The 127,212-nt window shown below is 50.6% G+C and overlaps 5 protein-coding genes across 6 annotated transcripts; 2 read left to right on the plus strand and 3 right to left on the minus strand.

Annotated features, from left to right (window-relative positions):
* The first annotated feature begins 3,808 nt into the window (after window positions 1-3,808).
* Window positions 3,809-4,867, plus strand: LOC114696460 (keratin-associated protein 10-4-like). Its single transcript, XM_028874157.2, has one exon. It carries the CDS (start codon window positions 3,851-3,853, stop codon window positions 4,598-4,600), a length of 750 nt encoding a protein of 249 aa, XP_028729990.1. The 5' UTR covers window positions 3,809-3,850; the 3' UTR covers window positions 4,601-4,867.
* A 5,441-nt stretch (window positions 4,868-10,308) lies between these two features.
* LOC114696461 (keratin-associated protein 10-4-like) lies at window positions 10,309-11,344 on the plus strand. Its single transcript, XM_028874160.2, has one exon. The coding sequence runs from the start codon at window positions 10,357-10,359 to the stop codon at window positions 11,101-11,103; it is 747 nt and encodes a 248-aa protein (XP_028729993.1). The 5' UTR covers window positions 10,309-10,356; the 3' UTR covers window positions 11,104-11,344.
* Window positions 11,345-46,516: 35,172 nt separating this feature from the next.
* Ube2g2 (ubiquitin conjugating enzyme E2 G2) lies at window positions 46,517-74,166 on the minus strand. 2 transcript variants are annotated; one of them, XM_028874324.2, is made up of 6 exons: window positions 74,024-74,166; window positions 64,803-64,838; window positions 64,667-64,712; window positions 55,496-55,614; window positions 53,484-53,624; window positions 46,517-48,137 (listed from the first exon to the last, which is right to left on the minus strand). In XM_028874324.2, exons 1-6 carry the CDS (start codon window positions 74,064-74,066, stop codon window positions 48,025-48,027), a joined length of 498 nt encoding a protein of 165 aa, XP_028730157.1. In that variant the 5' UTR covers window positions 74,067-74,166; the 3' UTR covers window positions 46,517-48,024. The 2 variants fall into 2 exon arrangements, with proteins under 2 accessions (XP_028730157.1, XP_028730158.1); XM_028874325.2 differs by lacking the exon at window positions 74,024-74,166 and adding an exon at window positions 69,480-69,497.
* A 4,543-nt stretch (window positions 74,167-78,709) lies between these two features.
* Sumo3 (small ubiquitin like modifier 3) lies at window positions 78,710-88,981 on the minus strand. The gene is made up of 4 exons (XM_028874323.2): window positions 88,836-88,981; window positions 85,696-85,824; window positions 81,455-81,526; window positions 78,710-79,984 (listed from the first exon to the last, which is right to left on the minus strand). The coding sequence occupies exons 1-4, from the start codon at window positions 88,854-88,856 to the stop codon at window positions 79,874-79,876; spliced, it is 333 nt and encodes a 110-aa protein (XP_028730156.1). The 5' UTR covers window positions 88,857-88,981; the 3' UTR covers window positions 78,710-79,873.
* Window positions 88,982-100,691: 11,710 nt separating this feature from the next.
* On the minus strand, window positions 100,692-117,744 carry LOC114696530 (PTTG1 interacting protein). The gene is made up of 6 exons (XM_028874322.2): window positions 117,516-117,744; window positions 112,016-112,068; window positions 109,016-109,124; window positions 105,781-105,952; window positions 104,816-104,862; window positions 100,692-102,340 (listed from the first exon to the last, which is right to left on the minus strand). Exons 1-6 carry the CDS (start codon window positions 117,619-117,621, stop codon window positions 102,303-102,305), a joined length of 525 nt encoding a protein of 174 aa, XP_028730155.1. The 5' UTR covers window positions 117,622-117,744; the 3' UTR covers window positions 100,692-102,302.
* Window positions 117,745-127,212: the final 9,468 nt, after the last annotated feature.

Genomic DNA, 127,212 nt, shown 5'->3' on the forward strand with positions numbered 1-127,212 from the left:
GCTACACAGAGAAACCCTGTCTTGGGCATGGGGTCCAGGGGGCAGGCGGGGGGGGGGGGCGGTGCAGGGGGAGAAAGAAAGAAAGCTGAGCAAGCCATGAGGGGCAGGCCAGAAAACAGCGTTCCTCCATGATCTCAGCTTCCATTCCTGCCTTGAGCTTCTGTCCTGATTTCCCTCAGTGATGGAGTGTGACCTGAGAAGTGTAAGATGAAACAAAACCTTTCTTCCCCAAGTTGACTGTCTATCATCAGCCCTTCCAAAGGATAGCAGATGGCTGTAAGGAAGCCAACAGTCCTGAAGGGCACTACGATTGATTGTGGAGGAGTTGACATCCCTTCTCCCACTGCTGGTCAGGATAAAGGATGCTAGCAGCTGCCAGTCAGCTGACCCAGGGTTACCCTGGAGGGGTAGAACCCACAGGGGCTCAGTCAGCAAGGTCAGCCAGAGGGATGGCGTAGCTGCAGGCCTGCGCCTGGCCAGACCACCAGAGGCTGAGTGTGTGGCATCCTGCATTCACCCCTAATGGAGGAAAGTTTGCACTTGAGGCAGGAGGTGCTGAGGCTCCTGGGGAGTGGGAGCTCCCAGGCTCCGCCCCATTCTGGTCCCTCCTCCTGCTCCTACTCCACAGTGAAGCTAACCATTGGACAAACCACCTCAATCCAGGAATTCCAAGAGGCTGCCCCTCGGCTCTAGTGGACACAGATGCCACATGTTGAAAAAGAGAGTCCCAACAGCCCAGGCCACCCCACCCTCAACCACTCATGGGGAAGGCTTGTGGCATGGGAAAAAACAGGAAGGGGCTGGAGAGATGGCTCAGCAGTTTAAGAACACTTGCTGTTCTTCCAGAGGACCTGGGTTCAATTCCCAGCACCTGCATGGCAGCTCGCAACTATTTATAACTCCGATACCAGGGGATCTGATACCCTCTTCCAGCCTCCACAGACACCAGATACTAGTGCACAGACATACATACATGCAAAATATCCATAAACCTTGTTGGGAGGGAGGGGGGATAAGGAGAGGTAAACGGGGAGGGGGAGAGAGAGACTGATTGATTCTATAAAGACAGTGAGATGCTGCCATGCCCCATAGGTACCAACAGGACAGCAACCAGAATCCACGAGTGAACACACACGCAGTAGTCAATGATTCCTGACAGGCGGGCTGAGGCCATTCCATGGGAAGAACCACGTGCCCTCAACAAAGGACTGGAGTTGAGTCTCCACCTCACCTTGTATTCTAAAAATATAGTACTAAAAATATAGTACTATCTTAGTTTTGATGGCTGAAACCACACACATCTCAGAAAATGTAGGCTACATCTTTACAACCTCGTGTTTGCAATGGGCTCTCAAATATTATACAAAAATCATAAGTGAATAGGAGTTCATCAACAGCAGCAGCAACAACAAAAACTTCATTTAATCAAAGGACATTAATCACTAAGGGCTGGGGAGCAAGGCCCATGGGAGAGCCTGTGACTAAGTGCTGTGTCGGGTCCTCAGAAGACAGCACCATCCATCAGAAGTGTGGATGGAGAGAGGGACGGAAGGATGAGAGAGTGAGGGAGACAGAGAGAGGCAGACAGACTGCATGAGAGAGATGCGGAGGTTGTGACCAGAAAGCCTACAGGAGGAGACACACTGACAAGGGGCACATCTGATAGAGTTAATAACTAGACCGTGGAAAGAATTCCTACGACACAAGGACACACCAGCACCAGGCAGGCCGAAGACTGGACGCTCATTTCTCCAGGGAAGACACACGAATGGCCAACGCCCATTAAAGAAAAGCTGTCACAGTGAAATCTGCTTTGTCCCACTTTGTGGGGTGGTAGCAATGTTTAAAAAGGGGAGGGTAACCGCCAGCAGGTGTGGGGAGTTTGGAGCTCTCTGTGTTCCTGGCGGGATGGAGGGTAGAGCAGATACAGGGCATACTGTGTAGGTTCCTCAAAAGAGACACCGCTACTGTATGAACCAGCAGCCACACCCCGGAGCCCCCTAAAGTTTCTTAAAGGGTCTTGCTCTCTTCCTTAGCACAGACACAGGGGCTGCTTTGGCTCAGGAAGTGCCATCTGGCCCTGGCCCCATAGCCCTCCTTTTAGAAAGATGTTTGGTTAGAGTCCTCACTCATCAAGAGTGTCTGAGCATCCAAGCCTCATCAAGTGGGAACCCAGTGTTCAAATGTCTATACCTGTAGGAATCATTCAAACAGTAACACTCTCCCCCATATACTTACTGCCATCTTATAAATCAAAATGTATTTGGTCCATCTCTAAGGGTCTCCATAAATCTCAACAGTTCTAACATGATTCAGAGGTGTTATTTAGGTCTCCTATGACTCAAGGTAGCTCCTAGCTGTGAGCACTGAAAAAACATGTAAATAGATAAATAAATAAGTCATACGTTTATAGTACGCACAGACACAAGCAAGCATTCACATTGCAATAATTGACAAGGAAAGATCACACCGTAAGAGTGAACACCAGCAGAGCACATATTAAACACCGCAGCTCCATATCCGGCATCTTGGGCTCATGATGACATCATCTGGGCTCCAACAAGCTTGCCAATCCTGCCCCCTAGCTCTGATGCCTGCAGCACACACAGCCAGTATCTTAAACATGGCTCAGTTTTCAGCAGAAAGCCTGTTCATCTGAGAACACAGCCAAACTCCAACATCCCATCCCCTTTCTGCCTGTCAGTCAAACCAGGTCCTCCTCCTCCTCCTCTTTTTAATTTTTTTAAAGATTTATTTATTTATTTTGTGTGTATACAAGTGCTCTGTCTGTATGTACACCCGTACACCAGAAGAGGGCATCAGAACTCACTACAGATGGTTGTAAGCCACCATATGGCTGCTGGGAATTGAACTCAGGACCTCTGGGAGAGCAGCCAGTGCCTTTAACCTCTGAGCCATCTCTCCAGCCCCTGGGTCCTCTTGCTGTAGTCATTTTTTTCAGAGCAAATTCCTGAAGCCCCTGCTACATCACCTTCACATCAGCCTGGCCCCCAGTGCTTAATCCTGGGAGAACAAATGACAATGTCCCTGCCCTGCCCCAAGCAGCTCTACCGGGTCTTTCAGTTCTAGCTGCCCAGAGTTCTCTGGGTGGGGATAGAGGTCATGCCATCTGAGTGATGGGTGTCCTGGACCACCTCCGCTTCTCTAGCAGAGACTGGTGGACAGGCTACCTTTCTAGTCTGTTTTATCTTGGGAGCAGAATGACGGATACGAACACAGGATGGGGGTGTCCATGTCCAGGTGTCTGAGCTGCCTGACGCAGGTCCCAGTCTCCCTACCTAGGAATAATGAAATCATCTCCCTCTCGAGGTCACAGGGCTTAGTGAGTTGATATTTATAGACTAACTTGGAATAATTCCTAGCTTAAAGCAAGAACTATTACTACTAGTATTGCTGATGAAGAAAATAAACACAGCTCTCGGACCATCATCCCCAAATAAAGCAGGTATAAAATAAGGTTAAAATATGCTGATGAGTCAACCGAGGGCTGAAGCAGAGAGCCAGAGCAAGGGGCCTCAAAAGATGGCCATGGCAGACAACAGGGAACTGACCTTCCCTGGAGAGGAAGCAACACCCGCCTCTGCCCTGCCCCATGTAGCTCTACCAGACTTTCCACTCTAGCTGGGCAGAGTTCTGTGAGCGGAGCTACAGGTCATGGCCACTTGATTGATGGGTGTCCTTCCAACTACCACAACACCAACAAGGAACTGTAGCTAGGACAACACAAACACACATACACACCCTTGAGATATATATAAGTGGCACCCGCCATCACACCTCACTCACTCACTCACAACTTCTCACCTTACTCTCTGCCCTCCAATCAGTCATGGCCACCTCCACCATGTCTGTCTGCTCTGACGCCTGCACCAACTCCTCCTGGCAGGTGGATGACTGCCCAGAGAGCTGCTGTGAGCCTACCTGCTGTGCCCCCAACTGCTGCCAGTCCAGCTGCTGCCAGCCCAGCTGTTGTGTGCCCAGCTGCTGTGCCCCCAGCTGCTGCCAGCCCAGCTGCTGTGCCCCCAGCTGCTGCCAGTCCAGCTGTTGTGTGCCCAGCTGCTGCCAGCCCAGCTGCTGTCTGTCCAGCTGCTGTGCCCCAGCCTCCTGCCTGACCCTCATCTGCACCCCAGTGAGCTGTGTGTCCAGCCCCTGCTGCCAATCTGTCTGCTGCTCACCCTCATGCTGCCAACAGTCTAGCTGCCAGCCAGCTTGCTGCACCTGCTCCCCCTGCCAACAGTCCTGCTGTGTGCCTGTCTGCTGCAAGCCTGTCTGCTGCACACCCATCTGCTCTGGATCCTCATGCTGCCAGCAGTCTAGCTGCCAGCCATCATGCTGTCAATCTTCCTGCTGTGTGCCTGTCTGCTGCAAGCCTGTCTGCTGCAAGCCCTGCTCCAGCGTGTCCCTGCTCTGCCGCCCTGTGTGCAGACCTGCCTGCTGTGTGCCCACCTCCTCCTGCTGTGCCTCCTCCTGCCAGCCCAGCTGCTGCAAGCCCTGCTCCAGTGTGTCCCTGCTCTGCCGCCCTGCCTGCTCCCGCCAGGCCTACTGTGGCCTCTCCTCAGGCCAGAAGTCCAGCTGCTGATGGGTCCATCCCCTGGGGATCTCTCACCTCTGCCCCTAGTCCCTGAGCTGCCTCAGATGCACACCCTGCCTAAGCTTGAGTGTCTTCCATCAGAAAACAGAGGATCCTGTCTTGCTCTCTGACACTGCCCAGCCTGAGGTTCTGGTCACAAGCCAGGGAACCCTGCTCCGTAGTCTGGGTGTCAGCAGGCTTCTCTGTGGGAAACTGCCAGGTGCCCTCTAGCTGGAAGCCTCCTCAGAACCCTAATAAACTCTTTCCTGGACCTCAGCCATGCCTCATTTTTCCTTTCTGAACTCTAAGGGAATCAGCATCAGGTCCTGATGGGGGAACAGGAAGCGCAGCAGGGGACCCTCCCACCCTCCCCACCTTGTCTGGGGCCACTGCTCTCACACCTGTGATAGAGGATCCTGGTCATAGGCAGCCCCTGCCCACCCCTCTGGGCCAGCCTCTTTCCCAGGAGCCACCCGGCAAGAAAAAGCAGACTCTCAGGGTGGGTGGCAGTGTGTCTGGTGTCAAAGGCCTGGTACCAGCTGGGCATTCCCTGGAGGGACCATTGGGGGCAGCTGCTAAGAACCTGGTTCCTCAGAAGAGAGTGGGCTCAGTCCCTCACAAGTGGAAGCCGGCAACCCACCCTGTGCTAGGAGAAGTCAGAGACCAGGCACCAGCCCAGGCCTTCAAATCTCCCCATACTCCAGGAGGCTACCTCCTAAGCTTAGACTAACCCACAGGCTTCCAACACAGAGAATAAGCAGAGCCGGGCTGCTTTCTCCTGCGTGATCTCCCCCAGCAGCTGCCTCCCCTCCATCGCCCTCCGCGTTGCCCTGTCTGTCCCCCACACTCTCCATCCTCCTCTGAACTGTCCACTCATCCTCAGCCTCACTCCCCTCCCTGCCTCTTCGCTTTTCCCTGCCAGGGGAACTCGGGGCAAGAAGCTTCCAGGGCCCACGCACCCACCTGCCCCTCCTCTTCCGTCTCTTGCATTCCATGCACAGCCTGCATCCAGGTAGCTGTGGTCAGCCAGCTCTGCGGTCTCCTTCCTCCAATTCCTCTGCAGGGATAAGCCACACTGTCCTTGAGCTGTGAGCCTGGAGGCCAAGCCAGGGGTCCTACCTTCCATCCCCAAGGTCAGAGAGAGATGCAGCCGGCAGATGCATGGTCAGTCTGCTGTACTGACTAACTCCAGGCTGTGGAGCAGGCTGAACCTTACTCTGGATCCCTTCCACTTCCCCAGCAGCATTTGGTGCCATAGTGAGTGTCAACACCAAGACAGGGGGACACTTCATCGTGTTGTGCACGTCACCATCAGCGCCAACATCTGTCACAGATTGATGACCGACTCCAGAAGGTAAAACAGTTCCCCGTGACCCTCTCAGAGTGGATTGGGAACACATGAGCACATGGGCCTATTAAAACCATATCACAAAAACCTGATCCAAGAGCGAGCTTGTCAAGCACACCAGACCAAGGGAAGGTGCTGTGCCCTCACCTCACTCCATGGAGAGGAGGACGCGTGGGAACTACCCTCTGGCTATTCACCTAATCACTTGATGTGTGTCAAGGGACTGAGAGGAGAATGCCCAACTGAGGCCTCAGCTCCTTGGTCCCCACTGCTGATATGACCCATCCATCCATTTGTCTGCCTGGCCCTGGCCCTGCATCTCACCAACATGTGTCAGGGGTTGCTACAGCTACCACAAGAAGCTCACACACAACCAGCCATGGTCAGTCTTGCAAGGCTTTACCTTCACACCTCCCAGCTGTCAGAAGACAGCTCTGAGATGACCCTAAGCAATGGAAAGATAACTCCACGCACCTACCCCCCTCCACCCTCCATCCCCACCCCACCCCCACCCCCACCCCACCCCCACCCCCACCCTCTCTCTTTCCAGGAGTCAGAGGCTTCCTGCCTCTGGAAGATCTGTGCTCACATTTCAAGACCCACAACAGTCCTTGAAGGGGCTCTAGCTGGCCCAGGCAAAGCTCACATGGCACTGGCTGGCCTTGTCCATCCTCCTTCCCTCTCCCTTGTAAACTGTAGATTACATCCCTAAAACTAGCCACCAAGGTCTAGTCCCTTATTGGGACACTTTCTTTTTTTTTTTTTTTTTTTTTTTTTTTTTTTTTTTTTTTGGTTTTTTCGAGACAGGGTTTCTTGTGTAGCTTTGTGCCTGTCCTGGAACTCACTCTGTAGCCCAGGCTGGCCTCGAACTCACAGAGATCTGCCTGGCTCTGCCTCCTGAGTGCTGGGATTAAAGGCGTGCGCCACCACCGCCCGGCGGGACACTTTCTTATGCCCGACTCATTCCTGAGGCTCTCAAAATGTTGAAGTCCAGCAATCCAAAGTCCCCTTTTGTCTATCCTAATTAACATGCCCAATTAAAACATCCCACCGCATCCTAGCCCGTTCTATCACAGACCTTCCTTTTTTCCTCTTAAAAATCACACCTGCAAGGTCCATTTGCTGCCGTTTTTCTGCCTGAGTCAGAAATCGGCCCCTTTACTTTTCTTCCCCGTTTAATAAAGGATCTCTCTGTGAAAATAGGTGTCTGAGAGTGGTTTATGCCTAATTCGTGGTCCAGGAGGGAACACCCTGCTGTGTCGGGGTCCCTTCAGTCCTGACTCCTCATCTGGGCCATCCTACTTCCTACATCTGAGTTAACAGTGGCTGCTCTGCCCTGATGCCCACCTGTGACACCAGCACCACTGTCAGAGCTAGGCAGCCTACACCAGAGGAAAGTGTCCCCAGAGAGGACCTCAGTGCCCCAGGGAGGACCTCAGTGCCCCAGAGAGGAGCTCACTGCCCCCAGGGAGGAGCTCACTGCCCCCAGGGAGGACCTCAGTGCCCCCAGGGAGGAGCTCAGTGCCCCCAGGGAGGACCTCAGTGTCCCAGGGAGGAGCTCACTGCTCCAGTATAGACCTGACCTCCGGGTGTGGCTCTCCCCTCTCCTCTCTCAGGTCCAGGTAGTCTGAGTAAACTGTGAACATTGTCACAATAGGATACGGTCACTCTGTCAAACCCCATCCATAAACACATGAAGTCTGCAGGTCTTTGCTTTAGCTGGATGGCATTGCTGAGACAAAATGCTGTGGAAACAACTTGGTGTGTGGGGCGGAGAGGTAGGGGTGGGGGAGTACTTTGGACAGAAAGATGGGAGCTCGGGAGCCTGACATGGGAAAGAAGTCCCCACCCGGAGATCTAGTTTCTCATTCCTCCAAGAAACTTCAGAATGGTTGGGAAGACGCTCAGTGGCCAAGTGCTTCCCTTTTGAGCATGAAGATCTGTGCTTGATTAGCCAGCCTGGGCTGCTTAGTGAGCTCCAGGCTGGTAAGAGACCCTGGGAGTGACAACAGAGATTGTCCTCTGGTACACGCGCACGCACGCATGTACGCACGCACGCACGCATGCACACGCGCGCGAGCGCACACAGACACACACCTTCAAAACAACTAATAAATCCAAATTGCCTAGAGACATAATGTCTGTTTCTCTACAGACAGGTCAGACACGGATGTTAGAAACAAGAAATGAGCCGTGTTCACTAAGAGCCAGGATGCTTGTTTTTGCTGGATGTACCTTCCTGCTTGCCCCTAAATCTATGCAGTGCACTTCATACACCACCCTAAAAAAAATCCTTCACAAACGGAAGAGGAGAGAAAATAAGCCAGCTTGTGTATTTTACTTAAGTTTTAGATTTTGCTTAAGTGTTAAATTCTGCTTGGTCTTTAAACCCTGTACACTGCAGGGCGATGACAGAAAGCTTCAGAACTGTGTCCTGGGGAGAGGATCAATAGCTAAGGTGACGGCTGCACAAGCGTGAGGACCTGAGTTCAGTCCCCACATCCCATGTTTTTAAAATCCTGGCACTGGGAAGGTGAGGCCAGTCAGATCCTTACAGCGCCCTGGCCAGCCAACCTAATTCAATCAGTGAGCTATAAGCCAAAGAGAGACCCTTTATTAAAAATAATAATAATAAACAAATAGATATATAAATAAATAAATAACAGTGGATGTCATATAAGGAGCAGCACCTAAGGTGGTCCTCTAGCCTCAACACACACACACACACACACACACACACACACACACACACACACACACAGCCATAGGATTACATATGCAGACATGATGTAGACACCTTAACAGACTCTCTGGGGACACTCACAATGCAATGTCTCTGTGCAAATCATTCATAAGCACTTAACTTCCATTCCTCTGGCCCATCCTAAGGTGCTTTTCTGTGTTAGTATTTAGAATCAGGCTTTACTCAACTGGAGGTCTCTAAAATGGCTGAGCTGGTCTCACAGTCTCAGAGGCATCACAAGTTCCTAAATTCAATCTCTGACTGGCTCTGTTCGTGGGCCTGAGGTGAGAAGGCTTATACCTCACAAGAAGGTGGTGTTGATGGGCTTCTCACCTCATGGTGGCCAGGAAAGGGGGCGGGGAGATGGAAGGAAAGAGACAGATGAGGAACGACATACCCTTCAAAGGCTTCTCAGTGGGCCTCCCAGCTGACACCCTTCACCAGCACCCTCGGCTGGGGGACTACACCTCTTTGGAGGGACACTTCATATTGAAAACACAGTAGTCATGAGAAAAGGATCCTACACACATGTGCCTGATGATAGAACTCTGGCAGGACCACAGCTCATACAAAGAGACTGCCATATACACCTCCCTCGCACAGAACACTGTAGTTGGAACCATCGTCTCAGGGACTGCCCATCCCGACCTGGTTTTACCCTGACTGGCCGGTTTCCTCTACCTCCCCAATGCATGGTGCATGGCAAGTTCCACAGTCCTCCAGTGACTTGCGAGCATATGTTCCCTGCTGCAGGCCTGCCTAGGATTCCAACACCCCTGTGGAGGAGGTCCTTCAGAGAATGCCTGAACTCTTCCTCCCAATAGAGACTGTGGCCATTGAGACCTGCTCCCCCCTTAGCTCCACACGAGGCCCCTGGACAGAGCTCTGGGGCCAGTGCTGAGGGACCACACAGGGGTGACAAGGAGCCCTCTAGAACGAGACGAGGCACAGGGCTCCACAAGTTCAAGGGCATCCAGGCATTGATCTCCTGCCTCAGCCTCATAGCATGTCAAACTTCATCAAAGCCAGAGCAGGGAGGGCTGACAGCAGTCACTCAGAAGGAACTGCTTCTCAGGCACAGGCCCACCCCAGCCCTGCCTCAGACCCTTCACCACCAGAGCAAGGGTAGCAATGGGCAGAGGAACAGCCATAGCTACTGAGCCCCAGGATGAGTATCTCCAAGCAGGCCAAAATGAGAGAAGGAAAGTTCACCCACCACTCATTGGAATCAGCCCCAACTGCACCTGCAAGGACTTATTGGCAAACTTAAATGAGAAAGGGGACAGACATGGCCAGCTCGGAGCACTCAAATGGTCGGACTTCCCAGCAGCACAGATTCAACTACCCAGCCAAGAAAGCCCAGCGCCAGCCCCTGACCACTGCTCTCTCCTACCCAGATCCCCTCCCCATCAGTAGAGCCGGCCAAGGTGGCTGGCTTAGCACAACACACAGCCAGGACGTTTACAAGCCAAGTGGCCTCTTCCGGCTGATGAGGGCTCTCCAGCAGTCAGCTCCAAACACCAACAAGGAAAGAGTTGCTGGGAAGGGCTGCCCGTCACCAACAACACACCGTGTGAGGGTATAAAAGCTGACAGCCAGCCCCTTATATCCACACACTCACACACTCACACTCACACACTCACACTCTCACAGCTCCTACCAGACCTGCCCGCCATGGCCACCTCCACCATGTCCATCTGCTCCAGTGACCTGAGCTACGACAGCCGGGTCTGCCTGCCCGGTTCCTGTGATTCTTGTACTGACTCCTCCTGGCAGGTGGACGACTGCCCAGAGAGCTGCTGTGAGCCTACCTGCTGTGCCCCCAGCTGCTGCCAGTCCAGCTGCTGCCAGCCCAGCTGCTGTGTGCCCAGCTGCTGCCAGTCCAGCTGCTGTGTGCCCAGCTGCTGCCAGCCCAGCTGCTGTGCCCCAGCCCCCTGCCTGACCCTCATCTGCACCCCAGTGAGCTGTGTGTCCAGCCCCTGCTGCCAATCTGCCTGCAGCAGCTGCTGCACACCCTCATGCTGCCAACAGTCTAGCTGCCAGCCAGATTGTTGCACCTGCTCCCCCTGCCAGCCATCCTGCTTTGTGACCCTGTGTTGCAAGCCTGTCTGCTGCACACCCATCTGCTCTGGATCCTCCTCATGCTGCCAGCAGTCTAGCTGCCAGCCCTCATGCTGTCAATCTTCCTGCTGCGTGCCTGTCTGCTGCAAGCCTGTCTGCTGCAAGCCCTGCTCCAGCATGTCCCTGCTCTGCCGCCCTGTGTGCAGACCTGCCTGCTGTGTGCCCACCTCCTCCTGCTGTGCCTCCTCCTGCCAGCCCAGCTGCTGCAAGCCCTGCTCCAGCATTTCCCTGCTCTGCCGCCCTGCCTGCTCCCGCCAGGCCTGCTGTGGCCTCTCCTCATGCCAGAAGTCCAGCTGCTGATGGGCCTGTCCTGTGGGGGCCCCAGAGCTCAGTTCCTTCCTTGTCTCACAGTGACATGTAGGGGTTGGCTGCTGTATCAGCTTTGGCACCAGCATAGTGTGACAGCTCTGTGATATCACACCCCAACAGCTAGTGTCCCCCTCGCAGCTTCCTATCAAGGCTCTGTAGCACTCTGACCTCCCCAGCATTCCTCCGCTTTCTTCAATGCATGTCTTGCCCAGCCACTAATAAACCTCTCTTCCTGGCCTTTGAGTGTCCCTCTTCCTGCCTCATGCAAGGGTCAGGGGTGTCCTGAGAGCATTTCCAGACGAGCACCAGGACTTGGACTGTCTCGAATCTGGCTGGAGTCCCCAGTGGATTGTGGCTGGTGGCTAGTGACTGGCAGCTGGATTAGTCCCTGGCAAGAGACCTCTGCATGCCCGAGTCTCACCATCCCTGGTTGACTGAGAATGTTCAGGGACAGGAAGTGCCAGCAGGGATATGGCACAGCCAAAGCCTCCCGAGCAGGCCCCTGTACTACTTTATTCAAATGTCCCAACCTGTAGATCTGTGTCCCCATGAAGAGTGCAGCCTGGAGGTGGGGGAGGGTATTAAGGAGAAAGAAACCAAAGGGCAGGCGCTTCTTTTTTGTTTTGTTTTGTTTTTTGTTTTTGTTTTTTGAGACAGGGTTTTCTCTGTGTAGTTTTGGTACCTGTCCTGGATCTCGCTCTGTAGACCAGGCTGGACTCGAACTCACAGAGATCTGCCTGGCTCTGCCTCCCGAGTGCTGGGGTTAAAGGTGTGTGCCACTGCAGCCCAGCCAGGGCAGGTGCTTCTTAATCCACCCTCTGGGGTCAGGGCCTGCACCTGCTCTACTAGACAGATCTTTGTCTCTCTGTCTCTCTGTCTCTGTCTCTCTGTCTCTCTCTGTCTCTCTCTGTCTCTCTCTCTCTCTCTCTCTCTCTCTCTCTCTCTCTCTCTCTCTCCTTCTCCCTTTGGGACAAGCTGGATGTCCCTCACATTTCCAGAGCCCCAAGCATGCCATGCTCTCTTGGCCAAAGCCACATTCTGGCCTGCTGCTCCTCTCTACCCTCACACCAGTGTCCTCTGAGCTCTGACGCTTACTCTGCCCATGCAGGAGAGAGCCAGGTGGAACAGGTTCCCAGGCTGTAATCCTGGGAAGCTGAGAACCCTAACAGGCCAGGAGCCTGCCCCAGGGACCTCTAACCCTCAACAGGCCTGGACCATGCCCCGTGGGGAAAAGGCTCCTTGGGAACTCTGCTCCTGCCACACACCAAGCCTTCCTGTCCTCCAGGGCTGTGAAGACAGGTGGCACCCTGTCCCTGCCCTCCCACTCTCCTGGGGACCCTCCTGTGGAAGAGAGGGAAGAGAAGTCAGCTCCCACTAGGAGCCAGAACACTCCTGGGAGTTCCCTCACCTGGTATCTGGAACGTCCCCTCTCTATAACCAAACCCCTAGCCCAGCCTATATTCCTCGGTGTCTGAGACCAGTGACCTGGGGCCCCTGAGAGCCACACTGCTGGCCACCTGCTGGAGAGTGAAGCCATGGGCCCTTCTCAGAAAGTCCCCAGAACACAGAATGCCAGACCCCACGGGGACGGCCGTGTGGATAGTGACCAAGATATTTCCTACCAGACACCAGACCCCCATCTCGTCACCTCATTTGCAAGTGAAGCACGAAAAAAGCATTTGACAAGAGCAAAGAGGGGCTCCCCAGGTCACCTCTGAAGCCAAGAGTGACAGACGGGTGTGAATGCTCATGGAAGCTTTCCCCCAGAGTCCCACTTGCTGGGGACAGCAGTCCAGGCCCGGGGAAGGCAGAATGGATAATGCATCTGTGGCCCTTATAGAAGTTCAGAGCTGCTCGATGCTCAACACGGGACAAGCGCTCACTGGCCTCTCAAGCCTCTTACGATGTAGCTCCCTAATACCAGCCTGACTTTTATGTTTCCCTCCCTGGTTCACCATGTTTATAAGTGGGTCATCTTTGAACTATTCAAAACATACCTCCAGGGGAGAGGGGGCGGCCTTTATAAATAACCTTGACTATCACTGTGCAGGTCGGCGGGGGTTCCTCATGCTCAAGGAACAGGAAAGCACATGTTCGTGACTCATCCCAGCCCCGGAAGCATGGCCAGGCTCACAGCTCCCAGCCAGGCCTGCACAGGGTCCTTCCGAGGCACACTTACACGCTCACCTGCATGGGATGACCCCGCATGGGGAGGGAAAAGGCTGGTACCCAAATGCCATCACTTGGAGCCAGGGGATTTGTGTGGTGACAATCGACTTGGCCATGTACAGCTGACGAAGCTCCACATTCAAAGCCATCACTGCAGGTATGGCTGTCAGAAAGCAGGGTGCAGGGGCCAGGGGGCTTCTGTTCTGTCTCAGATTCTCACTGTGGTCCTGTATCAGGGCCCCAGGCCCTTCTCACTCACAGCCCATCATCTAGCGATTGCTGGAACCCACTTCTGTGTGGTTAGGTTGTAAATTGCACCATCCATGCCGGTCAGTGCTCTAAACCTGGACTACAGGGTCACCTCCTGGACATGTCACAGAGAACAACAACCCAGTGCATGAGGGAGCCTCACACTTCTGGAAACCAAGGAGGAGGTATGCACATGACACCACTGCCACTTGTCACACCCACACCTCTTGTCCCTGGGGTCCCCATCACCAACTTGCGATCCCCCAGCAGGTCCGGCCACCAGATCCAACTGTCCCATTTCTTTATTCCACAAATTGTGACTTGATAAATAGGATCCCTTGTTGGGAAACCTAGGACAGCCCGTCGTGGTCACCAGTGCTCCCAAGTGGCCTCTCTAGAAGAGGAGGAGGCCTGCGGTGAGCCCACCCTGGGGAGCTCCAGGCTGAACCCAGGTGTGGGTTGTGGGTGTGTTTGGGGTTGGGCCTGTGTTTCTCTTTCAACTGGGGACAGAGCCAGGCCCGTGGCGGCCCAGAGCTTTGCTAAGTGCAGGTTGGATAGCTCGTCTCCATGCCAGGAGCCCGAGGGCCGGGGACTTCATTCCTGAAGCAGGTGCTCGGCCTTCCCCGGCAGCCAAGCAGGTAAGCACATGAAGCCTGGATGGCTGCTGTTAGCTCTTTGAAACTCGAAACTCCTCCCACCTCTGGCAGCTTAGAGAGACCTTCTATTGTGACTGTCTGTGCATCCCCCTCTACTCTGTCCCCCTGTCCCCTATAAACCCGCCGTCCGTCTGTCCAGCTCTCTAAGAGGCCAGCATCCTACCATATGCAGTGACCTGGTATCAGGCAGTGTGGCATGTCCAACCCCGTTCCTCTCCAACTCCAGGAAAGGTACCCAGGTCCCCATGTGGCCACCTTACCTGTACAGGGCTCCCAGTGCTGGACGCCACAGCCGGGGGTACCCAGAAGCCAGAGCGCCACACACAGCGTCAGCAGGGCAGACATGAGGGGCTCCGGTCCCAAGATCCATCCAGGGGCTCCACTCGCCTGCAGAGAGGCAGCCACTAATTCCCTGCGAGGGGCAGTCTGGGCCCCAGGTGGTCACTGTGATGAACCCATGTCAGTGTCTGCAGGAGGACAGAGGTGGCCCTGGCAGCAATGACAGCCCTTAGTTGTTCTGCAGGTAGCAAAAGGCGGGTGGCCCTGGCAGGCTGGGGCTTCAGCTGCAGGCAAGGGCTTATCTCTTCACTTCCCTGCTGGGCTTGGGTCCCGTGTGCAGGTGACAAGGGGTATCAATCTTCAGGACTGGGATTAGTCATTGGCAAAGCTCACCCTCCCGAAGGAGAGACAGAAATAGATCCTTCAGCGGTGCGCTGAGAACAAACCAGAAAAACTTAGAAAACCAGTTTTTCTTGGGTGCAGATGACGGCGGAGCTGCGTGCGTGCGGGACTCAGTGCCGGTGACCTTGGCAGACCTGGAGCTAGCGATGGGGGCAGGTGCCGGTCCACCTCGAGCTATGCCCTCAGCTGGAGTGGGTGTCCCCAGAGGCCCCAGCATTCAGTAGGAGTCAGCCTTAGGTCCTGCAGGAGGAGGTCAGGTCCTCTGTCCTGTGCTGGGATCAGGATCAATCTCAGAGGAGATGGTGACAGCAGCGGCCGGATCTGCCCTGCTGGGTCGGTCCCACACCGTCCCCAGGAGGGCTGGCTTTGAGGAGGGCTTTTTATCTGGTGCCCAGCCCTCAGAGGGTGTGTGGGTTTGTCAACTGTTGGCTTCAGGAATTCCCCTGTGGGGGGAGCCATCCTGAAAGAGAGCCGTTCCAAAGGAAAGGGTTAGAGTGGCCTGGGGAGGGTGTTGCCTATGTGCTCAGTCCCCTGAGGGAGGCTTTTGGCTCAGCAAGACCCCTTTGCACCAGCCCCTAAGACACACGGTTTTCCCCAGCTTCAGAAGGAATGCCCCAGTTCAGAACTCAGGCAGAGCTTGACTTTGTGGGTGTTTGCAAATGGCAGACCGTGTGTGTGTGTGTGTGTGTGTGTGTGTGTGTGTGTGTGTGTGTGTAGAGTGGGAGAGGGGGCAAAGACGGATGGAGAAGAGAGAAAGAAGCGGGGGTGGGGGGGAGCCCCAGTTTGGGGTCCTGGCCGTCTCTGACTCAGTGGGTGTTTGCAAGCTCAAGACCCTGTGATTAGAGAGAGAGACCAGAGACCACAAGACAGAGTGGACAGGAAGAGAGAGAACTGGAGGGACAAGAGAGAGAGACGGGGTGGGACAAGGCAGGGACAGAGAAGGAAGAGGGAGGCTCCGCAGAGTCCTGGAGGGTCTCTGTGCAGGGGAGGTGCATCCTGTGCCCCTTCTCCCTGGAGACCCTGATCCGCAGTTGCTGTTCCCGTGAGAGGATTGTGGACGTGTGGTGACTAGAGTATCTGTGAAGAAAACCTTGAAGAGATATTTCTTATACACGACTACCCTTTTCCTGGCCCAGGGAAGCGTTGGGGTAAGTTTCTTCACCGCTGGGCCCCTGGCTCCGTGCCGCTCCGTCCTGGTGGGACATGTGGAGTAGTGGCAGGATTTCCAGAGGCCCTCTTGTGGATCTGAGCAACTGTGAGAGCTTATACGCAGCCCACTACCATGGCCTTAGTCGTCAAGGGAGAGATGCATGGTCCCCAGGGAGCAGCAGCCTAGTCTGAGGTGGGAGGTGGTGGGGAGAACCAGGCTGGTCTGAGGTGGGAAGTGGGGGGGAGCACCAGGCTGGTCTGAGGGTGGGAGGTTGGGGGGAGCACCAGCCTGGTCTGAGGGTGGGAGGTGGGGGGAGCACCAGCCTGGTCTGAGGGTGGGAGGTTGCGGGGGAGCACCAGCCTGGTCTGAGGGTGGGAGGTTGGGGGGGAGCACCAGCCTGGTCTGAGGGTGGGAGGTTGGGGGGGAGCACCAGGCTGGTCTGAGGGTGGGAGGTTGGGGGGAGCACCAGCCTGGTCTGAGGGTGGGAGGTTGCGGGGGAGCACCAGCCTAGTCTGAGGGTGGGAGGTTGCAGGGAGCACCAGCCTGGTCTGAGGGTGGGAAGTTGGGGGGAGCACTCAGCCTGGTCTGAGGGTGGGAGGTTGTGGGGGAGCACCAAGCTGGTCTGAGGGTGGGAGGTTGGGGGGAGCACCAAGCTGGTCTGAGGGTGGGAGGTTGGGGGAGCACCAAGCTGGTCTGAGGGTGGGAGGTGGGGGGAGCACCAGCCTGGTCTGAGGGTGGGAGGTGTGGGGGAGCACCAGCCTGGTCTGAGGGTGGGAGGTGTGGGGGAGCACCAGCCTGGTCTGAGGGTGGGAGGTGTGGGAGAGCACCAGCCTGGTCTGAGGGTGGGAAGTGGGGGGGAGCACCAGGCTGGTCTGAGGGTGGGAGGTTGGGGGGAGCACCAGCCTGGTCTGAGGGTGGGAGGTTGGGGGGAGCACCAGCCTGGTCTGAGGGTGGGAGGTGGGGGGGAGCACCAGCCTGGTCTGAGGGTGGGAGGTGGAGGCGGGCGCTAGGAGCGGCCTGGTCTGAGGTGGGAGGTAGCTGTCCTATCACACAGTTTCTTTCCCAGCTTAGGAACGCTTTGTCCTGGACCAGGGCCCCTCCCAGCCCAGCTGCAGGTGGTGGCGGTAGCCTCCAGAGCCGCACCCCAGGTGCAGTATGGAGGTGACTTCTGCAGGATGGACAGCTGGCACCTGTGCAGGGCCACGGGCCCCCAGATGGGGCTGCACGACACCCTCTGACTCTCTTACTGCTCGTCAAATGAAACGGTGACATCTGGTTTTTAACAGGCCGGTTTAAGGAATTAAAATCATGCTCCCTGGGGAAAATTCTTCCTTGTTACACTTGGTGTGGTCACCCCACTGTGTCATCAGCAGCAGGCACGAGTTGGTTAGAGGAACTATCACGTAAAACCCCACAACAGCTACCTCAGTGTGGGGGCCTGACTGTGAGACTCCAACACACCACAGGAGGCTCCGAACATCCACATCTGGAAACTGTGTGACTAGCATGCAAGGGCCATCCAGCAAGTCAGACCACCGATGTGACCTGGATAAAGCAGCAGGTCACAGGCATGCCAGCTCCTAAGCCCTCAGTGACAGAGGAGAGTCCAAACCTCTGCCTATGTGCAACTGGAGACACTAGCAAGAAAAAAAATACAACAACAACAACTCATGTCTCTTCCCAAGTTTTTTCCAAGTTGATTTTGCCACGGAAATCACTTCTCCCACATTAAATGCAGGAAAGACTCCCAGACATGGGCCAAGAGGATACCCATCAGAGCTGTTTGTGATTGGCCTGAGCCTTACACAGGTCACCCAAACCTGAGCTCCCTGCCTGTTAACAGATCTCAGGCAGGGACACCCCGCCCACAGTCCAGTGGGAAAAGAAAACCTCCCAAGAGGTGGACATGTAACTCAGTCTATAGAGTGATCGCCCAGCCCTGGGTTCAATCCCCAGCACCCCATCAACCAGGGACTCAGGGGGGTGGGTGATCAGTTCAAGGTCTTCCTAGGCAACACAGCAAGTTCGAAGCCAGCCTGGGCTACTTCGGACCTTGTTGGTCAGGAAGGAAAGAAGGGAGAGAGGGGAAGGAAAAGAGAGAGGGAGAGAGGGGCGTTAGTTAGATCACAGCCCCTCTTGATGCCTTTCTCGCTCTCCCAGAAGTCAGGCCATGCCCTGAGGTCTGTCCCTGCTGTGTCAGAGAGCTCTGGCCTCTTCAGAAAAAGCGAACCCAGCCTCCCCTCTCATCGACAATGTTTTCTTTAAGATTTACAGGTCTCTGAGACAACCTCCAGGTGCGTCTTCACAGTTGCGTGTCTGCTCGGCTCACTCTTGCACCTGCACCAGGGAGTCCAATGTGTGACCCGCTTATTACTGCACCCCAGTCAGCACCCAAACATAGTCTCTGTGGTGTTACCCTCCCGTGTGCTCCATCACCCTCTGTCCTATGACGTCCCTATTGCCTTCGCCCGAATCGTGTTGGTACTGCTTGATAAAATACATACGCACTAGCTTTCCCTTTCAAAAATGTATCTACGGGGCTGAGGAGATGGCTCCGTCCATACAGTGCCTGCCTTGTAAGCACAAGGACTAGAGGTCAATACCCAGAGCCCATGTGGAGAAAGCTGGGTGTGGTAGCACAGGCTCGTAATGGCACCCCTGGGGAGCAGGAAGAGCTCGCTGGCCAGGCAGCTTTGCTTACTTCCAAGTCCTAGACCAGTTAAAGACCTAGTTTCAGGAGGGGAAAAAAGTAGACGTATAATGCCCAAAGTTGTCTTCCACCTGCACACACACACAAACCACACACACACAATGTGTGTACACATACATATACACACAAATGTATCAGCAGCCAAGCATGATGGAGCGTGTCTGTAGTCCCAGCATGCAGAAAGCTAAGGCAGGAGAATTGCACGTTCCAGCCTGAGATACAGTGAGACCCTGACTCAACAATAAAACAAGGCTTAGCATCTCTGACCTATATTCTTTTTCACACAAACTTTAAAAAACATGTGTCCTCATAGCGGGGTGTAATAGCACACACCTGTAGCACAGCTACTTGGGAGACTGAGGCAGGAGGATCACTTGAGCCCAGGAGTTCAAGGCCAGCATGGACAACATAGCCAGACTCTATCATAAAATAAACACCCCATGTAAAACTCCAAAACCAACATTAAATAGTCAGCAAATGTATTACAGGAATTGGGCTGGGGAGATGGCCAGCAGATAAGTGGCTTGTTGTACAAGCACAAGACTCTGCATTCAGATCCTTGGTATCACCATGTGTCAGTGCATGCCTGTGATTCCAGCCCCGGGGTCATGGAGACAGAAGGATCTTGGGAGCATGCGGCCAGCCAGTTTGCCAATCAGTGAACTCCTACAGGGATATTATCACTGTTGTAAACATAATTCTGTGTGTATGTGTGTGTGTGTGTGTGTGTGTGTGTGTGTGTGTGTGTGTGTAAGGTCTGTGCATATGTGTGTATGTATAAGTGTAAGTGTGTTTATGTATGTTTTGTGTATGTGTAAGGTCTGTGTGTATGTGTAGCCTGTGTATGGTCTGTATGTGTATGTGTGTGTATATGGTCTGGTATGTGTAGCATGTATGATGTGTGTGTATGTGTAAAACTATATGTATTCGTATGTGCTTCATACATAAAATTATATTTTTCTCATATTTAATGTTTCATATTCTTGTTTTCTAACCATACATTGACAGTTTGCCATGACATCAGCTAATTTATTGTGATTTTTTTTTAATATTCAAGTTTCCCCTAAATATATATTAAAATGTCTTATGCAAATGAGGTTTTACAGAGTGCTTAACTTTTCTCCCTGGATCTGACATTTTTACATTTATAGCTTTTCCTTTCAGGTTTTGATTTTAGTACATTTATGCATATTTCAAGAGTACAGGCCCAGTCTCGCTTTATTTCTTCCTCCAGAGTACACACTCTCACCAACACTGCCTACACACAATCTATTCTACAGTGTGTGTTTGAGCTCTGACTTCAGCCCCACTATCTCCAGAATTCTGGCCGTACGTATTCCGATGCCATGTTGTTAGGTGCATATGTGTTTTTGATCATTACATACTCCAAATCCCCTTTCCTTGGCTGACCTATTGCATTCACCATTCCTCTGTCAATCAGCTCTGCCTAGGCCTCCCCCCCTCCCCAGGCATCTGAGGTCCCTGTCACTCGCCTCTGCTTCATACACCAGACACCAACATGCAGATTCCCACCTCACAACAGTCCCACACAAGCCTACAAAGGGCTCTGGTTTGGAAAACTGGAAGACATCTGACATAGCCCTGAGATAGTCCAACATGGTGCATACACGCATTATGAGGCCCCAAGGTTCAACAGTAAACCACACATGAAACAGGGCTGCCATGCTCCCTGAACACAGGAATGCACCCCAGTTTTCTCTTCATCACTGGATCCGAAGGGGAGGTGCCATACAATATTGTTCCTGGTTCCCGAACCCAGTGGAAGGAAAGGGAAGCCCCGTATTCTTGGGGGTGGCATCCAGGCTTCCAGAGTCCAGGGCCCTGTACTAAGAGTCCATGAGAAACACCCTGGGAGGAAGCACGTGGATTTGGGAAGCACGTGTGCTCTGAGGTTTGCTAATGTCATGGTGAATTTTGCATTAGGTGGTGTTGCCATGGCACTCAGATACCTGGTCCAAGCTGCCCAGACACTGCAGTAAAGGGACTTATTATTGGGGGGAGGGGGTTATCCAACCCACTTAAGATCACAGACAAAAACTGAGCTCCCCAAGAAGAGGTACTTCTTCAGAAGCCAGCCTCGGGACTCTAGCTGTATCAGCAACTCTTCCTGCACCTCTAGCATCAGTCTGGTCTTGCCACTCCTTGTCAGTCACATGAGTCAACTCCTAAAGTAAGCACCTCTCCTGTCTCGAGGAGCACCTGTCCGCATATGTGCATGCGTGCATGCGTGCGTGCGTGCGTGTGTGTGTGTGTGTGTGTGTGTGTGTGTGTGTGTGTGTGTGTCTGCATCTGTCCACTGACACACACCTGTCAACTCTGCTTGTCTAGAGAGCCCTGGTGGTCACAGCTTGGGGTGGGGAGGGGCTCCTTAACTCTGGTCCAGGACACACCTCCGCAGAATGCAAAGAGCAGTGTGGTCTTGGGGAAGAAGGACAGGAGGACCCTTTGGTTTTCTTCTAAGCTGGAGCGTCACAGGGCTGCTATAGGGGAAGCAGATTCTTCTACAGAAGGTATTTAAAGCTCGGAACTCCTATTCTTAGTAACTCCTGAGAAGCCAGCCCCCCAACCCCTGCGCTCTGGGGTGTCTGTCCATGCCTCTCTCCCCTTCTCTTAATAGCCACACTTAAATCTATATAAAACTCTTTATTTTATTTCCTCCTCCTCTTCTCCTTCTCCTCCTCTTCCTCCTCCTCCTCCTTCTTGTTTTTCAAAACAGGGTTTCTCTGTGTATCCCTGGCTGTCCTAGAATTCTCTCTGTAGACCAGGCTGGTCTCAAACTCAAACATCCTCCTGCCTCTGCCTCCCGAGTGCTGGCATTAAAGGTGTCTGTGCCACCACTGCCCAGCTGTGAAACTGTTTCTTAAACTCCAACTCTGCCTCCACTCTCCAGGTAGGGAAGATCGGCATTAGGTACTTCTGTGGCCACAACATTTAGCTCTACAACACCCCATCAATGTCCGTGAGGCTCTTCATTATGGAATCTATCCAGGCAGCTCTTCCCAAGGCTCAGGAATGTCACGCTGGCAGTCTAAGGTCACCTGGACTGCTCTGAGTGTGGACCACTATGGTCTGCATGCAGGAAGGTCCCTCACAGAGCTCAGCTCACTGTCTGCAGGAAGAAATCCCCAGGGTCTGTGTGAAGTGGACAGGCTCGAGACTGAGGGATGGTCCCTCACTGTCTTCAGGAAAAGAGAACTGCAGAACCCTGTCCCAGCCCCAGGGATAATTTCTCAAAGTAGGCTGCCTGCTGGAGTCACCACGGTTCAAGGCCTGGACCCTGTTTTCTGGTACAGCATCCAAAGGCAGCCTGGAGAGAACAGCCCCACTTCCCAAAGCCCCCAGTTACTGATTTTAGCATATTTCTTATACTCAGATCTGCCTGTGTCCCTGAAAGGTGACACACCTTAGGAGATTACTAACTGCTTAACTGTCAGACACTTGAAGGTGCCACGTGCCAAGACTCTGGGGCTGGGAAAGCAGAGCCACCCGGGTCCACACTTCTGCAGTTGGGGAAGACAGATGGCAACGCGGGGCCAGTGCCAGAGGCCACCAAGCCGCATCCTGCCCGGGGTCCCACGTTCATTTCCGGCTTGCGAGGCCCCGGCTCCCCTGCAGCAAAGCCCCGCTGCACGAAGCATGTTCTTAAAATTCTTTGCAGATTAACCCGCATTACTGTGAGCCCCATAAAAGCGCCTGGCGGCTCGCGGTGCTTTCCCCGGCAGGCGGCCGCGGAGGGCGGCGCAGCTGGCGGGAAGCGCAATTAGGGCGCGGGCGCAGCACTTCAAAGGCTCGGGCGGGCTGTAATTAGCGGCACCGCGGGCGGCGGCCCCGGCCTGCGCCCCAACAAAGGGCCAGGGTTGCCTGAGTCACCCCGGGGCCCCGGGAGCGCTCTTGCCAGGCCCATCCTGCAAGCCCATGCGCCCCTGCCCTCACTCCAGGGTCAGCGGTCTGCAGAGAGGAGGAGATGTCTGGGCTGGGGGACTTTCCTACCAAGTCCAAGCAAACCCACCTTAGCTCAGGGTCTCTGAGATGAGCCTGAGCCACCAGACATCTTCACAGGAAGAGGATGGAAGAGAGGGGTTATCTTGGCTGCCAAAGGGAAGGATGGGGAGCTGGACCACTTGTTCGAAGCTTCCAGAAGGACCTACCCAAAAGCAGGAAGGGACCTGGAGCTGACCCTCGCTAGGACTGAGTGAGCATTGGTCCCCTGCTGGCAGTGAGTGTCCTGGATATTGCCTGAGAAGGTTATCACAGCAGTTTTTTCAGGACACCGGATAGGCATCCCTGGCAGCCGGTGCCCCAGGGCAGAGGATGAGTATGTCTGTGTGGAGTGCTCTTGAAGGGATCCCCGGAAGGCCCTGGGAGGGAGGGCACACTTCTGTCGTGCCTTGGGGGGGGGGGGGGATACAGCCTTTGGTTGCTCATTGCTTTTTTCTAGATTGAGGGAAAAGCTTATTTGGGAGTACAGGCTGTTTTTCTTGTGTTTACTCTATTTTTAAAAATATTTATTGACTGTGATGGTTAGCATTGATTGAAACCTTGACGGAACCTAGAATCACCCCGGCAGACAAATCTCTGGGCACATCTGTGAGCGTGTGAGGCCTACCCTGAATGTGGGAAGCCCTTTTGTGTGGGCTGGGGTCCTGCACTGCACAAAAAGGAGAAATCGAGCAGAAACCCAAAGTTCATCACGTGCTCTTCTCGACTGCCAATGTGTAAGACCAGCTGCCTCGGTTCCCCGCCAGCATGGACTGTATACTGTAACTGGAGCCAAGATGACCCTTTCCATCTTTTAAGTTACATTTGTCACAGCAAAACAAACAAACAAACAAAACTAAGATACCAGTCATGGTGTTTCAGGGCCACGGCAATGACCGAGTGTTAACCCTGTCATCCCTGTAGAGACCCAGTGTCTACTATGGTCACACCCAGAAGGCCTATGGGCTCACAACCTCAGCTTATGAATTCGGGAGGATATGGTGCAGCCCATCTAAAACCATAGTCGTAGCAAAGAGATGCAAAGACACCATTTAGGACAGCAGTAAGTGGGTGGGAGCCAATTGTGGCAGCTGCCCTACGCACAGCATCAGGGAATCAAATGTGCAACTTGAAAACCACGGGTTTCACCAGCCATGCTGTCACGAGGAGGCAGGTCATTGAGGATGGGGACCCTGGGTCGACCGCATCTCATTACATCTAGGAATGCCAATCACCTGCAAACACAGGAGAGATGCTGGTCACGTTGTGATTTAAGCCACCGCTCTTTCTCCGGTGGAGCTGTGAAACGGCCGCCCTGTCCATGTTGCTGGCTGGCAATGAGCTCCTGTGTGATCCGTGCAGTTTGCTACAGTGACAGTGACGGGCCACTGAGCGCTCCAATCTCATCCCCGCTGACAGATTGGAGGCGCACCGTCAGCCATGAAGCTTTCCCAGTGGTCTGTGACAGTTCCCAGCTGCCATGCTCAGCAAATAGATTACATCACTTAGACAAACACTGGCTTTTAAATATAATCGTATTTTTCTTATTACCCCATAATGGACCCATTGTTGAAGCCTCATCTCATACTGATGTCAAAAAGAAGGAAGTGAAAATTAGCCTAAGCTCCTTCAGAGGTTGTCATTTAATATCCTGGTACACTGCAGCAAAAATGTGCATACACACACACACACACACACACACACGTATATAAAACATGGTGTGACTTTATGCATAACATACAGGTAGACATGCTTGCACCCCACGGCCTCTTGCTAGCCACCAACAGAGCTGACGATGTAAGCATGGAAGAGCCAAGAAGCACTTTCTCCGGCTCCTGTACAGGACATCCTGCCCAACCCTGCCCCACCCTGCCCCTTTCCTAAAGAGAGCTGGGGAGGAGAGGGGCCCAGAGCCAGCAGAGCAGGCCTGGGTGAGCTTACCAGGACCGGCTAGTGCCAACCCCAGCTGTCTCTTGTTCTGTTCCCTCACTGAGGTCAGAGAGGCCTGCAGATGCTCCCTGCCCAGACCCAGTCGATATGCACAGCTTACCAAAACAGCAGGAAGGGACAAGTGCCACCTCTACCAGACCTAGTCTAGGTCGAGAGGACAGCTCCACCCTGCTCACCTGCTTCCCCCAACAGCACCACCCAAGCCTACGCCTGCATCAGGAGAGCCCACAGGACGTCTCAAGGCACCCTTCCAAGATCAAGATTGGCACCCTGGCCAATCCCAGATGCATGCAGGCATGAGCCACACAGAGTGGGCAGCAGGGAAGGGAGCTGATCTTTCTAGACAGGTATGGCTAAACAGCATGGCAGTAGCCATGGGACAAGAGAGAACAGACAACTAAGGAATCAGGTTGGGTCCACAGAGACTGAGTTCTTGGATATCTCTGCAGCCCCATGGGCACCTGGCTGGTTCTATCATAGGACACGTCAAGTCCGTCTGGCCAGTTTCCTGAACACTAAGCAACCGTTGGCTCACACACTGGCTCCCCGGTGACTCCAGCTCGGTTAAAATGGCTATGACAAAGCACCACTCACCAGGGACTTGAACACTAGGCCAAAATGCTCATGGCCTCCAAGTCCAAGGCTAGAGGCAGCAGCAACAGTCTCAGGGGAGGCCTCGCTTGGGTCCCAGAGAGCTGTCCTCTGGACACCCACATGGGACAGAGCACAGGAGTAAACTCTCTGGGGTCTCTAATAGGGCACTAACACCACTTCTGGGGCCCCACCCTCACCAGTGAGTCACCTCCAAAGGTCTCACCCACATTAGGGATTAGTTTTCAACTATGCTCACACAAGCATTTCAGTCCATAACACTACCCTACAGTCCCTAAAAAACCATGTCCTCCGATGCAAAACACATTCTGAACCCCAAGGTCCAGCATCCACTCTAAAGTTCAAAGCCTCATCTAAAAATCCTGAAAAATGCATGTGGGTGAGAATTCTGGTGCACTCTCCCCAGGCTGTGCACCTGTGAAATCAGGCAAGTTATGAGCTCCCAAAACAGAGGTAGAACAGACGCAAGTCGGGCTCTCCTAACCCATCATCACTGCCACCATCACCTGGGGGGAAACCAGTGTGGGACTTCAGGCCACAGGCTGCCAGACTTAATAGAGATAGGTGGTGAGGCTGTGACAACCCACAGCGGCGGCGGCGGCGGCGGCGGCGGCGGCGGCAGCAGCAGCGGGACCTGGCCAGGGCCTGGGAGCCCGGGCTGTGACAGCTACTTGTGGTTGAATGCCAGCAAATAGCTGGGCAGCCAGACACGGGATACCCTGCAGGCTCTGCTTTCCCCGGAGTGGACACAGTGCTTCCTCTCCACTTCCAGACACGCGAATTGTGTCTCCAGACCTATTAATTTTCCAGTCCCACGCATGTGACACTGTCTGGGTAGATGACAACCGACTCAACTGTGACCCCATGCCTGGGGTCAGCACAGCAAGCACAGGTTCGGAGCCCAGTCCTGAGCCTGTGCCCGCAGGGGTGCCAGGGGAGTCAGGGCTCAGGGCGCAGGAGAGGGAAGGTGGAAGGATGTGCCTCATGGCCAGGAAAGGGAGTCTGGGTCTTACTTGGGAACAGTGGGAGTCAGGTATGCTGAAGCAGGGTAGTGTGAGCTGAGCCCTAGGGAAAGCAGACCTGGACAAAGGCAGACGCAGGAGCCCACAGAAGGACTAGGTCTCAAGAGACATGTTTTCCAAGTAGACACTGCTGCAGGGGGAGAAATATAGATGTGGGGGTATAAGGCAGGCAGTCCCTACATGCTCCCACTGAAGGCAGGACCAAGGCCATGGGCAATTCCAGGGCCGAGCCATAACTATCTTCCTCTATGGGTCAAAATTTACAAGTGAATGTGGATTTGGGGGGAAGGGGGTAAAATGAATCAAACTCCAGACAATGCAGGTCGAACGAACAATAAAGGAAGATGTTTACAGATAATGAGGGAAAGAAGTTGTCCTCTAGAGTCCCCAGCCCAGCACAGGGCCCTGCCTCCGTGAGCCAGAGGTGGCCCGGCTGCTGCAAAGCGACCACGACGACGAATGGAGGAGCTCTGAATGGGAGGGCTTCCTGGAAGTGGGGGCAGAGTTCCCGAGAAGAGCAATACAGCAGGCTGGGGGCATCCGGCCCTGTGCTCCCGGGTCCCAGTGAAAATAGGACAGCAGCTGGTATGTGAGCCAAGCTGCCCGGACAGCTTTGCAGACCCAAGAGGTCCAGGTCCACACAATCCAGTCAGGAGCAAGCCTTACCGCCTCTGGGTGTCCACTGGTCAGGTCCACTCAGCGCTGTCGTCTTGACCGGACACTTCATGCAGCAGGACACAATGTCACGTCCAGTTCGTGAGCGCTCGGCAATGATCAAAATGCTCACCTACACTCTTCACTCCTCTGAGCTCTGCCTCAATCCATCAGGTCGCTCCAGGCCAGTGACAGACCTTATCTCAAAAAAAAGGGGGGGGGGAGGGGACAGAGCCTAGAAACATCTGGCCACCCTGCACATGCACACATGTGTAGACCAGTTGTTTTTTTTTTTTTTTTTTAACTTGGAAACATTTCCATATAATGTTTGACACAGAAATCATCAAATAGAAGTATACAATGTTGACAGGAGGCAGTACATTTATAATTTATAACCCCAAATGTATTTATAAATTAGAAATGGAAAGATCTACAAATGAAATTATGAAGGTTCCTGGTTGACCTCAACAGATAAACTGAGATGATAGTCTTAGATCAGAAATGATCTGAATGTAGATTTACAGTCTACGTGTACAGCTGGCTAAGTGAGATCGCTTTCACAGTTCTGCATGTATCCCATCGGCTCCCCATTAGTCACTGAACTCTTAAAACTGGTATTGTAACATTACCACAATGTTTTTTTTTTAATTAAGACTTTAGAAAAAAAATTATGTGTATGTGTATTTTGTCTGTCTGTATGTCTACATGCATACAGTACCTGAGGAGGTCAGAAGAAGGCATCAGGTCCCTGGAGACTGGAATTACAGACACCTGTGAGCCACCATGTGGCTGCTGCGACTTGAAGCCCGGTCTTCTGGAAGAGCAGCTAGTGCTTTTAACCAGAACCATCTCTCCAGCCATTGAACTCTAATTTTAATTCCTATCTCTACCTTAGTTGCAAAGATTATGACAAGCGATGAAACTTTCCAGGGCTGGAGAGATGGCTCAGTGGTTAAGAGCACTTGCTGTTCTTGCAGAGGACCCCGGTTCAATTCCCAGCACCCACAGGATGGCGCACAGCTATCTGTAACCCTAGTCCCAAGGGATTTGATGCTACCTTCTGACCTCCCTGAGCATCAGACACGTGTGTGGTGCACATACATACATGAAGACAAAATACTTGTTTACATTTTTTAATTAGTTAATTAATTTTAAAAAGACTTTCCAGAGTAAAACTCGGACACTGTAGAGCCCTGCAGGTCCCAGCCTTACTGTCCCAGTCAGCAGAAACACAGACACCTTGTATGGTGGGGACTGACTGGTCTCCAGCACGCCAGTCACACCTGAGTCAGACTCCAGCCCCAGGCAGCTCCTCTACTAAGTGCCAGCAGGTGCTTCTACCTGATGCCAAGGTTGGAAACTCTGCCGGGGCAGAGCCTCCTGAGGCTTTGGGACAGCCTCAGGGCCAGCACCTGGGAGCTCATTAGAAATGCAGATACCCAGGCCCTACCCAGTCCTGGGACCAGAGAGGCCTGGCATCTTTGCTGCAGTGAGCCAGCTGGTGCACCCAGCTGGGGGAGCCATGCCGGGACTGGGGTACAAGAGGCCAGCCCTGATGAGATGGAAACATTAGCAATGATGGATAAGGAGGTCACTGCCTCCCAAGGCTGCGGAGGAAGCCAGAAACTGCCACAGAAAGAAAATTAATTATAGTCTTGAATGTGACCTTGGGTACAAGGAGGTGATAGCCAGTAGTCATAGACCTGCTAAAAAGCAAAAGGTGTGCAGGACAGGGTAGGGTAAGAGATCCCTCCCAGCCCAAGCTTCCCCTGACATCATACCTGGATTCCTGAGGTTGGCCCTAGGGCCCACCCAGCATCCTGACCACAGTAAAGTACTGTGACATCCAGTTGGAACACCTCAAGGGCACTGTGCCCTGTCTCCAGGTATCCTAAGAAGAGACACTAACCATCCACCCATTTAAAGCCGGGACTGCTGGGACCTGAGTTGGTTTCCTCTGATATTTTGTCACAGTAACAGAAGGTGACTAACCCAAGGCGCTACACCCTAGGGACACTAAAAGGGCAGCTGCCACAGGAAAGTCAGAGTTTGGGACCATCGCTCTGGAGCAAGCTTGTCATGGGCTGCCATGTCAGAACCATAGACAAGTACACGTGTCTTTCCACGATGTCGGAATGTGTTACCATGATAAATCTACAAAGCACGGAGGTTTCGTTGGCAGCAATTTGCCAAGTAGTCACAACAAGTAGGCAAACACAGGTTCTTTGATTTCGATCTTAATTACTAATATTAACTCCCAGCTCACACATTAAGCATCACCGGCAGTAAAATACTCGACTAACAGGCTGTGGAGGTGTTTCAGTGGGCAAAGGCGCTTCCTGCACAATCCTAAAAACTTCAGTTTGACCCCCAGAACCCAAGTAAGTGTGGAAGGAGAGAACCGATTCCACAGTTGTCCTCTGACCTCTACACACATGCACACGGAGACATACACACACCATGCACACACACATACACAATGATTTTTTTTTTTAAATACTCTGACCAAAAACTGATTTAGTGAAGGAAAGGGCTTATTTGGCTTATATTTCTAGGTCATAGTCCTTCATTGAGGGAGGCCAAGGCAGACACAAAAGCCATGCAAGGGCATAGTCCTTCATTGACGGAGGCCAAGGCAGGCAAAAGCCATGGAGGAACACTGCTTGCTGGCTCAGACACAGGCTCATACTCAACTAACTATTTTTTTATGTACAACCCAGAATCACCTGCCCAGGGAATGGTGCCACCCACAGTGGACTGTGCCCTCCTATATCAACTAACAACCAAGACAATATCCCCCACAGACGTGCCCACAAACTAATCTGATCTAGACAGCCTGCGAATTGAGACTCCTTTCTCAAGCGATTCAAGGCTTTGTCAAGTTGAAAATTAAAGCTAGCTAGGACAATATCTCTATCTCCATCTCTCTATTCTGTGTCTATGTCATCTGTCGGTTATAGGCAGGTATGAGTGTAAAGAAGAAAGAGACCATAGCAGAATCCAAGGAGTTTCCAAATGGCCCAACAGAGGTAAAGTAGGAAGCTGTCAGAATGGAGAAGAGTCTCTTCAAGGGTCAGATACCCAGCCCTTTTGGAGATCTGCTGCAAACAGAGCTGAGCTGCAGAGAAAAGGTACAGGGCAATAGAAGATGTAGACATGATGGGCAAGACTGAGCCTAAATGGACAGACAAGTGGACAGACAGCAGGTCCAGAGATACAGACAGACGGACAAGACAGAAATCCAAGTAGGCCATGTCAACAGAGAGAAGAGAGTTGAACTGAAGCCCGTGGGACAGTTAAGTGTCCTCTGGCTGGCTGTCCATGATGCACACATTAACAGTCAGGTGACAGGTTGCTGGGGTGTGGCCATTACATGTGAAGTGTCACCCTCTTGGTAGAGGATACCCTTCAGTCTGATGTGTTTAATAAGTTCTTGGACCTGGTTTTCCTGGTGTGCTCTTAGTGCACCCATATGCTCCTGTAGTCCTCATTTGCTCTGGTCAGTTTACAGACTGACGTTTCAGTTCATTTAGGAATAAGTTATTTGTGCCTCCTCGGTGGCGGTGGATGGATGCTGCCATTCACACGTGCACCCAATTTGCACACTCATCCTCCACCCCCCAAATAGTTAAAAGCTGCCTGTAAAATGGAGTCTCTCAGAGCAAGGCAAAGCCTGAAAAAACAGTTTTACATGATCCGACGTCTATCAGAGCACATGCAACACAGCCCGAGCTCAGTGAAACTCATGTGATGATTGCTCATGGAGGCTCACAGACCCCCATTCTGATGCAATGGCCTCCCACGGTCCTGTTGACCTGGTTGCTTGGTGATGCTGAAGTCATGAGCTTCTCTCTTCCATGTGTTGGAGGCTAGGAAAGGGTTTGGAGGCAGCTCATTCGTTTGGATGGAGCTGGATGAACTGAGATCTCTGGATGGGGCCCCAATGTTGAGTCCTGCAGCCATTCAGGCAGCCCTGAGCTCCTGGGCCTGGATGGAGGCCCAGACCTCCTCCCTAGCCACCCTCACCCAGCTGGCTCAGATAACAGCCAAATTTGAGGCCAGGCAGCCCAGGAAGGATGGCTAGATGTCCCCCAGTCTCTTGCCAGGTATTCTCTCCCCGAGTCTCTCTAGACAACAGACACTGGCCCTGACCCCACAATCAACCCACACTGGTCCTGTGGCCAACACTGTGCCAGCCTCACCCTGACATCTGCACCCCTACCCATCAGCCAGTGTGAGCAGCCTCCACAGCCTGAGGGGATGTGCCCTCAACTTCCTCAGACCGCGTGTATCACCTAGGAACAAAACTACCCTCAGGTTAGCAGCTGAGTCCTCAAAGGCGCGCCTAGAGGAAGGTAGACAGTTCTTTTCTGCCTGTGGGCAGAAGAATTTTAGTAAACCTTTCCCAAACCCCATATCTTGGTCTCAGTTTGACCCATTGGGAGGCTGAGCATAGTGGACATTTAAAGCAAATGAATGAATGAATGAATGTCCCCTTTGCTGCTGAGCAGCTGTAGATACCAGGGGTGGGTGGGACCTCCCCCCAAAAGCCTCACAGCAGCCTTGCTGAGTCCCTGCATCCCCAGGATCTCTGCTGGGGTCTAGGGAGATGGATGGAACCTAGCAGCGGGAAGTTAGGCTTCTCAGCCACCCAACCCAACAGCCCCTGAGGAGCCAGGCCAGCTTCGAGTGCCGGCAAAGATAACTTTCACCTCTAGCCTGTTACATGCCTAATTATTTCCAACTTGGGAATGCCACTGAGACAGCCTGGCCTTGGCTTAGGCTCACACCCCGTGCTTCACCGGCATCTAGACACACACACACACAGTATTGTTTGTCAAGTGGCACGCGCGGCTCTCTGACTTCTTGCCCCAATACTGGAGTATTCATTCCACTGAGGCGAATGAATTCTTCCATCCACTGTGGCTGGGCGGGCTCTGTAAACAGTAGGCTTAAACTCCAGGTGTGTGTGTGTGCAGACAGCCAAGCCAAGCACGCATGGACCAGCTGTTGCTGCGAGGGGCAAGAAGCGAAGCGATGGCAGAGACCAACAGAGATGACCAAATTTGCTGGAGTCAGACCAACCCGTGCCGTTCCTCCTGGCTCTCACTGGCCCTGGCACCGAATACACCGCATGGGGGTAGAGCCTGGCAGGAAGCCTACCTGGAATTCACCGGAAACTTTAGGTGCCAATTACAGTGAGCATCAAACCCAGGAATGCCCCCGTGTATGCCAGGCCCTCTGTGGGGCAAACTCACCCACTCAAACGTTCTCCCTGGAATCTGCCCTGCACCCTGAGGTCATCTTCGGGCTCCTGACACGTGTACTGTGTTCTTGGTGTGATGTGCAGAGACACGCGTGTGCTCAGGCCTTCAGCTGCAGGGAACAGATCCCACCTGTGATGGTTCGGTCACGGAGCGGCAGGACACCCCACCAGGTCCACTAGGGGTCATCACAGGGTGAAGGTGGCGCCATACCCACCAAGGCTTCCCATTGGTGGCAAACATCTGGGCTCTAAACTCAGGGTCCCATCCCAGAAGGTAAACCCTAGTGGCTAAGCCACGGGTCAGACTTCCTCTGTCCCACCCACTGTACACCATGAGGAAATTGGGAGGCATTGCCAAGATGAGGGGAAACAAGGGCTGGCACCCAAACAAGCAAGCATGTCACAGGCAACAGGACTTCTTCCTCAGACCCCCTACCCATCCCCACAGGCTCTAGCCAACAGCTGCTGTCCCATCCTCCGCTCTCACCCATTGGCAAGACCCGCCCGTTGCACTGAAACCCTTGCCTCCTACGGCAGTCTCCACCCTCACCACATCCCAGCACCCTAGCTGTCACCCCACCACCAGCCTCTGACCTCCACCCACCCCATCCCTCTAACAGCGAGTCCAAACGAGGGTGTCTGCTGCCCAAAGAGCGACAGCCCAGCCCTCCACGTGACCCTGGAGGCAAGCCCTGGTCTGCAGCTTTCCCCGAGAGATGCTCTGCTGGAGGCCCTCTCCCTGATCTGGACCCCTAATCCTCCCACCCTGCTCAGCCCTCTGCTTCCAACACTGCCCCCCAGACAGCCCTTCTGCCCTCTGTCGTTGGCCCCTCAGGCTCTTCCCCTGGACTCTGCCTTTACCTTCCTTTCCTTGTTTATAGCCCCCCTCTGCCCCCCGCTGCCACCCCAAACCCAAGAGTGTTTGTTACCCTTGCACCAGGCACAGTGCCTGGCACCTGGTGAGGGATGTGCTAAAAGAATGAGAAAATGAGGAGTCTTCCACCTTCCCATTTGATTGTTGCATGAAGGTGTGACGAGCTCCTGCATGCAGCGACGACATGGGCATTCACAAGACTTAATAGTCACAACAGCCCTAACTTTCCCTGCGGCACCATGCAGGGGCTGGAACATGTGTGTGCACCTGTGCATATGGATGAGTGTGTAGTCAGCATGTATGTAACATCTGTGCATGCACATAAGTGCATACGCATGCTTGCGTATGTGCATGTCTGCAAGTGTGGGAGTGTGCCTATATATCTGTAAGTGGGCTCGCATGAGGTATATACATGTATGAGTGTACGTGTATGTGTATAAGCCCGCACGTGTGGGGGTATGTGTATGCATGAGTATAGGTGCAGGAGTGTGAATATATGTGGTATGTGTATGTACGTGTCTATATGTATAAGAGCATGTGTTGCATTTGTGTATGTGTATGGCTACATGCACACACTTATCTATATGTGTGAGTGTACATGTGTACATGTACATGTCTATATGTGTAAGAATATGTGTATGTGTGTGTACATGGCTGCATGTGGGGGGTATGTGTACATGTCTATATGTGTATGAATGTGTAGTGTATGTGTGTATGTACTTATGTACATATCTATATGTGACTGTGTATATGGGTATGTATGCATGACTGCCTGTATGTTGCATGTGTACTTATACATGTCCACATACACGAGTGTGTGGAGGTGGGGGTGTCTGCACGTGTGTGGTATGTGTGCACAAACATGTGGGCCGTTTAAGCAGCAGGGCAATGGCCTCATTAGACCCCGGGCCCCATGAGTCACCTCCCCACAGGTAATTAATTCAGGGAGCCCCCAAATGGGAAGATAGGATCTCGCCAGATCAGTCAGTGATTGCATCTCCAGGTGGCTGAAGGGGGGGAAGCTGGAGAGGTTCCGAGTGTGACTCCTGGGTTTTCGAGTGTGCAACAGCGAGGTGACGCCAGTGGTGTGGTTGCTAATGAGGCAGCTGGTGACTGGTCTCAACCTGCATCTCGGCCCATAAAAGATGAAAGCCGAGATGGAGCGTTGCACCCTGTGCCTGGCTCCCCTGGGTGCTGCGTCTGAGGCCGGGCCTGTGCACTCTGCAAAGAGGCTCATGCACCCCAACCGCAGGGCCTCCTGGGGCAGCTGTGGGCTGGTAAAGATGAAGCTGCTAAATGGAGTATGCTACTGAGGGACGGCCCTGTGTCAAATCCGCCCATGTGACACATTCGGGGTCTCTCTCAGCCAGGTCTACCTGACCCCAAACCCCAAAGTGTTCAGCCAGCCCCCCAGCTACCCTGGTGCCAAGCGAGGGTCAGTACTTAGTCACCTATGTTTACCATTGTCACTTCTGCAGCGGCTTCTAGGGGAATGAGTGCACGTGGAAACTGAAAGCCTGCCACCCTGGTAGAAGGACACAGCCTCTGCATGCCAGCGGGGCACTGAATCAGAGAGGCAACATGAACAATGTCCCTCTGGGTCTGAGCGCAGGCCAGTTATCCCCTGCCCACAGATTGAAAGCACACCTCTGAAATTCATTAGCATCATCAAAGCAAGCTATAAGTGTGACAGAAGACAGAAGGTAAGGACCCGAGCAGCACTGGAAGCCACCTATGCCTGGAGGGGGTGGGCACCTGCCAGCCTGAGGGGTATGCAGTAGCTGAGCCAAGTCTCCCCAGACCTGGCTGGCAGGAGCTAGCTAGGGTCTACCCCACAGAGGTGGGCATCCTGGACAGGGTGCTTGGCATCAGACCCAGGCAGGATGAGCTCTAGGGGCAGGGTGGGAAGAGCCAGCAAGCTGTGTGCAGCCCCGCTGCAGCCCATGAGCCAGACAGCCTGGGAGTTACTAAGACCGGGGAATATCTCCAAACGCTAGTGCCCGCAGACCCTAGCAAAAGTGATTGTGCCGGGCGGGGGTGGCACACGCCTTTAATCCCAGCACTCGGGAGGCAGAGACGGGCGGATCTCTGTGAGTTCGAGGCCAGCCTGGTCTACAGAGTGAGTTCCAGGACAGGCGCAAAGCTACACAGAGAAACCCTGTCTCAAAAAACAAAAAAACAAAACAAACAAAAAAAGTGATTGTTACTTCCTAACACTGCGATCCTTTAACACAGTTCCTCATGCAACCGTAAAATCTTTTTTGTTGCTGCTTAGTAACTATAATTTTGCTACTGAGATGAGTCATAATGTAAATATCTGGTATGTGACACCCCTCAAAGGGGTCGCGACCTACAGGTTGAGAACCACTGCTCTACGGCCTCCAGGGCAGATGCCTAGCATACATAGGCTTTGCTGCTTTGATTCAGGTCTTGAGGAAGAACCAGACCTTACCAGTTCCCATGTACTCTTGCGCTCCTTGGCTTCTGGTGTGTCTCTGAATCTCCTAGCAAAGGCGAGCCTCCCCATCCAGTGTCCCGATACACCTGCAGAACGCTTTTTGCCACATGATGTAGCCTGACCCTAGAGTCCGGGTCAGGATGTGGACATCTTTGGGGGCCACTGTTCTGCCTGCTCTAACCACCATGGCTGATGGATTTAATAGACCTAAGCCAAAGCTGATAAAGAGACGCGATGCCATGGGGAAGATGAGAACTGAACATCTATGTCCAGAAAGGCGCAAGAGTGAGAAAGGAACAGGACACACAGGAGAAAGAAGGACAAGCCCAGAGGACACAGTGAGAGAGTCCTAGAGGGAGAGGGACAGAGAAGCAGGGAGCGGGTTAGAGGACCTGTCTCCTGGGCCTTTCCTCAAACTGTTCGAAAGTGTCAATACACAGGTTCAAGACCAGCAAAGACAAGCGGGATAGATCAACAGAAACACCCAGGGGAACACACAGGGGACCCACAGAACCTCCATGAAGGGAAGACAGTGGGTGTTGCCCTTGGGGGTCCCAGAGTCCAGTACAGCCACGAGTCAGCTCTTTGGTCAACAGCAAAAGATCTGCCATCCCAGTGGCCATTGCACACGCCCTTAGGTGCCCTTCAGGGGTTAGCACATAAAGGAACCCTGAGTCCTGCACCAGAAGGTCCTGTGTACCCCACAGTTGTCCAAAGTGGGCCAGTTGGCACTAGGTTGAATCCCTCTGTGGGCAGAAAGACAGAAGGACTTGAGGAGGGTCTGGTTCAGGAGCAGATATTAGGCCCAGCGGTGAGTGTTAGTACAGTGCTTGCCTAGCGTGTTCTAGACTGGAGGTTCAATGGTCAGCATCCCAAGTGGACCCTGGAGAGGCCTGAAAGAGACAAGGGAAGGAGCCATTTGAAGAGAAGGAGTATTTGAAGAGAAGACAACCAGTGCAAAGGTCCTGGGGCATGAAGGCCCCTGAGGAGGATGCTGAGAAACTTGGAAGGCCCCTCAATCAAAATTCAAATTATGTTGAAGTTTTTAAATGTACTGAAGAAGTAGTGGAGGAGGGGGCCTGCCTACTAAGGCTCAGGAATGTGAGAAGGTTCTGGAAGACCGATAATGAGAACACTGAATCTAGACCTTTTCTTTGTTCTATTATTATTATTATTATTATTATTATTATTATTATTATTATTATATTATCATTATTGTTATTATTATTATTATTATTATTATTATTAGTTTTTCAAGACAGGGTTTCTCTGTGTAGCTTTGGTGCCTGTCCTGGATCTCACTCTGTAGACCAGGCTGGCCTCGAACTCACAGTGATCCCCCTGGCTTTGCCTCCGAGTGCTGGGATTAAATGCGTGTGCCACCACCACCCTCATTCTATTACTTATGTATGTGCTGTTTGCATGTTATATGTGTGTCTTAGTTTGGCTTCCTACTGCTTGAAGAGACACCATGACCCCAGCAACTCTTATAAAGGAAAACATTTCATTGGGGTGGCTTACAGCTTCAGAGGTTTAGTCCATTACCATCATGGTGGGACCTGGTGGTGTGCAGGCAGACCTGGTGCCAGAGAAGGAGCTGAGGCAACTGTGTCACGGAGCATAGCTTGAGCACAGGAGACCTCAAAGCCCACCCCCATAGTGACACACTTCCTCCAACAAGGCCACACCTCTTAACAGTGTCACTCCCTATGGGGGCCATTTTCTTTCAAACCATCACATTGTGAGTGGTGCTGCATGTATGTAGGTCCGTACACTCTTACGCAGAAGCTAGAGGAGGCTGAGGGGTGTCTTGCTCTATCACACTTCACTTTATTCCTTTGAGTCAGAGGCTCTCGCTGGACCTGGAGCAAGGCTGGTTGACGGCCAGCAAGCCCCAGCAATCCTCTTCCCCACACAGTGCTGGTGTCATAGGCATGCACAGTCACAGCCAGCATTTTGCATAAGTACTGAGGATTTGAACTCAGATCCTCATGCTTACAAAGAAAGCGCATGGCACTACCTCCCCAGTCCCTAATCTTGATCCTTTCTGATTCTCCCAAAATGATCACAACCTAATGTTTGCACTAAGGTTTGAATAACTTTCTTATTTTTTTTTCTTAGTGGCCATCGATATGGTCCAGGCGAAAGCAAGCTGGGATGGGGTGGGGGGGGGGCAGTGAGTCTCAGTGGAACATGGGGCACATGCTCAGGAGATGACCTATAGATGGCACGGGTACCCCAGATCTGATGGTGTGTCTGGACTACCAGCATAAGGAATTAGAGGTCAATCCACAGCAACAGCTGAGCCCACAGGTCTTGAACAGGATGTGGGTGCAGAGTCCATGGAGGCAGATGCCCTGGAGAAAGCCATAGGAGGATTAAGCCCAAGAGAGGGCTAACAAAACAGATTCCTAAAGGTGCTTCACACCTAAGAGGCAGCTGGGTCAGGCGTCCAAGGAAGAGACAAAAAAACAAAAAAAAATCACAGAAAACTAGTTCTGTAGTAGACTCACAGGCCTCTAGATGGGCTGGTGGGAGACTGGATACAACCTGAAAAAAATCTGCCCACAAAGCAACAGCCACCCACCCTGGCCAGGTCCTCCAAGTACCACCTGCAGGTAGCTGACAGAAACACCTTGGACAGCCCCTAGGTGATGGCTGTGGTCTGATGGGTAGCACCCACACACCATGTCTTCAGCCTCCAGGGTTGGTAGAATAGATAGAGACAAATCTGCAGGGCTCTGCTCTCTGCTTCACGTGTGCTGGCAACGGCTTCAGCCACCAAGGACAGCTGGCTGCCGCTGGCTGACAAAGTTACTTCCCATATCATGGGCACTGAACCGGACCATGCAAGCCCATGACGATGCTGCTGCCCCCTGATGTGCAATCCAGGGACCCCAGAGCTCCCCTGGGGGACGTTCACCTGGTAGCCAAACGTGTGTAGGCTGGCAGATCACAGGTGATTCATGCGGCTAATTTATTTATGACAATCAGGCTAAATTTAGGTTAATTACTTTTTAATCATTGTCTCGAGGGTACATGAAAATACTTGAAGCTAGCCCACGAACATGGAGCTGCTGGGTAAGCGAAACACTATCTGATAGACCAGCTGCCAACCCTGCTGGGAGAGGCTTGGGGCGGGCGGCTCAGGGGCTGGGGGTTGTGAGCCCGCACTGAGGACCCAGCAGGAGGGCTCAGCTATTCTAACTCCACCATCTGCAAGCTGAGGGCCACCTTGTATGGCCTGCTGTCCTGCGTTGGTCACTCAGGCTGAACGAAGGTAGCTCCTTCTCAATCTCCCCACATGCCCTGTTCTTTCCCCCATAATAGGACGATGAACTTTCCAGAAGGTAAAATTGGAACTCTGGGCAGCAGGGCCCTCCCCAGCCCTATCCTTGGAATCCCGTCCTACTCCCAGAAGCCTCTGCTCCCTACCCCAGAAACCCACCTGCTCTTCTGCTAAGATCCAGAGTTCTCTGCATCATCTAGCCTGGTACCCGCCTCCCAGGACACCCTATTCATTTGGTCACCATACTGGTGGCAGGTCCTCCACTAGGAATGTTCCTGATGCCACATCAGCCCTGCTGCCCCTTGTGTACCATAGTAGTCAGGGGTCCCTGAAAACCCCACCAGGCTCTACAGGATTGTGACTCCCGGGTGGGCTTGTCCCTAGGGACAGTGCATACCCAGTAGCCATCCTCAGCTTCAGATCCAGCATGGAGGCTCCTATTCTCCTGATGCTTTAAAGGCTGAGTGCTAAGTCTACATATGCAAACAAGGCTCCCAGCCCCAGTGAGACCTAGAACAGAGCACAGCTGGACCAGGTGGTGCCACAGCTGTCTGCAAAGGCGAAGACCTGAAGTATTTGTTTTCACATCCCCTTCCTACAGCTCCACCTTGCCATCACAAGGGTCCGGGCTGGAAGAATACTTTCCACTTGGCAGGCTGAGTGAGGACCATCGGCTCAATGCCCTAAGCAAGGTTTGCTTCTTATCTGCAAAGGCCAGGGTCTGACCTTGGTTTCACAATATAAAACATAACACATGTTGGTTTCACAAAGGGGATCTGTGCAAAAGACAAACGGCAGTTACTCCTGGCTTCTACCAGTCCAGGAACTCAGTATCTGGATGCACACAGGCTTGTGTCCGCAGGAAGCTAAGGATTGATAGAGATAACGCAGCTGGAAGAACATGGCAAGAAGATGTCCCAAGAACCCAGCTCCCTGCTCGGGGAGATTCCCACCTTTGGGCAGTGCAAGAGAGCAGGACCCTATGCCTAGAGTTGGAGACCAGAGCCAGACAGCTGAAGCCCCTGCACAGGGCAGCCTCAGAAGCTCAGAGATAGGGCCCCATGTCCCAGGTTAGGGCTATCTGCACGTGCCCCATTTGAATATGTGGGAAATGATGGGGAGAAGCTGCCCTGGACACGGGGAACAAACGGACATGGGGCTTCCCGCTGAGCAAGTGTGGAAGCTCCTACAGGCACCAGCTGAGGATACCGATGGAAGAGGTGATGGTGGCCCCTTAGGAGGGGTCTGGCTGGATCCATGTGGCCAAGCCACACCCCCCACCCCCAGTCAGGTCCTGACAGGAGCGATCACGATGGGAACTCCAGCTGCAGGGGCCTGAGAGGCACTGCTGACATCTCTCAGCTCCAACCTGAGAGCCCGAAACAAGAGGTTCTGTTCAGGATGGCTGGCTCAACTCTTGATAGCCAGCTGGACGAAAACCAGATATTCCAGCCACGAGTTTAATGTACAGTAAAGAACTGCTCAGTCTGAGCCAAGAGAGGGAAACCAGCTCCCCGCGGGCAAAGGTAAGAAAGAGACAATCCCCCAATGGCCCTGATGTTAGATTTATCAAGGACCCTGATACAGAAACTGCAACAGGATAAATGAAGGAAGGGGAATACAAGGATTAAAAACAAACATGGGGACTAGCAGCAGGGATGAGCTAGGGATGCGGCTCTGTGTCAGTGTTTACTCGGTGTGCACGAGGTCCCAGGCTCAACCCCCCAGAACTGCGAAAAGAAAAAAAAAACGGAAACAGACGAAGCATCAGATAATCAGTCGCAACCAGGGGAATCCCAACTACAACCTGATGCCACCTGCAGCGCACGGCCCATCAGATGTGTTCACCTTGTAAACTGATCAATAGAAACTAATATATCTGAAGGGGGGTCGGGGGGACAATGGCACCCGGGGACAGTTATCTGCTCTGACTCACATGCAGCTGGTGTCCTTGACAGACGATCAATGAGGGGGGACAGACAGAAGACTTCGCACCCAAACCTCAGCAGCCCGCTGACAAATACAAGGACACCACGTGTCCTTGTTAAACTGCAGAGAACCCAGCAGAGAAAATCCTAAAAGCAAACAGAGCTACACAGCTCTGTGCAAAGAGACAGAAGCCAGACGCCGGGGTAAGACGCCAGCTTCTCTAAAAGAAAAGGACAGCTATCCAGGTATCACATTATGGACTGTGCGTGTGAACATGTAGAATACATGTGCAACCACATAGCCAGGGGGAGGTGTGAGCACATGCAGGTACATGAGCGTGTGTGTGTGTGTGTGTGTGTGTGTGTGTGTGTGTGTGTGTGTGTGTGTGTGTGTGTTTGGGCTGGTGTGTGGACATGCCGTTGTGTGAAGTACGTTATTGTGCAGAATGTCACCACTTGCAAGTGTGGGAACCCAGCTAGCCTAGAAAAGTGGGGGGAGGGAGCCACATCACAAGGAGCTCCTGGACCCCTCTAGGCTTCATGGTCCCCAAAGCACCCGAGTCTCGTGTAAAGCCCAGCTCTGGCTCTCCTGGAGCAACACAACAGGGACCCTGAGCTAGCACAGAGGAGGCCTGCTATGGGGGTGCTATGGCCCGGAGGTGACTGGCCCGCGCACCGCAGACAGCAGCGTGCACACACACACACCCTCCTGTCAGTGGACAGTGCCCAGTGTGGGGCAGGGCAGCCTTGGGGTGAGGACAGTTGAGACACATACAGTTCTGAGGCTGGACTTGGGGGCAGAAACTCTAAGAGAGGTACAGGCGCTGGCCAAGCTGACTCGAGATTCCTGACTAGAATTCCATCCCGGCCCTGCCGCACGGTGCTATCAACCTTAACCAGGCCTCGACCGGATGTCAAGGGCCAGTTTCAGGTTCCCTTGCCAAGCTTCTCGGATGTTAGCAAAAGCCCTCTTGCACAGACTGTCACGGAGGGGCCACACAGTGGGCAGGGGTCAGGGAGGAATGCCCAGAGCTGCGGAGGCGGAGCTGCTGACCACCGCTCTGCGACTCACTGGGGACCTAGCTCCAAGGACAGGCACCCCAACCAGGCCCTGGAGGCTTTGGAGGCACGCTCAGGAGTGACCTGCTTAGGCCATGCCTGTCTTGGCCCGATCCCCATTGTTTACAGTGGTTGGGGTCGTAACACACACACACACACACACACACACACACACACACACACACACACACATCCCAGCAGCCCTTGAGGGAGGAAAGAGCTGCATGTCCCCACAGTGGGCTCTGCACATGCTGTGGGGGAGGGGGTCAGAGGAGGGTACGCCGCACTCACCAGAGCACCTGCTGGCCCTGCCTTGGTCACATCTCTGCCATTGACACTTGTGAGCCAGGCCCTGGGGCCCCAGGCTGAGGGTGAGGATGACTCCATTGCTTCCTCTGGATTCCACCTCCACAGTGGAATCGGAACGTGCAGCTGGGTCCCCGGAGAAGCCCAGATGTATGAGGAGATGGAGCCACAAGAGACAGAGCAAGCTGCACACAACAGGCTCTGTTCCTGGGACATCCCACCAAACATCCCCACAGCACACATTCACATATGCAAGTGCTCGCTCACACGTGTACTCACACGCCACACTTGGGTACCTGGTGCTCAGAGGACCCGTGTTGATGCTTGGCGAGGAGAGCCTGGGCTGGGGCAGGAAGGGCCAGTGGAGCATCTGGGATCAGGCTGCTGCCAGAAGCTCTACCAGCTGGGAACCAGTCCAAGAGGGAGAACCCATGAGAACCCCAAGTCAGCTCCGTCGGAGCTGCAGCCGTTTCATGTGGTTCCAACTCGCTGGTGTGATCCAGGACTTCAAAGGTGCACTAGCAAAGGACGGTCCTGCGTGTCTCTGCCTCCACCTGAGCCAGCTCCAATGTCAGGTCCTCTGCCAGAAAGCTAAAGGCGCATGCACACACACAACTTGAAAGGAGATGCCACTACTGTTTCTCACCAGCCCTCAGCAAGACAGAGGAGTTCTAGGGCCACAGAGAATGCCATCCTACCCCCTAAGCACAGTTGGGCTGTGCCCATTGGGGGTTGTCCAGGTTATCCCAGAAGTTCCATCGGCCCCACCCCTGAGGGGCTTTTGGACAGGCCCTAGGAGGATACACAGGAACCTCACAGCTGACTGCTGCCCACAAACCTCAGGTGGCCTGGGGATGGAATACCATAAGATGCCTTTATGCCCCTTGGAGATACGCACAGGTCCACTGCCACCCAGGGTGTTCAGAGAATAAGACAGTGGAAGGTTCAGGCCCAGAATAGGCCCAGAAAGTCCTGCGCCAGGAGATGGTTCTTGATCAGAGGAGATGGCCTCTTGATCTGAGAAAGGCAGCTGCTAGCCCCTTCCCCGCTGACCAGTGAGTGGCCACTGAGTACTGGATGGCACAGCTGTCCCAGAAAGGCTGCCCTCCAGCAGCTAGAGTCTGAGCCAGGCCAAGTGCCAGAGCCACCCCTGCCACCCTGCACTGGGCCAGCAGCATTGGGACTTGACGTCTCATCTACAGCCACTGAAAAGAGGAGACCCCAACAAGAGGCTACACCTTGGCGTCTGCCCAGCAGAGGCAGATCACAAAGGTGTGCCTGCCCTTCCTCCTGTCTTCCCTGAGGCCCTCCTCATGACCATAAGCAGGTTCCATGTGCTCCCACGGAGTAAGGCTTTGTAGGACTGTCTGGAAGTGTCCAGATCCGTGGTATCCGCACAACAGGGCCCCCGGCCCCAAACCTTGGTCTTCAGGCAGCACCTTGGTGGGGCTTCCAGCTTCAGGCATGTCCGTCCCCTCTACCACTTGCCTTGCCTGAACCCAATGCAAGCCCAGCAGCGGCAGTGAGAGCCGTTCAATATGATGTCTGTCCCAACGCTTGCTTGGAGTGTGCCAACTTGTCAACCAACGTTTGCTTGGAGTGTGCCAACTTGTCAGGCATGCCAGCAGCCAGACACAGCAGGCCCATCACACCTCCCACCTGGCTGGTGCCGCCATCATCCTTCCTACCCTCTACAAAAATGTTCCTTTTCAGGCACCCTGCCCTCAGGTGGTGACGCTCCGCCCTCCCACCGTCATGGAGCCCGGCGAGGGAGTTGCACAGACTGGAGCCTGAGCAGAGATGAGGACCGTGCCCTCACCACCACTCTGGACACCCCTCTCCATACCTATCTATTGCTCTGTCACCGTCCACGCTGCAGAAGCTCCCAGCCAGAGGCCTTCACCTTTGTGAGCTAAGGATCCGGGTGGGCGCCCACAGCAGAGCCACAGTGATGTTGACCCCCAGGCTCCTTCTGCAGTCTTCACCCCGACTCTGTTCCAGGGCAGAGGATGCCATGGCAGGCCTGACTCAGGGACTGGTCTGCCACACCCGTCCACTGACGGTCACCTGGCACTGGGAATCCATATAGCTGGTTCTTTAGCTTGGTGGTCCTCACTGCCCTGGGTCGGTTCAGCCAGAGGAAACAATGGCAGAAGAGATCCGCTGTGTATGTCCAAGCTCCTCCAAGGAAACAATTCAGGATTAGGTGTGATAAAGCACACTTCTGATCACAGCAATCAGGAGGCTGAAGCAGGAGGATTGCTGAGAGTTCAAGGATAGCTAGGAGTATACAGGAAAAATATGTCTCAGAAAGCAAAATAACTTTGTTTTTGTTTTTTGAGACAGTGTTTCTCTGGTGTAGTAGCCCTGGTTGTCCTGGAACTCACTCTGTAGATCAGGCTGGCTTCAAACTCACAGAAAATCCATCTGCCTCTGCCTCCCAATTGTTGGTATTAAAGGCATGAGCCACCACCATCTCCCAAAAAGAGCAAAGTAACTTTCAACAGCCACCACCCACAAGCTGTTATCCCCAGAATTCACAGGTGGGAATCCTGACAGCCCACACCAAAAGGCATCACAGCCACCCAGTCACCCAGATGAGGAAACAGGAATGGAGTGGAACAGGTGAGCAGGCCCCTTCCGACCCGGTGACAGAGCTATCTGGGAAGACAGGCCCGGGCAGGCAGAGGAAGGTCCCGGAATCAATTATCAGGCCCTGCACATAGTACTCTTCCCCAAGCCACTAGAAGGGAGCTGGCAGCCTCAGACTCCAAGGTAGAGGGAGGTAGCAGAGGCTAGACACTGGCCCTTATCCCAGTCACATGGTAGGTCAGCCTTTGCCAAGAGCAGCCAGTCACCTAAGCTGCCGAGGCTGGGGTCGGGGGCCTAGCAGGGTCAGTGTGGGCCGTGCTGTGTGGGGAACAGGGAAGGATCATACAATGTGGATGAGCGTCAGCACATGGAAAGGTACGCATCCCCTAGGCAGCGGCCCAGATGTCAAGCACATGGGAAATAAGCAAACAAGTGACAGACAGCCTCCAAAGGGGGACATAATAGAGGGCCTGGGGGCTATAGCTTCTCTCATATGGGGTGAGCTTGCAGGGTTTTCTTCCTCTTAACATATGCTGGCCCCTCCTGACACCACCAGATAGCCAGCACAAGACAACAGTGGTGCAAGGTCTGGGTGGTGGATGGGTAGAGATGTGACTGCCTGGGTTCCTGCCTCTGTAAGGGGGCCCACAGTGTGTGAACCCTTGATGAGTGTGAACCCTGCCCAGTGTCTGGACACAGTGTCCGGGGGCCTCTGGCTCCACACCACTCAGCCAGAACCACATCTAACACCTGTCCATGTGACGGGGCTACCATCCTGCCAGCACAAAGGGCTCACCTTCTAAGAAAGAGTCCAGGCCGCCAGACCACATCACCACAACCATGCTAATTCATGTGCCCCACTCCAGCAGACAGGGTTTCCAGAACTGTACCGTCTCAGCCCTTCTAGGCAGCCTCCAAGGCCTCTGAGGCATGGATGTGGGCATCTACGGGCCAGTTATGTACTGCAGGTAGCCTGTGTCTGTGACAGGTTCTAACCACATCACCAATGAGCACTCACGTCTCCACAAACATCACTCTGGAATATGACTTATCTGCTGTTGGTGGCCCTGCCTGGGGAGCTCAGCAGGAATACCTGAAGCCACTGGGCGTCGTGGGGGTGTGCAGGGCAGATGGAGAAGGGATAAGGACACCCCAACCACCCGGGGAAGGGATGGCAGCGTCACCTGGAGTCAAACCCAGGCTCAGTCAGTGGTTGGGCGCTACCTCCCCCAGGTAGCAGCAGGGTGCAAGCCTCTACCCACAGCATCACTGTCCCAGGAACCAGAGCAACAGGGAAACGAAGGCTGCCCCTTAGCGGGGTTACCAGAGAACCAAGGCTCATTACATAGCTTGATTCTGAGGCAGGTTCAACAGCGACTGCACCTTTGAGAATAAGCTCCAACGCTGGGTGTAATGACGAGGGGTGGAGGGAAGAGTGCCTTCAACCCCAGTATTTAAGAGGCAGATCTAGTTCACGTCCAGCCTGCTCGTGACCACTGTGGACCCCTTGATCTCAAGACTGCTCACACAGTTGAGATTAGCACACACTCAAATCCCTCATATCCAAGTTTGCAGGCTCCTGAACGCCCCCCGGCCCAGACCCGAGTGAAGAACCTCCAGTCCTAGAGAGAGCAGAGAGAGGAGGAAAGGGCAGAGGAGACAGGAGGAAGCGGGAGCCTGAGAGAGCATGTGGTACCCACAGAGCTGCCTCCAACCAACTCGGGAAGGTGACCCAGGCTCGGGTTCCCAAATTCTATGAGAACACCACAGGACAATGCTGTGGACATGGGATATACAGTTTTATTGAACAGCAATTAAAGTCCACCACACAAGAGGGACACCAGAGGATTCTTTTTTTCATTTAATAAATACAAATGAATAAAAATACTTTTGTTTTGTAAAGAGACTGCCTGTCTTCCCCCACTTGCCAGGGAAGCCTGAGGGTGGTGACATGCCCTGGGGCCACTCTGCGGGTGTTCACGTCCCCACACAGGCCACTTCTTTGCAGAAAGGGCTTCATCTCAATGGCCTACAAATACTATTTCGGTACAATTCCCTTCTCCTGCACCTCCCAACACCAGACTCTGCTGCATTTCAAATAGAAACGGACTCCCTTGGGAGAAGGAAAGCATGAGGTTCCCATAGGTGCCCAGTTGGAGCCCCAGAGCTGGGAACTACTAACACCATGAAACATGCACAGCCCTGGCCGCTGACATGTGAGCAAGGAAAAGCAGATCCTATGCAGCGAGATCTGCTGCACCCCCCACAGATGAGCTGCACTTTAAAAATAGAAACTCATGTTCAAATGGAACCTGGTTAGAAAAGGCCAAGCATCCGCTTACACTGAAGATCTGTTATTGCTTGTGGGGTCTGCTCGGGCACGGCTGCTCAGTATGGTCCTGCTGTTTGAGACCCTCCACCCCCGGCCTGCACCACAGCCACTTCCCAGTCCTGCTGTTTGAGACCCTCCACCCCCGGCCTGCACCACAGCCACTTCCCAGCTGTCCGGTTCAAAGTGGGCACCTCTGCTGAGCACCTAGTGGCAGATTCCCTTCCAACCCTGACAGTGAAGAACAATTTGATCCTAGAGCTAAACCCGGTGCGACCACATGTATATATACAGAACCCCCGGGCGAGACCCCCGCTAAAGCCCTGGCCGTCCCCACCTGCTCTAGTGTGCACCAGTAACTCAGACATGGATGTAACCAGGAAGAGCAGCAGCCTTGGTGACCCAGGTCCCCTCTTCTCATGAACCTATTTACCAAAGAGCCCCTGCAGGGGGCTCCGGTGACATCTGTGATGCACACAGCAAGCCTGTCACCACGCCAAAGGCAGCCCGGGCTCGTAAGTGCAGAGTGTCAAAAGAAGCTCAGAAGGCCTCCTGGGACACCTAGGAACTGAGAGGCGGGGACACCAGGCCCACACTGCTTTCTCCAAGGCCCCACGTCCTCAGAAGGGGCAGCACTGGTACACCCAGCCCCTGCGGATGTCAGAGGCAGGTCCTCAGCACTGCAGGAGGGAGGGAGCAGAGCTGAGGACCCGTGGCTGGGAGAGGTAGTGAGGACAGCCTGGACCCTCCCTGAGGCGCGGCAGGAGGAGTCCTTTGGAGCACAGCAGCTGGCATTACTCCAGTCATGATTTCAGGGGAGCTGCCCGGCTGGGGTGGAAAGGAAGGAACCATAGGTGCTGTGGCTCTGCAGAGGCCTGTGTTGGTGTCGGCATGGCAGCTCCGTTGCCAAGTGTTCTGGAGGACAGCGCTGGACTGCGCAGTGTGCACGCGGTGTGGCCTCAGAGCCCCAGAGACTTCTGGACGATCTGCTTGGCAATCTTGTAGAACTGTTCCCGGTCATCCCGCCACATCTTGGAAGCATCTACATTCGCTCCACTCTCGTCATTGGGCTCTGCAGAGAAAGGGAGCTGTGAGTAAAGGGTGAGCACCTGGCCACAGCCTCCTTTTCCTCTCTAGAGCCACAGAGCTCTCGCGGGTCATTCTGGGTAGCAAGGGGACTTCCAACACAAACCAGGGCCTTCCGCCTGAGGAAGGGAGGCTGGAGGCTGGCACAAGCAGGGCACTGACCCTCAAGTCAGCAGCCCCCTCACTTCCAGCAACCTGCAGCAGCTCCTTTAGGGGACAGGAACCCCCTTTCCCCACACACCCCAAACTCCCCTTGACGGGATCCTGCTCCCTTTGTACCTCCCTGGCCACTGCACCCTGGTGCTCAGGTAGCAATAGAAGTCCTCACACCCCACCTGAGGGAGTCTGAGGGCCTGCCTCCTCCAGCCCCTCCAAATCCACCCATTCTCTTGGCCATGAGTGTCCACGTGTCTGAATACCAGACTGAGAAGTCAAACGCTCTGCTCCCATCCCAATCCCTCACCCGCCAGCTCCACACAGACAGTCCTTCTAAGGTAAAACTGCAGGATGTGGCAACCAATGCAACTCCCAGGGCTCCCCACCAAGCTTAGTGTCAGGGCTCCTGCCCTGTCCAGCTGACCCTCAGCCCCAAATGTCTTCCCTTCCCACCTCCCTTGTCAACTCCTGGTGTCCCAACTCACTCCAAAGAGGCCAGAGAAGTATTTCTGCAGCCGGGTTTACCACACTGGCCAGCAACTGCTGATAGGTTTGCAAGTTCCTTGAAAATACAGGGACCTCACACCGGGGTACCTGTTGTACTAAGCATTAAACCACACAGTGGGGCCCCCAAAAATGAAAATGCCAAAGATCAGAGAATAGCAAACTGGTCAACAATCCGGCATGTCCTATATAATCTGTAATCATGGAAGTATGTGTGGTGATATCTTGTGTACCCTAATAAAATTTGCCTGGAGATCGGAGAACAGAACAAGCCACTAGATTAAACATAGAGGCCAGGCAGGGGTGGCACACACCTTTAATCCTCGCACTCAGGAGGTAGAGATCGGTCTGGATCTCTGTGAGTTCAAAGCCCCAGGACTACATGAGATTGATTCAGTCACAGAGCCAGGCAGTGGTGGCACAGAGAAGGCTTTTCAGCTGGAGAGCTTTCGGCTGTGGACTGAAGAGACATTCAGTCACAGGATTCATGGAGCTGGCGAGGTGAGACATGGCAGTGGCTTGTTCCTTTGTCTCTCTGGTCTTTCAGCATTTACCCCAATATCTGGCTCTGGGATTTTTATTAAAAGACCTTTTAAAAAAGTGAGCAACACCTGGCGCCCACCTTTGGGGACACGGATTCAGGAAAAGGCTGCTTGCCTGTGGTCTGGCAGCCACCAGCTCAGGCCGACACGCAGCCGGAGTCCCTACGCTGCCGGCTACCCTGCCTCTCTGCAGCAAAGCCCATAGGTTTGGGGCTCTAGAGACCACAGGAGTCGGCCGCTTTCGCACACTCCCCCATGCAGACAGCTAGGCCGTGTGCTGCAGACAGCTAGGCCATATGCTGCTGCCCCCCTCTCCCAGTGGGTTCCGGCTTTCCTTGGCCCTCCTTGGGCTGCTGCCACGCCGTCATCTGAATTGTCACCATCAGCAGATGTGCTGAGTTAATTGGGATTTCTTTTCTTTTCTTTCTTTTTTCTTTCTTCGAGACAGGGTTTCTCTGTGTAGCTTTGGAGCCTGTCCTTGATCTTGCTCTGTAGACCAGGCTGGCCTTGAACTCACAGAGACCCACCTACCTCTGCCTCCTGAGTGCTGGGATTAAAGGCATGTGCTACCACTGCCCAGCTCAATTGGGACTTCTTAAAGGGAAGAATTAGTTAAAAGAAAGTTTTTTCCCACATTAAAATATGGGAAACATTTTTACAATGGAGGTAGTTTGGTCTCTGTTTGATAATACTATTGATGGCCTGAAAATGGAACAATTAAATGAGAGGATAATTAATGTTGATGGGATTTATGTAATGTCAATTATAAATATTATTTGATCTCTTCTGTTTCATCATTTAAAAAGCTGGTTAATATGAGTATCAAGATAAAAGTTTTTAGAAAATCCTGTTAAAACAGATCATAAAGACATTCAGACCCAGACAGAAGAATTTAAAGAAGAACCAATGTCAGCATTGCATTATAAGGTTACAGAGAAACAGCCTAAGGCTTTCAAACAGCCGATTTTAATTTATCCAGTAACCTTACAGGAACTGCCAAATGATAGCTACCCCCCCGACTGTGTAAGAGCTGAATGGACTCCTGTGCAAACGTTAGATTTGAGGAGATTCAAAGAAGCAATAGTTTCATATGGCAACCACTCATCTTTCATAAAGCAGATGTTAAACTCATGCTCAACTTGTAATAGGATTATTCCTCAAAACTGGACAGATTTGGTCACAGCCATCTTAGATGGCTGGTCCCCAATTACAATGGAGGACCTAGTGGAAGGATGAGGCTAAGACCATTAAACAACTGAGTAGGGCTAGAGGTATCAAAATTCCCCAAGATAAACTTCTTGGAGAAGGCGATTATGCTGATATGCAAAGACAATCTTTATATGATGGCCACACCCTGGCTTTATGCCACATGGCAGCCTTGAATGCTTGAGACAGAATTGAAGAAGTAGGAAAGAAAACTGAGTCATTTACTAAAGTTATACAGGGCCCAAAAGAAACTTTCACTGATTTTTTACAAAGATTGACTTCAGCAGTAAATAGAATGATACCAAATTCTGAATCTAGACAGATAATAATTGAATCTCTGGCTTTTGAAAATGCTAATGCACAATGCAAAAGGGTAATTAGGCCGTTAAAGGCAAGATCAGCACCCTTGGCAGAATGGATCTGAGATACAATAAATTTTGAATCTCATGACCATGACCATGGTTGGATAGGTGATTTCCAGAGGTCTGAAGAAAAATCATAATGTCAAATGTTTCAATTGCGGTAAACAAGGTCACCTAAAAAGGGACTATAAGCAAAATGTTCCTAGAAACAATGTTTTTTCAAGGAACAATAGCAACAGCACGCCCCTCCCTTCTGGATTATGTAGAAGGTGTGGCAAAGGCAGATATTGGACTGATAAATGTAGATCAACAAGGGACAGACAAGGTAATCCCTTGCCTTTGCCACCAGGAAACTCCCTGAGGGACCTCTCAAAGGCCCCCATGTCAATTCCATTCAGTCCTTTCCAGTCATCATGGAAGAAACTCCTTCCCAGAGCAATTAAAGAACCTAATGTCTGTTGTAAAAACCATACTGCTCTGGATGATAGAACTATAGAAGAGAGAATAAAAAATTCAGGAGAAACCATAAATCACAATAGATAAAGGTTAGATTTGGAACCTTTCCAAAGTTAGGGTTGGGGAAGGGTTTTGTTTTTGCCTTTTCAGGAGAATGAAGGCATCCAGCTAAGGAATCTGAAGACCACTGGACAAATGAGACATCTGAAGAAAAAGGACAAATCATCCAGAAAACTTGTCCTACAAAAAAGATTTTCTGCAGTGAACCATGACCACACCTGACAGAGACTTTGAAGTCTCCAAAAAGAAGATGGGACCCTACAGCTGCAATTCCATCAGGACAACGACAACACCATTAAGCTGACAAACACCACCCAAAGATCAGTTTGGACTACAAACTGCTCAGGACAATATAGAGATGGCTAGCTGAGATGATACAGCCTCACAGACTACTCCAATCAGTACTTCACCATAATCCTAAATTTTCTTTGTGTCCCCATAAGACTACCAGTGCTCCCAATCAGCAGGAAGTAGCCTAGAAAACTATGCCCACATTCCCAAAAAATGGATTATGGATGTTTGTTTTGTTTAGAGGTTGGTTAAAAATTGTTATTGGTCATAGTCAATCTCTTTCTAAAAGAAGAAAGAGGGATATGATGTAGAAATGTATTATATAGAATGACAGGATAAAAAGGTAGATTATTGAATCTACTCTTAAAAAAGAGAGAGATTTAGAAATGACAGGATAAAAGGGTAGATTATTGAATCTATTCTGAAAAGAAAAAAGGGAGAATATGGATATGGTGAGATAAAAAGGTAATTACTGAATCTACTTTTAAAAAGCAACTACTTGTTTTAAATATTTTACATTGGATTGGATTTTTGTATATTATATACAAATTATGTATATTGATACAAATTTGAGGTTAATTTTGTTAGAATATACTGTACATATATTTCTACTCTTGTTCAAGGTATTGTACCTATATAGTAATTTAGCAATGTAATATAAATTGCTAGTCCTTGAAAATTATTATTACCAACTATTTAGGATAATAAAGAAATGCAGATTAGCAGTTAGTCACATATTACAATGGAACTTGTCAGGTTAGGTATGTTTTCAAGGTCAAACGGATATATTTTAGATAGACAGATCGTCTTCAAACACTTCAGAGATCTATAGAATATGGCATTTAAGATATTTTAATAACATAGGTTTTTTTTTTTTTTTTTTAATGACAATGAGACATGTCTGCTCCTGACAGTACCAATCTACTTCAGAGAAGATGATGGATGTTGAAAAAACTCTTTATGGAGTTTACTTTCTTTGTGGCAAATTAGCCACAGGGCAAGAAAATGTCATTGCCTTGACTGCTGACAGTGTGCTGTCCAAATGGACAAACAGGACACAAAAGAAAGAACTGCTGAATTTTGCCAAGACAAAGTAGGACAGCCCTTCAGAAAATCCTGCTTCACAGATAAGTCTGTCAGATATGCTAGGCCTGTAGGCGGAAGATGGATGCCCCAATATTGCAGAGGAACCTTGGGTGACTGCCCAGGCAGCCAGCTGTTTCTGTCATTTCTCACATTGTTTGGAAGTCGCTTGTTTGCACTTCCTGCTTACTTAGGTAATTGTATTTCCTTCTTGGGTCTCTGAGGGAGTTGAAGACTAGGTAGTTATAGTTTTTCTTGTTAACAAATTCAGAAAAGAAACTAACTGAAGAGGTATAAAGTGTCTAAGTTCCAAAAACATCGAAAAATAGTTTTGGGTTGGTAATACAAGTTAGAATAGAATGTGAATTAGGTACAACATTTTGGACTCACCAAAATAGGATAAATAGTGGACTATTTTCTCTGAATCTGTCAAATGTTAATGGACTAGACATTATTAATGTAATTCTTGACTGTATATATTGTATATAGTTATTGTACTTACTGTATATTGTTTTTCTTATATTAGTTATAACCTTCTTTTATTATTTTAGACAAAAAAGGGGGAACGTGATAATATATTGTATATTCTAATAAAACGTGCCTGAAAGTATGCTCACACTCGGGAAAGTACAGACCTGACACAGTAACAGAAAATGGAATGCACAAGCTCACCTGCCAGCATGCTCACCACGGAAAGCAGGATCTTCTCTACACTCTGCACAGGGCTCCACCGCTCAGCACTGCTCTCATAGCCCATGGGATCATCGCCTGGGGCATGCAAGATGGAGATGCAGACTCTCCCGTCGGGATAGACTGCAAAATTCAGAGGCAGCCATGTGAGCCCAGATACGGTGCCACTGTGCTGGGGCAGCTCTACAGAGGCCCAGCTGTTTGTACAGCAGCAACAGGACACTTCCTGTTGGCACAAATCCCAGAGAGGCCTACCAGCAGCAGGCCAGACCTTTTGGGGACTGATCAGGTCCTGTGGTCACTGGCTGACAAGGGCGCTTGGGACCAGGTCTACCTAGCACTAACTAGTCACAAATGGACTCCACCTTGTTATAGATTTCTCTGAGCATTATCACCAAAAGGAGTAAGTAAAAAGTGAGTGGATAAGTATTCCAAAATTCAAGTACCCAGAAATCAAGATTCTTCACAGGGCTCTGCAGCACAGGTTTTAGACATCCCTAACTCAGCTGGCAGGACCACCCCCACCCCACCCCGAATCGATGTCCATGTAGCCAGAGTAGAGGCAAGGCACTGAATTACTTAACTGCTGAGAAGGGGTGGGCATTTAACAACACACCCAGTTCAAAATTATTTTTTACAAAATAAAAAGACATCGATTTGGGTTGGAGAAGCAGTTCAGTGGTTAAGAGGGTTGACTGCTTTTCCAGAGGACCAGGGTTCAACCAGCACCCACATAATGGCTCAGAACCATCCTTAACTCTAATTCCGGCGGATTAAAGTCTTCTGGCTTCTGTGAGTACCATGAACATGTAAAACAGATATACATGCAGCTAAAATACCTGTATACATAAAATAAAATGGAAATCAATTTTAAAAAACTAGTGACAAATAAGTAAATGTCTTATTTTTACAAATTAGAATATCCTACTTGAATTTCTGTTCCAGGATCGGATTTTTAAGATCATGATTGTTAGTGGCGATAAAAATCCTTTACAAGCAGAAGCATTACTCTAAATACCATCATTCAAAATACAACACATTGCCCCATTTCTCCTATGTCTAGTGGGCATATTGACACATGTGTGGACTCTAGCACTTGGAAGATGTAGTCAGGAAAATCAGGAGTTCAAGACCATCCTGGGCAATATGAACCCTATATCAAGATCAAGCACTTCACCCCTCAAATTTCTGTTATCTATAATACCTACTTGTAAAAGGAAGAAGTTAAATAAATAAATAATCCCAATCAGAGAAGAGTCACTGGCAGTATTATTGTACCCATTTCCAGACACTTGCACAGATTGTTTTCTGAAGATAAAACTCAGAGCACTATTGAGTACTGGCTTACTTCCCAGTCAACACTAAACTTGAGTGCATCACCATGCCACCTCTATGGATTCTTAACATCCAGTCCAACTAGAGCATTCCTTAACTCTGCTGTAGGAAGGCTGGGCTGACTCCAGTTTACCGTGCATGAGTGTTTTGCTGTGTGTATGTCTGTGCAAACACAAGAGAGTCTGGTTACAGGGAGGCCAGCGGAGGGTATCAGATTCCCTGGAGCCTTGGTTGTGAGCAACTATGTGTGTACTGGGAACCAAATCTGAGTCCTCTGCAAGAGCAGCAAGTGCTTTTAACCACTAAGACAATTCCAATTTTCCACCATTAAAAATATACTTCGACAAAGGCCAATGCAACAAAGCACTCAAGGCCTGAAAGTTCTAGTAAGCCCATTAATGCAGGATGGCTGGGCCAAATAGCTAGTGTTAAGTTCATACATTTTTTTTTTCTCCTCTACATTAAGCTGATCTTCAAAATAGAAATCCTGGTGCTCACACCATAACTGATTTGCCCCAGTTTAAAAGCTGGCAGCCATTGGAGACATGTGCGCCCGTACAGTACTGGTGTGCTGCATCCCATGTACCTGCAGGGCCCCCTGCCTCTTATTAACAACGCAGCATTCTGCTGCCTTGTCAACCACATTTGGACTCACTTACTGTTGGGATGGAACATCTCGCAGGTGAATCTCATCTTTGGAGGACTCAAGGGGTAGTCAAGTGGGAAACTCAGGATGGCAGGAAAAACACCAAACTCAAAGCAAGTGTCTTCAGGGCCCCTGCAAATTAGGAGATAGACGTCGTAATCACAGTGCCTGCCCCGACTCAGACATGGGAGAAGGAACCAGGAGCTCTGTTCCAGCTGTTTTAGACCCGAGGCACAAACACAAGCCGAAGCGCAGGTGGCAGAGCTCTGCACAGTAACTGCACCAGAGAGACACTCCAGCATACTGCGGCCCTCGGGAGGTGGCTGTCGCTGAGGTCCAGCTCCCATGAGGATTGAGGTGTGAATTGTAGCAGAGAATAATCAAGAGCCTCTGTAGAGGCGGGTGAGGAGGAATGTATTTCAAAGGATATTTTGACTTTTTCAGTGTGCCTAAGATGTGATTTTATACCCATCAAACAGAAAGGGTACACGTGTGATCCTCAACTCATGCTCAGTGTGAAAGAAGCCTAGGCCACTGGGCAGTAGTGGCACACTCCTTTAACCCCAGCACTTGGGAAGCAGAGGCAGGCTGATCTCTGAGTTCAAGACCAGCCTAGTCTACAGAGTAAGTTCCAGGACAGCCAGGGAGACACAGAGAAACCCTGTCTCGAAAGAACAAAAATCAATAAATAAAAAATAAACAGCTCTGCCTCCCTGTGACAGCAGGTCTAACACAGAAAGAACCCTCTTAAGGGGATAAGGACCTGGACTTCCACAGACAGGGGGAGAATTAGGAGATGTAAAAGCCGTCTTTACTTACTAGAAAAGAATTTCTCAAAATCCAAACTTAGCTGGGTGTAGTGGTACCTGATATCTAGGGCAACTGGTCTACACAAGCTCTTGTCTCAAGACAACAACAAGGGGTGGGTGGGAAGGGGTGGCTCTGCAGTTAAGAACACATACTGCTCCTCCAAAGGACCCGAGTTTGATTCTCAGCACTACAAGGGGCAGCTGGCAACCACCTCTAACTCCAGCTACAGGGGGATCCAACTCCTCTGATTTCTGTGGGCACCTGTACTTATGACTCAAGCACCCCCCACCCACCCACCCACACACACACACACACACTTAAAATAACAAAAATCAATCTGGGGGTAAAAAGCTCAGTCTGTAAAGTCTCATGCAAGCCTGAGAGCCAGGGTTCAAGCTCCAGAGCTCATGTAAACAGGCAGGTGTGAAGGTACATGCTTTTGACCCAAGCACCGGGGAGGTGGAGCTAGGGGAACCCCCTAGGCTCACTGGTCAGTTAGCCTCACCAAATCAGCAAATCCCAGGCCAACAGGAGACCCTGTCTCAAAAATCAAGTGGTCCTGATGAACATCTGAGGTTGATCTCATCTCCACACACATGTGGCACAGATAACCATCTGCATGCACATATGTATACATCACATACATATTGTTCCCAGATAAAACACCACAAAAAAACAACAACATGAATATGTTTAAAGTTTTGATAAAGTTATTTTAGATCAGTGATACATAGATCTGTAAAATACTTGCTGCACTATTTATCTCCACAATTAAGAGAGCAAAGAAAAAAATTTAATTTCGTTCACAGTCACACCCAGGGCTTCGAAAGAACAATGCAGTGTCTTGTTAAGCCAAGTTTTTTTCTCAGTGACAAGCCTTGACTCTGGAAAGCGATCCTGTGCTACTTCAAAAACAAGATGAATAGCTCTTCTGCTTGGAGGGATGACATGCTGCCTGACAGTGCCCTGGGGTCCTGGCACCAGGCCGAGGCAGAGGATGCCCTGAGAAGCAGCAGCACAGTCACCTTCACAGGTGTGGTCCAGCTGAGTTTTCCTCTCTCCCGCCGCAGGGGCCTGGATGGAGCCCTGAGCGCCCCGTTCTCTCCTAAGTCCATCTGTCCAGCACTGTGGAGGTAACCCGCCTATCAGCACTTCCCATCCTCCTGAACTAAGGAGGTCAAGGGGACTGCTGCTATTTTACTACTGGCCGAAGCTGGGAGATGCACAATGCCGTCTTTAAAACTGCAGTCAGAAGGTTGGACAAACAAAGACACTATCTCAGAAGTAATCCTGCTGGCCAGGCCTGGTGGTGCATGCTATTAGTCCCAGCACTTGGGAGGCAGAGGCAGGCGGATCTCTGTGAGCTCGAGCCCAGCCTGATCTATATGGAGAGTTCCAGGCCAGTCAAGGGTACATAACAGAGATTAATCCTGTCTCAAAAGGAGAGAGACAGACAGACAGACACAGACAGAAAAGACTGAGACAAAACACCCTGTAGGGCCTCACTACGGCTGGCACCAATGAGTCTAGAGTGAGAAAAAAATGGGTAGTGTCCTTGGAATGAGCTACATGGCATTTGCTCAATGCTTTGATAACAGGTCTTTGTTTCTCATAATGGGGCTTTCTTTAAAAAAAAAAAAAAAAAAAAAAAAAAAAAAAAAAAAAAGTCTACTGGGTTGTTCACAGCATCAGAAGAAGCATGACCCAACATTTCCTCAAGTGCGCCCACATCTTAAATAGCAAAGCTGTTTGCGCATACTCAGGCTCACTGCCGGTTTAAACTGGGGTTTCCTTCTCTCTTCCAGCACGCCTGTCCCTTGAGCAGGTATGCAGGTGGCAAACTGCAGGGACGTGCCTGCCAAGGTGGGAAACGCCAGAGAAGCTTCCTGCCCAGGACGGGGAAACAAACAATAGCTTTAGACAAGTTTCACTCCCCACTTCTAGAAGTGAAGACCCTCACCTCACAACAGAACAGGAAAGGAAATAAAACAGCCAAGGCACACACAATCCCTTGCCCCAACAAACAACCTTCCATCGACTGATTGCAAACACTGCCTAACTTCCTATTCCCCAGCACACCATTAGAGTATTGTGTTATAACTGCTGTCCTTGGGGAATGCCTCCTTAAAGGCCTCACTGGCTTCTCGTCTGCAAGAGAACAGATGTGGAAGAATGACCAACGGCTGTCATTCCTGTCGCGGCTGACTGCCTAACTCAGCCTGTCCTCCAGAGCTGCCTCAGACCACATCAGCAGCACACCTGTAACCACGGAATTCCAGCCAGAAGCTTGCCTTTCATTTTTGGATGCTGCAAGGTGGAGAAGTCAACCTGTGCCTGGAAGGCAGAGGGTCAGAGCAGCTCCCGAAGCCACAGTTGTTTGGCCCCGCCTGCCACTGATCCCAGGGCAGGCGAATGTTCGAGAAGCCACTTTGCTGTTCTCTTTAGGAAGTGTCTAAACGGATGAAAGACTGTCTTACACCACTGTAATTGATGAGGTGTTAAAATAACAGACTGCCCCTCTCTTTGGAACTCAGAACCAGAGATGAATTACTAGAGATTGCTAATCTCCGCAGTGAGGCTGGCTAGAATACACAGCATACAAACAAAGTGGGCAAACCCACAAACACCCTCCCTACAGCCCGCAGGTCCCTCAGCAACACCCAGCAGGAGTGTTCCACTCCAGACTTCAATGAAGTTTCCTCCAGCAGCTCCTACCTCACCAGGGCCCACATCTGGCCACACTCTGGGCCGATGGGAGTTGCTGGCTAGGCAGCAGAGATCACCAGAGACTTGTCTACTCCCAGGATATAACACCTTGTTGGCAACAGGACACCATGGTAGGAAGCTGTACCTTGGAAAAGGGTCCACATGCACCTTTGCTGTCCCAGCAACTTGCATAGACAGGGATACCCTGATTCTTCTGTGTTATTCAAAAGATCCTTCCACTGCCAGAACCAGGGTAGTAACACAAGGGTTTGTTCCACATTGTAATTTCATGTCAACTCTGTCCAAAGGAGTCACAGCCACATCCTAATGTGTTTGCATTAGAGACACTGCTAGAAAACTTAAATAACCCCCCCCCCCCATCTTGAAGGGCACAGAGTGCTCCGAGAACTGCATGGTGAATTCTAACACAGAGGATCCCTTGTCTACATAAATGCTAACCTTACTCATGTTGGAAAATATCCAAATACAGAAATGTGTAAGCAAAAAAGCTAACACTCCTCCTTCACCCTGCCTGTGTCCTTCCCTGAGAAGACAGCAGCGAGGGTCTGTGGGATTTCCTGTGTGTGTAGGGACACACACCCTAACAACAAGAGCGGACTACTTTAGAGTTAAAATTGTATCATGGTAATGACGTTCTCAAGGTTGAGTGTTTGTTTGAAAACCCTGAATAAAGGAACACCCCACACTTCCAGACTGGAGCACTGTAAAACTAAAGCTCCACCAGCCAGACAGTGTGGTGTGTGGCAGACGGACGAAGCCCCTGAATGACGACGGTTTGTGTTATTTTGACAGATGCTCAGAGTACTCAATGGGCAAGTGGGTGGCCACAGGCAGAGCGAAGGCCGACTCCTACACCCCATTCCTTACATAGAACTAACCGAAAAGAACCAAGGGTGGCAGTGTAGAGAGCTACAAGCTACTGGGATATTACCACTGCTTGCCAACCACCAGGCAGGGCGATGGCAAAGCCAGCAGTATCAGGCTGCCAGGAGACAAGCAGTGGCCAAAAGTACCAGGGACAGAAGAGGCCCTAGAAACCAGCTATCTGAGGGAGGAGAGGCCCCCAGTCACCAAGGAATAAAAGCCCAGCCCGCTCTCTGCCAAAACAGCAGGGTGAGACAAAGCCACAGGAGGACAGTTAATTCCTTGATAGATGTTTTAAGAACATTTGTAAACGGCCTCTTGTTTGTGAAGGGTCTGGAACAAGACCAAAACCCACAAAGTCACTAGATCTTGGAGCAGGGGAATTCCACACTAACGCAAAAGCCTTATTCAAACACAAACGTGCTCTCCTGAAAATCAGTTGTAATTACTTTTTAAGACAGGTTTTCAAAATATTTGTTTAACTTTATACTGTTTATCTAAAATTAGTAATAGTTAATTCAACAGACTTTTAACAATGCAGTTTTTAAAATCCACACTAGAGAGCTCAACTGTTCTTTAATGAGCTTCTCAACCCATCTGTGGACACATATGAGCCAACATCTTCCAAATATGACAGGCTCCTCAGGTGCCCTGACCTCTGCAGGCTTCCTAACAACCGCTGCTCCTACAGCTGGCGAGCTGCTGTGATGGCATGTGAGCGAGTGCAGGTGTGTCTGTGTTGACACAGGACATGGCAGATGAAACAAACAGGTCACACATCAGTTCACACACATGATCATCTGCTTCTTTAAAAGCAAACAATGCCTGGGGAAATGGCTGCAGGTCAGGAGTTTGATCCCCCAGCTCTGTAAAGTGAGTGAAAGAAAAGTAAACAGAGCTCCACCTGACATGGCCCCCAGCAATGACCTGGCTAGGGGCAGCAACGGCCACAGGCCTGTATCATCTCACCGAAAAGCAAGAGAACCCTCCCTCTTATGCGGATTCACCAATGTCTGATGCTAACAATCAGCAAGTTCCAGAAATGATTCCAAAGTTTTAAATAACTTGCATTATAGAATACTGTCAATTTTTCTGTTTTGTTTGTTTGGTTCTGGTTATTGTTTGGTTGGTATTTCAAGATGAGGTTTCTCTATATAACAACCCTGGCTGTCCTGGAACTCTTTCTGTAGATTGTAGTTGGATTTTTTTTTTTTTTTTTTTACTCTTTGGGGGCCCACCCAGCCCCCAAATAAATACACAGAGACTTATTCTTACTTATGAATGCCCAGCATTAGCTTGGCTCGTTTCTGGCCAGCTTTTCTAACTATTTTTTTAAAGAATTATTTGTTTATTTATTTATTATCTATACAGAAGAGGGTGCCAGATCTCATTACAGATGGTTGTGAGCCACCATGTGGTTGCTGGGAATTGAACTCAGGACCTCTAGGAAGAGCAGTCAGTGCTCTTAACCTCTGAGCCATCTCTCCAGCCCCAGCTTTTCTAACTTAAATATCCTGTTTCTCTTTAACTACCTCTTGCCTCTGGGCTCTTACCTTTCTTTATTCTGTATCTCTTTCTTTCCTTCTTACTCCACAGTTGACTGTGTGGCTGGGCAGCTGACCCCTGGCATCCACCTCTTCTCCTTTTCTTATTCCTCCCTCTTCTCTACTCTTCTAGATTTCTCCTTTTTGTCTTTCTGCCTGTTTCTCTCTCCTGCCTAGCTATTGGCCATTCAGCTCTTTATTGACCAATCAGGTGTTTTAGGCAGGCTTTACACACAGCTTTACAGAGTTAAACAAACGCAACATACAAGAATGCAACACATCTTTGTATCATTAAACAAATATTACCCAGCATAAATGAATGTAACACATCTTAATCTAATATTCCACAACAGTAGACCAGGCTGGCTTTGAACTCAGAGATCCGCCTGCCTCTGCCTCCTAAGTGCTGGGATTAAAGGCGTGTGCCACCAACATGCCGGCCAATTTCTTTTACTAGCTCTTGTTATTAGGGTTACAGCCCAAAGTTTCCAGCATCCACCAGAAACTCAGAATAGATCCCTCAAGTACGCAAGGCTCAAGTGTACCACGGTACACACAGACTCCAGAAAACTTAGAAAAAAATGTGATGCAGCTCAAGCAATGAAGGTCTGATAAACATCAGGTCTGGGGCACTTTCTCTAGACAGTGTTTATGGGTGACTTAAAAAATAAAATCAAAACCCCTCACTTTCACTCAGCCTTCATGCATGGCCTAACCTTCGCAGGCAAAACTTACCAGTCATTTTCCCAGGCCAACTTGTAGATCTTTAGGAACTAATGTGCCAGGCCTATAATACTGGCAAGTCAGCAAGCTGAGGAAAAGGGTTCAAAAGTTCAAGGCCTTTTCTGAGCCACAAGAGTGAGTTCAAGACCAACCTGGTGAATTTAGCAAAACCTTGTCTCAAACTTAAAAATAAGAAGGGCTTGGGCATAGGGGATGCAGTGTTCTGACAGCATGTACAAGGCTCTGGGTATTGAGGGTGGGGGTGGGGATGGACACACGGATGGGACAGCACCAATGTGCTGTAAGCACAGACATAAACAAATCCTGCCTTGCTCAGAGCTCACACCTGGATGGGTAGCCAAACCTCTTTCCCTACCTTGCCCCCCAGAGAACGTCTCAACCAACAAAATCCAGCCTGAAACACTGGAGTTAATTGAAATTTTTTATTGACTGAGAAACTGACCACAGAGTGCAGCTTACTCAGTTCAACATAACCTCATTTTCTTGCACATAGAAGGTAGAAAGAAGAATGCTAAACAGGCTGAGTATGGACTAGAGAAGAGGACACTCCAGACTCAGGGTCCCCTGTTTCTCTTCTAAGCAACATGACTGTAAGTTAAATATCACAAAATCCAGACTGGGGATAGGAGCCTCAAGCTCATTCTGGAATAAACCGCATCATATTCAGAGCCACCAACAGTGAAGGGCTGTATGCCAGAGAAGGCAAACAGAGAAACAGGAAGCAGAATTGGGGTGGGGAGGAGCAAAGGGGAAGAAACAGAGGCCCTGGCTTTTCCGGTCTAATGCTGCTCCAGGAAGTCTGTTTAGTCACCTACTACTTTATTCCTACTAGAAAAGCCACCCACACTATTTGAGGCAAATCCACCACAACTACTGCATATTATGGGATATAAATATTGAAGGGACACTAGCACACTGAGCATGTGGCTCTGGCAGGCCTCGCCCTTCTGCCCCATTCCCTCGGCCTTGGTAAAAACCGTTAGATTACACTCCTAAAGCTAGCCACCAAGGTCTGGTTCCTTATTTGGCCACTTCCTCCTCCTGAGGCTGACTACCAAGGTCCACCTGTCAAAGTATTGAAGTCCAGCATCAAAAGCCCCTAACTTAATTTGGCTCCCCTAATTAACATGCCCAATTAAAATGAAGCACTCATCCTAACATGGGGTTTCCCCTTGTACCTTCATAAACCGCCATTTGCCTATGGGCCATGTCTGTCTCCTCTCTATCCAGAGGCCGTCCTCTGTCCTCCGGGACAAATACCCTGCCCCCTTTCCTCCCTCCCTTCCCTTCTCCCTCGTCCTCTGTCTCCTGTCTTTGTCCCTTATCCCTGCCCTCTGTCCCTCTGGGAAAATAAATCTCCTTTGTGCTGAGAACTTGGTCTTGGGGGCCGGCCCTAAGCCAACACTTTCCTTTCAGATATAAATTGATAAATACACACACATGTTGTTTTCTTTAGCTTCTGGCCATGGCTCCTGGTTTCTAAGTCATTCCTCCGAGTCAGGCCTTTACACAGACTGCCCAACCATGCCACAAGGAAATTCTCTGACTTAACTTTCCCCATGACAAGTGCCAAGACCTTCCTCCTTCCAGAAGGGTCTGGGCTCACGACCTTGAGGAAGTAACGCACACAGAGAGGTCAAGAAACTGACTAGACAGGCCCAGCTGGGCTTCCATGCTGGGTACCAGGGTCACATGTGCTGTGAGTCGGCACCAGAGAAAGGAGACAGGGGCATTACAGGATGGGGTTGGAGCCTGTTGCCAGCCCACGTGTGGCAGCTCACAGGAGGAACAAGAACTCACCACGTGCTACAAAGTACCTGTGCTCACAACTGTCTAAACTCTAGTTCCAGAGACTCTGAGATACCAGGCACACATGTAGGCAAAACACTCACACATCAAAAGCACCCTACAAGAAACTGTAAATGTGAGTCAAGTGTTTCCCTTTCAGGGAGCGGCCACAATGCTGGAGTCATATGAACTCCAACTTCTAGCTAGTCACAAGTTCCAAAGACTCAGACTTAAGACTAGGCCTGCAGAAAGATTGTCCTGGAGACAGAAACCTCAGCCTGTGGGACCTGCCGCTCTCCAGACAGACAGTGTCGTGACTGCATTGGATCAGAGCACACTGGATACTCAAGAGCTGGATGGGGCTCTGGTGGGGAAACCCCACAGCTCAGGGGACACAGAAGCTCTCTGTGTTGTCAGTCATGTGAAAGCAAAGGACTAAGTAAGGTAGTGTTTCTTCCTAACATAACCACACATTAAAAACTGCCACTGAAACTACCCAGAGCTGCGCATATTCACAACTAAATCTTTACTGGGTCTAAGGCACCGCTGTCATCTCCTTTGGATCCACGTTCACCTGGATTCTGCCCAGGGGACAGCTGAAAGCTACAAGCCCACTTGGGCCCAGTCAACATTTCAGAGTAGAGATTCTTAGACCTAGTTTCCAGTAAAGCATGGGGAAAAAATAGTAACCCACACAATTAACTTACATGATCAATGCCTCCCATTCAAAAAAATTCTCTTCATTCATGGGGCCTGCAGGGAAAGAAAAGATTCCACATCTTACTTAGAAGGCAACTTTGGCAACTGGAAGAAAATGATAATGAAGTCACTCAAGCCCCTTACCTGCTACAATTCCTTCTGGAGGATTCAGGGTTAATTCTGTAAAGGTAAAGAACAGAGCCATTACCAGACAGAACGTGTGTTACACTGTCATCGCTTAGCAAAGCACTTTCATGAGTCATATGAACTAGATTACAGTGTACATTTCTCCTGAGAGGGCAGCTCTCTGTGTCCAAAGGAAGGCCCAGCCCCGAAACCAACACTGGCTCTGAGCAGCCCTTTACATCAGTAAGAGGTGAAAACAAAGGGGGACAGACTACGCCTGCCATGCCCCCCCATGTCCCCCCTAGTCCCCATGTGCCCTGTCCATGCTCCCGCCAGCTCCTCTGTCAAACTCACCATCTAAAATGGGCTATTTTCTAATTAAATGCCATTTCCTATCAATTTAAGAGTTAGCACAAACCTTTCAGAATGTGACAGAAAGATGAGGCCAAGCTGAGGTTGCAGGGAGTGACCTAATCAGACCGACCACTCTCTGGGTCAGCGATCTCGGCCATCACCCTGCAGAAGCCCAGATGGTCACCCTGGTGACGAATGGCAGCGGGTAAGCCTACTGCAGTCTCAGCTACTTAAGGCCGGTAGCTGCCGAAGACCAGGTGTCCAGCTCTGCCACCAGGTGGTGGGTCAACTCTTGCATCATGATTTTTATCTAGGTCATGTTCTGGTCTGGGGTGTGTCCCTAAGAGTCAAGTGTTGGAAGCAGAGTAGGGGTACTGGGGTGGGGAAGAACGTGACCTTTAGGAGGTGGGGGCATGAGGTAGTGTATGTGACACTGGGAATACGACACCAGAGTGGTTCCAGAAGCGGCCAGCTGTGAGCACTATCTCATGTACAATCCTGCACTCAGGTCACTACAGTCGCCATAATGTTGGCCACCCATCATCATCCCACAGACCCTCATCTTCTACTCTGAACTCCAAAAACGTGAGCTAAAAAAAGAAATTTAGGACAAGAGTGTCCCTGTGTAAAACCTGGACTGTGTCCAAGGTTGGCCTCAAACCTGCAGCCACCTTCTGGCCTCTGCCTCACAAGTGAGAGATTTATACGTGCCCCACTGGGCTCAGATGAACACTTTTGCTCAATAAATATTAGGTACTATTGTGGTAACAACCAACAGATGACTATAACCTGTGTGAACAAACACCGCACCTGTGGACACACTTGGAAAAATGGTGACTGGCAAGAGAAGGCAGCAGCCATAGGACAAGGCAAGCCCAGTAAGAAAGTCAGGACAGGGCGCTCTCTGCCATCTGAGGGCCAGGGAGGTCAAGATGACCAACAGCAAGTACACCCAAGACTTACAGGGCCAAATGGTGGACTCTGGAAAAAATAGAAGTTAATAAATCTCTGCCAAACAAATAAGGCAAAAGGGCCAGACACAAAGAATGGAAACCGATTATCCAAAGAAATCTACAGCCAGTAAGAAAGGGAGACCTGCTCCAAGTTGCTCTGAGGTCAACATCTACAGCTGAATGGGCTTCCTTCCTTCCGCACACCTGCAGTTAGGAAGTGAGTCTCGTGAGAGAGAACCCATGGACAGAGACCCGGAACTCACCGGATCACAGCTAGACAGTGAGGGGACTTTGTTCTCACAGAACCAACCTCACTTTCCCTTTGAAAAGCTTCAGGGCCGGGAACACTGTTATTGCCTGCCCTGCTGCCCCCGCTGTCTATTACACCTAAGAAGCCGACGGAAGGGGAGAGGAAGGAGGAGAAAGAGGAAAGAGAAAAGGACGGGAAGGGGAGGGAGAAATGCCCAGCATCACAAGCACAGCCTGTCGTGGACACATTCCCCACATGGACAGCACAGCAGACCCTGCCAAAGCTTCCTTTGGTCAGGGCCGTACGCAATCTCCAAAGGGACCTGAGGCCCCACAGCACGGACCTCTCCAGTCCACCCAGGATGCACACCATGCAGACTGTGTTCACGCAGCGGTAAGCAATCTCGGTTGGGATGGCCTCGTTTCCTACAGGCTGTACTGTAGGAAACCCTACAAAGGTAAAGCTCAACACTAGACCATCTTGAGGGCCTCTGGCTATCACCCCAGAAAAGGAAAAGGGGCTAAGTTGAAAGACACACAACAGAGGACATTATTAAAGAGACGTTCAGCTGGTGACGCCTCTAGCTGCCAAGTCTGAGGACCTGAGTTTGAAGGCAAGGACCCACATGATAGAAAGAGAGAACGGATTCCCACAAGTTGTCCCCCGACATCCACATGAATGTCAGAGTATGTGCACACCCACCCCCAGCACACACAAGTAAATGTAATTAAAAATACTGGTGGGGGAAGCGGATGGGGGCTGAAGAGATGGCTCAGTGGTTATGAGAATTCACTACTCTTACAGGGACACAGGTATGGTTCCGGACCCACCAGAACTGTCAGTAAGTCCAGTTTCAGGGGATTCAACACCCTCTTTCTAGCGTCTGCAGCACTGTATATATGTGGTGCACTTTAATACATACAGGCAAACACTCATGAGCATGGGGTAACAATAAGGGTCTTTTGTTTTTGTTTTTGTTTTTTTTTTTTACAGTGAATGAGAGAGACAGGGAGATAATAAGAGGCCAAGCAAGAAGAAGGAACAGGAGGCTGTGCAGTCAGATGTGTGCACACAAGGAAGGAAGGAGGCAGACATGAAGAGGTCAAGTACCAGGAAGGCAGGAGCACACCGGGGCGACACACCTCTACAGTCTCTCTCTGTATCTCTTCACAGGAACGAAGTGGGATCCGTAACAGAACCAGCCTGCCAAGCCTTTACACGCTAAGTCATCTGAAATCTAGTCCAGTCACCCCTGATTATAAGAAAACACTTAACAAAGCAGGCAGATGATTGTGAGCTGCTAAAATCTGGGGCTAAGGAATGCTGTGAGACAAAGGTACAAGCTGCAGCAGAGCTGTATTCTGTATAGGAGCCCCCTATGGAACGTCCCTGGGACATCACCTTTCCCTGCGAGAGAGAAGGAGAGAGGTCAAGCCTGGGCTGGGGCCAGCTATGCCGAGACCCAGGCTCTGCGCAGCCAGCACCATCCCACCCACTTCGCTATCCAGCACTGCCACCTGCTGGTCAGTGATGAACTGCAGTCAACGGCGGAAAGGCTTCAAGACAGGTAACACATACAAAACCACACAGTTCCATGTTTACTGATAAAGAAATCCCAGAAGAGAAACAACTACTAATCATATCAGAAATTTTCAAAGACTATTCCCTGAAAATGATAATTTGTTAAAAACTACTTTAGTAGCTTAAGAAATAGCCACTTCACCAATGAAATACAAATTTGTTCTCGAATTCAATGATTCCATTTCTAGAAGCCAGTCCCACTGATACACTGGTAAAAACAAGGGAGATGGCTGCAGAGGCCACTCCTTCAAGAAACTGAGGAGATACAAAAGCCCCACAGTCGACAATGGAAAGCCAGGGAAATCCAGGGGTCACACGGGCAGGTTCAACACACTGCACAGGACATGCTGAACAGAGACAATCAGGTGGAGTGTTACTACAGTTCAAGTGAGGTCACTGTAGTTAGACCAGGTCCTAATCCAGCCTGCCTGTGTCCTCGCTGAGGCCTCAGGTAAACAGGCCTGTCCCACACCCTAACTCTGGGGAGCTTGCCTTCAGGGTTGCAAGAAAATCAGTTTCTCTTGCATACCTAGTCGAAGGCACAGCCACTCCAGCAACTAACACAGCTGGAACACTCCCAGATAATGTGTAAAGGAACCCTGGCTTCTCCCACAAAACTCTGAAATGGATTACAGATATTAACTGTGGAACACCTAGAAGAAATCCTAAGAGAAATCCTCAACAGTTTCTCAAACAGACACAAAAGCAAGAATGTTTTCAAAGTCTTTTTTTTTTTTTTTTTTTTTTTTAATCTGCCGTTTAAAAGGCAGGATTAGGAGCTGGATAGACACTATGCAGTTCAGAGCATTTGCTGCCCTTTCAGAAGACTAAAGCAATGCCCAGCACCAACATCCCAGCTCCAAGGGGATCCCATGCCCTCTTCTGGCCTCCATGGGGTCTGCACACACGTGCACATACACACTGAGATTTGCATGTAAATAAACATAAAATAAACCTAAAAAAGTTTTAAATTAAAGGAACCCCTGGACTGGGGAGATGACACATGGAGTCAAGCCAAGAAGGAAAAATATTTGCAAGGCAAATAGCCAATAAAAGGCAATGTTAAAGAAATGTACATCCTAAGGAAACAACACAATTTAAAAATAAGCACTCGATACATTTCATCAACAAAGACAGGTCGGTAAGCTTGCAGTGACTCAACACTGTCAGTTACAAGAGAATTTCATGTTAAGCCACCAGAGACACGAACACAGCCGAACAGGAAGGAGGAACAGCTACAAAGTCAGCAGAGCTGTGGAGCCTCTGTGCCAGTGAGGGCAGACGGTGACGTCAGACCACTGGGCAGTGCTTTCGGAAAGTAAACAGGCGTTTATGTAAGAGGAATGAAGACAAGCACACGATGTTCACAGCGGTCTCCTCGCAGCCCAGAGCTGGGCACATCCCAATGATCATCAGGAAGCAAATGTTTAAACAACGGCCATGCAATGGATTACCACTCTACATTAAAAGGGAACAGCATCGGGCTAGGAAATGACTCAGCAGTTAAGAGCACTGGCTGCTCTTCCAGAGGACCCAGGTTCAGTTCCCAACACTCACATGGCAGCTCACAACGGTCTGTAACTCCAATTCCAGGAGCTCCAACTCCCTCTTCTGGCTTTTGCAGACACCAGGCATGCACCTGGTACACAGACATACATACAGGCAAAAGACTACACACATAGAATAAAAATCAAACCTTTAAAAAAAGAAAAGGAACAATCACTTCTCCCTTATCAGTGGATGGATATTCAGGTCAACAGTGGTGTCTGAAAATATCAAAATATCAGTGGAACTTCCCAGAAATAAACGAGTCCTACACAGTTTAAGTGGCTGTTCAGAGAACTCCAGTGCAGTCTCACTCCACCCTGGCAAGCCCTGCCAGGACTTCTACTCAACAGCTGAACCGCCTGCCCCACTTCATCTCTTGCTTCTGTAAGGGTGAGGGGACACTGCCCCGAGCCCGGCAGCACAGATAAATCTCCACACAAGTGTGCTGAGTGCAGAGAAGCACCAACACTGCAGTGAGCGAAAGAAGACCAGTGCTGTCTGGGAGGGGCAGGCCGGATCCAGCGCAGGGCAGTCTGAGGATGCGATTATTCACAGCTTAGATGTCACACACACACACACACACACACACACACACACACACACACACACACACACACACACGAACACACAGGAGCAAGCCAGAAAAAGACAGCCCTGTGTAAAGTCTGCCAGAGACAGACATTCACCAAAAGAGGCAGAGAGGGCTTGTGTACATGAAGGAATGCTGCCACCTCTCTCATAATCATTGATATGCCAATTAAAGCCCCAGGGTACCATGCAACACCTGCCAGACAAGATGAAGACCCAAAAGGTAAAGTCTAAGTGAAAAGCCTAAGCAGCAGGCCTCTGCTGTGGCGGACCAGGACACACACTGGAAAGGCCACCGTGAAACAGTTTAGCACAGCCAGAAAAGCTGGCTGGTCATTCAAACGCTCCATGAGTCTGAGTTATCCTCCAACTGCAAACCTGCACATGGGCACCAAGAGATTTTCAAAACTGCTGCTCACGGCTGCAGTACTTACAAAATCAAATGCAAATTAACTTCAGTGTCTATCTGTAGCAGAACAGATGGGTTCCGGTTTATTCACAAAAAGAAATCCACTCAGCAAGGAGAGTGAACCACAGCCACAAGCTCCAAGAGAAAGGAAACTGAGACACAAGGCTGGGCAAGAAGTTCCAAAAAAAAAAGCAAACAAACAAAAACATACACTGTATAATTTCTATTACGTTCACAGACAAAGAAAACCATCCATGTGTAGAGATATGGGAATGGGAATTCAGGTGGTGCTGGGAAGACGTGTGAAGAATCTAAGTCACTGTTCATGCTCTTTTGCAAGCACGGTATCAGGGACACCATGTTACTCAGCTGGCCATTACTGTAACAAAACGCCTGAGACAATCACCTTCCAAAGAGGAAAGTTTTAGCTCACAGTCTTGGGAATTCTGGTGTTGCTGTCTGAGTGCCTGCTTGTGAAAAGGCAGTAGTACATCACAGCAAGGAGCACCAGGCATGGCCAGGAAACAAAGAGGAGTGGAAGCCTAGTCTCTGAGAGCAGATCCTTAAGGGGTGTATAGGGACCCAGGCTTTTGGCTTCTTTCCTTTGTGTTCTGGCCTCTAGGTAAACAGCTTTGCTCTACTTCATGCTCCTACTATGATGTACTGCCTCACAGCCGAGCCCAGGGATGACTCATGGGTAGACACACTTGCTGCCAAGTATGACAACCCAAGCTCAAGCTTCCCAGGAGCCACACAGTCGAAGGGGAGAACCGACTCTGGCCAGCTGTCCTAACTTCTGCACATGCACAGGTACTCACTTGCCCACACACACATAAATCCATAAAAATAACTGCAATTTTAAAACAGTCTCAACTCTACCCAGAAGTGGGAACAGTGACATTGTCTGGAAATGGGGTCTCAGCAGATGTACCAGAGTTAAATAGAGAGCCTACTAACTAGACTGGGTCCTAAACCAATGACTGCTAACTTGTCAAGTGGGAGATCTGAATACCCACACACCCAGGATAAGATGGCCACAGGAAGGGACAGGAGAGAAGGAATTATACTAACATCCTCGGGAACCCAAGGAAGCCAGCACCACAGAAGCTGAGAGGCAGAAAAAAAGATCTTCCCCCAGAGCCTACCCTGCCAAGGATCACAGCCCAGCCCGCACCTGGATGTTTAATCCTAATGGCTTCTGTTATGGTAAGCCATCCAGGCGCACACTGTTACAGCAGCCCTGGGCCACTGCTCCCTGTGTCTGTCATGGAAGAAAAGCACTGGGAATACATAACACAAGAGCACACAATGCTCCTGCAGAGGAACCAAGTTTGAGTCCCAGTACCCATATGAAAAAGAGGTAGGCTTTATTTACTGTGTGTGCCTGTAACCCCAGATCTGGAGGCAAGGGTGGGAACAGGAGGATTTCTGGGGCTAACTGGCCAGCCGTTCTAGCTGAATTGATGAGCTCCAGGTTCAGGGACAGACCCGGTCTCAAGGGAAGAGGGTGGAGGAGCGTGACAAAGCAGGACGTTCAATATCCTCGGCACGCACAGCTGAGTGAATGCACTTGTACCAGAAAGAGGGCGAGCCAGAGGTTAGTCTAAGCTCTTTACTTGGCTCTTTTTGGTAGTGAGCACAGGCAAATCATTTTGTATCTGTTATTCAACTTCTACAAATTTAAATTATAGTTACAAATTTAAATAATACAAAATTAGGGAGCCTAAAAATTGGGGGACGGGACAGATGACTCAGAGGTTAAGAGCACTTGTTGCTCTTTTTTTTTAAAAAAAAAAAAGATTTGTTTACTTATTATGTATACAGAAGAGGGCACCAGATCTCATTACAGATGGTTGTGAGCCACCATGTGGGTGCTGGGAATTGAACTCAGGACCTCTCGAAGAGCAGTCAGTGCTCTTAACCTCTGAGCCCTCTCCAGCCCAGCGCTTGTTGCTCTTACAGAAGACCCAGGTTCTAGTTCAGCACCCACACCAAGGCTCACAAGCAGCTGTTACTCCAGTCCCAGGGGATCTAATGTCCTCTTCTGACATCCACTGGCACAGGGCAAGCATGTGGTACACTTACATGCATGCAATCAAAACACTCAAACACATAAAGTAATAAAATGTAAACAATAAACTACACCCAGAGCCATATCACCTCTCAATCTACAGTACAATCGGGTACGTTGCAACACCTCCCCAAATCTACACTGGTCCACCCATAGCTGTTCCTGAGCCTCCCTGACACTGGAGTTCACGGTCTTAAACACGAGGACGAACCACATGCTAAGCCATCAAAGAAGGGACACACTCAGTGGAACTTTATAAAATTACACAGACGTTGTCACAGGGGGGGGGGGGATATCCTCACTTCTCATGCTGGTACTGGTGGATGCATTTCCTGTCACTGTGGCCCCAGTCTTAAACAATATCCATTGATGACCTCATGGTTTCCATGTGTCAGTGGGTCTGGGTCCAGCCAGGACAGCTGGGGTGTTTTCAGGGATGCAACCCAAGTCCATTCGAGTCGCTGGCACAACTCAGTTCCATATGGCCGACGTCAGCCTGAGGCCACCTTAGCTCCTCGCACTTCTTCCTCTCCCAAGCAACCACCGCGCGTGGAGTTGTCTCCCCTGTGAACCCCCTGACCTCCTCTCCAACCTTCCTGTTTTAGGGTCCACTCTTGTAAGCAGATTCCTTCCCTCTCCCAAACTTAGATGGTCCATGACCTTAACTGCAAACTAATTGACAATATGGTTGAAATAATGGTTGAGGCTTTTTTGAGGACAGAAGATGAGGACTAAAAATTTCTCTAATGTGAACACCCTTGGGAAATTAAGTTCAACAAGCAGTACAAACTGCCGGAACTTGGATCCCTGTCCCAGAGCCTGACTGCTGTTTTCTTTTTTCCTTCTTTCTTTCTTTCTTTCTTTCTTTCTTTCTTTCTTTCTTTCTTTCTTTTTCTTTCTTTCTTTCTTTTTTCTTTTTTCATAAAAGATGATGTTTCTAAGCCTAGAAATGGGGTTGAAAAAGTAAAACAGAGAAACACAGATCCGGATGAAAGGACATGGTCTTCCCAAGTCCCCGAACCCTTGCCTGCGAAACTCTGGTTCGCTGCAGCCCAGCTGCTGCAACTCTCCCCAGCAGCGTGGCCGGAGGTTTCAGGCGTTCATTTGCTGACTTTCAACTTTCTCCCCAAACTCTCCTCCTCTACCTCATGACCACCTTACAGGGACTACCGGGTCCTCGCTGAGCACCGCCCCGCAGCATCAACTGTCGGGAGGGAGGACAGATGCGCAAGCCCACAGGGACTCGGGGACCAGGTCCGGGTCGCAGGGCCATGGCCGGGCTGGCCGAACCCGATCTGCGCCCAGGGCCTGCCCCGCTGCAGCCGGCCGGGGCGCGCAGGCGACAGCGACAGCCCGGCCCTCCGCGCGCGGGCTCCTTCAGGCCGGCCCGGCATGCCCACACCGCGCCCGGGGCCGGCTCGGGCCGGCGGACACCGCGGTAGGCTACGGGGAAGCGGACGGGGAGGCGGGAGCCGCCCGACTCACGCTTATACTCCGCCATCAGCCTCTTCAGCGCCGTCCCCGCCATACCACGGAACCTGGGTTCAGCAGCCTCGCCACATCCGCGCCGGTCCCGCCCGCCTGCTCCGACCTCCACGGCTGCTTCCGGGGCGCTGCCTCGGGCCAGAAGTGCGTCCGGGGCGCGCGCGGGTGACGTGGCGTGCCGACGTGGTGTCAGGCAGAGGCCCGAGGAGGTTCGCCTTGGGCTCGCCGCGTCAGGGCCCGGGATGGCGGAGCCCAGGTTCCGGAACCTTGTCGGCCGGCGTCACCCTCTGCGCCGCCCGCCCCGGCTGGCCTTTGGGAGCCTCTCCACGCCGCGTGGTGGCGCTCCAAAGCGTGCAGCTCATCCCGGGGTCCTTCTTTGAAAAGTCCTGCCAGGGCCAAGATGTGTGTTCCATGGATTGTTCCCGAATGAGACGGAGTTCCTTCCTTGCACTTGGCATGCGCCTCATAAGGGTCTGTGCAAGCGCGTGAAACTTGAAGCCAGCAAGATCACACACACACACACACACACACACACACACACACAAATGTAACTCTGACTGTCCTAGAACTCATTCTATAGACCATAGACCAGGCTGGCCTGGAACTCAAGAGATCCGCCTGCCTCTGCCTCCCAAGTGCTGGGATTAAAGGCCTGTGCCACCACCACCCGGCTTTTCAAGTGACCAGGGTGATTTGAGAAGATGACACTTTTCGAGAGTACCTTGGTTTCTCAGAGGGAAGATGAAGTCCCCATCCTGGGCTATATCCCACCCTTTCTGTGACCAAACCAATCAGACTCGCTGCCAAGAAATCTGTTCTTCCTCATCACACGCAGCTACCGGGTAGACGTTCAGCATCTTCTAGGTTGCACAACTGCTTTCCCATGAAGGGTTACAGCTCAAGACACGGGCTCCCCCGGAACAAAGGGGACATGTTCCTGCTGGGACCCTGAGTACAGATTTGTGGCTGTTATCTCCTCACATGTCCATTGAACTCAAAGATCTGAGGCATTAGGTTCATGTCATTTAACATTATAAAAAAGAATATGGAAGGATCTGCCATTCCAGTTACACATAGCATAAACAATCACATAAGCATAGCCACCACCACCACACACACACACACACACACACACACACACACACGCACACATAAAAGCTGGCCTCCAGGCCACACTGCCCTCCTGCTGTTGGGTGTGGGAGAAACAAGCTATTCTGTTCTAACACATCCAGACATTCGGATGGCAGCTACGATTCCCTGGGACAGTTTACGTGTGAAATGTGTGCCCCAACAGTCCATAGGTTTGAACACTGGTCACAGTTTTGGAAGACTGGAACCTGCAGCAGATGAGGCCTAGCAGGAACAAGTGGGTCATTTGGGGATGGAGGGCTGAGAAACACAGGTACTAAAGACTGCTCACAAAGTCTTATTTCGGGGGGAACAAGAGGATCATTATCAGACGCTGGGCTGGCAACCATTCATGACACTTTCTCGGTGACAGGGCGAGACAGTGGAGTTTCCTCCATCTTGTAGTTCTGCTGAGGCCATTTTAGGGTTAACTAGAATCTGACCTCCCTGTTGGGAAGCCACATGGACAATTACTCAACTCTATTCTAGGAACCCAAGGTCAAGATGGCCCAGCTAACTTAGCTTCTGTTAACGCCTGTGTAGAACCTCCTCCCAGCTAACTGCTTTTAAACTGCTTGCCTGCACAAAACTTTCCTCTGTAGCTGCTGGCTGAGATGCCAGGATGTGGGTTTTGTCTTTAAAAACATCTTACTCCACTTGGGAGGCACAAGCAGGTGAATCTCTGAGTTCGAGGCCAGCCTGGTCTACAAAATGAGTTTCAGAACAGCTAGAGCTGTTAAACAGAGAAATCCTGTTGTGGAATGTCTTTCTGTATGCTGTGAATATGTGTTGCTCCCATTGGCTAATAAATAAAGCAGCTTTGGCCTATGGCAAGGCAGCTTAGAGGCAAGCGAGGAAATCCAAGCGGAGATAGAGAAGGGCGGAGTCAGGGGAGACTCCAGCCTGCCGTCCAACGAACAACATGTAATAGGACACAGGCAAAAGCCACGGAATACATGGCGATACATAGATGAATAGAAATGGGTTAAGTTATAAGAGCTAGCTAGCAACAAGCTTGAGCCATAGGCCATACAGTTTGTAATTAATATTAAGTCTCTGAGTGATTATTCTCTAAGTGGCCGTGGGACCACGGGTGGGAGAGATTCGTCTGGACCATGGGGCCAGACAGGACTGAAGAAACTTCCAGCAACAAAATTATGTCCCCCAAAACCAGAAAAACAAAACAAAAACCTTACCCTAAACCAGTGGCTCTCAACCTTCCTAATGCTGAGACCCTTTAATACAGTTCCTCATGTTGTGGTGGCCCCCAACCATAAAATTATTTTTGTTGCTACTTCATTAACTATAATTTTGCTACTGTTCTGAGTTGTAATGTAAATATCTGATATGCAGGATACCTGATATATGACCCCTGTGAAAGGGTTTTTCAACCCCCAAAGGGGTCATGATTCACAGGTTGAGAACCACTGCTCTAAACACTCAGTACTACATCTGAGTCCCAAATACCTGAGTGTAGTCCCAGCCGGATGGAATAAAGACCTTCAGTTGGCTATAGACCATGTCTGAGTGGTCTTCTCCAGTCGACTCCCGGTAACAATTCTAGCAGAGTTTTATCTGCATCCTGAAAACTTGGGTGAGGCTGAGTATCAAAATAAATGGGTTGTTAGGCCGAGGAAATCTCAAGGCAGCCTAACGTCCAGGCTGTGACGCAGTTATTGTTCACTGCATTCATCCACATTCACAATGAAAACAAGCAGAAGTGTACAAAGAAATGTGGGAAATGTCGTTTGGTGGGTAGAGATTGGACCAAGTTGAGGGCAGGGCAGATCTGGGATAAACTGGCTGTAGCTGTTAAAGAAATCTAGGGCCATTGATGTCTGAGACCGTGCACTGGGATAATAGGTAAGGCTCCTAGAAGGCAATGCCTCACTGATTCAAATGAGAACTCCAGGATATAAAAATGCAAATTTCCATTTGAAAGGAGAACGCTTAAAAAGATGGAAAACAGCACATAGGGAGATGTTTTCCCAGGTTCGGCCACAAGGGCACGCAGAGGTGGCTGCAACCATGGTCGAAGTGTGCCAGGCTTCATCTGGAGCTGGCAGCCAAATTTGGTGATGTGGCATCCACATTTGCCAGACGTACGAGGGAAGAAATAAAGGAAATTTGTGCCAGGATTCCAGAAAGCCACTGAAACCAAGCAGTGAATGGCAATGTCATTCCCTGTATGGAGGCCTCGAGAGGCCACTGTGTGAAGCGAAGGCGAAGGCTACATTGTAAAAGCCCCCAGATATTAGAGATGCCAGCAAGGTGGGAGGCTGGATGCTCACTGAGGAAAGATGCAGGAACCAGGTACTGGCCCAACAGAGACCACAGGCACCAGAGGCACCAGAACCGTGGGATGGATGGGACTACCCGAGGCCACCAGGGCCCACATGATGTCAAGAACCTCAGACACTAGACGTGGAGCAGAGGGTTTGTTTTCTACTCTGCTGGATTTCATTCATCTTGCTTTGGCCTAATCTTTCTTTGCTATGCTCCAATTCCTCCCTTTTGAAATAGGTTTGTTTACTCTGTGCTATTGTATGTTGGAAGTTTATTTTACAGGGGCTCACGATTCAGAAATTGTCTTGAGTCTCAGAGCAAACGTTGAACTTAGGATATTAAACTGTGAGGGCTGGGGGAGGGGGGACAAAGACATAGGGATAAACTAAATGCATTTTGTATCATGATGTAAATGATTTCAAATGCCAGATAGAATGTTATAAAGTGATGCCTTTGGGTGTTTAGTTGACAAGGAGTGGGTCTGTAATAGTTAACTGGAAAGAAGAAATAGCTAGGGTCTTAATGAGTTCACCCTTGAGATGCCTTAAGGATTGTTTTGGGGGGCAGGGGTGGGGGTCACGATACAACTCACCCTAAATACGGGCCACACTATTTCCAGGGCTGGAGTCTGGACTAAATAAAAAGTAGAACAGTGGAGGCCAAGTCCCAGCGCTCATCTCTCTGCTTCCTCCTTCAGGTTGCTTCTTGCCAGGGATTTTGTGACAGTATTGAGAAAGGAACTAACATGACCTCCCAGATGTAGCCCTCCCCTTAGGAGCTTTTCTGCATTTTAACCACCCCTTCCTCTGGGCCATCTTAGGGACCTAGGAAACGTCTGACTCTGTACTATGCTTTATCTGCACACTCCTGCTGCTGGATGAATTAAGTGCATGGTGTTTCTGCTCAACTGAAGGACAACCCTGGTTTTGTCTCAACTAAGTACTGAACCCCCTCACAGCCAACTCATTTTCAAAACAGATTAGGAGGTCATCAACTTCACAAATGGATGACCTAGTCAAACAACAGAAAGACTGAGACACCCCAGAACTAACACCCTGCCCCTAAAGCCCACCTTGTCTTCACACAGGACATCTACTAGGGCAGGCAACATGGAGCAGCATGGGGCACATGCTGCAGAGTGAGCTATCAGGACCTACAAGTGTCCAGCAACTGGCTTCCCTGTCTGTGTCTGAGTGGCCCCACTGGACAGACTGTCAGTAGTGAGTTGTGACATATGCAGTCTCCAAATACAGTGTTTAACAGAAGCCAAGAGACAGAATACCAAACTATATTTACTGTTTACAGTAGTAAAGGACAACAAATAATGTACAAACTGGTGAATAAACACAACAGAGCCAACAGACATCCCACCCAAGCCCACGCAGCAAAACAGGAAACAAGAACATTTTCCTCAGGATTTTAAGCAAGCGAGAGATGGTAGGTCAGTGTCAGGTGACTATAAAAGGCAGAGATGGCCATCAAGCAGCAATGGATCCTTACAGAAGGATGACAGGCAGAACTATGAACATTTAACTGGTATAGACCCCACAATGCAGGACTGACGTCACCCACTGATGCATCATTTGAATACACATTTGTAAAGCGGCAGAGCACAGTCCATGAGAATGAGGCCACCTTCCCCTGGCTTTCTTTTGCAGCCACACTTTAGAGCAAGTCTCTTATACAACATCACTGTAAACTTGATACTTAACTAATTACCTTCTTAAACAGAAACCATAATTATGTATCAGAACCAAGTACTAGAAAGAATCTGAGGCCACATTCAATTTCCAAATGAGATAGGGCAAGTACTTTCTTCTACATCATGAAAAGGGAAGAGAGTGGGTTTCACTGTACCAGCCTTGCCCAGGTACCCACTCCCAGATACCAAGTAGAAAGGGGCGTGTGCAGGAATAGTTGGGTCACAGTACTTAAGGACTCCTTACATTTTTAAAAAGCATTGGTCTTTTCCCTTGAACTTCACCATATGTTTGACAAAGCTCAAATTTATAGTATTTCACATTTTTATATTCTTTGCCTACAACAAATAGGTGGAATTCTGTCCCTCTCCCCCCTTTCAACATCCCATAGGCATGCCCACTGGGGAATGTGCCCACAAGCTCTCTATTTGATTAGGACAAGTCAAACTAGAGGTAACCACAGTTCTGGGGGGCAGAGTTGGGCCACAGGCTGAGAGTCTACATCCAGCCCCAAGTTTGGGGAGGAAAATATTTTAGGGATGGGAGGAAACAGAAACAAAAACAAAAACAAAAAACAAATCCCAAAACCTCACATCTCATTTCCCTAAACCAAACACTCTTGTTGGCCAAGTTACATAATACTCGCGTCCCTGCATTATGGTCTGTAGTTCACTCCAAGCGGTGACTCTGGCTTCTGCTGACTCTTCTGTGATTGGCGTGGCTGCATGGTCACCATTCAATAGCAAATGTCAGGACAATGGTTGGGTATGGGGGCGGTCCCTCGGAGAGCTGTTCCTCCTGTCTGCTGCTGGAATACGTCAATGGTGTCCTCATCCTCCATCTCCAGCTGTCCAAGTTGCCAAGGCAGGGCCAGGCAGAGGGGACAGGAAAGGTCAGAGGTGAATACACAATGATACCATGCTCCCAAACAGCTTCCCTACAGTAGACACGGCCCAGTCACCTTGGCTGGAGTGCAGCATGCAGGGAAAAAGGGTCACTGGTGGGGTCACAGTAACTACTTATCCACCTGACTGCTGACAAATTCATAGGAGTTCAAAGAACAATCACAGCTAAGAACTGAGGGAAAAACAGGGTCACTAAAAACAGATTCATCAGCCCACAGAATGCACTATGTGTTCTTATACCGTCTACTGTGTATATTGCGATGTCAGCACTTTAAAGTGTCTTTATGCATTTTTAATGAGGGCACTCACATGAACTTAGATCACCAGGCTTGGTGACAAGCATCTCTCCCACTAAGCTATCTCGCCACCCCAGCATTTGTAGATAAACATTTGACACTCACAAAAACCTTGCCTATCATCCACTCGTCTTTTATTTTTATGTGTCTGTCTGTGTGGTTGTGTGAGCTTATGTGCCCCACCCACATGCATGAAGGATTCTGCAGAGCAGAAGAGGACGTCAGATCCCCTGGCACTGGAGTTACAGCTGTGAGCTGCCCTGTGGGTGCTGGGAATTGAACCCAGGTCCTCTGGAAGACCAGCTGGTGCTCTTAACCCCTAAACTACCTCTCTGGCGCCCCCCCCCCAAAAAAAAGAAAAAAAAATTGGTCTTATTTTGAGACATGGCTCACTCTATAGCCCTGGCTGTCTTAGAACTGGCTCTGTAGACCAGGCTAGCCTTGAACTCACGGATCTGCATGCCTCTGCCTCCTGAGTGCTAGGATTCAAGTCCTGCATCACTAATGCCAAGCCCAAAAATTTTCTTAAATTTATTTATTTTTATGTACATGTATATCTATGTACCACATGTGTGTCTGATGCCCAGAGTCCAGAAGAGGGCATCAGATTCCCTAGATCTAGAGTTACAGGTAGTTGTGAGCTGCCATGTGGGTGCTGGGAATCAAGCCCGGGTCTTCTGAAAGAGCAGCCTGTATTTATAACCGATAAGCTATCTTTCCAGTCCCCACAAAAATATTTTTAATTAAAAATTTTAAAAATAAGACAAATACCTAGGTTCTGACTCCAGTTCCAACTCCAATAAAGAGCAAGTGGCTGGCACTAAGCCCTCAGGACCTCAGGAGCTGTGGATTTGTGGGCAGCCGTCGGCGATGGCCATGGCCCCCGAGGGTATGGGTCCTACACCTGGTCTCATCTCAATATGATGAGAGCACCAAACAGCCAAGATATGTTTCCAGTCCCACTTCTTCAGCTGAGAAACTAATCTCCAAATGTTAGACCATGAAGTCTAATCATCAAAATCATTGCAGAAACAAGTCCTTTTGTGTGCACCTATCTTATTCTCAAATGACAGTGTTCCAACTGCGCAGATCCTGGCACACACGGCTACATCATACCTGGGCTGGAGTGTCTGTTTCGTTGATTGGTTGTCCATCAAACCGGAATCGAATCTGCCTCATTGACAAGCCCTGGGGAAAAGGAAGGACATGCATTAGATGTTCCCAGACAACACAGATGAACCTGAAGATATCCAGAACCAGCAACAATATGAGCATCTGCATATGCACACAACCCAGCTGAGTGGAAAGAGCCCTGGTGGCCCACAATCTACAGCATCTGCTGCCCCAAACCAACCCATTCAGAAGTCTCCGTCCCGTTCCGACACCTGGCCTGCCCTAATTCTGCCCCTCCCTTCCTCTCAGAAGCTAAACTAAGCCAAATTCCCCCCAGAACTTCTGTACTGCAGTACCGTTTCCTCCTCCGGAAAGTTCCCGAGAAAAACAGGTCAGGTGACCACGAGGGCCACAGTCAGGAAGGCTGTGAGGAGCACAGCAGAGACGAAAGGCCGCTTCCCTCCTGAAAGGAAGGCAGCGGCCGCCTTGGCCTGTCTAGGGAGCGGGTGAACAACCCCCGCAGAAACACACTCCTCTACCTCAGCAGCTCTGCTGTCCTGGAACAGGACAGATGGATAAACTGAGACTGTTTCCTCAACCCTGGAGCCTCCTTGAAACACCATGAATGAAAAGGCAAGGCCTCAAGGAAGAGCCGGTGGACAGCTGGTCTCTGCAGCCAGAACTAGAACCCCCACCCCACCCCTCAACTCCTCCCACCCTACCCCACCCCCAGGCCTGGGGAAGCTGGTGAACTTTTTGAAAGTTCACATGCAGGAGCCAAAGAAATAGCTCAAAGGTCAAGTGCATTTGATGTTCTTACAGAGGACCAGGTTCAATTCTCAGCACCCATATGGTGGCTTATAATCACTTGTAATTCCAGTTCCAGGGGATTCAATGTCCTCTTTTGGCCTTTGTAAACACTAATCATGCATGTGGTACACAGACATACATGCAGGCAAAAACACCCATACACATAAAATTTTGAAAAAATGAAAAAAAAGTTCACATGTAAATCTCCAAGGGTACATCTCTGAGGGTTCCCCCACAACCCTCAGAGGCCAAGTCAGTATCTCTCCCACATCAGGAATGTCTAAAGATATGGACTCAGAGCTCTGTCAAGACCCGTATGGTGCCAGATGGTGGTGGTGCATGCCTTTAATCCCAGCATTTGAAGGCCGAAGCAGGCGGATCGCTGTTGAGTTTCAGGCCAGCCTATTTTACAGAGTTCCAGGATAGCCAGGGCTACACAGAGAAACCCTGCCTCAGAAACAAAAAACAAAACAAAACAAGAAAACAAAACAAAACGAAAAGGCACATAAGCAAATGGGTGTTCAGGAAGGCTAAAAAAAGCCAGCATCTCCCATGCGCCTCAGAGACCCCTCAGTCTTCCAGCTGCACCCCCGAGTGCTGGGTGGAGCCTAGAGGTATTCTTTCCTAGGAAACCTAGTGCCTTTCAGATCAGCATCTGGGACCCTCCAGAGCCCCTACTTCTAAATACCACCCTGTGCGCCCACCCAAACACACAGCACTTCTCTCTCCTGCGATGGTTCATGCTTCTCTCTTAAATACAAGCAGGAAAGACTCAAATATGTGAAAACAGGCCAGGGGGAGAAGAAAGCACTGTGTGTTACAGAAATGACATGCCTTCCCAGTGAGAAATCACTCCACAGTGATAAGAGATAAGGAGAAGGCTCTTTAATAAGACAGTGTGTGTCGGGCTTACGGCCTCAGATAGAAGATTTTACTAACTTATATACAGCCGAGGCTTATGGATTCCACATATGATGTCATCCTTAAATCTCTCCCAGGTCGCGGCCCCAGGTTCCACTTTGAACAATGTTAACAGAGACAGGAGACTCAGGTCTGGCCATTTAGGCAGATGTGAGCTTTACACAGCAAAGGTATTGCATATTGCCAGAATTATTTTAAGTATGCCAGTGGGGTTCTCTTTCAAATAGTCGCTGCCTGGGGTAGTTTTGTCCACCTGACAGATTATACATTTCTCAGTGAGAGAATTGAGGGCTTTATGGCCGACTAAGACTTAACACTGGTTTTGAGCCTGCCCTGTCCCCTTGTGCTGCATGTCCAAAGCATGTTATTTGATATGGGGATGGGTCTCACAGCTGGTTGTAGGTCAGGGTTGTCTCCTTTGTTGCGGGAAGAGAGCCTAAGGTCAATCCTGATGAATACACATTTACATCCTAGCATCCTAAATCTATCTTCTCTCTAACAGGCCTGATTAGAGTACCTCTTACCTTTGGGGATTTTAGAGGAGTGCTCCTCCAGCTGAATTCTACTTTGTATGACTTCATGTCTCCTAAGCAAACCTATTAGTAAAGCATCAAGCCTACTGTTTGAGCTTCTTCAATACCATGAGGCAGAAAAAAGGAAGGGGACAGAGCAGTTAAAACACATGTACACTTAAAGCTTCAGGGAAGGTTAAAAATACACACCAAGAAAACACTAGGAAGTTGCTACTAGGGGAAAAAAAAGAAATACAAAACAGGAAAAGGCAGAACTTCTGGAAACTAAAAATCATGGTGAGCAAGACTGGCCTATAAAGTGGGAAGATAAAGAAAGGGAAAACTCAAAAGGGAAAGCCACAGTAAAACCCAGTGCAAAAGGAGGAAGATGGCCAGAGGCAAGCACGGAGAATGGCTGACGGCGGAGGACTGTGTACTCCAAACATGAGACAGAGCAGAGGACACAGGAGCGAGGACAGTTCGAGTCAAGTTTACAGATGCACAGGGCCCAGAGATCACTTCCCCAGAGGGTAACAATCTCCTCCAGAGCCCCTGCTGAGATCTCACATCAGAAGCTGACAGTGAATTACGGCAACGTCCAAAATAGTGCATCTCAGCCCAGAACACTGCAGCCAGATATGCAAGTTCCTATCAGATACAAGAGATGACGCTCCGTGCAAAAGGGGAGAGTTAACACAAAAAAGATGCAGGAAGGAGACAGAGGAAGCTTCCAGAATGACTCTCAAAGGCTATGTGGGACGGCAGTGCTGCAGACGCCCTCACCTCCAAAGCAATGAATGGTTCAGGTGGGGCTAGCAGGAGGCTCCACAACATTGAGGTAGCAGTCTAGTGTGTGCCCCCCCCCAAATGTGGGATCTCAGCAGAAGACCAGGGTGCAACAGAAACACACAAGAGCAAGCAGACTGAGCATAGCACAGGCTAGGAAGGGCCCGGCACACAGCACCTGCAGCTGACTCAGCCGGGAAGGCCCAAGGGGGACAGTGTCAGCACCTGTCACAGGTGAGAAAGCACCTAAGGTCAGAGCCTAGAAGACAGGAGGTCAAGTGCTCTATCTGCAGGGCTCGAGAGGCAGGAAGGAGGAAGCATGGCACTGCCTTGCAGAGTACTTAGAACAAAATTCCCAGGCGGGAACTGTGCAAGTCAGGGCAGTGAAATCAAAGGGCAGCACACAGCTGTGTTTGCAAGCACTTAAGGGCAACCTTGAACCACCATGCTGAGATGCCACTGCCCACACCAAAGGGCAAGACCCCCTATGAGAGCCACCAGATGGCAGGGCTCAGACAGGAACCGGCACCTAGGTCTGTGTGTAACAAGCCGGGCAGCCACTGAGGCAGACAGCAGAGGAGCAGGAGTCCAAGGCCTCCCAGGTGGGCTGGAGCGTACCCACCTGCCAAAAGGTCCTTAGTAAGAACGAACTAGGTGGATAGGCCTGGGCATAATGTGTGCAAGTTCACAAGGACACCAACAACAGCGAGCAGAAATGACCAACCCAGCTGGTCACTGTTGCGGACAAAGGTCAGTCAGCATGCTATTCTGAAATGGTAATGAAGGGACAAGAGCAAGTGTTTCCTCACTTTCCAAAGGAAGATAGAAAATCAAATTGCCAATGAGGACGGCATACACAGGCATTACTGGATGGGTATCAGAGGGAGGACTTGGATGGATATCAGAGGGAGGACTTCCAACCAGCACTGATCCTACATCTGCGCACACAACAGGGCATCACCACCAGACCCAAGTGCTGGCTGATGGGACTGGACCATCACCGTGATGGGGTCGATCGGGAAGCAAATCCACACTGGAGTCTACTCAAGCCTTAAACTCCACCCTTCCATCTGCAGGAACCCGGGGAGAAGACACACTATGAGGGACATGCAGATAGCAAGACCCAGGGCAGCAAGGGCAAGTCTGCAACACAAGTCGCCCCCGCAGGACTCCTTCAGGGAGGGAGGCCGTGCGCACGCACGGGGCTCTGCCTACCTGCCTCTCGCAGTAGGCCTTCATCAGCTTGCTCAGTGGAGTGTGCCGCTTGATCTTGAACTGCACCACTGAGCCATCCTGCCCCGCCACTTTCAGGTTGATGTGGTCATTCTCTGTCTTCACTCCCTCCTGTAAGACACGGGAACTGGGTCTCAAAAGCTGGCTCAGAATCACCGGGGCTTAAAGCGCAGGTCCTAGGGTAATGGTGATTTTTTCAAGTCATCAAAACCAACCTACTTCTTAAAATTCCCCCAGCAGCTCGTGGGAGTTATTCCCCCAGAGTGACTCGTGTGATTGTCTTATTTTTACACAGAATTTATTTTTAACCTACATTTGTTAAGCACCCTGAAAGAAACAGCCGTATAAAGCCAGTGTCCTCACAGACTACCAATTCAAAGACAAAAATCTACTCATTAAATCTAGGAAGCCAAAGAAAACCCATCTTTGTTTTAAAAATTATTTATGAGGCTAGTAAAAAACACGTTTGCAGGCTATACATGGCTCTATATGATTGATAAGAAAAGCCAACATAAAACCAAGAATGGGAGACCAGAGGGACACTGGGGGCTCTGAGGGATCCGCTAGAGTTAGCAGGGTGAAGGCTGTGGTCCTCCTGGACCCTCCAGTCTCAGACTGTGCTCTTCTGGGGCTGGGTATGGATCCAAGGAATACCATGTACTCGGCCTGCACAAGGCCCTGGGTTCCATTCCCCACAGTGAATGAAAAATTCCTATTGAACAGCAGTAGTTTTTATATAATCATGATATACGCAAGCCGTTGGCAAAGGCGAAGTCAGTTACTTCTTGTTGCCTGGAAACACACTTTGAATAAAAAGTTTATGTTATGGGCAGGCCACAGAGCCACACTTTGGGGCCGTTCAGTCCAAAAAGGAACTACTTTTGTTATTCAGAGCATGCATGACACACAGAATGTATCAAAAGCCCACGGGGACTTTTTAACCTTTTGACCTTTTTACTTTTTAACTTTTAACTTTGACCTTTTAACTTTTTAACCTTTTTGAATGTGTATGAGTATTTTGCCTGCATGTATGTCTGTGCATAATATGCAGGCAGTGCCCACGGAGGCCAGAAGAGGGCGTCAGATCCTCTAGGACTGGAGTTACAAATGTTTGTCAGCAGTCATGTGGCTGCTGGGAACTGAACTGGGTCCTCTGAAAGAGCAGGACTGCTCCTACCACTGAGCCATCTCTCCAGCCTTGGAAACCATTTATTTGTTAAGGACATAGATCCTTGGTCCACTTGCAGACCAAGTCTACTCCCTGTCAACACACCGGTTTTTTCCCACAGCTCAGGCTCAGCCAAGGAACTCCATTGAAGTGCCCTACTTCCCTTGGATGTCCTGGGCCACTTCTTATTCCTGGAGAACAGGGTAGGACAGTGTCAGGAAGGGACCTGACCTGCACTGGGTCCTAAAGGCCTCGGGTAAGAGCTCTTTCCAGCCTGAGAAATGGTCCCCAGGTGAGAGGATCTTGCAAGGCCCTGAGAGAACACCTGTTCTCCCATTCCCTCCCCTCCTACGTGAGACTTCTCAGGACTCACTCACAAGACACCAAGGACACAGTAGCACTGCTCAGATAGAGAGCTTGGCTCCTGCTCCAGAGTGTGGGATTCACCACGAGAAAAAGTGAACAACTCCAGGCCCCAAGACGCACTGACTTCTATCAGGAAAAAAAAAAAAAAAAAAAGTATGCTGTGGTCAAAACAGGCAGCAACCAGGACTTAAGTAAACAGAAATGCCAGCAGAGGTGAAGAGGCCTGACGCACTCTCCCTTCTAAACAGCAGGACGCTGGCACAGTCCAGGAGTTCTCTAATTAGCAAATAAACTCACAAGTTAAGAAAAATGAGGCTTAGCATGACGACTGCTAAGACCTGTAACCCCAGCACTCCTGGGTACATACAGGTCAAGGCCAGCTTGAGCTACACAGGGAGACCCTGTCTCAAAACAAAGGCTAGAGGATCTCTGTGAGTTCAAGACCAGCCTGGTCTACATAGAGACCTTGTCTTTAAAAAAAAAAAAAGGTATGAGGGGATGGAGGGAAGGAAGTAGCTCACTGGCAGAGTACCTACCTAGCGTACAAAAGTCCCTAGGTTAGATCACCAGCACTGCAAAATATAAGTAAAAATGTAACGCTCTGCCTCCACTAACCTAAGGAGGCAGAAGGTGTGGGCTTTCCAGTACCACACCAGGCATTCACTTCCTGCCCAACCTCATAAAGAGGAAACCAACTACAAAATATACAGTGTTTACTCTTGGCCCAGGACAAACAGGTCATTCAACATCCATGATGGTGCAGGCGGCACCCAAGGCTGATTTGGAATTAAAGGTAAGGCCCCGCAGGCAAGATGTTGCTGGGTTCAGCGGTTGACTTTACAGCAGGGTACCATAGCATTCCAGTGGCTTGCCCTGCTCCTGGGGTCTCCCATCTGAACCAAGAGAGTGGTCACCTCCAGGCCCAGGCCGGTGAACGGCACAGAATGCCAGGCTCCAACGTTTATCTCCCAGCAGGGCAGGGGGGGTGGAAAGGCTGTTTAACTGGGATTGGGCAACCCTGACCTGTCCACGCACCAATTGCCGAGACTAAGTGAGGGGCCTGCCCCGCAGGACCGCCATGGAGCGGGAGAGCACCCGGCCCGACCCACAGTGATAAGCTCGGAGCGGCCAGCTCTACTCCTGCCCCGGGGCAGCTCTCAGAGCGCCCAGGGTCTCACGCACGGCCTCACGCGTGGACCTCTGCACACGGCGCAAGCGGGATGGCCACGTCGACGAGTGAGGACCGAAAGGGAGACCTGCTAACCGAGGACCAGCACCCCGTGGGACCTCCAAGTTCCGGGTTCTCGGGCCGTGGGGCGTGGCCAGACTCGGGGCGGGACTACACCTGAGGCGGGGCGAGACCGGGGGGCGGAGCCCTGGCGTGGCGGGAGGCACGGCCGGGGGTGGGACTAAGGGGCGGGGCGGGGCCAGGGTGAAGCTCGGGGCGGGGTGCGACGCCGGTGGGGGAGGGGCGCGGGCCGCGGTGGGGGAGGGGCGCGGAGGCCCGGGCGCGGGCCCGCGGGCCCGGTTTGCGCGCGGCCCGGCCTGCGTCCTGCGGACTCTGCAGCGGCTTGCGGCCCGGCCTTACCTTGGGCTTCTCTTCCGACATGGTTGCGCGTCGGCGGCGACGGCGGGAAGCGCAGCGGGAACCGGTGGCACTGGAGCGGGCGAGTCACGCTCTCTGCCCCGCCGCTCTCCCGCCGCAACTGTCGCGGGGCCGCGCTTTATCCCTAAATCCCGGCGCGCCGGTTGGCCGCGCCGGGTCACGTGGTGGCGCGCGTGCACGATGCGCGTGCCCTGCGCCTCGGGTGCGCGCTGGCCGGCCGCGATTCCGGACGGTTGGGAATGCGTCACGGGGCGGGTCAGGCACCCGGGCGCGCGCGCAGAGCCCCGGGGACGCGCGACCCAAGGTCCTGGGCACCGAGACCCCCACGATATGGGTACAAATCTGCGGGGCCACGCAGGGCGCAAGGGCTGCGAGGCATGGGAGCGAGACTGGGGGCGTGTGTGTTAAAACAGGAGCCAAAGAAACGCTTTGGCCCAACCGACCCCAGTGTCTTCAAGCAACCTCTTTGCCACCCACGTTTGGCTACTTTTCCTGTATGCAGGCTGCGTTTGGGGAAGAAAGGGCGAAGAAAATCAGGCTAACCCCTCCAGGTAGTCCAGGAAGACCAATAAGAGGTTACCAGGCATGCTTTATGGGCCACACACTCCCGGAACAGGCCTGTGGCCTTGAATTTGAATGTCACAGGGGGAGGGGAGGGGGACTCCTGTCTGGAAAAGGCATCCCTTGAGGACACGCAGGATGACTTCTGTTGGCCCAGAACGTCAGCACATACTCCTGATTCATCTTTTCCCATCTGACCTTCCAGGTGGGGTGGGTCAACCTCCACAAGGGCATTCCCAAGATGGCTCCAGGACGTACCAGCCTCTTCCCCAGCCTTCTTTGTATCTATCTACCCTTCTTCCTTACATGGTCCCAAAGTAACCACCAGGTGGCTGGGGTAGGCAATAGTGGCATGCACAGGAGGCCTCCCTTTTGACCTGCCATTTGCCCAGTTTCTGGAATGCTGTCATAGACACTAATAACCCATATTTTACACAGGAGGACACTAAGATACCTACAGGTTTGATAACATGCCCAAGGAGTTAGCTTGGTAATTACTGCAGGACAAGCGAAGAAGCTTGGAGCACTAACAGGGAGCACTGGCTGGGTAGTCAGGAGTCCTTTGCTGTATCTTGGAATGTGTGTTCTTAGAATGCAGTCCACCTGCTCTGTGTCTATATGCCAACACCCTCAAAACAGACCCGTCAAGACTGCCACAGTCACTCACAGTAGTCCCAAGAGGATGTTGGTGGCCATGTTCCAGAAACAGCAGCCTCCAGAGAATTGGCAGTCTGGATTTGACAGAAGTATGTTTCTGTTTCAAGAAAGGGCTGGCAGACTAGTATCTTCATTTCCTGGTAACCCTGCAAAGCCAACAAGCCAAGTGTCTGTGAGCCCTGCCTTTCCAACCTCCTTCCCCTGTACACATGGCCAGGAAGTCTGTCAAGGTCATTCCATAAAGATCCTTCTGGAATTTACCCCTCACCCCAACCAGACAAACCAGCTTGGCCCCATTCCAAACCACGCCTCTCTCAGAAAGACCGCCAAAAACCCAGGCTCCTCCCCTCAAGCTGCTACCTGCTCAAGACGACACATACCAGGTATTTAAGCCCTCTCCTCAAGAACGGCCATGTGGGCCGGGCGGTGGTGGCACGTGCCTTTAATCCCAGCACTCGGGAGGCAGAGCCAGGCAGGTCTCTGTGAGTTCGAGACCAGCCTGGTCTACAGAGTGAGATCCAAGATAGGCACCAAAAAATAAAAAAGAATAGCCATGTGATTACTCCTGCTCCCTTCCCCTGCCTGCCTCATCTCTGGGGGCTTGAAAGTCACCCAGGAATGCTTGGCCCAATAAACCTGGTCTTTTTTATTCCGTTTAATCTGGCTTACTGTGTTGACTGAGAAACCTATTATTGGGGTACAGAAACCTATCATCTTGGTGCCGAGCCCAGGTAGAACTGAGTCTTCCCCACAGTCCCCCAGCCACATGAGAGGGCATTCTTCTTTTTATCCTCCCCACCCCCTCCGCCAGACCAAATCGACTCTTGGACTTGGGAAAGTCACCCATTTCCAAGCAAAACGCCTGTAGAGGTCTGGGACCTGAGTCTCTGACCCAGAGGGTTCCTGCCAAGCTGTCGCAGCACCAGGCAACCTGGCCTGTTTCTGGAGCAGAGACAGCCTCTGTCCATGGAGTCCTTTGTACAGGAGACATTCTCCACAAAAGCAGCTCCACACATACCATCCTCAACCCTAGGCTATAGTACTGGATGCATTTCTTTCTTTCTTTGTTTGTTTGTTTGATTGATTGGTTTTCTAGACAGGGTTTCTCTGTGTAGTTTTGGTGCCTTTCCTGGAACTCACTCTGTAGTCCAGGCTGTCCTCAAACTCACAGAGATCTGCCTGCCTCTGCCTCCCGAGTGCTGGGATTAAAGGCGTGCGCCACCACTGCCCGGCTGAATGCATTTCTTTAACCCTCAGTCTCTGGAAAAAGGCTTATAAACGGGTAGCCGCAGGTCCAAGCCTGATTCTCAGTCACCCATGGGGCTCTCTGACAGCATATGTCCAAAACACCTGATTTCCTTGTGTTCTAGGGCCTGGCCTCAATATGCTCTTGATAACCAGTCAATATGGCCTCCAAAGGGAACTCCTGACTTTAACATCCCTCATGGTTTTGAAATTTTCTGCCGGCGTATGGACAAATGGTCTGAGCTCTCGTATATCCAGGGTTTGGGGCTCTGCGCTCCGGTCCCTCCCTCTATACCCTAGGCTTTGTTGGCTAGGGTTCTGGCACCTCCAGGTACCCCCGACTCCCCCACCCGCACCCTCACCCCCGTTTATCTGGGGACTGGGACCCTGAACTAGGTCACAGTTCATCTCCGTCCCTCCCCCTCCCTTCTCTGTTAGTCCATCTACCTGCCTCTCACGTCTTGCTCCAAGATGGCCTTTCACTTGGACTCTCCCTGTCCTCCCCCCCCCCATAAACCTTGTGCCCTAACTCTGCTGTTCCTGCTGTAGCTGAGCATACCTCTGGAACGTCCAGCTCAGACTATACATGGGAGACAGGAACTCCGGAAACCAGCCTTTGCTGAAGCAGTTGTTGGAGATCAAAGCACACTTTCCCTCCCCTGATGGCTATGACTCAGGGCAGGCAGGGTTGAGACTACAGTGTACCATCAGTTCCAATATGCCAGGCACTGTAAAAGTGTTGCATTGCCAGGCGGTGGTGGCGCACGCCTTTAATCCCAGCACTTGGGAGGCAGAGGCAGGCAGGTCTGTTGTAGGTCTTTCCCACCTAACCTCTTTTGCCTAGCTATTGGCCATTCGGCTCTTTATTAAACCAATCAGGTGCCTTAGGCACCTTAACTTGCTCAAATATCCTGAAACACAGAGCTCTGAGTTTGAGGCCAGCCTGGTTATAGAGTGAGTTCCAGGACAGCCAGGACTACACAGAGAAACTCTATCCACCCCACCCCACCCCAAAAAAAAAGAAAAGAAAAGAAAGAAAGAAAGAAAGAAAGAAAGAAAGAAAGAAAGAAAGAAAGAAAGAAAGAAAAAGAAAAAGAGGGTTGCATCCTACAAACAGTAATGCAACTGTAGTGGTATTTGCTCTGCCCATGACCTTGAACTATTTGTCCTGAAGGAGACGGTGTCTTCTAGAGAGAAAAGAGAGGTTGCTCAGTGGTTAAGAACACTGACTGATGTTCCAGAGGAACCGAGTTCAATTTCCAGGTCATCTGGAGTCCAGTCACGCCAGGACAATAGATGATAGATAGATAGATAGATAGATAGATAGATAGATAGATAGGAACCACAAGACCCCTCTCCTCTCCTTTTAAGAAGTCATGTAGGAAGGCAAGAAGCACCGCCTCCATATAGACCAAGGCCATGGGCGGAGCAAATACCACTACGGTTGCATTACTGTTTACAGGATACAAGAATTGAACTGTGTGGTCTGTAGCTGAGGGCATCTATGGCCAAGTTATCAGAGTGCAACTGATACCAGCATCTAAGTAGGCTACAGTATGAAACAGCAGCATTGTGACCAATTCACACACACTGAAACCTACTGTTGTGAAAAGTGGACAACGGATAAAAGGAGACACTCCTGCGAGTAGTTTTCAAAGCCTGTTCTCAAGCTATCAAGCTATTGGGGAAATGGAGAGATGGCTCAGCAGTTAACCGAACACACTGTTTTTCCAAAGGACCCGAGTTTGGTTCTCAGCACTCATGTCAGATAGCTCACGATTGCATATTACCCCAACTCCAGGAGATCTGGCACCCTCTTCTGGCCCCCAGGAGTACTGCAGTCACTCATGCTTATTCACACACAGATAAACATAAAAACACATAAAACACATAAAAACACATAAAACACATAAAAACAACAACAACAAACATTGGCCTAAGGAGGCCCCTTGGGCATTAACAGAACCTTAGCATGACTTTCATTACTTGAGAATAGTAGCTTGCTTGGCATAGGGCATCCCAGCCTGCCTTCATACAGCAGACCCAGACAGCCCATAGTAAGTTGAGGTTGCACACACACACACACACACACACACACACACACACACACACCTGGCCACACCCCTCCAAGGAGACAGCTGAAAGCAAAGAACACTAGCCAGAGAAGATGAAGAACTGGGAAATCAGTAGTAGCACCACTGAATAGTAGGAGGGTCATGGCTGAGGGGCTTCACAAGGGAAATCACAGGACTCTGAGGAAATCATAGGACTCTGGGATCACAGAGAAAGAGAGGAACACAAAGTTGAAGCACTGTGGATCAGTGCAAGTATGCACCCATCTAACAGGAGCTTCCGAGAAAGGAAACAGAACAAGGAGGCAGGACACAACTGAAGACACGTCTCTAGACTAAAGGAATATGTACAAATGGAACACGTCCTTGAGTACCAAACAGCCAGAGGAGAAGGCTGACGCTGAGGTATGCGGTGTAAGCATGGATTCCAACGGTTCCTTTATGTGAAGGACACCCTGCGGCCTCCTGCTGGACATGGTGGTGCACACCAGTGATCCTAGCACTTGGGTGGAGCCAGGAAGATCATGAGTTTGAAGGCCAGCCTGCACTATAGAGAGTCTGTATCTCAAACTAAATTAAAGAAAAAAATTGTTAGCTGGGTGGTGGTAGAGCACACCTTTAATCCCAGCACTTGGGAGGCAGAGCCAGGTGGATCTCTATGAGTTTGAGGCCAGCCTGGGCTACAGAGTGAGTTCCAGGAAAGGTGCCAAAGCTACACAGAGAAACCCTGTCTCGAAAAACAAAATGAAACAAAAAAAAAAATGTTTTTCTTTATAGCCTTGGCTGTCCTGGAGCTTGCTCTGTGGACCAGGCTGGCCTCAAACTCATAGAATTCTGCCTGCCTCTACCTTCTGAGTGCTGAGATTTAAGGGGTGTGCCACCACTGCCCAAGTAAATAAATTAAAAATTTTAAATTTAAATGAAAAATTTCTTAAAGATACCAGGTAGCTACCAACAAGGAGACTTGAAAGGAAGGAAACTCAGGAAAGGAAAGATGTGGTCTGTCTTCCCCACAATGATGGACCTGGAACCAAGAACCCAAACCAACCCTTCCTTGCTTAAGTTGCCTTATCAGGGTACTTTGCCACGGCAACATGAAATGGAACTCGGACAATCCTGGAGGAACAAGAGCTGTAACTTAGGAAAGAGCTGTGTGCGCGCAGTCTTCACAGCCCCAAGACCAGCCCAGGCAGTCCAGCTGCAATTTGGGCAAAGCTTGTGTGTCCTGCTTCCCACTAACCTAAAACAGAAAGATCGGGCAGAGACACCATGTAGAGATGCTGTGCAATGTTGCACAGATCCTCAATGGTCTTAAAATAGAAACCTGGAGCCAGGTATCAGGGTGAAAGTTGAAAGATCAGAGAAGCAGAGCAAGTCACCTCTTAACTCACCAACTCCTCAGCCTGCAAGCGCCTGGAAGAGCCCAGTTCCTGTCTCCTCCCACCTTATATTCCTTTCCCTGCCCAGCCATATCATTTCCTGTCTCAACCTTCCTAGTGCTGGGGTTAAAGGTGTGTGATCACAAGTGCTGGAGTTAAAGGTGTATGCCACCACTGCCTGGCTATTTCTCTTTTAGATTGGATTAATCTCCTGTAGTCCAGTGTGGTCTTGAACTCACAGAGATCCAGACAGATCTCTGCCTCTGCCTCACGAGTGCTAAGATTAAAGGCATATGCCACCACTGCCTGACCTCTATGGCTAACTCTGTGGCTCTGTCCTCTGATCTTCAGGCAAGCTTTACTTCTTTGATTACAAGCAATATATCACCACAGTGCAAAGACTCCTCTTAGTGGATGTGTTCTTGCTCACAGCATCCAGAACTAAAGTTTATATGGAAAATCACATGATCCAGTCCAGGAAATAGATCCACGAGAAATAAACCCACAGAAGAGGGTGTGGACTTGACCAGACAGACTGGAAAGTAGCTGTGATTAATATGTCCAGGAAGTGAATTTGGAGACAGAAACTTTACACCGAGAAGTGGAACATATTTCAGAATCCAGTTGAAAATCCAAAGCAGATATTAAACTTGAATTCACTGGATGAGCTTAAAAAGAGGTTAGATCCAGTGGAAGGGATGACTAATGAACAGGAAGATCTGGCAGCAGGAAATCTTCAGACAGCAGCAGGAAGACCGGAACATAGTGAGAGGCCTGTGACGTGAGCCCATGGCACAGGTCTAATTTTGGTGAAATAAGCCCCTGGGGTCGAGGAAATAATGTGCAAGAAGTAGTATTTGGCTGGGTGGTGGCGCACACCTTTAATCCCAGCACTCAGGAGGCAGAGGCAGGTGGATCTCTGAGTTTGAGGCCAGCCTGTTCTGAAGAGCAAGTTCCAGGACAGCCAGGATTACACAGAGAAACCCTGTCTCAAAAAGCCAAAACAACAACAACAACAAAAGTAATATTTGAAGGCAAAAAAAAGAGGATTTTTTAAAACTGACCAAAGACAAACCACAACTGCAGAGAGAGAGAGAGAGAGAGAGAGAGAGAGAGAGAGAGAGAGAGAGCATCCATCCAATAGGAGAGCCTCCTCCCGTCACCCACCCAACAGCTTTTAGAAGAGTAAAGCCAAAGACATTCCAGTTGTCATCTGCCCGGCAACGGCCCAACAGCTCAGGTGTCCACTGTTCATAAAGCAAGGCAAGACTGTGCATCCAGAGGAAATAGAGGACTTCCACCCAAGTTTTCAACACAAATGATGGAGAGTGCGGAGAACTCAGAGTGCGGAGAAACCGCCCATGGAGAAGCTTCTACCAGTGAAAGCACTGTACACAGTTGGGTGGAGCTACTTCCGGAAGGTGCAAGAATTCACGGGCATGAGTATATGCTAAAGGAAATGTAATGACAGGATTTGTTCAGCAGGGGGAGCCTAGGAGTACAGGAAGGAGCCCGCACCAGAGGGTACTTTTGAAGGGACGTGACAATGACATACACAAGAGTGGCCATGTCAGGAGTCCTAAACAAAAGCAGAATTCAAGTCGGCACAAGACCTACCTACCCGAAGCAGGGGCGATTGAGGTTCCTGTGGCGTGGGAAGCGGTGAAGGGTAGGGCAGATAAAGTTCCTGGTCGTTTTCAGAAATCCAAATATTCAAAGGTCTCAGCGAAAGGGTCATCGAAAGGCCATGTGATGGCCTAGCAAGTAAAGGTGTTTGCCCCCCAAACTTGACAGCCTGAGACTGATCCCTGGAACCCATGATGGGAGGACAGAACTGACTCCTAAAAGTTGCCTTGTGATCACCATGGCGTATGAACACCTGTACACATCACACACACACACACACACACACACACACACACACACACACACACACACTCCATTAACAATGCACTGCGGAAAGCACAAATGGAGCTCATGGCTGAGAAAATCAGGCAAGACCTGTGTGTTGGGTCGGCTGCAAAAAATCTGGGGTCATCACTCTTACCCAGAAGGGCAAGTTTTTGTGAGGTATTTCCTGGCCTAAATAGATAGCAAGCAAAACTTATGTTTAATGCTTTACATCTGGTGCACACCGTAAAAAAAAAAAAAAAAAAAAAAAAAAATGCAGTCACTGAGATTGACATCCCAGATAATCACATGCAGTGGGCAGAAGAATGGGGAGCGGCAGAGGCATGGAGGCAAGCCACAGCCCTGGCCTGGCTCAAGATGTAAAGGTGCTAACAGAATGATAGGCATTTAAATACATAAAATATTTGTTATGAATGTGCTTTGCTGTGTCGATATTTAGTTTCAATGAAAAAGAGTTTGGCAAAGAAAAACAAATGTAGGATCAGCTCAAGAAAATTAGCAACGACTTTCAAACCACTAGGGATATAACAATGGTACAAACAAACTCAACCCATTTAACTAGTTTGTAGAAATTATGTAAGGGAGTTCCGGAAGTCACAGCATGAGGTGTTTCCACAGCGGTGACATGAACTGCAGCTCCCCAGCCTTCATGTGCTCATGGTGTGAAGTGGTTACCATCCATGCTGTTTACAGACATGGACAAGATGATGCAAATCCTGGGTGGTCCTACCCAGCCCCTACAGAGTGAGAGAACACTGCCCTTCTTCCAAGAGGAAGCACCAATGACTTGCAGAGCCAGGGCTGTCTATATCACCACAAAGTTGGGATCGGCAGGGTGGTCGGTCAGCTGGAACCCAAACACAGGCAGACGTAAGCACCACACACAGCAGACCAAAACAAGAAAAGGGAAGAGGGGTTTTCTATGAAAGAAAGCTAGAAGACTTGACGAGATAAAGTATTTGCAGATCGTTGCTCCAGGGCAGATGTAGACTGATGCCAGCAATGCAGCCCTGAGAGCTGAGCACGCCATGCAGATACCACCTAGATACCACCTATATGTTGCACCCCTGCATACACCATCATGGGGCACTCACTGGAAAAACTGGACAGGGCAGTGCCAGGGAGGACCATGGCTGGTAGGGAGGCCCTTGGGAAGGGCACAGCCCTCACCCATCATGGCTCTCTGGCCAAAGGGAGCTCCAGCAGACCTAGACTTCAACTGTAAGGCAGTGTAACCCCTCAGCACCCAAACCCATGAGCATAGCACAGTATCCTCTCCTCTCACGACTTCCGACACACTTAAAAACTCAGGTCCAATTCAGCAGTGTCGTGACATGCAGATACGACATTCAGGCCGCCTCTACCCAAACTTGGGAGGGCTACTGGTTCTGCTCGGTGCTCCAACCCCAAGTCCGGTTTCATCCAGAAAGAGTGTTTACTGGATTTGTGACGTTCTTTGAGGAATCAAGGTCTGTGCAGATCTCCTGATGGGTGGATGGAAAGCTGCAGAGCCCAAACTATCCTGTTTTTATCATCAGTGCTCTCTGTATGAGCCCTAACAGCTTGGTGACTATTATGGACAACTTTTAGAAGTGCTGACTTAGAATTCCTCTGGCTTCTACCAGCCCTAAAGGCTAAGAATGGCATTGATCGTATTTGAGAGGCTGAGGTTACTCAGACAATCCCTTCAATCCATGGTCCTGGGCCATGGTCACACATATTTGGCTCAGAATAAACCATCCCTTACTCTCCTGGGAGCATTGACAGATGCACGGCTGTGGCCATCTCTCACCCAGTCAGACGTGGTGCATAAAAAAGCAACCAAGACAAGGCCTGCCTCACTGCTGTTTGCTTAAGTCACATTCTCTGGGTCAGATGCCTGGGTCAGGTGGTAACTTTCTGAGGTAGTTCAAAGGAAGCAGATGCTGGGACAAGGCCTCAGAGGTCGTCTTTGGGGTGGAGAGTCTCTCAGGGTTGCAGTGTGTGGAGCAGGGAGGGGAGGCAGAGAATGTAGAGATTCCAAGAATGGCTGAGAACCTGAGCTAGCGTGCTCAGAGACCCAATGGCTTCTCCGGAGGAAGCCAGGACAGAGTGCTGGGTGGGTCATACTGGCATGACTGGTCATTTCCGGTTGTGGGTCTTACCCAGGGTGCACAGTTGGCCGGTGCTAAGCAGCCCATTGCTGATTCTTTCCTCTGGCTGCCCAGCTCCCCGTCTCTGTCCACTTTCATTATGTCCTCTCTAGCTGTGGATGACACTGGTGTCTGTGGGAGACCTTTCCCAGAACACAGAGGTGGAGCAAGATGCTGTGGTTATCGCTCTATATAAATAAAACACTGATGGCCAGTGACCAGACAGGAAGTATAGGCGGGACAAGGAGAGAGGAGAATTGGGGAAACAGGAAGAAGGAGGGAGAGACACTGCAGCCACCGCCAGGACAAGCAACATGTTAAGATGCCGGTAAGCCACCAGCCACGTGGCAAGGTATAGATTTATAGAAATGGGTTAATTTAAGATATAAGAACAGTTAGCAAGAAGCCTGTCACAGCCATACAGTTTATAAGTATTATAAGCGTCTGAGTGATTATTTTATACGTGGATTGTGGGACTGCGGGGCTTGGTGGAACCTGGAGAGAAGCCCTCCGGCAACAGCAAGAGACGACAGCAGCCCTGGATCAAGGCTGTCTGAGCCTCGGCTGTGGGCCTCCCCTGCCTCCCTGCTTCCCCTTGAGCCCCAAAGGTGGGTAGGGCCAGAACTCAAAGCTCAGGCTGACTCTCCTACAAAGTGGAAGACTGCAGTTCTCTGAGTACCACTTGTGGGACTGAGGGGGGTTTAGAGGTGACAGGTGAGGTTCTGACACATAGTCAGCTGACAGCATCATGGCATTGATGCACCCGCCCCCACCCCCCCAGCAGCATGCTCCCCTCTGTCTGCAAAGGAAACTGCAGAGTAAACCTTTCTTCAATATTTTTCCACAAGTGAATCTAAAAGCCCAAGTTGAGGATGTCCTTGGACCTAAAACAGTTCCCAGGTAGCTCCCATGGAACACTTAAAGATCCAACCCATCTAGTATCTTTGCCAACTGGACCCCCAGGACTCCCATTGGCTTTCCCACACTCCCCTAGAATTTCCTAGCCAGTCAGCATTTATGGTGGAAACTTGCCCAGAGTAATCTACAAAGGCCCGTGATTCCAGGCCAAGGCTGGGTGAGTGGGCTCCCACCTGCTCAGGACCTGTCCTCACTTCTTGTGGCCTGCAGCCTGGACAGGGTGATGTTTGCAGGTCGACACTAGGGAGTGTCCAAGGTATACCTGTCCCAGGGCCTGTGTCTCCTGGAACTAGCAGTCCAGGCGCAGGCCTCCAGAGGGCAGACTATCACTGCAGCGTGAACCCTGAGCAAACCGACTGTTGACTGCCTTCTTTTGGCCGCAGCTTTCAGGATCATTATGTTCTGGTTCCTGGCCTTTCAGGCCAGTGTCCCTTACCCTAGTGTTAACCTGAAAGCAAGGGAGTCAGTTTCCAACCTCAGCCCCATGTGTCTCTTTTTCCTCCGCTACAATGGACAACAGGTTCAAGCAGCCAGTGTGAGCTCTGGGACTGAGGACCCTGGAAGCCAACAGCCTGTCACGGGCAGACACAGTGACACCCACACCCCTTATCTATGCTACATCGCTAGCCCCTCTCTTTCAGACTCCCGGGCTGAAGAAGCCAGTGCTACATGCCAGGGGAGGGTGCCCAGGGGCCAGTGTCAGTTGGCAGTCATTCAGAGCAACTTCTTGTGACTTCTTTGTACCAAGACAAAAGCAGAAGACTGAGCATGGTGGGGTGGGACTGGGCAGGGTGACAATGAGGACCTTTCTACACTGAGGGCAGGGAGTGCTGGCCACTCCGGGACTGGCCTACTCAGCCCCTGTGGGGCACGGTACCCAGTTCACAGGACAAGCCCAGCAGCTCGACTTAACTGGAAAGCTCACAGCCCCAGCCCACCCTTAAGACAAAACACAGAGAAGAATTCAAAGCCATATCCAACCATTTTATTGGAAAGTGGTCAAAAAGTAAGGCACTGGGTGTCACGGTCTCGGGCGTAGGTCTGTGGCTGTTCCTCGTGCTGCTCAGAGTTGGGCACAGACCAGGCAGTCCCGTGAGCACTTGCTGCATTTCTACACCGGAGAATTAAATACTCTGCATTTAGCAGCTGGTCACTCTAACATCAGCTCAGCAACCTAAAAGGTATGATTTACACATGCTACATATTAATACAAAGTTCATCAGGGCCTGTGAGGAGGATTCCTTATCAACAGGCAATAGAAAGGCAAATCTCAGTGGCTGCTACAATACTTAAGAAATGTTTGACAATGCTTTCAATGACATCAAATGCCTAACAAGGCAGAAAAACAGTAAGACTCCAGAGTGGTGAAGGTCATTCCCTTAGTTTATAAAAATTGGAGGGGAGAAATGGTAATCCCTGGACAGACTAACAGAGTTGAAAGGGTTCCCGAGCTTCTAGGTGAGGTGTCCAGGCATGAGGGAGCCTGTAGTAAGGCTACCTCATCTGCTGGCGGTATTCCCAGGGGGATTGGCTCTCCTCCTTACCCTGCCATCAAGCTCGTGACACTAAGTGACAAGCTTGGATTTCCGGAATCATGGGGACCCTCGTGTGCCGTGACAAGCTGTGTCAGGCACAAGGAGCCGACCATGGCTGGAAGCAGGGTGGGAAGTGAGGTGGGTGGGTGTGTCTGCTCAGGCAGTTTTCCGGGTAGGCAGTACAGGGTGGGGTCCTCCTAGCTTCCCTGATGGGCTGGCCAGTGGACAAGCTGTTCATCCTTCATGATGCACACAGGACCGACTGGGCAGCCTGACAGGTAGAGGAGAGATGTCCAAGAGCTGCACAAAAGCCCTTCTGAGGACACGTGACTCCAAGTATCACCACAGCTGGAGAAGCCTGAGGCAGAAGACTTAGCAATCACGGGAGAATCAAACTGAATTCACAACTCAGAATTCCCATGGAGGAAAAGATTCTCAGTCTATTAAAGACAATTGAAGAACGCCATCCAAGAAAAGGCCTGGACTTTTCATGAAAGGTTTTGGTAAGACTGTTTCCTGAGGGACTAAAGACTTCGGGTGACTTTATACACGCCTGTGTTACTAGATATAGCTGGATACCAGATTGTGAGGACAATGACATGTCATAGAAACAGGCTTGCCGTCACAACACAGCCTTGGGAAAGCAGGGATGGTGGGTCAATTCTTGTCATAACAAAGTAAATATGACTTCATTTGTTACAATGTGACTCTTGCATCAAGGCCACTCAGAGCCAGTCAGCGCCTCAGGCTGCCGGCTTTTGTACTGTGGGGACCGAGTACATTTCCTCCCCCAAAAAAGGTCGTCACCAAGATTAACGTCTCCAAGATTAACGTCTCAGGTGATTACATACAGAGATAGAGGGAACAAGAGCAGGATTGTCCTCTCAAGGCCACTCTGGTGCCTGTGCTGAAGCTGGAGGGATGGATGACCCGGGTCATGGGTGGTTGTAGTGGTAAGGTCTCCGTAGGCTATGCTCAGGAGGGCACTCCCAGGAAACTCTGGGACTGCAAGATCTGCTGCAAGTATATGTCAGCTGCTTTAGAACTTCTCATATGGGTTTTGTTCTTTAAACAGACCTGAGGGAGGAAAAAAAAAATTAACTTGCAACTTCACCCACTCAACTGAAACAAAACTCACAAAAGCAATATATGGCCTTGGGTGTTCTGGTTTATACCCGTAATCCTAGAACTGGACTGCTGTGAGTTTGAGGCCAGCCTGGGTTACAGAATAAGGAACTGTCTCAAAGAGAAAAATAAACCAAACCAAATGGCTGGGCTTGCACACCTTTAATCCCAGCACTCAGGACGCAGAGACAGTGAGTTAGAGGCCAGTCTGTTCTACCAGTGGAGAACAGGCCAATCAGAGTTACATAGTGAGACCTTGTCTCAAAAACTCCAAACCAAGCAAAGAAAAAGACAAAACAAAACAAAATTGCTCACCCCACTCCTGTAAAAACAACCAGCGGCAAAACCAGTACTCCGCCAAGTTTTACATCAAGATTTAACCACAGTTAATTCTAAGCAGGCTCCCACATCTCTTGTGTAGACCAGGCTGGCCTCTAACTCTTAAGACATCCACTTGCTTCTGCTTTGCATGCTGGGATGGAGGGGATGTGCTACCATGCCTGGCTTCCATTTGTGGATTCTTTTTTTTTTTTTTTTTTTTTAATTTCAAGACAGGGTTTCTCTGTGTCACTTTGAAGCCTGTCCTGGAACTCGCTCAGGCTAGCCAGGCTGGCCTCGGAACTCACAGAGATCCTCCTGCCTCTGCCTCTCAAGTGCTGGGATTAAAGGCGTGCGCCACCACCGCCCGGCCCTTTTGTGGATTCTTAAACTGCTGGCAGTATCAGGAGACGGTATAAGGACCCAGCCGGAGGGTGTAGATCCTTAAAGAGTCTTCCTTATTCCGGCTGCTGTCTCCCCAAACTCCTTCACAGCTCTGCCTCACCACAGGACACAGCAGTGGACCCTGGACAGACACCTGTGACTCTGAGAGCCAAAACACAGCCTTCCTCCCTAAAGATGTTTAGCATTTTGTCAACACTGGAAAGCTAACACACACAATGATATAATAATGTTCCCAGTGGATAAGATTCTGACGCATCACAAATATGCTGTCTCCTTATATAAAAAAATGACCTCCAAATTGCATTTTTTTTCTTTTTCTTTTCTTTTTTTTTCCGAGACAGGGTTTCTCTGTGTAGCTTTGTGCCTTTCCTGGAACTCACTCTGTACCCAGGTAGGCCTCAAACTCACAGATATTAGGAGTTGGTGAGATGGGGTTCAGCAGGTTAAATCCTTGCCACCAAGCCTGACGACCCCAGAACCCACATGGCATCCCCTTGACCTCCTCCATATGTGTACAATAGCACATTTATGCATGCGCGCACACACATATAAATAAATGAAATAATTTTAATGCATGTTTTTGGGTAAGACTTTAAAATTTTCTTCATCAGATTTCTCCCATTAAGATAGTGATTTAAGGGGCTGGAGAGATGGCTCAGTGGTTAGGAGCACTGACTGCTCTTCCAGAGGTCCTGAGTTCGATCCCAGCAACCACATGGCTCACAACCTTCTGTAATAAGATCTGGTACCCTCTTCTGGCCTGCAGATATACATGCAGACAGAATGCTGTATACATAATAATAAATAAATCTAAAAAAAAAAAAAAAAAAAAGATAGTGATTTAAGCTGGGCTTTGGTGGCACATACCTTTAATCCTAGCACTCAGGAGGCAGAGGCAGGTGGATCTCTGTGAGTAGACCAGCCTGGTCTACTCAGCGAGATCCAGGATAGCCAGAGCTATGCAGAGAAACCCTGTCTTGAACCCCCCAACCCTGCCAAAAAAATTATATTGGTTCAAGGCCAAAAATGTGGGTTTACAGTTGGAGCCTTCACACAGCCCAAGGCCCCTTGTCTCAGTGGGTGAGCTGTCCACCCCTGCAGCACCCACCCCGCAGCCATAAAGTCCAGGCAGAAAGCTCTCGTGCCCTTTCTGAGCTTTAAAACCAGCTCGGAACCAGCTGGGAGCAGCAACTAACCGGGACCACAAGCAGGGCAGTGTGTGATGCTGGAGCCAGGGTTTCTGACTCACTCCGACTGAACCAAACAGGCTTACACTTGGCACCTATGATCAGGCTGGCTCCTTCTCAGTCGCTCCCCAGAGTCTCTGCAGCCAGAAAGCAGCGAGGGAGGGATGGCAATGCCTTTCTCTGACCCCATCAGAAGACAGAAAAAGAGACACACGAGAGAGAGGGCCGCAGAGACCGCCCAGACACTCACAGAACCAAGGCTGGTTACACAGGCAGATCCTGCTCTAAGGCAAATGGACCAACAGCTACGAGCGAGCGACCCTCCTGAAGTTTTTATTCTTTGTGAGTATCAAAGAAAACGTGTGGCTGAGATTGAAAACCTGCAGAGCCTTCCTCCTCTGAGGCACTCAGTACGGTCAGTCTTTGGGGTGCCCTGGGAACTACACAGCCGCTGTCTCCAGAAGAACTGCAGCTGCCCAGATCCCAACCGGTCAAGAGAGACACTTCTCATTCTTACCGTATTTTTTCCTGATTTCATCGTGTCTTGACTTCATCTCCGCTCGCCTAAAAAAATACAGAAAAAGCAAGTTGCAACAAATTATGACAGACAAGTAAGGTCATCTCAAACTCCCAGGCCTTTCACTTCCTGTAGCCAAGGCTAGGAGCTCCTGCAGCACTTTCTACAAGCTTCCCCAAGAGAAGGTGGCGTGACTGTGGCCACTAGGCCACAGCTACCAACTGACCAGCGGGGTGATTGCAAAGTTTATCTGCTGAGGCTGCTCTGATGGCCCTTCTAGTCTTTTCCATAAACTAATTCTAACCGGACGTGGTGGACAGACTCACGAGACTGAGACTGACTCAAGGTCAGGCTGGGCTCTGGAGTGAGACCCTTCCCCCCACAAAAGAAGAAACCAAAAAATGAATTCAAGTGTCTAATACTGTGATCTTTTAAAGTTCTTCTGAAGAGAATGCAGATGGGTGAAAGGCTTGCATCAGGTGACCAGGAAAAGGCAACTGTTAACATTTGCTTAGTGGTACCCGATTCAGAGCTGAGAGCATCATCATCACCTGCCTCCAAGCACGAGGCCCCAGCACACATTAGGAGAATTCAGTGCTCCGGGAACTAGTGGGCACCAGCCAGTGTCTCTAACAGCAGTCAGGTTACTTCATCATTGGGGGCTGGGGCTGGTGGAATGGCAGTACCCAAGGCTGGGCCTTGGCCAGTACAGGAGCACTGTAGCACAGGCTTGCCCGCCTCCTCTACCGGTGTAAGAGGCAGGCCAGGCAGCCTGAGGTCTGAGACACACAGCCAGTGACCACCAGGAGCTTCTCTTTTAAGTACAGCCAGAAAATGTTGGACAACAAACACGTGCTACATTCTTAGAAATGGAGAAAGCATGTGACTCATAACCCTTGCTGTTTCCCATGGTCTCTCTGCTGCAAACTCAGAGGCAAGCTCCTTAGCAACCAGCGCAGCCTCACCTCTCCTCCTGCCGCACCCTCCTCTCCTCCTGTTCTCGGATGGCCCGCTCATCGCTCTTGTCTGGCTTCCGGCTCTTCTTCCGGCGGCAGCAGCAGCAGCAGCACACAGTGATACCCAGGAGCACGGAGCCCCCAAGCACTGACATGGTGATGATCAAGGCCTCGAAGTTCACTGCAAGTCCAGGCACAAAGCTGAAACCTCGGCACTGTGACCTGCCTCCACCCACCCACAGGGTCCCACTGCTTGTCCCAGGAGCAGCCCTAAACACAGGGCCCTGGGCACAGGGCTCCTTTCAACCAGTGTCTACAACCTACAATTTCTGGATTAGCCACAGCAAACCCAGGCGACAAGACAGCCCTTTTTCCCCACTTAAGACAGAAAGAAGGAAAGAGGTCACCTGTGTCTGTTCCCAAGACCTCCTGACTCCTTAGTGCTACCTATAGAAGGGGAAGTGCCCTGACCACCAACACACGTACATCCGAGCATTACAGGTGCCCTGGTATTTGAAAATGGCTGACCAGTGTCACTCAGTGATATGACATGCTGGTACAGCCAACCTTCAGGAAACAGATACAAACTGAAAATACATTTTAAGGTTCTTCTGAACTGGCTCTGCTCCGACTGGGGTAGTAGAAAAGTCTTGACTGGTTTAACTTTTACTTTTCAGTTTTTTGAGACAAGGCTTTTCTGTGTAGTCCTGGCTGTCCTGGAACTCCCTCTGGAGACCAGACCTCGTATTCAGTGATCTGCCTGCCTCTGCCTTGAGTGCCGGAATTAAAGGTGGGCACTAGCGCACCCAACCCAACGACTCTGACTGCTTTTCATGTAAAGATCTCTAAGAGAAATTCAGAACACACAGCTGTCCAGGTGTCCGCTGCAGGTTCTGCTGAGCCAGGGAGGCACCTGTGCAGCTGGGCAACAGGAGGCCTCCGGGAGGCTGGGGACCAGCTCCTGGGGTCCCCCAGCCAGCCTCAGCGCAGGGGACTGTACTCAGCTCCCAGACTCCTTTTCAGCTTCAGCCTTGAGCTCTAACCCTGTGTCTACCCACCCGTGCCTAGCCTGAAAGTGCAAAAGGCAGCAACTGGTGTGGTTAGAAAGGAGCCTTCAGGCCTGGAGAGATGGCTCAGCCGTTAAAGGCTAGGCTCACAACCAAAAATATAAGGAAGGAGCCTTCAATGGCCGCCATCAGTAGGTGGTAGTTTTGGACTATAGAAGTCTGTAAGTCAACCTAAAAAGTGAGAACATCAGGACAGCTGGATCTAACTGAATCCAGTCTCCTCCGACAGCTTCTCTGACAAGCAACTCAAGTCAGTTACAGATGAAGCAGAAATCCTGTCATGATGGAAAAAGTAGTCTGTGAGCACCTGTGAACCCTAGAGAGAACTCAACAACTGCTACCCACGTGCAAACGTGGCCTGAGAGGAATGAGTGACTCCTTGCTCAACGCAAAAGATCCACATGCAAAGGACAATTTTCCGCAAATGAACGACATAACACTTCAAAGTCACTACAATGAAAACCCTGAATAAAAATTATAGCCACTTTCCTACCGGAGGAAAACAATGACTCTGGAATTATTTGTAAGGGCCGACTGTCCATGGTGCAGGCCTACAATCATGATAAGCCCCTGGGACCTACGGTGCCACCAGGAGCCTAAGTGGGCTAACCTCAAGTGCCACCCTGCTCAGGGGATTAGGAACCCAGTCTGACAACGCCCTTGATCACAAGAGCAGGCCCAACTGCTTGTATTCCCATGTAGTGGGTATCAGTCCCAACGGTGTGCTCGCTGGGAAGCAGCCACCAGCCCACTCTGCCGGCAGCACGTGGTGAGCACACGTGTTGACGAGCACACATGCTGACGAGCACACATGCTGACGAGCACACATGCTGGTGAGCACACATGCACCTCCATCTGTCCTGCGCTGGGAGTGCTGTTTAGCCATGCCGTGACCTGGGTAGGAACTGCACTGCACAGGACAATTGCGAGAGCACCCACCACCCGACACAGCTTGGCACCTTCAGTCACCAGCGCCAGACCAACAGCTCCCAACCCTCCACACACCACCCAACGAGGCGAAGGTAAAACAAGTCAACGCCCTCTCTGCCGAAAGGATCCGGAGCGGGCAGACATCCCCAATGCTTGGAGGGATGCAAACGGATGAGGTGACGTGGCCGTAAGCCGGGCAAAACAGTTAAGGCTGGGCCATCTGAGTGCAGAGGTGGAGAAGGAAGGCAGCACAAAGCAAGACTCCTTCTGTGACGGCCAGCTCAGGACCTGGGGGGAGGGGACACTTCCAGAAGCTCCAGGATTGTTCTCTGAGAACCCACAGACACACACCGATGGGAGAGGCCTGAGTGGCAATCAGTGCTCCAGAAGCCAACGCCCAGGCCAGGAAAGAGCACTGGCAGGAGACGGTGGTGGGCAGTGCCGAGACCTCAGAGGCTTTCCTGAGTCAGGACAGACAGAGACACACCACACAGACACAGGGTATCAGCCCTCCTTGCTTTCTGGATCCCCTGGGCTTGCTTTTACAACAGCCAAGTTGTTCTGGGTGGAGGCTGACAGATTCTAAGCCTGTAGTCGTCTTCAAATAGATAGCTAAACAAGATGTAAGGGGCAGTGGATCCATGATGCATACACATGAGGAACCATCAACAACCCCCTTATCCCGAGTGCTCTGAGAAACATCAGCTCCTTCACCAGGCTGGAGGAGGCCTGTGCAGCCCCAAACCTACCACCACAAAAGGTAAACAAACAGCTCTCTAGAGGAAAATGAGTTCCGGGCAGCAAAATACTTACAGGGAAAGCCGAACCACATAGGGCTAATTTCCCTCATGGGAGAAAACGGCCACCACAGACACACACAGACAGGTATCTGGGCTAACAGGGTCCTTGGTCGGGGATGACTGTCTGGAGGGAATCCACGCAGGCTCGCAGGTAGCACATCATACACAGGAACATAAAAACAGGCTTTTACCCGAGCCCTTTCCCCACCCCCACGAGGTGGGCTGTGCAGTGCTGTGGTTAGTGTGACTCTCTCCGCGGGTGCCCTCCAGGTCCCTGGCTGCTTGCCAAACAGCAGGCCATCACAGGACACCCTGCTTCTTCCCTTGGGAGTCACAGTACAGCAACATTCCTGGTAACTTCCTGGTAACTTTTCCGCTGACTGAGCACAAGCCCCAGATTCACCCAAAACCCACTGCTTTTTCGAGAAGTAAATGAAAACAACTTACCCCAGCACACGCCCCAGCGAGCAGAACTCAATTTACAAAGAGAAGCAGGGGGCAAGATTTTTCTCACTGGGTAGTCCAAGCATGCCTTGTTCTCGTTACACCACAGACACTGAAAGAGACCGGCATCAGGAGACCTTCAACAGACCAGGGCAGGACCACCTCCCTGCCTTCAATGCCACCCACGCCACCATCTCCCTCAGATGGACGGATCTAAGCTATGCATCCTCCAAATCCTCCTACTCATCCTTGTTATCCTTTGGTCAATGTCCCTCATGGTGGCTGGCATCCCCGTCCACCCCACAGAGCCACACAGACCTGAAAGCCCCCCAGCTCTTGGGGACTTTGAAGCCTGCTTATTTTCTCTAGAGCCCTCTTCCTCACGCCTGAGAATGGTTCCCTCACATTCTCAAGGAGGCCTGCCCTGAAACCAACCACCCGAGCCCTCATTCCAGGACCAACAACGCCGCTTGCTTCCTCCCACAGCACGTCTCCTCACACTGTGCAGTGCATTTTCCACACTGGGCAGGAAGTCGGATAACTGTGGCCTTCACTGAGCACCGGAGACACGGGACAGAGAAACCTGAGCATCCAGAAGGCAGGTGCTCCTGAGGTATTTTGCAGAGCAGATGATGGGACTCAGGGGAGTCAGTACTGTAGGAGGTCCCGTGCCTCCATCTTTATATCGCACTAAGTGTCTGGTTTTGAAGGATGATGCAACCAAGGACAAGAGCTCTAGGGGGCTCTTGTGTAAGCCCCTCAAATGTCGGGTGGGAGTGGAAGTGAGGAGACAGTACTGGTACACCAACACATGTCAGAACTCAGAGCAGGACCCACCCACCATCCCCACCCCACAGTGCTAGACAGGGCTGAGGACGGCCAGTGTACAGCACAGCCGGCCTAGGAAGGTGTCCTTGGGAAGACTACACACATCACAGGGAAAAAGAACTCTGCTGTCCAGAGCACGGACCCTGCCGGAGCCAACCAAGAGGACATCTTTCTGATCACACCTCTTCCGAGTGAACATCTCACTGGATCTTCAACAAGATTAAAGACACGTGTTTAAATGTTCCTGGAATAGATGTTACTCCAAATTGAGACCCAAACATGTGCTGGGCTACTGTACAATGTCCACTGTGTATTCACAGCGGTTCCTGGCACTGTGTGGCTAACAGCAGAGTCCTGCAGAGCCTGCTACTGAGAACATCTTCCACCCCAGGGGTCCTGTCCTGCATTATCTCTGGCCACTCTTCCACTTTAAATAAAAAGGGCTCAAGTCACAAGATCTAACCTTCCGAGCTCCAGTGAGAACACAGCACTCGTAATGTGTGCTGTTCTAGTCTTTTTAACTAAGTAAGGGGCCCATGCACATTAAGGAACCCACTGGTCCTCTGAAGGCCTACAGGGGTTTATCTCTTCCCAGAACCCTGTCTCCAAGCAGGCTGGTTGGGCCTGGGCTGGCCCTCTCCACCTTAACTTACTGAAGCCTTGCCGTCTGGGTTCAGAGCAGGGTCAGGCCTCAGGCTCTACCTGACCTGACCAACCCACTGTGACCTGGGCAGGTCCCTCTCTGGACTCTGTCCTCACCACACACAACCCAGGGTAATGAGGCTCTAAGGCTAGTACAACAAAAGCTGCTTTTTTTTTTTTTTTTTTTAATGGCTGAAATAACCTCCTAGAGGAAAAACTAGAACCTAGAAAGAGTCAAGAAATCACTCATCCCTGAGGTAGTAGATTTGGAACTACCAATGTCAATACTGAGGCAGGAGCAGCTGCTCATTTTTAGTCAGCAGATCCTACTGCCCACCGGAGTCTCCCCAAGTGACAAGACATGTCTCAGATCTGCACTGCTGTCACTTTAAAAAGCTCTTTTTTTTTTTCTGTTGCCTTTTTTTTTTTCCATAATACTTTTATTAGTTATTTGGGTACTGCTGCTTTTTAAGACGCTCCTATTGTCTTGTGGAGGAAGCCAAGAGGAAGCCCCACCCCGACCTGTGCGGTCCTTAACCCACTGTCAGGGAGGGACACACAACTGCACAGCCCCAGGGTGCCGTGAAGCCCCCTGGAGTCCCTGGAGGAAGCCTCTGAAGACTGTTTTCTGATCAGCTGCTGCTCCACTTCCGTTCCTCCCTGAAGGTTCCCAAGATAAGCTGCAGAGCACTGGGCTACACATGCCCAAGCAGACTCCTCAGCCTCAAGGAGCAGCACCCAGCCCCGCCAAAGAGCAGGCCACCACACTGGAGAAGCTGAGCATCCTCACAGGCTACCTAGAGATCTCTGCTGTGAAGCTATTTTCCCACTGCTGGTCCGCTTCTCCCAGGAGGGCAGACGAATGTCTGATCCATCAACACCCAGGATGAGCCATCAGAAGGCACCCTCATGAGTCCTAGGCCCACTTCCTAGAGTGGAAGATTAGGGAACTTTGCTCCAGAATAGCAGCCACCTTGACTCGAGGGCACCCGGGAATTAAAGAACAGGACAAAGAGTAAACATGCTGGCTGGGTCTTCCCTGGGGACCACATGGCCCAGAGCTCTCTCAGGGACCATGGGAGGTGACCCCACAGCAGTACACACATGAAGGGAGAATGCTGGCATGCTTGAGTGTGCCTTCAAGCCCTGTCCTTGCCTGTCAAGTACCTGTCATTGTATGTATAAGTTGTTATCCCAGCCCCCAGCTGGTCTTGAAGGTTGGATGACCCTCTAGGGAAGACCTAGTCAGAGTCAAGCAGTCCTAGTCACCTAATGCCGACATATTAGATGTTGTCCAACTGTCCCAAGCAGCTCAAGAAGGTTATATCCTCCACACTGCCTACCCAAGTCATGGAGACTGGCTGTGCTAGATGGAGCCTGTGCCTGTCACGAGAAGGCTTCAGATGCCTGAGAGAAGCTGGAATAGTATTTAACAACCGTCATGTAAAGCACCTAACAATTCCCAAATGACAGTGCTTCAAACACATACGCCGCCTTGGACTTGAGGGCATGGGTCTGAACCACATTACTTACCGAGACATTCCTGAGGCACTCTTCACAGGATCTGTTTGTGTACAGAGAACAACCTGCCAGGAGAGACAAAGGTATCACTGAAGGGTAGAGAAGACATTGGTGCTGTGAACCTCTGCCAGGGATGATCAAGACTCTGCTGGCACTGGCCTGCTTCAAGGCACCCAACTTATTCCTGCGGCAAGCAAGACACCAGGGGAGCCATTCACTCCACAGCCCTACCTGCAGGGAGCCTTCTGGGAAGGAAGATTCCAAACACAACAAGCCGTGTTTTACAGTTCTCCTCTACAGGTGAACCATAAAACTGTGCAACCACTAACCTGCCCAGACCTACTGCCATCGGCATGCTCTTGTGAGCAGGAGACCACAGCCATAAGGGGACATGCCAGGGCCAAAGCCAAGCTTGCAAACTTCCCTCTAGAGCTCAAGATCCCCGGGGCAAGCTTCCCCAGACCCAAGAAGCCAGGTGGTGTCAGCCTGCTCTAATCACGCAGAGCACCTGGGACACCTGCCAGCACCCACAGCACTGTTTTCAGGAAAGGGTCAAAGTCTATACAGCTATCAGCCTTGACCTCAAACAAATCAAATGGACAGAAGGAGCATATAAATCAAGTATTTCTTCTCATGCTATCCAACTTGGGCCCACTACTTCTCCCCACCATTCCTTAAAACAAGCACACTTTGAAAAGAGCACTGCACTCAGCCAGGCGGCGGGGGGTGCACGCTTTTAATCCCAGCACTCAGGAGGCAGAGCCAGGCGGATCTCTGTGAGTTCAAGGCCAGCCTGGTCTACAGAGTGAGAGCCAGGACAGGCACTGAAGCTACACAGAGAAACCCTGTCTGGGGGGAGGGGGAGAGATGCAAATTAAAGGAGGTTGCCAGGGAAATGCTAATTAAAACTGCAAGGAAATGCATGCATAAGAAAGGCTGAACTTATAGTGATGACCAGGGACACACAGCAACAAGAATGCACATTTGGAGCTGGCTCAGCCATCTTTAGAAATGGCCACTCCTACGGCTAGCAAGCGAATTAGAGTGGGTATCTTATTCAAGACATCAGAAGACACACCCACAGAAAGTCCTGTGCAGGCAAGCTCACCGCAACTCTATCCACAATGACCCAACTGGAAACAGCCCAGAGGTTCACTTCTAGAAGGATGGACAGATAGGCTGGAGTATCTATACCGGGGAGCAACTTCAAGGCACAAAGAAAAGGAAAATAAATGAAAGTGAGCAACACCATGTAGGCTAAAAGAAGCCTTATATACCAAAGATCACCTTTCCAAGCCAAGCAGTTCTACACAATAGGCACTCACCCACCGAGAGTGAGAACAAGTACTTCCGGGCCACACTAGAGGGGAGATGCTTGGCTCACCGGCTTGCTGGGTGCAGTCTGCATCTACGGTAGCCAGGTTACATGAGGAAACTTATGCAGAGGTACATTTAAGCTTTCTTATTTCACAGAAGGAAAAACTTATCTCAAAAGAAAAACTGGTGTGGAGCATACATGTAAAGCCCAGCACTTGAAGGTTGAGGCCTGGGGTTCCAGAGTTCCAGGTTAGCCTGGGTTACACAGAGATCCTGCCTCAAAAAGACAGAAGGAGGGCTGGAGAGATGGCTCAGAGGTTAAGAACATTGGCTGCTCTTCCAGAGGTCCTGAGTTCAATTCCCAGCAGCCACATGGTGGCTCACAACCAACTGTAATGAGATTTGGCACTCTCTTCTGGCTTGCAGGGATATGTACAGACAGAACACTCTATACATAATAAATAAATAGATCTTTAAAAAAAAAAAAAAAGACGGAAGGAAACCAAGCCAATACTTGGGCTCTGGTGGTCTGCCACTGACCTGGAGGTACACTCAAGAAAGGCTGCACCTAGGTGGGTAACAGCACAGGTCTATCAGCAAAACACAGTGACAAAACTAACTGGTGGGGACATAAGCACACACGAAGGGCGGCTCCTGGGCTCCTACTCTGCTCCTTGCCTCCCCCCTTGGGGCTGACCTGAGGGACAGCCAGGCGCTACTACACGCTTGGTCCCAGCTCTGTCTATCCACAAAGACTAGAAAAGGCAAGACCAAGGGGGCCGTGGTGGCAAACGCCTTTAGTCTCAGCACTCAGGAGGCAGAGGCAGGCAGATCTCTATGAGTTCGAGGCCAGCCTGGTCTACATAGTGAGTTCCAAAGGCAGCTAGAGCTACATACTTGAGACTGTCTTGAAGGAAAAAAGAAAAACCAAACTCAGGTCCTCTACAGACTGGTTTTCTGAAGACAAAGATGGACCGAGGAGCTTAGAGGAGACTGAGGAGATTAGAAATGTAAATTGAAACAACTTAAAATGACTCTAGGTTTCAGAGGTCAAGAACAGAGAAGGACCTCACTAGGCAAATTGGTAAAGTAAATCTGTCTGTGGAATGTGTAGTAAACCAAGCAGCTGAGTTCCATTTTAACACCCTAGCTTGGCATCTATGTTCTACCTGAGCAGAGAACATCCTCGCTCTTAGGAGGGATTGCTTCTGAAGAACGCAGGGGTACAAGCCACCTCAACAATTTACTCCCATGATTTGGTCAGATTAGTAACAAGCTGTATGATTATAATTTGCAATAAACATGTTTAAATTACCAGGTAATTTATGGTAAGACACTAGCAAGCACAGAGAGGGAGGGAGTGGGGGAGTAAGCATGTAGTCACGCAGGATAGCTGTACCATCCATGAGCTCACTGTACCGCCCACCCCTCAGCTCTCCTACACCCGGGTGCACTGAGATCTTTCTCGTTTTGGTGACAGCTGAGGGTGTGTCAAACACGCCCACTCTCCAGCTCTTTTTCAAAGTCATCCACAAGAAAGGATGGCCTTGCTTCCCTCCAGCCAACGCTGAGGCCCCAGTAATGACACGAGGTCCGGATCTCTGTCACGGGATATTTTGGTAACTACACTTTCGAGAACTGAACTGAAAGAACTGAGCTCCAAGAAATACATCATGAGTTCTGGCCACCCTGGGCCTCTCCGTTACTAGGAAATCTAAATCCCCAAGGGCCAGCCCTCCCCCTCCCCCTCCACCACAGGCCGACTGCAGGGTGGATCTTGAATACCAGAAAGCATGAATGGCAGGCACCCTGGCTGAAGTAACTCCCAGACTCATGTGGCAAGGCGGAAACACTGACAACTTGCTGCCCCACAGCTCCCATTTCTGGGAGGCCGGCCACACGGCATCTCTAACCCCATCACAGGAACACAGCCAACCACACGGTGGCGATAAGAGCAGTGTCCTTGCGGTTCCTCGGTGCTGACTGTGAACATCCTGACTCGGAGGCATTATGAATTGAGAGTTCAGTTTAGGTGCTATTTACTTATTTTTCAAGAACTTTCAGACTCGTTCACTTTAATAATTAAATGGAAAGATAATAAAGAGTGACTCATTCCCGAGTGGGTCCCTGACGTTTCAGGTGAGTCAACGAAGGCATTCAGGACAAAAGGACACACCTACATTCAGGAAGGGGGTGACTAAAACCAAAGGAAACAAATTATTTATCATAAATCTATGCTACAGAAAGCCTCAGGCTGCCATCTTCTGTGCTCCCCGAGAAGAATAAACTTGGAAGGGCTTGGTGCTGGTGACGGAACTCAGAGAGCACCTCTGTCATGTCAGGGGAGTTACACTTAGACAAAGTAGTCCTGGCCACCTCACTGTTGTTCAAGGAGAAAAGAGGAGGGGCAGGGCACCCCAGAAGACATGTATACAGTAGCATTCAGTACAGTTCACGAAGGCAGTGTCCTCAGGGAGAGGGGGGGGGGGGCTGCAGGTTCCTCTGTAGACGGAGTTGGAAGGACGCACCACCCGGGGACCTGCACCGGCCACCACCGTGCCTGGGTATTCCCGTGGAGGATGACAACTGCAGTCCTTTTAGGGACTGCTTGTTCCAAGACGGAGCTCTGAGAGTGACCCCACACACCATTGGTGAGGGTTCAAAAGCCCTATCCAAGTGTCCTCACCATTAGGAATTTCACTCTAAGGATCTTTAATCCATTACAGGTTTCGATGTCAACCCACCAATGAAGCACACAAAAATACTAAAAAGGTGAGTGTGGCCAGGCATGGTGGTCCACACCTTTAATCGCAACACTTGGGAGGCACTAGCAAATACCTGTGAGTTCAAGACCTGCCTTGTCTACATAGTGAGACCCTGTCTCAAACAATGCCGGTGCTAGCTCCCGCCTTTAATCTCAGCACTTGGGTGGCAGAGGCAGGCGGACCTTTGTGAGTTCGGGGCCAGCCTGGTCTACAGAAAGAGTTCCAGGACAGCCTGGTCTGTTGTCAGAGAAATCCTGTCTCCAAAACCAAAACAAACCAACCAACAAAACAAACAAACAAAAACAAAAAAAACAAACCCCCAAACAACAACAATCAAACGATGAGTTTGGGCTTACTGTGATGTATTCTTTAAATTTCTGCAGTATCCTTGTAAAGACAAATTGTTTTAAACATCAGACATCTTCCTATAGAATGTCAAGTAGGCCAGGCGGTGGTGGCACACGCCTTTAATCCCAGCACTCGGGAGGCAGAGCCAGGCGGATCTCTGTGAGTTTGAGGTCAGCCTGGTCTACAGAGCGAGATCCAGGACAGGAACCAAAACTACTGCATGGAGAAACCCTGTCTCGGAAACAACAAAAAGATGTCAAGTAGCAGAAATCTCACACCTAGAACATGTTCTGTGGCAAGAGGTGGAGGATGTGGGTGCTCCCCTCACTAGAGCATTCTACCAATGCAGCAGACACCCCTGAGGTTAGGGGTCCTGTGCCTCCACAGGCTCTCTCTCCAGCATTCTGCCTGCTGTAAAGTCCTCACTGGGGAATCTAGCCCCAAGTCCCCAGATCGGCGAGGGTCAGCTCCTTTAGTCACACTTTGCAAGATAGCTGCAGTCACAGACCCTAGGCAGAGCTGAGAGCAGATAAGAAACTTAAACAGAGCTGCGACAACACGAAACAAGGTCACAAAGAGAAAACATACCGTACCAGGCTAGAATGTAAAGACACCTTGAGAAAGCCTGAGCTAACATGGTTGAGAAAAATACTCTCCCTCTGGCTGGGGCCCCATCAACACTCGCTGCAAAGGTCAGGAAGCTGACCGAGCCAACTCTCTCAGCTTCAGACCCTGACACAACTTGCCAACTCCCCGATTTCCCCCAAGAAACAGTGCTGGGCTAGAGTCAGGCTAGAGTCAGGGCCTCAGCACCTGATACAGGCAGGAATGCAGATGCCCGCCGAGTTGGAAGTCCCATCAGCCGGCTGCTAAGCAGGTGCCGAAGCATCGGTTCCGACTCGGCCTTTCTTTTGTGCCTTAGGGCACGACGTAGCTCCAGTAGTGGCTGCGGCACCCCGCAGCTCCAAGGGAGGGCGTGAGCACAGAGGACGCAAAGCCCCAGGGCTGGGTTCCGCCCTGGATCCGACCCAGCCGCCCTCCTGCCCGACCCCGAGGCTCCCTGGGCACCCCCCGGGCCTTACCCACTCCCGAAGGCTCCTGCGCAGAGGCTACGGACAGAAGCAGCAGCAGCGCGGCGCCGAGGAGCATCACCCAGCGCGGCGTCAGCCCGAGAGCAGCAGACGCCATGGTGCGTCGGTGGCGTCCGCGGCTAGCACCTCGGAAGAACTCAACTTGGACGCTGACCGAGCTTGATTGCACAGCTACGGCGGAGGCACGGTAGACGAGCCCAAGGGGCGGGGGCCTACGAGTGCGCAGCCGCAGGCTCCGGCTCGCTCCGCCCCCTCGCCCTACGCCCGCCTCCTGGCGCCGCGGAGGCTTAGTACGCCTGCGCACTGTCGGAAGTGCCGCGAGGGGGGTATAACGGGAGCGTCGGACCAGCACGCGTGCTCAGTAGACTCCAAGACCGGGCTCTTCTTTGCTAGTTAGGGCGCTTGCGCAGCAAAGGAGCTGTTGGACTCTGATGCAGGTTTTGAGGCTCAGATGCTCTGCTCCACACAGGTCCATTGGGGACAGTAAAAGACCTGGAGCGCCAACTGGGACCGCCGAGGTGCTCTGAGGATGACCGCAAAGCGGCGTGGACTGAGCCGGTATCCTCAAGTGCAGCGAAGCTCCCTAGGGCCGCTGGCAGCAGCGATCGTGGGTTGCTCTTGCTCTGCAGCCACCTACCCTCGGCAACCTGCCCCGCCCTCAAGTAGGGCCTCAAACAGTCCTGTGGGTTCTCTCCCAGAGCCGCGTATGTGTCCACAGGGCAGGTTTTGAGGGTTGGTTCACTTATTAGGTACGTTAAAACGGCATCCAAGCTGTCTCGAACTTGTTGTGGAAAGGTGTTTTAAATCCCGGAGAGAGTGCTGAGGATGTACCTTACTTAGATGGTAGGATTGCTTGCCTAGCAACCGGTGCACAAGGCCCGGAGTTCCATCATCAGAACTTCACAAGCCAGTCGTGATGGCGCACATCTGTCACCCAGCACTTGGGAGGTGGAGTCGAGAAAGTCAGAAGTTCAAGGTCTTCCTCAGCCAATGAGACCCTGCCTCAAAGAGAACAAAACAAGCCTGGTTCACAGTGATTGAAGACCGCTAACTTGGAGATAACTGAGTAGGAGGGACCTCGGGTAAGGGACACCAAAGATCAATGTAGGACAGTGGCTCCCAAGTTTGTTGACTCATCAAAGTCCCGAACAGTTGTAGGGGTAAGCAAAATAGGATACACGCTTGTGTCTGCTAGTTTCACATCAACTTGACACAAGCTAGAGTCGTCTGAGAGGAGGGAGCCTCCAATGAGAAAATGCCTAGCTAAGAGTGGGCTGTAGGAGGCGGGACTGTAGGGCATTTTCTTAATTAGTGATTGATGGAGGAGAGCGCAGCTTGGGGGGGGCGGGCATCCTTGGGCAGGTGGTCCCAGGTTCTAATAATAAAGCAAGCTAGGCAAGCCACGAGGAACAAGCCCGTAAGCAGGACCCTTCCGCCATCAGCTCCTGCTTCCAGGTTCCGGCCTTGCATGAGTTCCTGTCCTGACTGTTTTGAAGGTGAACTGTTTAATGGAACTGTGAGTGAAATAAACCCTTTCCTCCCCTAGTTGCTTATGTTCAGGGTTTTTCATCACAGCAATAGAACAGTAACTAAGAAAAGTGTATTAAGAAATATCAAGGAAGCCGGGCGGTGGTGGCACACGTCTTTAATCCCAGCACTCGGGAGGCAGAGGCAGGCAAATCTCTGAGAGTTCGAGGCCAGCCTGGTCTCCGAAGCGAGTTCCAGGAAAGGCGCAAAGCTACACAGAGAAACCCTGTCTGGAAAAAAAAAAATTAAGGAAAGAGGAGAGAAGTTTCCGAAAGTGGGAGGAGCTCTCCAGAGATAAAAAGCAACAGAGCTTGACAGACAGATGCTCCATCCCCTAAGAAGTAGCAGTCACCTCCAGGTAGCCAGCTTGTCCCCTTGTAGTGATATTTTAATTGTGCTGAAATGTGATTTTATTTGTATGTTAATAAATAAAGTTTGCCTGGAGATCAGAGGTCATTAGCGAGCCAGGAACAGAATTCAGGCGGTGGTAACCCACGCCCTTAAACCGATCACATGGCAGGCAGAGTCTCTGTGTGGTCAAGGACACAGCCAAGCGTGGTGACCCTTGAGTCCTTAATCCCAGGTTCAACCACAGAGACCAGGAGGTCTGTATAGACAGGCAGTGACAAGGAAGTCATGTGGCTGGGCTTAGAGCCAATGAGAAGGCAGAATGGGAAAGCAATAAAACTCAAGACACACAGGAAGAAGGTCTCTCTGAGGGGAAGGACGACAGCGAATGATAAGACAAGGTGGTCATGGCTTCTTTGCTAGTGCTCGGATCTCTTGGGCTTTTAACTCTGTATTTGGCTCTGTGTTTCTTATTTAATAAGACCGGTTAGAATTTCATCTACATCCCCTCAAGCAATCAGGGCTTCTTAGACATCACCTTGAAGGACCAGAACTGAGACAATGAACCACCAGACCACAGTGTGACCAAGATTGCTTAATTATGCGACTCCCTTGCCCTGCTCCTGTCCCCCCTCTAGTAAACCAAAGCTAATGTCAGGGCCTCAAAGGTGGACTTGGGGACCCTGAGCCCCTTTATGCTGGCACCTTCCTTTTCCCAGCACTGGTCTCATCAACTGGAGTAATGGGATGAAAGCGCTGCTCTTCCAGAGGTCCTGAGTTCAATTCGCAGCAACCACATGGTGGCTCACAACCATTGATAATATGATATGATGCTCTCTTCTGGCATGCGGGTATACATGCAGAACACTCATGCATAAACTGTAAATAAATAATTTAAAAGATTCTAAAAAAGAAAAAAGTTGTTTAACCACTTTATGATAGCAGCTCCAGGAGTAGCTGGTGATTTGCGCTTCTCCCAGATCCCCCTGGCTCTACTCAGATGATGTAACAAGAATGTATGTGTCTGTAGGCTCCATGTTCAAGGCAGTGGCATATCACCAGCACTGAGATTGGGCAAGGAGTTAGACGTGGGTAACCAAGTGTGCTGGTTAGTTTTGTCAACCGGACCCAAACTAGAGTCAGACAGGAGGAGGAGGAGGGTCAAGTAAGGAATTACCTCCATCGCACTGGTCTGTGAGTATGCGGAGCATTTTATTGTTTAGTGATCAGTATGGGAGGGCCATCCCTGGGCCGGTGGTGCTGGGTTAGATAAGAAAGCAAGCCTGTAAGCAGTGTTTCTCTGAGATTCTGCCTCAGTTCCTGCCTTGAGCTCCTACCCTGGCTTCCCTAAAGGATGGATTGTGATGTGGAAGTGTAAGCCAAGTTAACCCTTTCCTTCCCTAGTTGGTTTGGCCAGTGTTTTATCATAGCAACAGAGAAGCTAACGAATACACCAAGGAAACTGCAGCTGTCTTTAAATGCACTGTTATAGTCAAGCACTTTTCTTTCTACTGTATCAAAAACTCAGGCTCAGGCTGGAGAGATGGCTCAGTGGTTAAAGAGCACTGACTGCTCTTCCAGTGGTCCTGAGTTCAATTCCCAGCAACCACATGGTGGCTCACAACCATCTGTAATAGACTCCGATGCCCTCTCCTGGCGTGCACATGTACATGCAGACAGAGCACTCATGCATACAAATAAATAAATAGAATAAATAGAATTAAAAACAAACCCTCAGGCTCTAGTGGGGTCATCCTGTCATGACCCTGTGGAAGGTCTGCATCCTCAGGCGGGGTGGCTCGTTACAGTGGCATCGACATTGTACTTTTCATCACTTTCCCCCACCTTGTGGGTTTTTTAACAGAAGGATCATGGGGAAAATACCCTAAAAGGAAGATCTGATCTGCCTTCATTTGAGAGGGAAAGCAGCGGCATCCACCCAATGACTATGCTACCACCCTCATGAATATACAGAAACCTTCTGTGGAGTGACAAACCCAAGGTCCTTCACTGCTGCCATTTCTCAGGTTAGCCAACTCTGGCCATCTTTGAAGTATACTATTCAGTTATTTGGCTAAAGACATCTGACTTTCCATGGTCCCATCTGCCTTTGTTGATGAATTATTTCTTCACTGGACCAAGAACCTCCTGGACCCCTGGGTCTAATAATAGCCCAATCAGAGTAGTAATGGAAAACCAGACCAAAGGAGTATGGATTGCCCGTGGTCACAAGTCCAGGAGGGTTCACAGGGGACCGGTGTGAACTAAAATTTCTAGAAAAGAAACATAGCTGTGTTGAAGGTTCTGCAAGGTTACTTGATTGATTGGAATTCACAGTCTTGGAGAACTGGAATGTTGCAGACCCAGAGCCAAATTTTCTTTGGCCTTTCTTTTAGTTCCTTAATAGCCAGTCATTGCCCACCTCTGTCTAATATCTTTCTTTTCTTTTGTTTTTTTGAGATAGGGTTTCTCTGTGTAACAGCCCTGGATGTCCTGGAACTCACTTTGTAGGCCAGGCTGGCCTCAAACTCACAGCGATCCTCCCGCCTCTGCCTCCCAAGTGCTGGGATTAAAGGTGTGCGCCATCACTGCTTGGCTCTGACCTAATACCTTTTTTTACTATCATGTGCAATCTCTGGAATGCATTCTTAGCAGACCACTATCTTCCACCAAACCCAAATCTAAGAGTGCCATAGATAGCATCTGAGACCTATAGCAGAGACCCCTGCTTTGTCATAACCTATCTGATATTTCTTCTAATATTATATATTTGAAAAGTGCCTTGATTTGTGACTTTGTTTTGTTCTGTAACTATGAGAACTTTACTGAACTCTTTGCACATTTGGAGCATGTTATTCGGACAACCCGAGTCTATGTTCCTAAGCTATGGTCACTCATGTTGGGCTCAAGAAGAAACTGCCTCATTCCCTTTGAGGTCTGCATTTTGAGTCACCATGAAGCCATGAGGAGTTCAGTTCCCAGCCCCTCCCATTCCCACTGCCATGACCTCTACCAAAGTTTCAAAGCCCCAGTAAGCTTCAGTGGCCACAGCAAACACCAGAACAGGATCAGGTGCTCTGGGTTAGATGATTAGAGCCTCGGGTCAGTGTCCCAAACCCGAGCTCACTCAGTGCCTGGTACAGCATTCACAAGAAGTCTGTGCTTGACACATGTGCTCAAGGACAAGGTCATTGGTGTCTTGGCATGCTAGGGAACCTTTTAACAAAGCGGGTCTCACTTCCGTCTGGTGCAGCATAAAATCCTTCAGTTGTATGCATCTGCAGGTGGGGCATCTACATGTTCCCGGGCAAGCAGCCCTCAGGGGATCTTTATGCACACAGATGCTTGAAAACTCACTTGCAGAAACGGTAGTCATGAGCTGGTATAAAAGGCCTAGAGCAAGCATGCTCTTGTCCTCCCACCAAAGCACACAGCACTAATTCAACATTTTGTTTTAATTTAAATTGTGTGTGTGTGTGTGTGTGTGTGTGTATGTGTGTGTGTGTGTGTGTGTGTGTGTGTGTGATTTTTTAGGAAGAATTTTTCTATGTAGCCCTAGATGCCCTAAAATTCACTCTGTAGCCCAGGCTGACCTCGAACTCACAGAGATCCGCCTGCCTCTGCCTCCCGAATGCTAGGATTAAAGGCGTGTGCCGCCATGCCCAGCTTAAAATATTTTTTTGAGAGGCCCAGCCTGAGGGCTAGGGAGATGATGGCTGAATGGGTGAGACTGCTTGCTATGCAAGCATGGAGATCTGAGTTCAAATCCCCTGACCCATGCTTACCAAGCCAGCTGTGCAAAGTGCCAGCACTTGGGGGAGGGTGGGCAGAAACACAAAACACACACACACACACACACACACACACACACACACACACATACAGCGCATATCCCTGCTTTAGCCACATGGCCGTCAAGAGGGAGAAGGGCACCTGATAACGACCACACATCTGACGTACCTACCTCTTCAGTTGCTCAAGAGCTTCCATCTCAGGAATGACTCACACGGCACGTGGTCCAGAAGGCACAAGCCAGGAGGGGTGGTTGAGAGAAACAATGATCCTGGGAGTCACAGGCACTTGCTTTCCCAAGGAGGTGGTTAAAGAATTCAGCAGACACAGAATGGCATCAGTCCGAGCAGCTGTGTCCGTTGCACCCAAGAGTCACAGAAAAGCTGCTCACAACCCAGACCAGCCCCACGGTGTGGTGCCACAGCCCAGCAGTTATGGGAGTTCCAAAGCCACACATCACAATTTCTGATACCTGAGTCACCTGCTGGGGATTTTCAGTTTTGTTTGGTAGTATCTGTGTGACCGGTTTTTTCATCAATGTGAGGGCATTCCTTAGTTAGCCACAGAATTCCATCCAGACAGTGTGAAAAGTGTGGAAGCTTCTTCCTGGGTCACAGCACATTTTTTGTCTCCAGGTGCTTCACAGGGAGAGGACAAATCTGCATGCTTGGGAGGTTGGGACTTTGAACTCCTGGAGGGGAGATGGCAAAGGGGTGGACCTGGGGTCTGTGGGAGATAGAGGTCAGCAGAGCTCTGGGCCAAGGGAGAGGCAGTGCCTGGGGACAAAGCCCGTTTTCCATGGTTGGATTAAGCAAGGATGAAGAACCTGTTACTCTGGAATGCGGGAAGGCCCGGATGGGACTGTGAGAGGTTGTGTGCTCCACTGGTTTGGGACCTGGTTCGTGCTATGTGGGGCCATTCAGGCTCCAGAATTCAGAAAAGCAATCTTCCAGCCCAGATGAGCAGCCAATCTCTCCCAGTCCTTCAGTGATCCCCACACCCAAGTATTTTTAAATATTGACTTTGACTTTATTTTTTATATGTGGGTGGGCTTTGTGAATGTGTGCAGAGTGTGGGGATGATGGCAGGGGGCAGAAGAGGGGGGCAGATTCCTTCCCGACTGCAGCTGGAGTGTTGCGAGCCTCCTGATGTGAGTGCTGGTCCTCTGGTCCTCTGGAAGAGCAACAGGTACCCTCAGCCACTGAACCATCTGTCTGGCCCTCTGTACCTCTATTTTCAACAAGATGGAAGATGTCACTTGTTCAAGGTAACATAGTAAAGACACAGTGCTGGACATGGACCCAGGGCTATTCTTGGAGTTTCACTTCTGTTAGGTCCAGAGTGGCTCCCACAAAGTGGCAGGTGCTGATGACAATGTCCTAAACAGAAGGACTTTGGCTGGGTAAACAGAAGCCTAGATGTGGGTGTCTGTTTACCAGGTACCTCCTTTAATCCAACCCCTCCAACCCAAAGATTAACTAAATTGGGCAAGTTCATCTAGTTCCTGATGATCAGTTCTACAGCCTGTATCAGCTCGAGAATCCCCACCCTGTGGACATATAAAATATGCTTGCTTTTCTGCCAGCTTGCTTTTCTCTGCCCTGTTGCGGGATTATTTGAGGGCACTGTGAAACTCTGACACTGTGTTAATAAATTTAACCTTGGATGGGGTGGGGCCGTAGAAAGGACGGAGGAGCCAAGAATATGGATAGAGACACACAGGAAGGAGTAAGGAGGGACTTACAGATTTGTGGTCTTTTTGGTTTGGGATGAGTGGAGAGAGGCTTCTCTTGCCAAGTCTCTGACCAAAAAAGAAGGCCACCTGATTGCCTCTCAGTTTCTCTGATCTAGCAGGTTTTCACCCCAACATCTGACTTCCACTTCTTTATTGGTAAATAGAACAATAGAGACTTAGTTAAAAACCTACGTTTTGTGGCTATGGGCCAAGCCAGTGTCCCTGGGACTGGAAATCTGGCCAGGCCATGGTCTGAGCAGCCAAGTGCTGACTGTGGGCCAGTCAAAGGTGGTTAAAATATCAGTAGATTCAGGTGTGGCTACTAAGCCAACAAAAAAACAACACTGCCCCTTCCTCCAAGATGCCCTTGGCAATTTGGTCCCCAATAAACCTTTCTTTCTACCCATGGAGTGGTCTGGTTTGGTGGTTTCACTGCACCCTTGCTTGTAACCTCCTCCCCATGGCTCAGCCTACTGCCATTATGCCGTGTTCATGCTGGGAGCCTAACCCAGTCCTCTGCAAGAGCAACAGGCATTCTTAACTGCTGAGCCATCTCTCCAGACCCTATTCAATTTCCTTTTAATGTTTCACATAAATAAGATAAAGCCAGATTCTTTTCCTGAACGTGGAAGGACATGGCTTCATGAATGAGGGTAAAAATTAATCTTCAGTGACTATTTCAAATACACTTATTTATACATAAAGCATATCTCAATCTGTTCCTTTTGCTCTAACAAAATACCTGAGGCTGGGCAATTTATATGTGATACAAACCCATTGCTCACAATTCTAGAGGTTGGAAATCGAGGCACCAGCAGATTTGACGACTGCAGAGGATTAGCTCTGCTTGCAAGACAGCTCCTTGTCTCTCATAAGTTCCCTCATGTCTAATTCCCTGCTGAGATCCTCCTCCCTCTCGAAGGCCCTACAGATATTGTCTTTGGAATAAGTTCCAACACATGAAGTAGGGAGAGACATCAACATTCACACAGAACCATAGGGTGAGTCTCAGGCAAGAAGTGATGCTCAAAGGTGGCCAGAATGGTGGGGTCCTCCAGGTAGAATGGAGGAGGCAAAGACTGGCCAACCACCCAGGCACACTCACAACATGGTGGAAAGCAAGGCATCAAGCCCCAAAGAGGAGGATGGCTGAGGTTGAACTCACGAAGGAGTGGTCATTGCCCAGGAAATGTTCCAAGGCCTCTTGGAGCAAATGTCCAGGCTGACTGCTACTGCCAGGGAAGTTCCCATGGGACTGGCAAGGGACGTCCTCTGGCCATGGCAGCAAACAGGACAGTAGATAGCAGAAAGCACCACCAGCAGGTGGCGCTAGAACAAGGGGTCCAGCAGCTGTGCCTTGATGCTGGCTCTAATAATCTGCAACTCAGGCTTCTCCAGGCTGAGTTGGAGGAATCTCCTCGAGGTCAGAGGAGATCCACTGTGTCATCCATTCTGCCTGAAATGCAGCATTTGCTTTTTGACTGAATGGGATGTTTCATCAACAGTTTCTGGACTTGGAACAATTATATTCTTGTGAAAAGATAAGGGCAAAGTATTGTTTGAAAATACATTTCGCTGGGTTGGCGGGATGACTCAGCCATTAAAGACTAGGCTCACAACCAAAAATATAAGAAAATACATACATGTCTGACTCTCAGTCCTGCACACTTCACTCATGTGTGAATAAGCAGAATTGAACAAGAGTGAGTACCTCTGTCTAAAGATAAGAACCCCCGAGGGGTTCTCTGGCCACATCTTGCCCTTCCTAGTCTAAGACTTGGGCACACAACCACAAGGTCCCAACATTTACATGGCTGAGTGATATGCTTTGGATATGAAGTGTCCCTCTACTACAAAAGCTCCTGTGTCGGGGTCTTGGTGCTTAGATAGTGGCACTATTTTGGAAGGTTCTGAGAACTTTAGAAGGTCGAGCTTTAGCTGGAAGAAATAGGTCCTTGGTAGTCGGTCCTTGGGGTAGCTAGTCACTGGCCACGTCCTGTCTTTCTGCTTCCTGGTTGCCTTGTGAGCAGTGTGGACAGCATACTCCCATGACAGGATGCTCTGCTGAGCAGGTGGGGCTAAGCAAGGGAACCACCTGAGACCACAAGGCAAAACAATTATTTCCAGAAAGACTACCTAGTATGCTCCCTCATCACTCTCAGAGACCCAGGAACACGATCATCACTGAAGACAACATGGCTTCATTCACTCATTTAGAACATGAGTCAGCAGTGGTTTCCAGACTGCCCCCCAAAACAGCTCACGGGAAAGGAACTCCTTAGCCAA

Source organism: Peromyscus leucopus, chromosome 16_21 (genome assembly GCF_004664715.2).
Source record: "Peromyscus leucopus breed LL Stock chromosome 16_21, UCI_PerLeu_2.1, whole genome shotgun sequence".
NCBI classification, from domain to species: Eukaryota; Metazoa; Chordata; class Mammalia; order Rodentia; family Cricetidae; genus Peromyscus; species Peromyscus leucopus.

What these genes read in the sequence shown, in the direction of transcription:
- LOC114696460 (XM_028874157.2), top strand. Translation starts at nt 3,851, where the DNA reads ATGGCCACCTCCACCATGTCTGTCTGCTCTGACGCCTGCACCAACTCC.
- LOC114696461 (XM_028874160.2), top strand. Translation starts at nt 10,357, where the DNA reads ATGGCCACCTCCACCATGTCCATCTGCTCCAGTGACCTGAGCTACGAC.
- Ube2g2 (XM_028874324.2), bottom strand. Translation starts at nt 74,066, where the DNA reads ATGGCGGGGACGGCGCTGAAGAGGCTGATGGCGGAGTATAAGC. An exon ending in TCCAGAAGGAATTGTAGCAG is followed by an intron (nt 64,713 to 64,802) that starts GTAAGGGGCTTG and finishes CTTTCCCTGCAG; the next exon opens with GCCCCATGAATGAAGAGAAT. An exon ending in CGTGGTGAGCATGCTGGCAG is followed by an intron (nt 48,138 to 53,483) that starts GTGAGCTTGTGC and finishes CTTTCTCTGCAG; the next exon opens with AGCCCAATGACGAGAGTGGA.
- Sumo3 (XM_028874323.2), bottom strand. Translation starts at nt 88,856, where the DNA reads ATGTCGGAAGAGAAGCCCAAG. An exon ending in TGTCGGAAGAGAAGCCCAAG is followed by an intron (nt 85,825 to 88,835) that starts GTAAGGCCGGGC and finishes CGTGTCTTACAG; the next exon opens with GAGGGAGTGAAGACAGAGAA. An exon ending in AGGCCTACTGCGAGAGGCAG is followed by an intron (nt 81,527 to 85,695) that starts GTAGGCAGAGCC and finishes CCTTTTCCCCAG; the next exon opens with GGCTTGTCAATGAGGCAGAT.
- LOC114696530 (XM_028874322.2), bottom strand. Translation starts at nt 117,621, where the DNA reads ATGGCGTCTGCTGCTCTCGGGCTGACGCCGCGCTGGGTGATGCTCCTC. An exon ending in AGGGTGCGGCAGGAGGAGAG is followed by an intron (nt 104,863 to 105,780) that starts GTGAGGCTGCGC and finishes GTATTTTTTTAG; the next exon opens with GCGAGCGGAGATGAAGTCAA. An exon ending in TGAAATCAGGAAAAAATACG is followed by an intron (nt 102,341 to 104,815) that starts GTAAGAATGAGA and finishes TTCCTCCCTCAG; the next exon opens with GTCTGTTTAAAGAACAAAAC.